The sequence below is a fragment of the Pan troglodytes genome, chromosome 20 (assembly GCF_028858775.2).
Source record: "Pan troglodytes isolate AG18354 chromosome 20, NHGRI_mPanTro3-v2.0_pri, whole genome shotgun sequence".
In the NCBI taxonomy this organism is placed as follows: Eukaryota; Metazoa; Chordata; class Mammalia; order Primates; family Hominidae; genus Pan; species Pan troglodytes.
In genome coordinates this window covers 17,606,895-17,749,863 of record NC_072418.2, presented here as the reverse complement: position 1 = coordinate 17,749,863, position 142,969 = coordinate 17,606,895, and the positions used below count along the sequence as shown (strand labels likewise).

At 45.1% G+C, this 142,969-nt stretch overlaps 6 protein-coding genes and 2 long non-coding RNA genes across 13 annotated transcripts in view; 3 read left to right on the top strand and 5 right to left on the bottom strand.

The window, feature by feature from the left end:
• Positions 1–2,554: 2,554 nt before the first annotated feature.
• CASP14 (caspase 14) lies at positions 2,555–7,468 on the bottom strand. Its single transcript, XM_001159009.5, has 6 exons — positions 7,363–7,468; positions 6,011–6,160; positions 5,684–5,909; positions 4,343–4,459; positions 4,084–4,187; positions 2,555–3,632 (listed from the first exon to the last, which is right to left on the bottom strand). Exons 1-6 carry the CDS (start codon positions 7,387–7,389, stop codon positions 3,528–3,530), a joined length of 729 nt encoding a protein of 242 aa, XP_001159009.2. The 5' UTR covers positions 7,390–7,468; the 3' UTR covers positions 2,555–3,527.
• A 1,750-nt stretch (positions 7,469–9,218) lies between these two features.
• LOC129138086 (uncharacterized) lies at positions 9,219–15,398 on the top strand. Its single transcript, XR_008541036.1, has 2 exons — positions 9,219–9,527; positions 14,807–15,398. It is a non-coding gene; the product is annotated as an uncharacterized LOC129138086 (long non-coding RNA).
• A 20,914-nt stretch (positions 15,399–36,312) lies between these two features.
• CCDC105 (coiled-coil domain containing 105) lies at positions 36,313–48,845 on the bottom strand. The gene is given in 7 exon segments (NM_001302413.1): positions 36,313–36,718; positions 37,681–37,794; positions 37,889–37,984; positions 38,081–38,247; positions 38,942–39,140; positions 45,803–45,907; positions 48,178–48,845. Coding segments are annotated over 7 exon segments (1,500 nt in total). The 5' UTR covers positions 48,748–48,845; the 3' UTR covers positions 36,313–36,469.
• A 67-nt stretch (positions 48,846–48,912) lies between these two features.
• LOC107969682 (uncharacterized) lies at positions 48,913–65,932 on the top strand. The gene is made up of 4 exons (XR_001711649.3): positions 48,913–49,089; positions 50,068–50,146; positions 59,813–59,900; positions 65,348–65,932. It is a non-coding gene; the product is annotated as an uncharacterized LOC107969682 (long non-coding RNA).
• Positions 65,933–75,889: 9,957 nt separating this feature from the next.
• On the top strand, positions 75,890–105,778 carry SLC1A6 (solute carrier family 1 member 6). Of its 6 annotated transcripts, none has more exons than XM_016935336.3 (11): positions 76,153–76,241; positions 78,729–79,000; positions 82,869–83,080; positions 83,911–84,048; positions 87,281–87,485; positions 91,426–91,468; positions 93,446–93,789; positions 99,113–99,346; positions 101,487–101,681; positions 102,754–102,888; positions 105,417–105,778. In XM_016935336.3, the coding sequence occupies exons 3-11, from the start codon at positions 82,876–82,878 to the stop codon at positions 105,610–105,612; spliced, it is 1,695 nt and encodes a 564-aa protein (XP_016790825.1). In that variant the 5' UTR covers positions 76,153–76,241; positions 78,729–79,000; positions 82,869–82,875; the 3' UTR covers positions 105,613–105,778. The 6 variants fall into 6 exon arrangements, with proteins under 6 accessions (XP_016790828.1, XP_016790827.1, XP_016790825.1 ...); XM_016935335.3 differs by lacking the exon at positions 76,153–76,241 and adding an exon at positions 76,269–76,445; XM_016935337.4 differs by lacking the exon at positions 76,153–76,241 and adding an exon at positions 76,548–77,644.
• A 7,663-nt stretch (positions 105,779–113,441) lies between these two features.
• On the bottom strand, positions 113,442–114,404 carry OR7C2 (olfactory receptor family 7 subfamily C member 2). The gene has a single exon (XM_001158785.4). The coding sequence runs from the start codon at positions 114,402–114,404 to the stop codon at positions 113,442–113,444; it is 963 nt and encodes a 320-aa protein (XP_001158785.2).
• A 13,571-nt stretch (positions 114,405–127,975) lies between these two features.
• LOC100615970 (olfactory receptor 7D4-like) lies at positions 127,976–128,825 on the bottom strand. The gene is made up of 2 exons (XM_024351424.1): positions 128,478–128,825; positions 127,976–128,191 (listed from the first exon to the last, which is right to left on the bottom strand). Exons 1-2 carry the CDS (start codon positions 128,823–128,825, stop codon positions 127,976–127,978), a joined length of 564 nt encoding a protein of 187 aa, XP_024207192.1.
• A 9,786-nt stretch (positions 128,826–138,611) lies between these two features.
• Positions 138,612–142,969, bottom strand: part of LOC468750 (olfactory receptor 7A17) — a 5,147-nt gene continuing 789 nt past the window's right edge. The window contains exons 2-3 of the mRNA XM_054673949.1: positions 142,908–142,969; positions 138,612–139,615 (exon numbers count right to left, since the gene is read on the bottom strand). The exon at positions 142,908–142,969 is cut by the window's right edge and continues 59 nt beyond it. Coding sequence (XP_054529924.1) covers positions 138,612–139,615; positions 142,908–142,969 — 1,066 coding nt within the window. The remainder of the gene's footprint in view (positions 139,616–142,907) is intronic.

Here is a 142,969-nt window from a genome sequence, read left to right as displayed (position 1 = left end):
ATTGACATCAAAATTAGTATTGATAGCAAAATTGGAATTTTTGGAAAGATATTAGGATAGGGGTTGTCAAACCTTCTCTGTAAGGGGCCAAATAGTAAATAGTTTCAGCTTTGTGGGCCATATGCTGTCTGTTCTAACTACTCAACTCTACCATTGTAGGTTGAAGGCAGCCATAGCCAGTATGTAAGTGAATAAACATGCCTGTGTGCCAGCAAAGCTTTGTTGATAAAAACAAACTGCAGACTGGATCTGGTGAGTGAGACACAGTTTTCTGACCCTTATGTTTGGAGACTCCCAGAATCATTGGGTGTTTGGACCGCAGGTTGGCATGTAAGTAAGTGTATAGAGCTCAGTGCATGCATCACCCCAGATCTGTTGGCCCTTCGAACCCACCCCTGTGTTGGCCACTTGGTTTTCCATCTCCATGGATAAAACCCCGGTTACTGCCATGGCTAGATTCCTGGGTGTACCACATAAAATGACCATAGACAATTTACTTCCTAAGGTGGAGGTTCAAATGGATCAGGAATGATGTACTTATGCCAGTAGACAGGTGTCAGCTTCCCAAGTGCTCAGAGGAGAAAGGCTTTGAGGTTACACTTGAGTTCATTAGGAAAAATAGGTGTGATTGATTAGTCATGTCTGCCATGGGCACCAGGCTAGAGAGATGGCACACTTGCTAAATGTCTTTGATGCTGTAACTAGCCCACCTCCAATGTCCCTTATAGTTCTGAAAAGTGACATTTTTCTGTCTGCATACTTCCTTGGAAACATTCTGGAGATGGAACAATTATGTAAAAGATAGCCATTCAGCATGAAAGTGTGGCCTGTAACTTTACAAATTCCCAACACGTCTGTTTTTGTGAAAGAGACAGGAGCTCGGTGTGGTGGGTCACATCTGTAATCTCAGCACTTTGGGAGGCCAAGGCAAGAGGATTGCTTGAGACCAGGACTGTGAGACCAGCCTCGGCAACATAGCAAGACCCAATCTCTACCGAAAAATAAGAAAATTAGCCAGGTGTGGTGATGCACACCTGTAGTCCCAGCTACATGAGAGGCTGAGGTGGGAGGATTGCTTGAGCCCAGGAGGTCGAGGGTGCAGTGAGCTATGATGGTGCCACTGTACTCCAGCCTGGGTGGCAGAGCAAGATCTCATCTCTTAAAGAAAAAAAAAGGAAAGAAGACACAGGCTGAAGCTCCTGATTCTCCATTCATGATAGACACACCTGGGAGGAAGCCAGCCACTGGGAAAAAAGAAATTAAGTCCATAACTCCTTTCGTATCAGCCTCACGGTTTCAGCACAGAACAAAGATTTCAACACTTTCTTTCAAAGTTTGACAACTGTTTATTGAACACTCATTATGCAGATTAAGGGCTTGTTCCCTGCCCTCCAGAAGTGGTCATTTCCAGCATCTAATCCTGGGTGAGAGGGAAGGATCAATCAGAAAAAAGAGAGGAAATGGCTTTCTGGAAAAAGTAGGGGTGGGAGGTAGTGGAAGAGGGGTAAAGGGAGAGGGAGGGCCCTCCAGCTTGGGGGAAATGGTGATAGCAAAGGCTTAGAGGCAAGGGTGAGTAAGAAGACATTAGTCTTTTTGAAAGAGTGAATTCATGGTGGAAGAGATGGGAGATGGGTTTAGCTAAGTGCTGGTAGATGGCAAAATTGGAAGGGTGTGAGAGATCCTGATGTGAGCTTTGACTTTGGTCTTTATTTGATTGATTGATTGATTTTGGAGACCGGATCTCACTGTCTCACCTAGAGCTGGGATGCACTGGCATGATCATAGCTCCTTGCAGCCTCAAACTCCTGGGCTCAAGTCATCCTCCCACCTCAGCCTCCTGAGTAGCTGGGACTACAGGCATGTGCCACCATACCCAGTTAATTAATTTTTTTTTGTAGAGACAGGGTCTTGCTGTGTTGCCCAGGCTGGTCTCTTAACTCCTGGCCTTAAGTGATCCTCCCGCTTCAGACTCTCAAAGTTGGGAATACAGGTGTGAGCCACTGTCCAGTCCCCTGGTCTTTAAATAATAGGGTATGTTGTGTCTTCTTGAGTGTTCCAGGGAGATCACTGTTATAGATGGTATGGAGGACACATGAAAAGTGGGATGGAAAAGCAGAGAGGCAAGGGAGGAAGTTGGTTGCAAAGATGCAGATATGAGAAGCTGAGGACTTGAGCCTGGACAGTAACATGTCAGGGAAGAGAAGACCGGCATGAAAGTTGTTTCAAAATCAGGCTGGACTGGGCATGGTGTCTGGCGGCATATGAAGGATGCAAGAAGAGAGGGGTCATAGATTGACTGCAGAAATCTGAACCTGGGATCTGAGGTTGAGGATACCAGGGAACGCTTGAAGGAGTAACCGGGAAGAAAAGCCCTGAGTTTTTAGTGACGCTGGATGTGCCCGTAGGTTACTTGACCAGGAAAGGTCAAAGCTGGGGATGGAGAGATACAGGCTGTAGAGTTGGAAGATAGTGAAGCCGATCTCACTTCCAGCCTGGTGCTGCAAGGTTACCTGGAGGTAACCTTGGCTGGTGGTTATTGAAAATTTCTAGAAACTTCCAGAAAGCTCCTACCTTGGAGGTAGGGAAAATTTTTATTAGTCATCTTCACTAATTAGAAAAGTTTTCAGACGGATCAAGATTTAGCAGGTTGTGGAAAAGAGGCTGGGCTGGAAGTCAAACCTTGTCCTTGCCTCTGTCTTACTGTATTGCATTTGACAAATTATTTAACCTCTCTGGTTATGAGAGGTTAAATATTATATTGTCTGCAAAAGAGCAAGGTGACAACAGGGAATTTGCCATAGCTCCAACACGCTCTCATTTAGAGTAATTGAATGCAAGAATAGTTGAATAGATGGATTTTCTTGGAGAGAGGGCAGAGTCCAGGGTTTCAGGGGAGGGGTGTTAGGAGGAAGAGATCCAGAAAGGAGGAGACAACTTTATTATCTAGAGAGGCCATGAGCTAGGAAGAGAACGGAGTTAGGACACCAACTTGCCAGCCAAGGAGGAGTGGTTTTGGAGAGAAAGAATGGTTCTTACCTTACTAACTCGCCAGGGTAAAGGAAAGAACTGGAAGTTGGGAATGCATTGGCCTCAGGAGGAGGTTTTACCTCCAAGTGAGATGCAGGAGCCAGCAGAGGTTGGATTGGGGTAGGAGGGGATGAGTGGGCTTTGGTTTGTCTATGGAAAATCTTGAGCTTTATCCAGTTTCTGCTTCATGGGAGAAAGAAGACCACAGGAACAGAAAGTGGGATAAGTGAATGCACTCTTAGGTCTCTTAGGTTGCGTTAATAAAGATAGAAATTCCAGCCTGAGGGAGGTGATGTTAATGTTGCCACCATGCCTTATGCTAAGTTTTGGCTGGCTTGCTCTGAGAAGGACAGGAGGACCTGCATGAAGGGTGTGAAGAAAAAGAAACTGGGTGCCATTTAGCCTTGGGAAGAGATCTTGGGGAGAGGTAAGAGCTGCCTCTAAATTTCTGTGAGACAGAAAGAATGCTGGAAGGAAAGCTCCTCCCGGTCTTTCTACTTCTACTGCAGATACAGCCGTTTCCGGAGGGTGCTTTGGATTTCAGGGTTCGTTTTCCTTGCTTTTCCTTCCTGAACCAGCTCTGCTTCTGCCATCCGCCGGGTCACCTGCAGCAACAGGTGTGGTGAGCTTGGAGGAGTCAGTGTCATGGACTTATGGGGGGAGGGTTAGGGAACGGGGCAGGTGGGTATTCTTGTCCTAAGATGAGAGACCTTTATGGCCTCCTCCTATACCATAGTTTGTATGGAATCCTTGGCTGGGCATTTTTTTAATAATTTGCAATAAAAACATATAAACATTAAAAGAAAACAGTTTGCCCAAACATTGTTTATATCCAAGGGGGGTTTGTTTATAGAAATTTATCTCCCATACTGTGGCTTTTAAGAGTCCCTACATTTGGGAAAGTTGTTGGAAAGTGGGCTTCTTAGTTTCTGTATTGAGATCTGGGTTGGATTTGGAGCTGAGGGAAATGGAGAGGGGTTAGGAGGAGGCTCAGCCCCCTCCGCCTGCACCCTTCTTGGCCTGGGCGGTGGTCCCAGCTACCTTTTGTCAACTCACCTCTGTCAGAAGTTCCAAGATATGTCCTTTCCTCTTCGTGAACACATCCACCAGGGTCTGGATAAAGCATGAGCCTTTCTGATCATGTCGGTAGGCGATGTATCCTGGGAATTCCAGAGAGGTGGGTTCGGGGGAGCTTCAGAGGGTAGGTAGAGGGGATCCTGGAAGGGCGTGGGTCCTGGAGGAGAGGTTCAGGAGTTGGGAGTGGCAGGAGAGGGGGAAGAGCAGAGGGATCCCTGGGCCAGCTGGGAGCTCATACCCTCTACCGTGGAATAAACATGCAGGGCATCTGTGTATGTTGGGATGGTTTGCGGGCTGTCTTTGATGACCATCATAATCTCATCTCCACCTACTGTTTCACCGGGGTCCCTTTGTTCTGAAACAACAGAAGAGGAGGAGGCAAAGTCAGAGAGAAAGGTAAGGAAAGGGGCTGGGCAGGGTGGCTCACACCTGTACTCCCAGCGTTTGGGGGGCTGAAGCAGGAGGATCACTTGAACCTGGGAGTTTGAGGCTGCAGTGAGCCATGATTGCACCACTATACTCTAGCCTGGGAGACAGAGCGAGAAGTCGCCTCTTAAAAAGAAAGGTAAGGGCTGGGCACGGTGGCTCACACCTGTAATCCCAGCACTTTGGGAGGCTGAGGAGGGCAGATCCCCTGAGGTCAGGAGTTTGAGACCAGCCTGACCAACATGGTCAAATCCCATCTCTACTAAAAATACAAAAATTAGCCGGGCATGGTGGCGTGCACCTGTAATCCCAGCTACTTGGGAGGCTGAGGCAGAAGAATTGCTTGAACCTGGGAGGTGGAGGTTGCAGTGAGCCAAGATTGTGCCATCACACTCCAGCCTGGGTGACAGAGCAAGACTCCGTCTAAAAACAAACAAACAAACAAACAAACAAACAAACAAAAAACAAAAAAAGGATGGTTTTGTGGTATGCCATGTGCAGTGGGGCTTTTTAATTTAATTTAACTTTTTAGAGACAGGGGCTTGCTTTGTTGCCCAGGCTGGAGTGCAATGGTGTAATCATAGCTCACTGCAGCCTCTTAACTCCTGGGCTCAAGTGATCCTCCTACTTCAGCCTCCTGAGTAGCTAGGACCACAGGCCCATGCCACCATGCCCTTGGCTAATCTTTAATATTTTTCATAGAGCTGGGTTCTTGTTACATTGCTCAGAAGCTAGTCTTGAACTCCTGGCCTCAAAAAATCTTCCCGCCTGGGCCTCCCAAAGTACTGGAATTACAGGCATGAGCCATGGTGCCTGGCTTCAGCTGGGGCTTTGGATCTGGGACTGGCTTGGATAAAAACACAGACTTGGTTGGGCATGATGGGAGGCTGAGGCAGGAGGATTGCTTGAGCTCAGGAGTTTGAGACCAGCCTGGGCAACATAATCAGACCCTGTCTACAAAAATTAGCCTGACATAGTGGCGGGAGCCTGTAGTCTCAGCTACTCAGGAGGCTGAGGCAGGAGGACGGCTGGAGCCTGGGAGATGGAGATTGCAGTGAGTTGAGATTCTGCCACTGCATTCCAGCCTGGGTGCTGTCTCAAAAAACAAAACAGAAACAAACCACAGACTCTGTGCTCTTGGATCTGTCCCCACCTCCTCGACAGGCCTGTATGATGTACACCTTGGGCTTAGCTCGCAGGGCCTGGCAGTTCTTGTTGTTCAGGGCCTCGAAGAGATTCTCCAGCTTGACCATCTCCCCATCTTCTCCCTTGAGGAAGCCTTCCCTCCCGTGAGCCATGAGTACCACGAAGGCACAACTGACGGGATCTTCCCGGGAATCGATGGCCTGCTGGAATTTTTCCAGCTCTTCCTGGAATTGCTGGAGTGAGAGGAAGAAGCAGACTCAGCTGGGTCCCCATCGCCTACACCTCCAACCTAGTACCTTTCCCCCAAACAGGCCTGGAGTAGGCACCCCAATACCTGGGCAGTGGGGTCTCTTTGCATGGTGCTTTCGAATCTCAGCTGCCGAAACATGTGTTCCAGAGCATCCAGGTCTTCTTCAGAACCTTCCCGGGCTTTGGTGACACACAGTGTTAGGGCCAGGCGGGCACCTGACATATCATATTTCTCCTGGGCCAAGAGAGGACAGAAATCAGCATGGAGAGGTTCAAGGAGAAGCAGATGTAGTCAAAAGAGGCATGCAGGCTGGGTGTGGTGGCTCATGCCTGTGATCCCAGCACTTTGGGAGGCCGAGGTGGGAGGATTGCTTGAGCCCAAGAGTTCGAGACCAGCCTGGGCAACATAGTGAGACTCTGTCTCTACAAAAAATGAAAAATATAGCTGGGTGTGCTGCTGTGCACCTGTGGTCCCAGCTACTTTGGAGGCTGAAGTGGGAGGATTGCTTGAGCCTGGGAAGTTGAGGCTGCAGTGAACTATGATCTTGTCACTGCACTCCAGCCTGGGCAATAAGTGAGACCCTGTCTCAAAAACGAACAAACAAAACAAGAGAGGCTTGGGCTTAGGGTTGCCAGGTATAATAGAAGATGCTCAGGTACACTTAAATTTCAAATAAAAACCAAGTACCTTTTTAGTATAAGTATATCCCAAATATTGCATGGGATATACTTATACTACATAATTATTTGTTGTTGATGTGAAATTCAAATCGAATTGGGTGTCCTTTATTTTTAGTTCCCAAATACAGCAACCCAACCTGGGGTCCAGCTCTGTTCTAGCTTGGTATGAACTTGGGGAAGTCACTGCTCCCATCTGAGCCTCAGTTTCCAAATGTAAACAATGAGTGTGTGCGTGATTTTGAAGATCCCTTCCAGTTGTCGTATTTTGTGGATTTGCAGGTCTCCTCATCCTCCCCAAGAGTGTTCTGAGCATTCCTCTATTACCTCCTCACTTGCAGAGGTCTCAGAGTTTCTGAAGCTAATACTGAGATCCTGTCTGAGGAAGAAGAATATTGGGGGTCAACAGTTCTTTCCAGAACAGAAGCAGCATACTGAGCACCCCAGTGGTAAGAACTTCATCTTTTAAAAAATGAATATGAAATTGTTTATTGCAGGACTTCTCAGAACCTTTAATGTGTTGAGAAGAACTTGATCTTTGGAGACAGATGTAGCTGTGTTTGACTGCCCCCACCACCCAACCCAACTTCGGTTCCATCTCTGAGTCTTTTTTTTGCTGTTTGATTGACTACGAAGTACCTCCTGGCTCTGAGTTCAGGTCATGATTTTTTCAGTCCCTCCACTCTTTCCAAAACATTAAGATCCTCACCTTCCTTCTCCCCATATGATCACCCTCCCCTCAACCTGCACCCAGCCTACCTCTTCCAAAGACCGCGGATTGCTCATTTCTCCTTTGGTTGTGAGCCCCGGCTCTCAGCACCCTTGTCTGATCCTTGGAGTCAAGAGAAGATAGGTTAAAGGTCTCTAAAGGGAGGCCGAGGGGCTCAGGGGACAAACTGGCTTATGTATCTGGATTTTTGAGACCAAATAGCACTCAAGTGGTGGGGATTTGGTCCGTGGACAGATCTGGGCAATAGATGATAATCCATGAAGTAGTAATATATCACCCCTAGAATGACAATTTCATGATGTCTTCCATTTCTGGATGTCTTCTTCAGAACTGCTGAGCCTACCCCACAATGTCCCCCACCCCGCCCCCAAAAACTTCCTATGTCTCCCATGGGTCATTCACCAGCTTGTGGTGGACTGAACTTCCCCTGAAAGCCCTGGAATGAGGAGCAGGGCAAGTGACCCATGTGTTTCCCTCTTCTACCTAGGAGATGATGGGCTGGGGAAGCCATCTCAAAGAGATGCCTTGGAGGAGCGTTTAAAGGAGAATGTCATCGAAGTGGGGAATGCAACTTTGATATTATCTCACTGGGTCTCCAATACGAAGGGGTCAATCCACCTCCCTTGCTCTTCCTTGAGTCTGAATGTCTGTCCACATTCTCCATTCTCATCTCTGAGTCCTGTTCTCTTCTCTGGCTGCACAGACAGACTTTTGTCATACTCTTGGCATTTCCCCATCTCTTTGCCTTTTCTTACGCTTTCTCCTCAGTAGGGAATGCTTTTTGCTTTTTTTTTTTTGAGACAGAATCTCACTCTGTCACCCAGGCTGCCTGGGGTGCAGTGGCATGATCTCGGCTCACTGCAACCTCTGCCTCCTGGGTACAAGTGATGATCCTGCCTCAGCCTCCCGAGTAGCTGGGACTACAGGTACGCGCCACCACGCCTGGCTAATTTTATTGTATTTTTAGTAGAGACGGGGTTTCACTGTGTTAGCCAGGATGGTCTTGATCTCCTGACCTTGTGATCTGCCCACCTCGGCCTCCCAAAGTACTGGGATTATAGGTGTGAGCCACTGCACCCCGCCGGGAATGCTTCTTTTTTTTTCTATCTAGATCCTTCTCTGACAATTTTGGTGGCATAATATCTGCTATGCCTTCCCCCATCAACCATCCATTCATCTATGTTTTTATCCATCTATCTATCCAGTCACCCATCAATTCATTCATCTATCCATCTACCATCTATCCATTAATTCATCATCTATCCATCCATTCACCCACTCACCCATCCATCTATTCATCTGTCCATCTACTTATCTATTAATCAGTCATCCCATCCACCCATCCTTCCACCCGCGCATCTATCTAGTCATCCATCAATCCAATTTAACATCCATCCTTTTATTCATCAACCCATCCACCAATTTATCTTTCCACTTACCTATCTATCCACTCATCCATCCATCCATCCACCCACTCACACATCTATTCATCCATCTGTCTACCCATCTATTAATCAGTCATCCCATATACCCGTTCATTCTTCCATCAACCCATATATCTACCCATCCATCTATCCATCTATCTATCCATCCACTTATCCATCCAACCACTCATTCATTCATCCATCCATCCATCTATTCATCCATTATCTCTCTCTGTCTTCCATCCCTCCATCTATTTTATCTTCCAACTGTCCCTCCATCTAGCCCTCCTTCTATCCATTCCTTCATCCATCATCTCTATCTTCCATCTATCCATCCACCTATTTACTTATCCATTTACCCACCCACCCACCCATCCATCCATCCACCCACCCACCCACCTACCCAGCAAATATTTTCTGGGTATCTATTATGTGTTATGCACTTAGAATCCATTAAGTAAGACAGACATGCTCCATGACCTTCTGTCCTTCTGTAACTCTAGTCTGTGACAAAAATGAATATTAAATCACACACACACACACACACACACACACACACACACACAGCAAGTGCTGTGACGAAAGAGGAACCAAAGATTGTGAGGGAGGAAGTGGAAGGAGCATAGCCCTGGAGCCAGAACCAAATCCTGCCTCAGTCCCTTCCCAGCTGTGTGACCTTCGGCATCTCACTATCCTCTCTGAGACTCAATTTTCCCATCCGCAAAGGACCTGGGGAGAGCTCTAGGTGCTTAACAGCAATGGCGACCCAGGTAGGTTTTATGATCCCTCTTGACCTCCTGGAACTTTCCTCTTCCTTCTCTGGACTCTCACAGCTCTGCTTGCTCCTACTTGAATTACAGCAGTGTTTTTGATTCTTACTCTCATGGCTGAACTGGCAGCTCAGTTTTCAGGACTGAAAGCCTGACTTCATTATCTCTGTCTCCATCACGGCCAACAGTGTGGCAGGGAGCACAGAGGTGGTGTTGGAGAGAATTTGCTGAGTATACAAATAAGAAAAAAATGAACAGATGAAAAGAAAGAGGGGATGGATGGAAATTTCTTCCATTCTGCCAAAACTGGCCAGAGCGTTAATTCATGAAGGGAGAGGGAGCGTGTGTGTGTATGTGCATGTGTGTGTGTGTGTGTGTGTGTGAGAGAGAGAGAGAGAGAGAGATAGAGAGAGAGAGAGAGGCTAATATCCACCAAATCACTTACCGACTCTAGAGGCAGCTGTTCCTCAAGGCCAAGTTCAATCTCACTACTCTCCTAGTTGCTAATACTGAGCTGGGCACCGAGGAGGAGTCAGGCCCACGTACTGATCTTGGAGAAGGGGCTGACAGTGTGGAATCTCCCGGGGTTTCTCCTGAGAGGCCTGGTCTATGAATCGGGTGGCACAATCACCTGGCCCTTTATTGTCAGTGAGTTTTCTGTCACTCAAGAAACCTCATGACACACCCTTGGCACACAGCTGTGGTGTGGAAATGGAGCCAACGCCAATGGGATGAGTGATCGCAAGGCTGAGGGGACTCCCTCTGGCAAAGGTGGCCTAGGCAGAGAGTCTAAATGAGTCAGATGTCTGTGCCAGCCCAGCCACAACCTCTCCCAACCCCCATCCCATAGCCAGCCCATCTGGTTATTACCATCATCATTATGCCTAGTTTTTTCATCTCACCTTCCACTGTGTAGATAACACCGACTTCACTTACTTATTATCTCATCGAGTCTTCAAGAGTCTAGACAGATCAGTATTTTTGCTCCCATTTTGCAGATGGAGAAACTGAGGCTCATAGAGGTGAAATGACTGCCCAAGGTCAGCAATTGGCACAGTTGGCATTCAACCCTATAAGGGGTGAGGTGTGGTGGGTCACGTCTGTAGTCCCAGCGCCTTGGGAGGCCAAGGCAGGAGGATCGCTTGAGGTGAGGAGTTTGAGACCAGCCAGGGCATAGTGAGACCCTGTCACTAAAAAAAAAATAATAATAAAAATGATGGCATATACCTATAGTCCTAGCTACTCAGGATGCTGAGGTAGGAGGCTGGCTTGAGCCTAGGAGTTTGAGGCTACAGCGAGCTAAGACTGTGCCTCTGCACTCCAGCCTGGGTGACAGAGCAAGACTCTGTCTTAAATATAAAAACAAACAAACAACCCCTAAAAGGTTCCAGCCCAGTTGCCTTAACTGATGCATCACGATGATTCCTCTCTTCCTCCTCCTCTTATTATTTTTCAGCCATTTTGTTTCATTTTATTTCTTATGTTAATAGTGAAACCAAAGGTGAACCTGATTAAGCCCTCCAGACTTAATCTGCCTTGCTTTTAATTGCTTACTTACTTTTAATTGCTTACTTATAGTTGATCTTAAAAGCGCCACTAGCAAGTCATGTAGCCAAATAATGCATAACTAAACTCCCACTGGCTTCCTTACAGATGACATTTTTGTCTGTGGGACACTATGGTAATGGGTGCTTAAAGTTGTTTTTCAGGAACTAGGTAGGAGGCAGCTCTTGTTTAGTTTAAGCCAGTGGAGATCACTGACCCTTCATCTGCACCTATGTGGGTAGCTGATATCAGAGGGCCGTAAACTCCACCTTCAGATCATGCTAAATGCTATTTTTTGCACAAACGTCCTATCTAAAGCCATGTAGCTCAACCACGTTGCTCAGAAATCCTGATTACCTCCCCTTCCCTACCTGCCAGTCACCTTTCTCCGTACTTTAGGCCACCCCGTTTTCTATCCCATAAGTACCCTCAAACCCTATTTTTGGGGAGGAGAATTTGAGACCTGTTTTACCACCTCGTCGCTTAATTGCCTCATGAATGAACTCTTTCTCTTCTGCAAAATCTGTCATTACATTGATTGGCTTGCTGCACAGAGGAAGAATAAACTTGGTTCGGTAGCAACAGCTTAAATGAGATATAATTTACGTATTATACAATTCACCCACCTGAAGTGTGCAATCCAGTGGGTTTCAATATATTCACAGTGATGCAACCATTGCGTCAGTTCATTCTGGAACATTTTGTTTTTTCTTTTTTTGGAGACAAGATCTTGATCTGTCACCCAGGCTGGAGTGCAGTGGAGCGATCACAGCTCACTGCAGCTTAAAACTCCTGGGCTCATTCGATCCTTCCACCTCAGCCTCCTGGGCAGCTGGGACTACAGGTGTGCACGTACATGCCTTGTTACTTTTTTCCTTAAGATTTTTTGTAGAGACAAAGTCTTGCTATGTTGCCCAGGCTGGTCTCGAACTTCTGGCCTCAAGGGATCCTCCCCACTCGGCCTCCCAAAGTGTGAGATTACAGGCGTGGGCCACCACACCTGGCTCATTTTAGAACATTTTTATCACCCCCCCCAAAAGAATCCAAGTACCCTTTAGCTATCACTCCCAATCTCTCCATACATCCCAGCCTTAGGCAACCACTAGCCGAGTTTCTGTCTCTGCAGGTTTCCCTGTTCTGGATATTTCACAGAAATAGAATCATACACTGTGTGATTTTTGTGTCTGGCTTCTTTCATTCAGCATGATGTTTTCAAGAACAGTATTGCGGGGATGTTGGTTTGTTGTCTCCTGTTTCATTTTGTTTTGGTTTTTAGAGAGCCAAGTGTTAGATGTCTTTCAGCAAACCACTGCAGACACTTCCATTCCAATTCCTTCCCCTAAGATCCAGCCTTCTTAGCTGACCAGATCCTATAAATCAATGAGATTTCAAGGAGGAGGAAGATAGCATCCACATGGTAGCATATATTAGAACTTCATCCCTTTTTCTGACTGAATAATAGTCCATTGTACAGATATATCTCATTTTGTTTATTTATTCATCTGTGGAGGAACATTTCAGTTGTGTTAGGCTTTTGGCTATTTGAAGGATGCTGTTATACATATTTATGTACAAGTTTTATGTGGATTTTTTTTTGAGACAGGGTCTCACTAAGTTGCCCAGGCTGGAGTGCAATGGTATGATCTCAACTCACTACAACCTCTGCTTCCCGGACTCAAGCAATTCTCCAGCCGCAGCCTCCCCAGTAGCTGGGACTACAGGCGTGCACCACCATGCCACGCTAATTTTTTGTGTGTTTTTTATAGAAACTGGGTTTTGCCATGTTGCCCAGCTGGTGTTAAACTCCTGAGCTGAAAACGATCCACCTGCTTGGGCCTCCCAAAGTGCTGGGATTACAGGCGTGAGCCACCACGCTTAGCCTGATGCATGTTTTAATTCCATTCCTAGTAGTGCAACTTTCTAGCAATACAGAAATGTTTTTTTTTAGCAAAACTGGCCCGTTCTCATCCTTCCAATTCTTCCCTTTGCTTCCAGGTAGCCCAGGCACAAGACTGAGCAATTTCCCTTCAGTTCCTATTGCCGCATTGACTTACACACATTCGCAGTGTTAGTTACATAGGTGGGCCCATTCTACAAAATTGTCCTGTTACTTGCCTTGTTCACCGAATTATATGTCTGGGTCATCTTTCCATGTTAGCACATATGGAACAAACTCAATTTTTTTGTGTTCTTTAAACAACTATTGAGAATAACCTATGTGAAGAAAAGTGCGCGACTCTTTTTTTTTCTTTCTTTTTTTTTTTTTGAGACGAAGTCTTGCTCTGTCACCCAGGCTGGAGTGCAGTGGCGTGATCTTGGCTCACTGCAACCTCTGCCTTCCGGGTTCATGCCATTCTCCTGCCTCAGCCTCGCGAGTAGCTGGGATTACAGGCACTCACTACCACACCTGGCTAATTTTTGTATTTTTAGTGGAGATGGGGTTTCACCATGTTGGTCAGGCTGGTCTCGAACTCCTGACCTTGTGATCTGTCCCTCTTGGCCTCCCAAAGTGCTGGGATGACAGGCATGAGCCACCGCGCCCGGCCTAGTGCGCAACTCTTAAATGTGCAGCTTGATAATTTTTTTCAAACTGAACATATCCACGTGACCGACAATTCAGTGGTGCTATTGAATCAATTCTGCAATGGCATAAAAAGTACACACTTTTCACTAAAAGAGAAACAAAACCCAGGAAAACACCAAATTAAACTGGACATAACATCCTACACTTACCCCATGCCAAAATTTTAGCTAAAGCATGCTTTTGCTGTCTTCTTCCTCCTTGAAATCTCATTGTTTGACAGGGTCTGGTCCGTTAAGAAAGTTGGATCTTAGGGGAATCAGTCAGGACTCGGAGTGTTTGCAATGATGTGTTGGAAGATGTCTAACACTTGGCTCTCTAAAAACAAGACAAAATGAAGCCAAAAAACCACAACAAATCAACATCCCCCAATACTATTCAGCCATAAAAAGAATGAGATCCTGTCATTTGTGGTAACATGGATGGAACTGGAGGACAGTATGTTAGGTGAAATAAGCTAGAAACAGAAAGTTAAACAGCACATGTTCTCATTCATGTGTGGAAGCTAAATAAGTTGATTTTGTAAAAGCAAAAAGTGGAACAGAGGATGTTAGAGGCTGGGAATGGTAGGGGGAAGAGAGGATAGGGAGAGATTTGTTAAAGGATACAAAATTACAGCTAGTGCTGTTCACAACAGCAAAAACATGGAATCAACCTAGGCGCCCATCAACAGTGGACTGGATAAAGAAACGTGTTATATATATATGTGTGTGTGTGTGTGTGTGTATGTGTGTATATGGTGTATATATATATGGTGTGTGTATATATACCATGGAATACTATGCAGCCATAGAAAATAACAAAATCATGGTTGGGTGCATGGCTCATGCCTGTAATCCCAGCACTTTGGGAGGCCAAGGTGGGTGGATCACCTGAGGTCAGGAGTTTGACAACAGCCTGGCCAACATGGTGAAACCTCATCTCTACTAAAAATACAAAAATTAGCCAGGCGTGGTGGCGCATGCCTGTAATCCCAGCTACTGGGGAGGCTGAGGCAGGAGAATTGCTTGAACCCAGGAGGCAGAGGCTACAGTGAGCCAAGACCGTGCCACTGCACTCCAGCCTGGGCGATAGAGCAACACTCTGCCTCAAAAAAAAAAAAAAAAAAAGAAAAAGAAAAGAAAAGAAAACAACAAAATCATGTCGTTTGCAGCAAAATGGATGCAGCTGGAGGCCATTATCCTAAGCGAATTAATGCAGGAACAGAAAACCAACCACCACATGTTCTCACTTATAAGTGGGAGCAAAACATTGACTACTCGTGGACATGAAGATGGAAACAATAGACACTGGTGACTACTAGAGGGAGGAGGGCAGGAGAGGGGGTGAGGGTTGAAAAACTACCTACTGTGTCCTGTGCTCACTACTTGAGTGATGGGATCATTCATACAGCAAACCTTAGCATCATGTAGTGTAGCCACTGATATGGTCTGGCTCTGTGTCCCTACTCAAATCTCATCTTGAATTGTAATCTGAATTGTAATCCCCAGGTATTGGGGGAGGGACATCGTGGGAGGTGATTGGATCATGGGGCCAGTTGTCCCATGCTGTTCTCGTGATAGTGAGTGAGTTGTCCTGAAATCTCATGATTTTATAAGGGGCTTTTCCCACTTTGCTCTTCACTTCTCTCTCCTGCTACCACGTAAGACGTGCTTCTTCCCCTTCTGCCATGATTGTAAGTTTCCTGAGGCCTCCCCGGCCATGGGGAACTGTAAGTCAATTAAACCTCTTTCCTTTATAAGTTACCCAGTCTTGGGTATTTCTTTATAGAGTATAAAAATGGATTAATAAACTCATGTAACAAATATGCACATGTACCACCGAATTTAAAATAAAAATTGAAAAAGAAAGATAAAGGTAACTTCAAAATGGTAGAAACATTTTATGGCATTTTTACTTGCCCTTGTCCCCAGCTCTATCTCCCCACCAAAAAATACAGCTAGGTAGGAAGAATAAGTTCTAGTGTTCTACAGCACTGTAGGGTAACTACAGTAAACAATAATATATTACATAGTTTCAAATAGCTAGAAGGAGAATATTGCATGCTCCCAACACAAAGAAATGATAAGTGTTTGAGATGATCGACATGTCAATTACCCTGATCTGATTACTGTATGTCATATGCCTCAAAACATCACTATGTACTCCATGAATATGTACAATTATTATGTGTCAATTAAAAAATAAAGAGGATGGCCAGGCGTGGTGGCTCACATCTGTAATCCCAGCACTTTGGGAGGCCGAAGCCAGCGGATCACTGGAGGTCAGAGTCTGACACCAGCCTGACCAACATGATAAAACCCCATCTCTACTAAAAATACAAAAATGTGCCAGGTGTGGTGGTATGCATCTGTAATCCCAGCTACTTGGGAGGCTGAGGCAGGAGAATTGCTTGAACCTGGTAGACAGAGGCTGCAGTGAGCCAAGATTGCACCATTGCACTCCAGCCTGGGCGAGAAAAGCAAAACTCCGTTAAAAAAAAAAAAGAAAGAAAGGAAAACGAAAAAACCTCCCAAACAATAAAAAGCAAAAAATGTCCTCATTTGTAATGTTGCTAATTTCCATGATGTATTCACTCTTGCTGTAGCTGATTTCAAGTTACAAACATGGCATCACTGAATGCAGAGTTGGGAAGAACTAGCCTTGGATTAGCCCAGGATTGAAAGGGCATTTCTGAGGCAGCCCCTGCCCCTGCGTGGAGGCAGGTGGGTTTAGACTGCCCAGTTCTTGGGTTGAAGGCTGTGCTTGAGTGTTTCATTTGGAACCAGGCACACAGTGAGAGCCCAAGAAGGAAGAACTGGGTGGATGAGTGTACTGGGATGCCCAGTTTAGTTTTGTCTCCTAAAATGGAGGTTGGCAGAGATGGTTCCTCATGAATTTCTCCTCAGTCCAATGATGATGAAATGTCGGGAGATCCTGGCTCCTCTGATGAGACACATATTTACACAGTATCAGTATGTGGGAGAATGTGTCACCATGGGCTGGAGTACTTGTGAGTTAACTAATTAAGTAATTAAATTGATTAATTATATTAATCAGAGTTATCTGGCAACTGGCTGGTCCAAGAAAGGCAACCTGGTGTAAGGACTCCATGGAGGAATGCATGCATTGACTCCCAAAGTGGTTACAGGGTTACAAGTTGGCTTCATAGAGGAGGTATATGTCACCTGAGACTTGAGGAATGAGTAGGTGCTTTTCAGGTGGGCATGTGGGAGAGGTAGCCAGTGCAGAGGGGTCCCAACATGGGGAAATAGCAGAGGTGAATGAGTGAGCTTGGTGAATGCAAGGCACCATGTCTGTTTCCACATGGCCAGAGAATTAAGTGTAAGAGACGGTGGTGAGAGTTAGTCCAGGTGGTGAGAGGTGAGTTCAGGTGATGGGAGATGAGTCTAGATGATGGGAGATGGGTCTAGGTGGTGAGAGATGAGTCTAGGTGGTGAGAAGTGATTCCAGGTGGTGAGAAGTGATTCCAGGTTGTGAGAGATGAGTCCGAGTGGTGCGAGGTGAATCTAGGTGGTGAGAGATGAGTCTAGGTGTTGAGAGGTTAGTCCAGGTGAAAGGTGAGTCCAGATGGTGAGATATGAGTCCAGGGTGTGAGAGGTGAGTCTAGGGGGTGAGAGGTGAGTCCAAGTGGTGGGAGGTAAGTCCAGGTGAGAGGTGAGTCCCGGTGTTAAGAGGTGACTCCAGGTGAGAGATGAGTCCAGAAGGTGAGAGGTGAGGTGAGTCCAGGTGGGCTAGTCCAGGTGTTGAGAAGTGAGTACAGCTGGTGAGAGATGAGTTCAGGTGAGAGATGAGTTCAGTTGAGATGTGAGTCCAGGTGGTAAGAGATGAGTCCAGTGAGAGGTGAGTCCAGTTGGTGAGAGGTGAGTCCAGGTGGTGAGAGGTGAATCCAGGTGGTGAGAGGTGAGTCCAGGTGGGCGAGTCCAGGTGGTAAGAGATCAGTTCAGTTGAGTTGTGAGTCCAGGTGGTGAGAGATGAGTTCAGTTGAGATGTGAGTCCAGGTGGTGAGAGGTGAGTCCAGGTAGTGAGAGATGAGTCCAGGTGGTGAGATATGAGCCCAGGTGGGTGAGTCCAGCTGGTGAGAGATGAGTACAGGTAATAAGGGATGAGTCTCGTTGGTGAGAGGTGAGTCCAGGGGGTGAGAGATAAGTCTAGGTGATGAGAGGTGAGTCCAGATGGGTGAATCCAGGAGGTGACAGTGAGTCCAGGTGGTGAGATGTGAGTTCTGGTGGTGAGAGGTGAGCCCAGTGATGAGAGGAGAGTCCCTTTGTTGAGAGATGAGTCCTGGTGATGGGAAGTGAGTCCAAATGGTGAGAGGTGATTCCAGGAAAGGGTGAGATCATGAAGGGTCTTGAAGTCACTCTAAGGGAGTCTGAATTTGGTTGGGTTGTAGGGTGACCAACCGTCCTGGTTTGCCCAGATCTGCAGAGTTTTCTGGCATGTGGGGATTTCACTGCTAAGAAGCCAGGGAAGTTCTAGGCAAAGTGAATAAGGTGGTCCCTGATCCAAATAGGCAATGGGGAGCCATTGAGGAATTCAGAGCTGGAGAGTGACACAAGGACTCTTGGTTGTTAAAAGACTCGTAGGTGGGAATTGAACAATGAGAACACATGGACACAGGAAGGGGAACATCACACACTGGGGCCAGTTGTGGGGTGGGGGAGCGGGGAGGGATAGCATTAGGAGATATACCTAATGTTAAATGATGAGTTAATGGGTGCAGCACACCAACATGGCACATATATATATATGTAACAAACCTGCATGTTGTGCACATGTACCCTAAAACTTAAAGTGTAATAAACAAAAAAACAAAAAAGATTAATCAGATCTCAAGTAAAACGAAGCTTCTGCAGGAAGCTTCTGCTGAACGCTTCATGGACCAGGTGGTTCCAAATTACTGTGGCTGCCTGCACTTCTCCTGGGAAGTCATTTTACTCTTATAAATCTCCTTTGATATCTTCTTTCTCCCAAAGACAGTCAGCTAGTGAGAGTGTGAGCCATGCATGTTGTGTTTACGCAGCACCCAGCATGACACATGAAAAATGTTCAATGTGCATTGGGAGCAAAGGCCTGAAGTTGTCAGAATTGATGCTTCTGCCCCTTTACTCTACAGATGCTCTACAGATATAAACTGGAAATAATGCCACGTCCTTCCTTAAGAATACAGTATGAGCCAGGAGTGGTGTAGTGCCAGCTACTTAGGAGACTGAGGTGGGAGGATTGCTTGAGCCCAGGAATTTGAGGCTGCAATGAGCTATGATTGCACCACTGCTGCACTCCAGCCTGGGCAACAGAACAAGACCCTGTCTCTCAAAAAAAAAAACAAAAGAACATGATATGAAATTTTGTATGCTTTGATCAGTATCTCCCTATTACCTGCCCCAGCCCCTGGCAACCACCATTCTACCTCTCGACTTTCATGAGTCGGACTTCTTTAGATCTCATGTATAAGTGAGATCATGCAGTATTTGTTTTTCTGTGTCTGGATTATTTCACTTACCGTAATGTTCTCTCTAAATTCATCCATGTGGCAAATGACAGAATTTCCTCCTTTTAAAGGCTGAATAGTATTTGACCTGTGATCCCAGCTACTCCAGCCTGGGCGACAGGCTGGATTTTTTGTGTGTGTTTTTGTGTTTTTAGTAGAAATGGGGTTATTTTTGAGGCTAATTTTTGTATTTTTAGTAGAGATGGGGTTTCACCATGTTTGCCAGGCTGCTCATGAACTCCTGACCTCAGGCGATCTGCCCGCCTCAGCTTTATTTTTTAATTTTTTACTAGAGGCAGGTGTCTTTCTATGTTGTTATTATTTTTAAATGGCACATAATAATTGTATGTATTTATGGAGTACAGCGATATTTTGATGCATATAAACAATGTACAATGATCGAATCAGGGTGATTAGAGTATCCATCATCTCAAACATATATAATTTCTTTGTGTTGAGAACATTCAACATCTTCTCCTTTAGCCATTTGAAAATATACAATAAATTATTGTTAGCTATGGTCACCCCACAGTGCTTTAGAGCACTAGAACTTATATGTTTTTGAGATCTAAGATTTGTACAGCATGGTGACTATAGTTAATAATATTGTACATTTCAAAATTGCTGAAAGAGAAAATTTTCTTTTTTCTTTTTCTTTGAGATGGAGTTTCGCTCTTGTCACCCAGGCTGGAGTGCAATGGCACAGTCTTGGCTCACTGCAACCTCCGTCTCCTAGGTTCAAGTGATTCTCCTGCTTCAGCCTCCCAAGTAGCTGGGATTACAGGTGCCCGCCACCATGCCTGGCTATATTTTTTCAATTTTTAAACATTAAATTTTTTTTGGTGATATCTAGACTTCAAAAAAGAGTAGATTTTAAATATTCTTATTAGAGGAAAAAAAAGGAGAGATGATATGTTTACTAGCTTGGTTTATTCATTCCACAATATAGACATATGTGAAAACACCACATTGTACCTCATAAATATATACAATTATTATTTGTCAATTTAAAAATTGACAAATTCAAAAAAAGAAATAAAATACTATTATTCATTAAAATAAAAATACTATTACTCATTTAAAAAAGCAGCAATGGGCCGAGTGCAATGGCTCACTCCTGTAATCCCAGCACTTTGGGAGGCTGAGGCGGATGGATCACGAGGTCAGGAGTTTGAAACCAGCCTGACCAATATGGTGAAACCACATCTCTACTAAAAATACAAAAATTACCCAGGCGTGGTGGCACATGCCTGTAGTCCCAGCTACTCGGGAGGCTGAGGCAGAAGAATCCCTTGAACCTGGGAGGTGGAGGTTGCAGTGAGCCGAGATTGTGCCATTGTACTTCAGCCTGGGCTACAGAACGAGACTCCGTCTCAAAAACAAAAAACAAAACAAAACAAAAACAAAAACAAAACAAAAACACAAAACCAGCAATGGCATCTTAGGCCTGAAAGTCAATGTGGGTGAGGGCTCCCCGTCTCCAAGCAGCCCAAATCTCTTGGGTTGTTTTGCAGAAGAGCAAGTGCATATGTTTCACTGAACATGCTCATGCTTCCTGGGCATGATTTTCCTGAGAGTTCACAGTCATGGTGAATATCTTCTGCCTTCACACACCATCAGAGAATGGCCATGTATCTAAATTGTTCATGCTTGCCCCCTGGGCACATCCATGAATTCATCTTCGTAGCCACAGTGCTGTTTCTCTGCCTGGAGTCCATATTCACATCTATGTCACCAGCCCATGCTTCTCTCTGAATCTCAGGTCCTGACCTCTGGGGCCCCCTTTACTTTTGTTGGGAGTTAAAGAAGTGAAAGCTCATCACAGTGTTGAAAGGAGGTGGTGTTGCTCAAAGATCTTTGGCAACTTTTCATCATTCTGGGCTTCCTTGGGGGGTAAACAATCCATGGGCCAGCGACAAGATGAGACAGCATCTTGTCAGGCAGGATTTTGTTCTCCACAATCTGGGAAGACATCCAAGCACCCCAGGTGTTCCTTCCCTTCCTGAAAGTATGAAAGTTTTGCAAGCCATTGAGCTTGCAATGCAATGGGGAGCCCAGCTGTGCAGCTGTAATTTCTCAAGCAATCCCCAAGATAATTCTTTATTTTTTTTACTTCATCTGATTTTTTATGTTCCTTCTGGGTGTCTGTTGCCATGTGCACGCACAATTAAAAAATTCGAATACGTTTAGTAGTAGCAGTCATACCAGCAGTAGTAGTTGTTGTTGTATTGGGATGAAAATCTTGATTGCATTTGCAACTATTCTTGCAACTCAGCTCTGTGAAGAAGGGGGGTTGATTTATCATCAAGGCAAGGAATGCATATCACACATGTCACTTTTCAAAACAAAATTTATATAAAGTATACACAGAAGCCGTCAGTCAATACAGAATACCCATATTTCAGGTGTGATATGTATTCTTTTACTGACCTTCGCTTACCTAAGTCACAGGATTGAGAGATGCTCTTCATTCACTTAGAGCATTTTTTTTTTCTTTTTCGTAGACAAGGGGTCTTGCTGTGTTGCCCAGGCTGCTCTCGTACTCCTCCTGGGCTCAAGCAATCCTCCCACCTCGGCTTCTCAAAGAGAGCTGGGATTACAAGAGTGAGGACTTAGAGCATTTTAAGCATAGAAATGCTAATTCCGACAACAGCTGTGCAACTGCATGGAGAAAAGTGAGGTTTAAGAATAGTTAAATAACTTGGCTCCCAAGCGTTGCAGCTGGGCTCTGACAGCAGCTCTCTGGAACTCCCAAGTCTTCTTATTTCCCTTCCTTTATGGCCCAAGGATGGGATCCATGAAAAAGAAATGAAGGAAATGTTTGGCTACTCTCTAGGTCCATCCTGAGAAGCTCACATGAGTTTGGCAGAATGAATGAGTTTGTCAAAGCTGCTCTAGGGGAACTGAAGCAGGTTTGGTAACAAAGGCAGTTCTCCCTCTCTCACCTTAACATGCAAGGCTGCACATCTGCATTCTCTGATGTGGTGCATCTTTTGACCATTTATATATTGCTTCTATCCCTACCAAGTCGCTATAGATATGTGTATGTGTGTGCACGTGCGTGTGTGTGGTGTGAGGGGTGCAGGTGGAAGAGATGCAAATTCAAGTGAGGAATTTTCATTCTGTAGCAAACAGATAATTGAATGGAAGGCACAACAGCACAACGGTAAAAATGTATCCTTTGAAATCAGACTTTCTGGGTTGGATTCCTGACCCTAGTGACTCGAATTCTGAATTATGTAACCTTTTGGTGGCTGAGTTTCCTTATCTGTAAAGAAGCGATAGTAATACCCACTTTACTGGAGTGTGATGAGGGGTTAATGTATCTAAAACACTTGGAAGAGTTTCTGTCATCTAGGAAGCATTCTATTTAACTCCCTAAATACTTCTTGACTTCATCCTTTTCTCTCCAACATCCCTTTCTGTGCCCTAGTTGAGATGTCCAATATCTGTGACCTGGGGAGCAGATGTAGACTCCTAATAAATCCCTACTAGCTGGTTGTGTGACCTGGAAAGGCCCACGTCACACCCCAGGACAACCGCCTCTTTAGTGTCCACAAGGAGGTTGTCTCTGGTCAGCCGGCTGGTGTTTTGGAAGCTGCGTGGTGTGTGTGTTGCAGATCTTTTTCATGATGAAGGTGGAGGAAAGGAGGTGGCCATAAACCGATACTATCCATAAGCTGGGCCAAGTCTTCAGGGAGGACCTGGTTCACACCACCGTGGGATGAGATGACCTAATAGCAATTAATGATGCCTGTAATCACTGAGGTGTTAATGAGGCAGGAGATGAAGACAGAGGAATAATTATTGTGTGTTAGTTCCACGAACAAGCAGAAATGGCAACGGTGGTTACTCTTGCAATGAACAGTCACAAACATGTTTCTGTGTTCAAGAAAGGGGTGAGGAAAGAGATAGGAAAGAACGAGTGAGAGAATCCCAGAGAGTATGTGAAAGGGTGCTTGGGTAGAAAATGATCGCTGGAAGAGAGGTTTCAGCAGAATTGCCTGCCCCGGGCCCTTTCTCCACAGAACGATGACATGAAAGTCCACTGTGGTCAACAACGTATCAACTGATGGGGCATTGTGAATCTAAGGGAATCTATTGATGAGATGTAGAGGCCTTCTAGAACCTGAAAGGCCAGAAGTGGAAAATGTCTATGTGAAATCAGACCCCCCAAAGACTGACCTCGAGAAGGTCTCCTCCTGTCCTTCCCTCCGTCTCTCCCTCCCTCCCTCCTTTCCTTCCGTTTTTCCTTCTCTCTTCCTTTCTCCTCTTCTTTCCTTCCTTCATTCTCTCCCTCCCTTTCTCCTTTCTCCCGTTTTTCCTTCCTCCCTCTTTCTTCCTTCCTTCCCTCCTTCCCTCCTTCCTCTCCTTTCCTTCCCTGCCTCCTTCCTTTCTTCCCTCCTGCCTCCTCCCTCCCTTCCTTCCTTCCTTTTTTCCTTTCTCCTCTCCTTCCTTCATTTCTTCTTTCCTTCCTTCTCTCCTCTTTCCCTCCATCCTTCTCTCCCTCCCTCCTTCCTTGCTTTCTTTCTTCCCTCCTCTCTTCCTCTCTTCCTTTTCTTTTCTTTCCTTTTCCCTCCCTCCCTCCTTCCTTTCTTCCTTCATTCTCTCCTCCTCTCCTTCCTTCCTTCCCTCCCTCCCTCCTTCTCCTCTCTTCCTCCTTCCTCTTTTTTTTCTTCCTTCTGTCTCCCTTTCTTCCCTCCTTCCTGCTAACATTTATTGTCTTCCTACTATGCCCCAGGGTGTGGCAGATATAGTGGAAAAAATGCTGTCATGGACCTTAAGTTTACTGGGGGGAGATAATCATTAGCAAAACAGTCACGTGAATGAATATGTATTTGGAAGCTGAGATAAGCACACAGAAGGAGAGAAGCCAGTTCTTTGAGAACATAAAGGAACCTGCCACGGCTCCACTACAAAGACTTCCCGGAGGAGGAGACATGCTTGAGTGAGAATTTTCTGGGCAAAGGTGTAGGACCAAGGGGGAGTGAGAAAGGGTGGCCCAGGTATAGAACAAACATGAACAAAATCCCTGTAGCTGGAGAGGAGGCCAATGGGAAGGGTGATGGGGGAATGGCCACCCCAATTTTTTTCTCTCTCGCTCTGTTGCCCAGGCTGGAGTGCGGTGGTGCAATCTCGGCTCACTGCAACCTCTGCCTCCTGGGTTTAAGCGATTCTCGTGCCTCAGCCTCCCTAGTAGCTGGGATTACAGGTACCCGCCATGACTCTGGGCTAATTTTTTTTGTAATTTTAGTAGAGACAGAGTTTTGCCATGTTGGCCAGGCTGGTTTCGAGCTCCTGGCCTCAAGTGATCCATCCACCTTGGTCTCCCAAAGTGCTGGGAGATTACAGGTATGAGCCACCAAGCCCAGGGGATGGCCCAAGATTTGAATGGAGAAAGGCAGGAGCCAGCCCTGCAGGCCTCTGTCCTCAAGCAAGTCTTTTCTCCAAACAGAATGGAATCAAACTTCTCCACATTGGCCTCCAATCACTACAGGTGGTAGTGTCAGAACCGAAGGAGATAAGTACATTCAAGACTGCTCAAATCAGACCCAGAGAAGACTTTCCTCAATTTATAAGGCTTCGATTAGGCCAGGCACTTTGCAAGTGCCCCAGAGTGGGGAAACCTCTTTAAGAATCTGTGGATAAAGACTGGGTACCCAGGATTGCTGTCTGACAGTACAAGAGTCCTTGAGTCTTCAAGTATACTGATGCATTGCAGAATTTTTCATCAATGAGAATGAGATTTCTGTTGGAAGAATGTGACTTTCCAGCAAGGAGGACGTACAGAAAAAGAGGGGTCCCAAGTGAAATAAATATGAAGGAAAAAGGCATCCAGATGACATTCAAAGAGGAATCTGATTTGCAACATTGAGCCCCTAGCCACCTCTCCAGCCTCATCCACCACCATCTTAAAAATATCTTCAACTTCCCAAACACATCACATGCTTTCCCGCCTGCCCCAGGGCCGTTGCACAGGCTGTTATGCTTTCCTGAGTCTTCCCCACTTTCTCTTTTTTACCTGACTGATGTCCATTCATACTTCAGATGTCAGCTTTAATGTCAGCTTTCTTAGGGACGTCCCTGACCTGCTTTCTCTTCCACTGGGTAAGATCTCCTTCATTTTTATGCATCAATCACACCTGGCCCTCCTCCTTTTGATCCTTTTTTTTTTTTTTTTTTTTTGTGAGATGGAGTCTCGGTCGGTCACCCAGGCTGGAGTGTAGTGGTGCCATCTCAGCTCACTGCAACCTCTGCCTCCCAAGTTCAAGTGATTTTCCCACTTCTGCCTCCTGAGTAGCTGGGACTACAGGCATACAGGCGTGCACCACCATGCCTGGCTAATTTTTATAATTTTAGTAGAGACAGGGTGTCACCATTTTGGCCAGGCTGGTGTTGAACTACTGACCTCGTTATTCACCCGCCTCAGCCTCCCAAAGTGCCGGGATTACAGGCATGAGCCACTGTGCCTGGCCCTCCTTTGATCCTTTTAATGACTCAGGTCAATATTTGTCCTCTCTGTTGATGGAGCACTCACTCACTGTCTGCTAGGCGCTGTAGTGAGCACTTTAAGGAACACTATCTCATTTAATTCTCACAGCCCTGCAAGATAAGAATCTTTATTATAACAAATATATATGGGGGAAACTGAGGCACAGAGAGTTTAAATAGTTTGGCCAAGGTCTCTCAATTAATAATCACCCGCATCACAATTTGAACCGATAGCTGCCTCCAGAATCCACATTCTCTAATATTTCCTGCAGCACAGAGGGAGGAGGGGTAAGGCTGGACAAGTATGCAGGGTATGCAGGGACTTTTCAGAGCAAGATGGCTCTGCTCTTCCTAGCCCCCTCTGGCACTCAGAACTTACCCTGTAAAACAAGGATCACTGGCCAGGCGCGGTGGCTCACGCCTGTAATCCGAGCACTTTGGGAGGCTGAGGCAGGAGAATCGCTTGAACTTGGGAGGCTGAGGCAGGCAGATCACCCCCTTTTGGGTCTTACCAAACAGAGATACAATGCTTTGCAGGGACATATGGTTAGGTCAGTAGATGACTCCAGTGATGAACTGGGGAAGGTGGGAGGAGAGAGCTGCTTAGTGGTCCATGGTTATGCCTCTGGAGGTGGAGAGGCAAAGGGGACCCTGGACTTCTACTAACACAATGTCGGAACTGAAAGAAATAATCCGCCCCCTCCTGACCCCATATATTACTTATAAGCTTGGAAGTCTTACAGAATATAAGTAACTGGGCTGGGTGCGGTGGCTCATGCCTGTAATCCCAGCACTTTGGGAGGCCAAGGCAGGTGGATTACATGGGGTCAGGAGTTTGAGACCAGCCTGGCCAACATGGCCAAACCCCCTCTCTACTAAAACTACAAAAAATAGCTGGGTGTGGTGGCAGGCACATGTAATCCTAGCTATTTGGGAGGCTGAGGCAGGAGAATCGCTTGAACTTGGGAAGCAGAGGTTGCATGAGCTGAAATCGTGCCACTGCACTCCAGCCTGGGTGACAGAGTGAGACTCTGTCTCAAAGAAATATATGCATATATATACACACACACATATATATATATACACACACACACACACACACACATATATGTAACTGACTTAAGAAATAGAATTATATTTTTTTTCTTTCATGCAGAAATACAGATAGCTAGCTCAGAGCTGGAATGGAGGCTCAGTAATCACCAGGGAGCCAAACTTTCTCTATTTTGTTGCTCTGCTTGCCTGAACATACATCTTTACCATGTAACCCAAAGTGGTTGCTTCAGCTCCTATCATCACATCCTATGTTCTAGTTGGGAAGAAAGAGGAAAGGGGAAGGGGAAAGAAGCATGCTCCTTTCCCTTAAAGGAATTGCTGGAATATTTCACATATCCCTTCTACTCTCATTTAGTTGGCCAGAATATAGTTCCATAGCCACAACGGGTCTCAATGGCTTCTCCATGCCCTCTCAGCCTATCCTTAGCCAAGATATGCCTCCTCAAGGATCTAGCAGTGTCCTGCTTCCTTCGTGTCAAAGCCACAAGCCTCGTGGTTTGCTTTCTCAGTCTACAGCTCTAGAGGATGAATGGAGTTGTGAAGAGAGCACTGAGAATGGAATCGGGGACCTCAATTTTAGCCCTGAGCTGCTACAAACTCAGTGAAAGACCTAAATGAAATTGCTTCTCCTATCTGGGTTTCAGCAGCTTCATTTGTAAAATGAGGTGATTGGGCCCTTTCCCATTTCTAGGTTCTAGAAAGTGAGTCACCATCCTCTGCAGAATTCCATGAACTAAATACTTTGTTGGGACTGAAAGTCTTGTCCCTACTTCATTCATGGTCAACCTGATCCCTAGATCACTCAACTCTTCATTCCATCTTTCAAGCATTTCCTCAAGTCTGCAGCCTCAAGTATTCTTTGTTAATGGATGAAGAGTGTCACGAAAACCTCAAGTTTCTCCCAAATCCATACTGCATCTAGTGGCAGAGTTATATAAATATGAGTTTGGCATATGGCCACCAAGCTAAAGATTATTACAGGTAGCCATGTGACTAAGTACTGGACAATAGGAAGTGAGCAGAAGTTGTATGTACAACTTCCAGGTCATGCCCTTAAAGGGGAGGAACATGTCTTTTCCTTCTTCCTTCCTCCTTCCTTCTCCCTGCTGACCACAGGCATGAGGAGGGGTGCTGGGACAGTTATTTTGGAATACAATGTGGAAGCTATAGCAAATTAATCATCTTACCTGCCACCGTGTAAGATGTCCCTCCCATGACACATGGGAAGTGTGGGAGCTACAAATCAAGATGAGATTTGGGTGGGGACACAGCCAAACCATATCACAACACATTTGGACTTGATGGAGAGAGCTGCTCATTCCCCCAGATATCCTAGAGTTTTAGGTGGAAGAAATGCTTGGTGATGAGACCTCGGAGTGTCCCTATAGATGGAAAGAAGAATGCACTGAAATAACCAATCCCAATATGCTGCTGTCTCTACTTCCAGGCTTTGTTCAAGAGTTTTTGACTTTGAAGATGATTCTGAGTTATCTTATTTTGGTGTGGGGTTTCTCAACCATGATACAACGGACATTTTCAACTGAGGACTTCTTTGTCATGGCAGGAAGCTGCCCTGTCCACTGTGGGATATTTCAGAGGATCCCTGGCCTCTACCCAATAGATGCCAGCAAGACACTCCATCCCCAGTTGTGACAACCAAAAATGTCTCCAGACATTGCCACATGTCCCTAAGAGTAGTGGGAGAATCGCCTGGTCAAGAAACACTACTTTAGGCCGGGTGCAGTGGCTCACACCTGTAATCCCAGCACCTTGGGAGGCCAAGGCAGGAGGATCACTTGAGGTCAGGAGTTCGAGACCACCCTGGCCAACATGGTGAAACCCTGTCTCTACTAAAAATATAAAAATTAGCTGGGCATGGTGGCGCATGCCTGTAATCCCAGCTACTCGGGAGGCTGAGGCAGGAGAATCGCTTGAACCTGGGAGGCGGAGGTTGCAGTGAGCTGAGATCACACCACTGCACCCCAGCTTGGGTGACAGAGTGAGACTCTGTCTCAAAAAAACAAAACAAAACAAAACAAAACACCCACTGTTTTAGTCCTGTATGAGGCTCCCTGAAAAATTATAGCCCGTGCTTGATTGCTTCTTGGCCAGGGAACTCACTACTTTGCAAAGCATGGCCTCCATGGTTAGAAGCAGTAAGGTCTTTCTTAGAGTGAAATAAGGAGTGACTGGTGATGGGCACAGGGTCTCCTTTTTGGGGGGATGTAAATACCTTGGAACTAGATAGAGGCGTTGGTTGCACAACAATTGTGAATTCACCAAATGCCACTAACTTTAAGATGGCTCATTTTATGTGAATGTCATTTTGATAAACAAAAGGAGCATAAACCATGTGTGGAGACCTCCCCCCATGCCAGGCCCTGAACTAAATGAAAAACCCCATTGTCTTTTTTTTATTATTATACTTTAAGTTTTAGGGTACATGTGCACAACGTGCAGGTTAGTTACATATGTATACATGGGCCATGTTGGTGTGCTGCACCCAGTAACTCGTCATTTAACATTAGGTAAATCTCCAAATGCTATCCCTCCCCCCTTCCCCCACCCCACAACAGGCCCCGGTGTGTGATGTTCCCCTTCCTGTGTCCATGTGTTCTCATTGTTCAATTCCCACCTATGAGTGAGAATATGCGGTGTTTGGTTCTTTGTCCTTGCGATAGTTGGCTGAGAATAATGGTTTCCAGCTTCATCCATGTAAAGGATTATAAATCATGCTGCTATAAAGACACACGCACATGTATGTTTATTGCAGCACTATTCACAATAGCAAAGACTTGGAACCAACCCAACCAACGCATGTCCAACAATGATAGACTGGATTAAGAAAATGTGGCACATATACACCATGGAATACTATGCAAAAACCCCATTGTCTTAACGGATCCTCCCAGCAACTTGATGAGAGAGGTACCTTTATCATCCAGTCTTATTTATTTTTTTATTTTATCTTATTTATTTATTTTTTTTGAGACGGAGTCTAGCTCTGTCGCCCAGGCTCGAGTGCAGTGGTGCAATCTCCACTCACTGCAACCTTCACCTCCCAGGTTCAAACGATCCTCCTGCCTCAGCCTCCTGAGTAGCTGAGATTACAGGTGCCCGCCACCACATCTGACTACTTTTGTATTTTTAGTAGAGATGGGGTTTCACTACATTAGTCATGCTGGTCTCAAACTCCTGACCTCAGGTGATCCACCTGCCTTGGCCTCCCAAAGTGTTGGGATTACAGGCTCACTGAGCCACCGTGCCCCGCCCATCCACAGTTTTATAGGTCACAAAAACAGAGGGTCAGAGAGGTTGAGCAAGTTGCCCGAGGTAACACAGCTCTAAAGGGTCAAGCCCAGGTCTGCATCTCTCCCACAGCGGATGCTGTGCTGCTTGCTTCCCATGTCAGTTTCTCACTTTCCAGGAAAATTGGAAAGGGAATAAGGAAGACAGCAAAGCATGGTGAACTGGATGATTACGAAGGGAACTTTCCAGGTCTAAAGTGGAAAATTAAATAAGGCAATGCACACAGTAACACTCTGCAAACTTTATCTGTTTATTTGTTCATGTATTCACTTAAATATTTACCCAATGTTGGCCTGGAACAGTGGCTCACACCTGTAATTCCAGCACTTTGGGAGGCCTAGGCAGGCGGATCACCTGATGTCAGGAGTTCAAGACCAGCCTGGCCAACATGGCGAAACCCCGTCTCTAACAAAAACACAAAAATTAGCTGGGTGTGGTGGCGCACGCCTGTAGTCCCAGCTATTCTGGAGGCTGAGGCAGGAGAATCACTTGAACCCAGGAGGCAGAGGTTGCAGTGAGCAGAGATCGTGCCATTGCACTCCAGCCTGGGCAACAAGAGTGAAAATCTGTCTCAAAAAATAAAAAATAAATAAATTAAATAAGTAAAATAAATACATGAATGAGAGGAATGTGCCCAATATTTTAAGGGGAAGTTGTAGGGCCAAATTTTGGGTTTTATGGGCCTGAGGCACATTTACCTTTGTGAGTTCCTTCTTCCATCAAAAAATAAATACATAAAACTTTATTGATGTAGCTTATATGAGGTACCTAGAACAGTCAAAGTCATATACAGAAAGTGGTATCTATGGTATCAGTGGTTGCCAGGGGTTGGGGGATGCGGAGGAGGAAAGGAGCGGTTATTATTTAAAGGGTATAGACTTTCTGTTTTGCAAGATTTAAAGAGTTCTGGAGATGGATGGTGGTGAAGGTTGCACAATACTGTGAAGGTACTTAATGCTGCTGAACTGAACACTTAAAAATGGTTAAGAGGGTAAATTTTGTTATGTGTAGTTTACCACAATGAAAAAAATGCTGAAAAGGCAAGGTACAGTGGCTCACGCTTCTAATCTCAGCACTCTGGGAGGCCAAGGTGGGAGGATCACTTGAAGCCAGGAGTTCGAGACCAGCCTGGGCAACAGAGAAAGACCCCATCGCTCCAAAAGAATACAAAAATTAGCCAGATATGGGGGCATGCACCTGTCGTCCCAGCTACTCAGGAGGCCGAGACAGGAGGCTCACTTGAGCTCAGGAGTTTGAAGCTGCAGTGAGCTATGGTTATGCCACTGCACTCCAGTCTGGGTGTCAGAGTGAGACCCTGTCTCAAAAACCCCCCAAAACTCCCAAAATGTGAAAAACACCCCTACATTAGTATAGAGATGAATATAAATTGTGTATCACATAAATAACATACAATGCAATATGTCATATATTTATTCTTATATTCATATTTTTCTTCTGATTTAAAAAGAAACTACAGGTCGTGCACAGTGGCTCACACCTGTAATCCCAGCACTTTGAGAGGCCAAGGTGGGCAGATCACCTGAAGTCAGGAGTTTGAGACCAGCCTGGCCAACATGGTGAAACCCCGTCTCTACTAAATACAAAAATTAGCTGGGTGTGGTGGCGGCTGCCTGTAATCCCAGTTACTTGGGAGGCTGAGGCAGGAGAATTGCTTGAACCTGGGAGGCGGAGGTTGCAATGAGCTGAGATTGCACTGCTGCACTCCAGCCTGGGCGACAGAGCGAGACTCTGTCTCAAAAAAAAAGAAAGAAATTACAATAAAAATATTTTCTGTGGGCTCTCTCATTAGTGTTTACTATGCCCAATGCAGAAGTCAGCCCTGGGAAACCAGCAACAGCAGGCAATGCATTTCAAGCATTGGTGTGCATTGGACCCTCCTAGAAAGCTCGTGAGCAATGCGGATTTTTGTGCTTTGCCTTCTGAGATTCTGATTCCGTAGGTCTGGAGTGTGACCCTGGAACCTGGTGCACGTAGGTGTTCTCATGCAGGTGATACCTGATCATTGTTTGAGGGACATGGGAAGACTTTTTTTTTTTTTTTTTTAGATAGAATCTTGCTTTGTCACCCAGGCTGGAGTGCAGTGGTGTGATCACAGCTCACTGCAGCCTCAGACTCCTGGGCTCAAGCAATCCTCTTGCCTCAGCCTCCCAAGTAGCTGGGACTATAGGCATGGGCCACTATGCCCAACTAATTTTGTAAACTTTTTTTGTAGAGATGAGGGTCTCACCGTGTTTCCCAGGCTTGTCTCAACCTTCTGGGCTCAAGCAATCCTTCTAAGTCAGCCTCCCAAAGTGCTGAGATTACAGGTGTGAGCCACTGTGTCCAGCCAGGAGGACTTTTGGGGGGTAAGGGGACTCCCTACAGTTTTTTTTTTTTTTGAGATGGAGTCTTGCTCTGTTGGCCATGCTGGAGTGCAGTGGTGTGATCTCAGCTCACTGCAACCTCTGCCTCCTGGGTTCAAGCCCGCCTCAGCCTGCTGAGTAGTTGGGACTACAGGCATGTGCCAACATGTGCAGCTAATTTTTGCATTTTTTAAAGTAAAGACAGGGTTTCACCATGCTGGCCAGGCTGGTCTTGAACTCCTGACCTCAAATGATCTGCCAGCCTTGGCCTCCCAAAGTGCTGGGATTATAGGCATGAGCCACCGCGCCTGCCCTGCCTACAATTTTTACAGCCCACACTTAGCCCCTTACTAGCTGGGTGGTGGCATCTATACATTTTGTACTGCTTTGGGCCTATTTCTTCATCTCTAAGGTTGGGATAATGACACCCACCTCATGGTGTCGTGGAGAAGCTTGCTGGGTGCACAGGACTCACATCTAGGGCAGCAGCTGAAATCTCAGCTCTGAGGCAATGGGGGGAATTGTGCAAATGCTGTTTGGGGACATTGTGTGAGCTGAGGTCACAAACTGGGGCGGTGACAGCAAGGTGAGGGTGGCAGGCTGCAAACCCCAGGGCGAGACATTGCTTGCAAGGGGAACATTTGCCTCCTATGCAAGATTTCTGGGCATCAAGATGGGCAAAGGTGAGGGTAAAGGGATAATTCCCAGCTCCGGGAAGGACCTGCATGAAGGTCAAAAGTCAGCAGGGTGGTTCGGCCCATCGGGGACACTGGCCAACGGACAGAGAGGTGGGTAGGGGCATTTCCCGGCGTCTACACTGCAGCATCACAGAGTTACATGCTCCCATCTGCTAACAGCCCTTTCCCTTCAGACGCACAGGTGGAAAAGGCTCCCCGCAATCACTGGCATGTGGATATTATGCTAGCTATCCTTTGAGGTTTCCCTACTAGCTGCCCACACCTTTGCAAACACAGTTAATTCCTGTTATTTGCGGTAATGGTCCATAAAGCCACCATGCACACTGAATCAGTGAACGCTGAACCATGGCTCATGGGGAAATACAGGATTAGGTTTCTGTGAGCCTGTGGTCACAGCCCTTTTGTCAACGAATCAAGACATAACCTTGTTTTAGGTGTTTCTATTTAAAGAGACCTTATTTGGCCGGGTGCGGTGGCTCATGCCTGTAATCCCAGCACTTTGGGAGGCCGAGGCGGGTGGTTGGAAGTTCACTTGAGGTCGGAAGTTCGAGAGCAGCCTGGCCAACATAGTGAAACCTTGTCTCTACTAAAAATACAAAAATCAGCTGGGTGTGGCGGTGTGTGTATGTAATTCCAGCTACTTGGGAAGCTGAGGCAGGAGAATCGTTTGAACACAGGAGGCGGAGGTTGCAATGAGCCAAAATTGCACCACTGCACTCCAGCCTGGGCAAAAAGAGTGAGACTCTGTCTCAAAAAAAAAAAAAAGACACCTTATTTATATATGTGATGCATTCATGCACATGGAGGTCACGGCCACAGCACTATAATGCATGCCTGAATGAAGCTTGTCTAACACATGTATTTTTCCCCTAAGACACATTTCAACCTTCTTGTGCTCAGGGACAGTAGACAGCACTTCAGCACTAACCCCTGGAAGTCATTTTAAACAGCAAAAACCACCAACAAAATGCACAAAAATGCAAAAAAAAAAAAAAAAGAGAGAGAGAGAGACAGAGATGCTAAATAGGATGCCACAAGGACACTTGTTTACGGTAAGAGAGCTGGCACAAAAAGGCAGCATCACCTTATTTGCCCTCAGAGGGGCAGTGTGAATATCAGGTGGCTAAAAATGTTTTCACGGCTCTGTGCATGCCTGCAAATGATTGTGAAAGCACTACAAGTACTGATTTTGAAGTGACAAATAAATTTCGGTAAGTGAATTAGCAAGTAAATTTGGGGATAATGAGGATCAACTGTGGTCTCTTAAACTTCTTTCTCTCTCTCTCTTTTTTTTTTTTTTTGAGACAGAGTCTCACTCTGTCACCCAGGCTGGAGTGCAGTGGGGCGATCTCAGCTCACTACAACCTCCACCTCTGGGATTCAAGCGATTCTCCTGCCTCAGCCTTCCTAAGTAGCTGGGACTACAGGCTCCCGCCACCATGCCTGGCTAATTTTTGTATTTTTAGTAGAGGTAGAGTTTCACCATGTTGGCCAGGCTGGTCTTGAACGTCTGACCTCAAATGATCCGCCCGCCTCGGCCTCCCTAAGTACTGGGATTACAGGTGTGAGCCACCGCACCTGGCCCTTAAACTTCTTTCAAATGGAGTGTGCTGTTTCTTGTTGATATCCTGATTGGTACTGGGAAGAAGTGCTTGAAGAAGAATAGTTTATGTGGGAGTCTGAGCCCCAGGGAGACTGGGGGCCTTTAACCCCCAAGCTGTAGAGTCTGTCTTGACATAAGGGAGCTGGCTGTGACACACAATGCTTCTGAGTCAGACCAATGGAGCCGATCCCCAGCTGAACTCCTACCTAGCTCTGCCTTCCTGGGCAGATGGCTCTCTTTTTTGCCCATGCGTTTTTCTGTCCAGTGGCCGTAATTGACCCAATCTCCATTCTCTTGTTTTGGGGACACATTCAGATCCTGGTCCCTGCTTGAGATGTGGAGCATGACAGGTTCAAATCTTGCTTTACCCATCTCTGGCTGTGTAACCCTGGGAAAATGAGAAGAAAAATGAGCTTCATTTTCTTCTCTGCTAAACGTTGGTGCTTAGGTCCATACAATTGGCTGGCTTTGCCAAAAGGATACCAACATTTGTGAAGGCCATTCTCGGCATATACACTGTGAGCTCCACGACGGAGGGACACATCCTTGCTGTATCCCTGGCACCTCACACAGCCTCTGACACAGAGCAGTTGCTTAGGAGATACCTGTGACTGTAATGCACATTCTTTCTGTATGTGTGCAACACCCTGGATCTTCCTGGGAAGAGCAGATAAGAATCACAACTCAGTGTGAGGGGTCCTGTGATGGCGGGGTGTCCAAGAGGCTACTGGAAAAGCAGAAGGACCTGAACCAGAGCCACACCTAAATGGATGACATTAGCTGCACTGGATCAACCTGTGACCTCCCTGAGGGTGGGGACCACATCAGCTCTGCTCACTGCTTTATTCTCAGTGCTGGGCTCAGGACCAGACACCACATGGGGTAGGACAGAGCAGAGCTCCTAGAAGTTCCACTTAGAGTGCAGGCTCTTGAGTCTGGAATGAAAATTCCAGCTTTGCTACTTCCTGTGTGACCCTGGGCAAGCTGCACAGCCTCTCTGTGCCTGTTTCCTCAACTGTAAAATGGAGATGCCAATAATAACAGCTCAGGTGCCTTGAGGATATACTATGCAGCCACCATACTATAGGGCTTTCATGCATGAACTCATCTGTCCTCACAGCCACCAATTTTTTTTTTTTTGAGGCGGAGTCTCGCTCTTGTCACCCAGGCTGGAGTGCAGTGGCTTGATCTCAGCTCACTGCAACCTCCGCCTCCTGGGTTCAAGCGATTCTCCTGTCTCAGCCTCCCTAGTAGCTGGGATTACAGGTGCGCACCACCAGGCCCAGCTAATTTTTGTATTTTTAGTAGAGACAGGGTTTCATCATGTTGGCCAGGCTGGTCTCGAACTCCTGACCTCAGGTGATCCGCCTGCTTCCGCCTCCCAAAGTGCTGGGATTACAGGCGTGAGCCACCGCACCCCGCCTACAACCACCATTTGAAGTGGGTGCTGTCATGCTCCTCATTTTACAGGTTGGAGAGACCAAGGCCAGAGAGGGACAGTGACTTGTCCAAGGCCACACAGCTTGAAACTGGGAAGCTGGAATTTAAATCCCAGCCATCTGGCACCCAAATCCATCCTATTAACTACCAGGATATGCGCTTATAACGTGTCCTAGGGTAAGTGGTTGACATACAGTAGGTGCCTAATACATGATAATTATTGTTATTTTTAATTATAATTATCCTAGAGGGTGCTTGGAGGGAGGGTGCATCAGGGGAGAGGGAGGGCCGTGGGGCTGTGTCTGCTCTCCGAGGTCCCAGCCAGCATCCAATCAGCTGGCTGGGGCGGGGGACGCTGGGGTCACTAGGGGTCCGCGCTGCTCTTGCTGCGCGGCGGCGGCGTGCGCGGGTCCCAGTCCTTAACCAGGCGCTGCGCCTGCTCATAGCACACGTGCGGTTGCCGCTGGCGCAGGCGCAGGCGCACCACGTTGCCGTCCACCTCATGCCCGATGTTCTTGCAGTTGAGGCCCCAGGTGAGGTTCTTGTGCGTGGCGAGCAGCTCGTCCAGGTTCTTTTCCAGGTACGTGATGTGGCACTGCAGCTTGTCGGTGCCCTGGATAGGGAGCAGGGCAGACCCGTGAGCCAGAGCAGATGGCTACCTGGCGTGGGCAGGCACACCTGCCCCAGGTGTGTGTGTAAGGAACACAGCTGAGGAGGGGAACACATCTGAATGGGCCAGGTGTGCCTGGAAAAAAAAAAAAAAAAACCGCGACAGGGCAGGCTGAGGGAGGGGAATGCATCTAGTCAAGATGTGTAGGAAGGATCCTCCTTAGGAAGGGTGCTTAATAATAACAGCTCAGGGCCGGACGCGGTGGCTCACACCTGTAATCCCAGCACTTTGGGAGGCCGAGGCGGGCGGATCACCTGAGGTCAGGAGTTCAAGACTAGCCTGGCCAACATAGCAGAACTCTGTCTCTACTAAAAATACAAAAATTAGCCGGGTGTGGTGGCACGCACCTGTAATCCCAGCTACTCAGGAGGCTGAGGCAGGAGAATCGCTTGAACCCGGGAGGTGAAGGTTGCAGTGAGCCAAGATTGCACCACTGCACTCCAGCCTGGGCGACAGAGCGAGAGTCTGTCTCAAATAATAATAACAATAATAGTTAATAATAATAATAACAGCTGGGCAGCTTTAAGGGTATTCTATGCAGGTGCCAGGCTACACACCTTTCATGCATGAACTCATCTGTCCTCACCACCACCATTTGAAGTGGGTGCTGACGTGCTCCTCATTTTACAGGTTAGAGAGACTAAGGCCAGAGCTGGACAGTGAGGGTGTGTGTGAGGGGGGAGGACAGGGGTTGAGGGGACTTATTTGAACCAGTACCCACTGAAGCCCCCGCCAGTACCCACTTCAGTACCCACTGAAGCCCCCGCCTCCCCACTTCGTGGCAGGAGTTGAAGGACAGGCCGACTTGGGTGAGCGGGGGATCATACCTGGTCCAGATGTGCTTGAGGAAGGAGCCTTACCATTGGCGGGGCTGCGCCTAGAGGGGTACGGGGGAGGGGGTTTACCTGTGCGAGGCGCGCAGCCTCCGGGAGTTGGGTGCCCACGTGTCTCTGGTACATGCGAACCAGGGGTCTGTCCAGCTTTTCTGCGGTCTCCAGGTGAACTTTCGACAGAGGACCCTGGTGGGGTGCGGTGTGCAAGCGCATTGAAACCCAGCCTCCACCCACCGGCACCCCTGCCTCCACCCCCGAAGGCTCTCACCCCGAACCGTACCTTGATGAGACCGTGGGTGGTGTACAACTCTTGGTTATATTTCGTACACCGGAGGATAGTTCCCCTCATCAGTCCTAACGTCATATTTAATCTTTCCTGGGGGCAGGGAAGCGCAGGGGGATCACGCTGGCTCCCAGTCCCCGTCTCCTCCCCTGTCCCACCCTGGCCCGCAGCCGCAGGTAATGCGCTCACCTTCAGCTCCAAGGTCTCGCTCGCCTTCTGCGCCAGCGAGGCACACACACGGTCGCTTATCTGCAGCTGTTGCTCCCGGACGTCCACCTCGTTCTTTGCCATTTCCACCAGGGTGTCCTTGGACTCGACCAACAACCGCTTGGCTTCGTTTAGCGCCAAGGCGCACGCTGCAAATGCCCAGGATGCGCGTGGGGGTGCCAAGTCCTCCGTTCCCAGAGCCCCTGTCCCTCTCTCTATTCTCAGGTGGTGGTGGGCCCTGGGCGAGGGGGTTTTATTGAGGAACTGGGTGAAAGTCCAGGGGGCGCGGGGGATAGTGTAAGAAGCGTCTTGGGTTGGTTTCCTTAGAAGCAGAGCCTGTAACCTGTAATTCCAGCACTTTGGGAGGCTGAGGCGGGTGGATCACCTGAGGTCAGGAGTTCGAGACCAGCCTGGCCAACATGGTGAAACACCCGCCTCTACTAAAAATACAAAAATTAGCCGGGCGTGGTGGTGGGCACCTGTAATCCCAGCTGCTCAGGAGGCCGAGGCAGGAGAATCACTTGAACCTGGGAGGCGGAGGTTGCAGTGAGCTGAGATCAGGCCATTGCACTCCAGCCTGGGTGACAGAGCAAGACTCCATCTCAAAGGAAAAAAAAAAAAAAGCAGAGCCTGTGAATGACTGAGTCCTCAGCGAGTGTGGGCAGGAGAGTGCAGGGGGAAAAGCTGAGTGACAATGTGTGCTCAGCATGATAGGCTTTCAGTCCTCCCATTGACTCTAGGGCTATTTCCCAGGAAAGGGACAGCTAAGTGGGCGACGGGCTGCACTGACAGTCAAGGGGATCTGGGTGGGCACCAATACGACCCAGTACAGTGGACTCCTACCTGGGTTATAGGTGCCCACTGGGTCTGGAGGAGGCGTTTTCTGACCCTGTGTGCGTGGAGTGGGGGCTCGGGAGAGGTTCACCCATGAGTGGCGTCTGGCCTGCTCCAGAACCTTGTCCAGAGGCTGGTTCATGAGGTCCACGGCTTGGAGCCGCTCCTTGAAGCAGAAGTTCAGAGTGTCTCGGCAGGAGGCCAGGGTCTGGTTGGGGAGGGGAGGAGAAGGCAGAGTGAGAACTGGGAGGTTGAGGGAAGTGGATGAAAGTGATTTCTCTGCTGCAGGCTTGAGCCTTATAGGCTGTAAAGCATTTCTACCTCTAAACGGAAACTGACCCTCTCATTTTTTTTTTTTTTTTGAGACAAAATCTTGCTCTGTCATCCAGGCTGGAGTGCAGTGGTGCCACCATAGCTCTCTAGAGCCTCAACATCCTGGGCTCAAGTAATCCTCCTGCCTAAGCCTCCGGAGTAGCTGGGACTACAGGAGTAAAGCACCATGCCTTGCTATTTTTAAAACTTTTTGTGAAGAAGGGGGTCTGACTATGTTGTCTAGGCTGGTCTTGAACTCCTGGCTTCAAGCTATCCTCCTCCTTTGACCTTCCAAAGTGTTGGAATTACAGGTGTGAGGCAGTGTGCCTAATTTTTTTTTTTTTTTTGATACTGGTAAAGGTTTTTACTTATGGGTATATATATATTATTTTTTCTTTTGAGACACATGTTGCACAGGTTGTAGTGCAGTGGTGGAATCGTAACTCACTTCAGCCTCAACCTCCTGGGCTCAAGCGATCCTCTTGCCTCAGCCTCCTGAGACAGCTAATTTGTATTATTTATTTATTTTTTTGTAAAGACAGGGTCTCACTATGTTGCCTAGGCTGGTCTCAAACTCCTAGGCTCAAGCAATCTTCCTGCCTCAGCCTCCCAAAGTTTTAGGATTGCAGGCATGAGCCACTGTGCCTGGCCTGGAAATATTTTTTGATTTAACTTATTTCCCCAATATTCCAGATAAATATTTTCTTTCACGAAATCTTTTTTAGGAGAGACATGTCTACATCTTATGAAAAAATGATTCTTTTTCCTCCTTTGACTCACATCACACCACCCCTCAAGGTTTACTTTATTATTTTACTTAAATTTTTGTTTTTAATTGAAAAATAATAATTGTATATATTTATGGCATGCAATGTGATGCTTTGATTTGTGTATGCAATGTGGAAGGATGTTATCAAGCTAATTAACATATCCATTTTCTCACATACTTATCATTTTTTTGTAGTAAGTTCATTTAAAACGTATTCTTTTCCACTTAATTTTCCCAGCTTTATTGAGGTATAATTGATAAATAAAAATTGTATTTATTTAAAGTGTACAACTTGATGTTTTGACCTATGAACACACTGTGAAAAAATCACTGCATTCAGGCTGGGTGTGGTGGCTCATGCCTGTAATTCCAGCACTTTGGGAGGCCAAGATGGGAGGACCGCTTGAGCCTAGGAGTTCAAGACCAGCCTGGGCCACATGGTGAAACTCCATCTCTACAAAAAAGCAAAAAATTACCAAGGTGTGATGATTCACGTCTGTAATCCCAGCTACTCAGGAGGCTGAGGTGGGAGGGTCATCTGAGCCCAGGAGGTTGAGGCTGCAGTGAGCCATGATTGCACCACTGCACTGTAGCCTGGGCAACAGAGTGAGATCCTGTCTCAAAACAAAAACAAAAACAACCATGAACAGTACAGTTTCCTCAATAGCCATTACAGATAAACACATGGATGAGTTGGTGGTGCTGAATAGATATTCCTGCAAAAGCGGCTTTTAGAGAAGGGAAGGTGTGTTAAGGTATGGGAACGTGGAAATAAGGGTCAAGGGTCAGGCAATTCTGCTTACATTTTTCCCAGGTGATGGGTGTTCACTTGGATGTCAGGTAATCCAGGGAAGTTATATATATATATATTTTGAGATAGGGTCTCACTCAGTCTCCCAGGCTGGAGTGCAGTGGCATGATCACAGCTCACAGCAGCCTGGACGTCCTGTGCTCAAGCGATCCTCCCACCTCAGCCTCCCAAGTAGCTGGGACACCAGACACATGCCACCACACTGGCTAATTATTTTTTTAAATTTTTGTAGGGACGCGGTCTTACTATGTTGTCCAGGCTTGTCTCAAACTCCTGGGCTCAAGCGATCCACCCACCTTGGGCTCTCAAAATGCTGGAATTACAGGCGCGAGCTGCTGTGCCCAGCTAGAGAAATGTCTTAAAATCACTTTTTTATTCACAAAGTTGTCTTCTGTTTATGGCACTGAGCATAATAATCAGGTAAAAGTGAGTCTGCTCACTTCTAGACAGATCATGCAATGGTGCAATCTTGGCTCACTGAAACCTCCGTCTCCCGGGTTCAAAGGATTCTCCTGCTTCGGCCTCATGAGTAGCTAGGATTACAGGCATGTGCCATCACACCCAGCTAATTTTTGTATTTTTTAGTAGAGACAGGGTTTTGCTATGTTGGCCAGGCTGGTCTCAAACTTCTCACCTCAGGTGATCCACCTGCCTCAGCCTCCCAAAGTGCTGGGATATGGATTGGTTCTGAGAAATTGGTTTCCTTCCTCACTTCATTCTTGACCCTTTCCTGTTCTTTTATTTTGAGACAGGGCCATGCTATGTTGCTCAGGCTAGTCTTGAACTCCTGGGCTCAAGTGATCCTCCTGCCTCAGCCTCCCAAAGTATTGGAATTACAGGTGTGAGCCACCACACCCGGCCCCTTTCCAGCTCTTGTTTGTGTTCTTGGGAAGAAGCAATTTCTAAGTTGAAGCTCAGACATCTGCTACCTCCTTACCCAGTTCAGAAGCCTTCAGTGACTCTTTGGGGGTGGGGTGAGGGGAGCAGTAAGAGACAGCAACAGCTTCCCTGTGCTGGGTGTCAATTGCTTGGTTTCTGTGCCTGGCTCTGTTCTGGCACCCTGAGAAAGAAGCCTGTCTCATGCATTTCCCCACTGTAACATGGAGAGCTGGCACTCACTGTATCCACATCTTGATCTTCCTGTGTCACCCCCTTGATTCTCAACTGGCACTCATGCCATCCCCACCTCTAGCCTTGAAGTCTCCCTTCCTCTGCTCTGATCAATATTAAGAGACTGCTATTCTCTGAGTTCCCCACTCCCACCAGGCTGTATCTCATCTGGACAGCATCCCGCCATCGAAATCTTACTTCCTCCACAATAAAATGAAGCATATCATATTCCTTTAATATTTGCAATTATTTGAGAGTTATATCAAAACAAGTCATTTGCACATGTATACAGCGTTATAAACACTCTCCATCAAGATATAAAATATTTCCATCATGCCATACATTTCTCTGGCTCCCCTTTCCTCTGTCCCTCCCTGACCCCCTCTAGTAAGCTGACTTGGAGACTAGTTTTACCTGTTTTAGTCCTTCCTTCCTTCATTCATTTATAGAATCTTGCTCTGTCTCCCAGGTTGGATTGCAGTGGCATGATCCTGGCTCACTGTGGCCTCAAACTCCTGGGCTCAAGAGATCCTCTCAGCTCAGCCTCCTAAATAGCTAGCACTACAGGTGCATGCTATTTTTAAACATTTTTGTAGAGATGATATCTTGCTATGCTGTGCAAGCTGGCCTCAAATTCCTGGCCTCAAACTCCTGGCCTCAAGCAACTCTCCTGCTTGGGCCTCCCAAAGTGCTGGGATAACAGATGTGAGCCACTGCACCCAGCCGAGTTTTGCCTGTTGTTAAGGAGTTGATAAATTTCCATCCTATGGATGGCAGACCTGTTTTTGTAAGTAAAATTTTATTGAAACACAGTCATGCCCATTCATATGCATATCATTTCTCGTTGTTTCCATGGCACACTGGCCAAGTTGAGTAGTTGTGACAGAAACTGCACAGCACACAAGGCTGAAAGCATTTACTAACTGTCCCTTGAGGAAAACCCTTGCTGAATCTAAAACTTCATATAAATGGAATCCTACAGAGTGTACACTTTATGTCCAGCTTCTTTCTCTGAATATGATATCTTTGGGATTTATTCATTTGGTTAAAAAGCGGACTTAAAAAGTCTTTTGTTCATGAATTCAAATATTAATTAAACCCCTACTGATGCCAGGCGATGTGCCAGGTGGTGGGGATACAGTGACCAGCAAGACAGCAGTCCAGGCCGGGCGCAGTGGCTCACGCCTGTAATCCTAGCACTTTGGGAGGCCGAGGCAGGTGGGTCACGAGGTCAGGAGTTTGAGACCAGCCTGGCGCACATGGTGAAACCACGTCTCTACTAAAAATACAAAAATTAGCCAGGTGTGCTGGCAGGCACCTGTAATCCCAGCTACTCGGGAGGCTGAGGTCGGAGAATTGCTTGAACTCGGAAGGCAGAGGTTGCAGTAAGCTGCGATCACGCCACGCCACTGCACTCCAGCCTGGGCAATAGAGCCAACTCAAAAAAAAAAAAAAAAAAAAAAAAAAAAGGACAGCTGTCCAGTTCAGCACCACGGACAGCGTTCCACCAGTCCCTGAGTCTCCTACCTCGTCCACACCCTCGACCCTCAGCCTGTCCCTTCTTCTCCCCTCCTCCCCACCCCCGAGTCAACACATCCTTACTGAGTTTTCCTACATGAAATATAATTTAGTACTGTATCTGCCTTCAAGGTCCAATGCTTATTCAAATGCAGTTTAGCTGAGGAGCCTGCCTGGAGTCAACATGAGCAAGTTGACATATGCAGATAAGATGCAGTGGACTAGAGAAATGGGTATCTAGAGGGGCATGTAGATCAAGAGAGGTGGGCTTTTTATTGTAGTAAAATAAATATGACATAACATGTTTCTATTTTAACCTTGCTAAGTGTACAGTTTAGTGGCATTAAGTGTATTTGTACAACCATCATCTCCAGTAAGCCGACTTGGAGATTAATTTTACCTGTTCTGTTCCTTCCCTCCTTCCTTCATTCATTTATATAGAATCTTGCTCTGTCTTCCAGGCTGGATTGCAATCCACCTCCAGAATTTTTCATCATCCCAACAGATCTGTACCCATGAAAGAATAATTCTCCCTTTGTTCACTGGTGACAATGAGCCAAGAGAGAAGGAAATGTTGATGATGCAGGAGAAGGGTGGAAGGGTGGAATTATAGGATTGACAGAGGAAAAATGAGAGAGGTTCCCTTTGGTGGTTTTCATTGAAATCACCGTAGAGCAAGGAAGGCACAGGGAGCTGGAGAGGACTAAAGGAAGAGAAGTTATGAAATCACTTGCCCAGCAGGTCAGCAAGTCTTCTAGAGACTTAAGGCGAGGTATCTGGGAAAGGTTTGAGTGCCAATTTGAGGTTTGACTTCATGATTTTAAGTTGAAACAAATCTGATTGGTGGTAAGTATTTTTCTCCAGCAATATTCAGACTAGGTCCTGCCAAGCAGCCTGTCTCTGTTTCTATCTATATCTGTCCTTTCCCACCTCTCTCTCTCACTCTCACAGAGACAGTGTCTTCCTCTATTACCCAGACTGGAGTGCAGAGGTATGATCATGGCTCACTGCAGCCTTGAACTCCTGGATTCAAGCAATCCTCCTCCCTCAGCCTCCTGAATAGGGACTGCAGGCACTTGCAACTGTGCCTGGCTAGTTTCATTTTATTTTAAAATATAGATGAGGGCTTGCTATGTTGCTCAGACTGGTCTTGAACTTCTGGCCTCAAGAAGCAATCCTCCTGCCTTGGCCTCCCAAAGTACTGAGATTATGGGCATGATCCATTTCCCTCTTTATAGCCCTTTGCTCCCACGTCCATCCTCAGGGGCTTCTCCCTTCTCTGCCTCCGACTTCCTGGAAGGATATTTCAGGAATCATCAGATTTAAAGGAATATGACAGCGGCCAGAAGATATGCAGTATTCCGGTTCAGCACCACGGACAGCGTTTCAGCAGCCCCCTGAGTCTCCTGCCTCATCCACACCCTCGTCCCCCAGCCTGTCCCTTCTTCTCCCCTCCTCCCCACTCCCCAGTCAACACAACCTTACTGAGCTTTGCTACATGAAATATAATTTAGTACTATATCTGCCTTCAAGGTCCAATGCTTTTTTAAATGTAGTGTAGCTGAGGAGATCTATACATAAAAGCAAGGAAAGTTCAACAACAATAAAAGACTTGACAGTTCAATCTCACAATAGGAAATAAAACAAGTTCCCAGCCTGTATTTTCTTTGAATGCCTTTAGAATGTTAACTCTTCAAGGACAAGGCTAGTTCTTTCTCAGTCACCACTTTATCTATGATGCCAAGCCTGGTGCCTGGGAATCAGGTACCAGATTAGTATTTATCAAAAGGATGAGTCGAAAGCACACAAATTGCCAGCGAACCTTAACAGGTCCAAAAGGCCCCCTGAAGTCTGGCTGCTCTTCCCCCTTCATTTGTGCCCTCATGAAGAAGTTCTCATTGCAAGTGCGAAGGATGCAGCGAGAGATCAAGTCTGGCTGAAGCTGGAGCACGTGTTAGAGTGCAAAGAGCTAGACTCTAGTCACTTGGGCTGAAACCACAGCGCTTTCACTGATGGCTTTGCTTATTAGGTGAGGTCTCTCTCTGGGTCTCAATTTCCCCATCTCTATTGAGGAAATCATAGTTTCTGCCTCACAGGATAGCCTTAAGGAGTGGATTCAATGACTGCGCAGGGTTTGGTACAGAGTGGGTGTTCGTTGTTATTCTGAGACCCAACGTCATCTCCCATGACCTCCCTTTTTCCATTTCACAAAGCGAAATGCAGTGAATATCTGGTCAGTGTGGCTTGAAGGAACTGCTATTGTGACAGTCCCCAGGTCAGAGTGGTTTGTCCATTAGGCAGCCAGGGATCCCCCTCCAGCCCCCGTAACTTGTCCACAGGCACCCCTAACCTTGAGTAGGACCTCTGATTTTTCCATATCTCTCTCCATTTTCCTCTTCATGCTTTTCAGCTCCTCTTTCTCCCATGTAAGCATACTGTCAGCTTTGTCAGGGACCTAGAAAACAAGGAGAGAATCCCTCATATCGTTAAGAAAGGGCTGGGAAGAGATTCCTCTTTCCAGGGTGGTAGAGGGTTTGCCAGCCTCATAAACTCTGAGTTTGAAGGATGAAGTTGAGGGTACTCTCATCCTTTGGGTGGGGTGTCTCACTCTTCGAGAAGGTTTGATCTTTTCAGTGGGCTCTCTGACTTGGCGGGTCTTGCTCTCTGGAGCTTGAGGTTGGGGGCGTCTCTCTTTTACAGATAGGAGCCCAGGGGGCTGAGATGAAGGTGTCTCAACTTGGGGGAGGGTTGTTCTCACCCCCTGAGGCTGGGAGCTGGGCACCCCTTCCTCAGTGATGGTCTTATCTCCTCTCCCTGGCTACAGGTGGAGGGATCATATCATACGGATGATGAGGGTTTACCTTTTTGGAGTCTTAATATTTGGATCTGGGGGCTGAGGGTAGGAATCCCATTCTGTGGGTGGGGTCTCATCTCTCCCCCGGGAGGCAGGAATTTTTGTACCTTTTGGGGTGGGGATTTGAGATTTCACTTTAAGGGGAAGATTTCACCAGGACTGGTACTAGAAGTCTTACTCTTTCTCCCTGGATGGGAGCTTAACCTTTGGGTGTGAGGGTTGGGAGTCTGAAGTCTCTCTCTGTAGGGAGGACTTCTTCCTTTCACCACAGACGAGGCCTGGGGGTGGAGATTTTCACTTCCTGAAGCCAGGGGAATTGGGTTTTATTTAACATTCTGGGGGGAGTTTCACCTGGGTTGGGACCAGGGTATCAGCTGCTCTCCTCAGCTGGGAGTTGGGAGTGTGTTTTCACTAGGACTGGGGCACTGAGGGTCTCACACCTATGGAAGGGTCTTACCCTCTGGGCCTAGGGTCTAGGTGGATGATTTTATGCCTGGGCTGAGGGCTGTGGGTTTTACTTTTTGGGGAGATTTTCAAGGAGTCTGAATCAGGGGCTGCACCCTCTCTCCCTGGCTGGGAGATTTGGATAATTTTCTCCTCTGGGGCAGGGAAGCTGAGGATCTCATCTCCTTGGGCAGGGCTCACTCTTTGGGTCTTGGGGGCTTAGGCATCTCTTCCTGGGCCTGTATCCATCATCTTTTTTTGTTTGTTTGTTTTTGAGTCTCACTATCTCCTAGGCTGAAGTGTAGTGGCCCTATCATGTTTCACTACAGCCTTGAATTCCTGAGCTCAAACAATCCTGCTTCAGCCTCCTAAGTAGCTGGGACTAGAGGCATGCACCACCATGCCTGACTTTTTTTTTTAAACTTTGGTGCAGAGAGGGTCTTGCTGTGTTGTCCAGGCTGGCCTCAAACTCCTGGCCTCAAGCAATCCTCCTGCCTTGGTGTCCTGAAGTGCTGGGATTACAAGCACAAACTACCAAACTTGGCTAATTTACCTGCAATTTTTGGAGAGATGGGATCTCACTGTGTTGCCCATGCTGGGTTGCGGTTGGCCTGATTATAGCTTACTGCAGCCTCAAACTCTTGGGCTTAAGCAATCCTCCTGCCTCAGCCTCCAAGTAGCTGGGACCATAAGTGCATGCCACCATGCTGGGCCACTAAAAAAATTTTTTTTTTGTAGAGACGGGGTCTCACTATGTTGCTCAGGCTGGTCTCCAACTCCTGGCCTCAAGCGATCCTCCCGCATCGGCATCCCAAAATGCTGGGATTACAGGTGTGCACCAACACACCCAGCTAACTTTTTAAAATTTTTGGTAGAGACAGGTTCTCACCTGTCACCCAGGCTGGAACACAGTGGTGCCATCATAGTTCACTGCAACCTGGAAGGCCTGGACTCAAGCGGTCCTCCCACCTAGGCCTCCCAAAGTGCTGGAATTACAGGCGTGAGCTACTGCATCCGGCCCTCATCTTCTTGTGCCCTTACTCACCGGAGTTGGGTGTTCTCTCTATGGAAAGATTTTTTTTTTTTTTGAGATGGAGTTTTGCTCTTGTTGCCCAGGCTGGAGTGCAATGGCACGATCTCGGCTCACTGCAACCTCTGCCTCCCGGGTTCAAGTGATTCTCCTGCCTCAGCCTCCCAAGTAGCTGAGATTACAGGCATGCGCCACCAGGCCCGGCTAATTTTGTATTTTTAGTAGAGACGGGGGTTTCACCATGTTGGTCAGGCTGGTCTCGAATTCCTGACCTTAGGTGATCAACCAGCCTTGGCCTCCCAAAGTATGGAAAGGGTTTCCCTGGGGCTGGACACCGCATAGCGGAGGCCTCAGTCTTTGCAATTAGGCTGGGGTTGGGCGTGGGGGAGGGTCCCACCTTCTCAGACTTGGGCCTGTAGCCCCGCAGCTTGACGCTCTGCTGGTTAATAAGCAGACCCTTGCGCACTTCGCTGAGCCTGTGGTCGGTGACCTCGCGCTGGCGCAGCAGCTGTCGCATCCGCCCGTTAATCTGGTGCTGCGCGCGGCCGAGGCGGGCGGCGGTGAGGCGCGCTCCACGCGCGTGCGCGTGCACCACCTCGGTGGTCTGCAGGGCGCGCGCTTTGCGGTGCAAGGGTAGCGGCAGGCGGGCGTACCAGGCGGGCGGCTTCATCTTGCCCTTCCACAGCGTGACGCCCTCGCCTGGCGGCGGCTTCTCCAAGGTGCCGCCGCCTTTGATCATCTCCACGCGGAAGCGCCAGGGCTGGATGTAGGCGGCGCGGCCGAGGTGGTGGGCCACGTTCGGGTCCAGCACGCTGTCCTTGGGCTGCCACATGGTCACCGCCTCCTGCCCGCAGCGATCGGTCAGAATGTGCGCGGTCCTCGCCATGGCCTGAGCTGCCTCGCGCCATGCTGGGGCCCCAACGCGTGTGTCCTGGCTGCGCTCAGCCGGGGGTGCCAACACGCGCATGGTCCCTGCTTGGTCTCTCGGCCTGGCCGGGGACCCCTAGGCGGAGCGGAAGGGACCCCAAAGACACACAACTCTTTCCTGGCCTGTAGAGACAGTGTACTGAGAGCGCCCGTCACCATAGCGATGGGCGCAACAAGGAAGGTGGAATTCCAGAGGTGGGGGGAGGAGTAGGATGGAGTCTTTGCTTTGGAACTTGGCCTAAGTGCGTTGGCATCCTGACTCCTTGAGAAAGAGCCCATCTAGCATCCCTCTCGCCGTTGCTTCCAGCAACATGGCCCTTCTTCCAGCTTTAGGATGTCCTAAGCGCTTCCAACTGTCCAGGTCACACTCTGTCGCATGTCGGTAAGCATGGAAGAAGGGCCATGCTTCTCACCAGGCATTCCTCTGGCCGTTACCTTCCAGCACATGGCCCTTCTTTCAGCTTCAGGGTGTCCTAAGCGCCTTCGCACTTGGAAGCTTGGGACTTGCTGTTCCCACAGGTAGAATACTCCCATGGCTGGCCACTTTGCAGTCTTCAGATTTTTGCTGGCTGGGTTCTTGGTGCTCTTGACTACCCAAAAATAGCTCTTTTAGTCTTACGTTTTCTTTTCTTTTCTTTTCTCTCTCTCTCTTTCTTTTTTCTTTTTTTTTTTTGACAGAGTCTTGCACTGTCTCCTGGGCTGGAGTGCAGTGGTGCGATCTGGGCTCACTGCAATCTTCACCTCTCGGGTTCAAGAGATTCTCCTGCCTCAGTCTCCTGAGTAGCTGGGCTTACAGGCGCCCACTACCATGCCCAGCTAATTTTTTGTATTTTTTTTTTTTTAGTAGAGACGGGGTTTCGCCATGTTGGCCAGGCTGGTCTCGAACTCCTGACCTCGTGATTCTCCTGCCTCGGCCTCCCAAAGTGCTGGCATTACAGGTGTGAGCCACCACGACTGGCTTAGTCTTACATTTTCTTTCGTGTCTTCATAGCACTCACCGCTATCTGAAATTATCTTATTCATTTATTGGTTTACTTTTTAACTTTTGGGCATCTCTCACCCGCCCTAGAAGAATTAAGAGCCTTTAAAAATTTTTTATTTTTATGGATTTGGGATACAAGTGCAGTTTTGCTACATGGATATATTTCCTAGTGGTGAAGACTAGGCTTTTAGTGCAATCATCACCCAAATAGTGTACATTGTAGCCAATAGGTAGTACTGTATCCCTCACCCCCTTCTCACCCTCCTACCTACGGGAGCCTCCAATGTCTGTTTTCCACTCTGTTTGTCCATGTGTACCCATGGTTTAGCTTCCACTTAGAAGTGAGAACATGAGTTTTTTTGACTTTCTATTTCTCAGTCATTTCACTTAAGATAATGGCCTCTAGTTCCCTCCATGTTGCTGCAGAAGGCATGATTTCACTGTTTTTTATGGCTGAGTAAGTATTCCACGGCATATATATGTGATATATATCTGTTATATATAGAGCACATGCATGTGACATATATGCTATATATATATGCTATGTAGATAGGATATCTATGTGATATATATGTTATCTAGATAGCATATATGATATTTATAGATATATAGATATTTATGTGATATATATGCTATTTAGACAGCATATCTATGTGATAGATATGCTATATATAGGGCATATGTATTTGGTATAGATATGCTATATATATGCTGTCTAGATAGCATATCTATGTGATATATATATGCTATCTAGATATATGATAGATATGCTATTCATAGGGCATTTGTATCCAATATATATATGCTATCTAGATAGCATATCTATGTGATCTCTCTAGATGGCATATATGTATATTTTATATATATATGTTTATATATTTGAGACAAGGTCTCACTCCAATTTCCCAGGCTGAAGTGCAGTGGCATGATCTCGGCTCACTGCAACCTCTGCCTCCCAGGCTCAGCTGATTCCATCACCTTGGCCCCCTGAATAGCTGAAATTACAGGTGCCTGCCTGTAAAAAAAAAAAAAAAAACGCTAATTATTTTTGTTTTTTTAGTAGAGGTGGGGTTTTTGCCATGTTACCCAGGTTGGTTTCAAACTCCTGGACTCAAGCAATTCGACTTTCTCGACCTCCCAAAATGCTGAGATTACAGGGGGGAATCACCGCACCCAGCTTGTATACCATATTTTAACATCCAATCATCTGCTAATGGGCACATAAGTTGATTCCATAACTTTGCTATAGTGAATAGTGCTGCCATAAACATGTAAGTGTGGATGTCTTTTTAATATAATGATTTCTTTTCCTTTAGGTATATACCCAGCAGTGGGATTGCTGGATCAAAGGGCAGTTCTATTTTTAGTTCTTTGAGAAATTGCCATCTGTTTCCCTAGAGGTTGTACTAATTTGCATCCCCACCAACAGTGTATAAGCTTTCCCTTTTCTCTGCATCCTTGCCAACCTCTGTTTTTTTTTCTTTTTACTTTAAAAATAATAGATATTCTGTATATATATATATATCTCTTTTTCTAAAGAGACTGGGCCCCACTTTGTGGCCCAGGCTGGAGTGCAGTGGGGGGATCATGGTTCACTGCAGCCTCCAACTCCTGATATCAAGCCATCCTTCTGCCTCAGTCTCCCAAGAAGCGAGGACTATAGGCGCATGCCACCACACTTGGCTAATTTTTAAATTTTGTGTAAAGACAGAGTCTTGCTAACATTGCCCAGGCTGGTCTCAGACTCCTGGGCTCAAGCAATCCTCCCACCTCAGCCTCCCAAAATGGTGAGATTATAAGCCTGAGCCACTGCACCCAGACTCATTGTGTGTGTGTGGTTGGTTTTTTTTTTTTTTTTGGCAGACTTTTGATCTTGTTGCCCAAGCTGGAGTGCAGTGGCATGATCTCGACTCACTGCAACCTCTGCTTCCTGGGTTCAAGCAATTCTTCTGCCTCAGCCTCCCAGGTAGCTGGGATTACAGGTGCACGTCACCACACCCGGCTAATTTTTGTATTTTTAGTAGAAATGGGGTTTCACCGTGTTAGCCAGGCTAGTCTCAAACTCCTGACCTCAGATGATCCACCCGTCTCGGCCCCCCAAAGTGCTGGGACTACAGGTATGAGCCACTGTGCCCGGCCTCTCATTGTGATTTTAATTGGCACTTCTCTGATGATTGACTCTAAGAGCCTCTAGAACAGGAAGCATGCTAGTCTTGTATCCTCAGTGTCTGTATAGTTCATAGCACATAGTGGGTCCTTAATACACATAGGATAAAGAAACGGATGGAATCAATCGCATGCTATGATCATTTTACTTGATTTTTTTTTGTGAGATGAAATTTTCATAAATACAATGAATGATTTTAAGGTGCACAATTCAGAGGCATTAACACCTTCACAGTGCGGTGCAATCAACACTTGTATCGAATTCTAGAACACTTCACCAATCCCCAAATAAAACCTCATCCCCACGAGCGCTCACTCTCATTCCCCTGTCCCCTCAGCTCCTGGTAACCACTCATCTGCTCCCTGTCTCTGTAGATTTGCCTGTTCTGGACATTTCATGTCAATGGAATCTCACACTATGTGGCCTTTTGTATCTGGCTTCTCTCACTCAGCATCGTGTTTTCCAGATTTGTCCATGTTGTAGCACGGATCAGTGCTTCCGTCCTTTTCATGGCTGAATCATATTCCATTGCATTTATATACCATAACTTTGTTTATCCATCTGACCAATGATGGACATTTGTTTTTCACTTGTGAGCTTCATGAGGGCATTGATCTCGCCTCTCCTATTTACCATTGTATTCCACCACTGAGCACCCAGCACAGATAGTGGCTCATGGCAAGCACTCAATATGTACTTATTAGAGGAATACGTAAGTGGAAGAATCAATACATGTTTTATTTTTATTTTATTTTATTTTTTCAGACAGGATCACACTCTGTCACCTAGGCTGGAGTGCAGTAGCATGATCATGGCTCACTGCAGCCTCAACCTCCTGGACTCAAGGGATCCTCTCACTCAGCCTCCCAAGTATCTAGGACTACGGGCATGTGCCACCATGCATGGCTGATTTTTAAATTTTCTTTTCTTTTCTTTTTCTTTTTTTTTTGTAGAGACAGGGTCTTGCTATCTTTCCCTGGCTGGTCTTGGTCTCCTGGACTTAAGTAATTCTCCTGCCTTGGCCTACAAAGGTGCTGGGATTACAGGCATGAGCCACCGTGCCTGTCCAAATATTTTTGTATTGAGTGAATGAGAGGTGCGACAGTCAAGAAAGAATGAATGACCCTGGGTTTGTAATCAAGGGATCATTCAGTAATGGGGGGTGGGGGGAATAAGATGGGCAACCAGCGACTCCCACGCCAGCCATCCTGGAGACCCGCCGTTATGTTCTTTAGGGCCACTAGCAAGAAATGGGGCCAGATAACCTTTGGCGATGGAGGCTTGGGAATGTGGGGTTAGCACAGTCATTTGCTGCTGGGACCAGTGGTATCTGGTTCAACTAATTTTCATGAGCATCAGGAGAATATTATGGTCTGTATTCTGGATCCAGATGAACTAGGATTCAAATTATGATTCTGCCACTTGCTGTCTACGTGATCTCGAGCAATTCGCTTAACATCTCTGTGCCTGCATTGCCCCATCTGTCAACTCAGATAATAGGATTGTGGCATGGAGACAATGAGTTAATATGAATGAAGTGCTTAGCACCATGGCTGACACCTAGTAAGCATTATGTAAGTGTTTACTTTTGACTTTTATTAATGGAATGAATCCATGAATGAGCTATTTCAAAACCAGAAGAGGTCCAGAGAAGGTTTCACAAAGAACCGGGGAGACACCTCACGTGAGATGACCTTCTGCACACAACCATCTACCTTTGCTTTGTTCATGAAGTACGTCCACCTTCCCAACCAGGGGATCTCATTTGGGTAGGCTTGCTGCCTGGTGTATGAAGCACCTCTGCTGGGCAGAACTTGTACCAAGGTACCTGAGAGACGCTTAGGAAGCTTCCTCATGCCAGATCTGCATGTGAGGATTTTGGCTTCCACATGGCTCTCTGGTGAAATGCATTAGGGCTATGCAGGCTGTTACATTCTGGCTTTTTATTAGTTTAACACGCTGACACCAACACGCTGCTAGTATATGATACTATTATCTAAGCATTGAAATTGGTGCAGACCGTTGCTTAATCAGACCAACTTCTCATTTCCATCTCCCAACCCCAGTTTCCATTCTCTATATCAACTTCCAAAAACTCACTGCTAGCTCCTGGCTTTGATGACCCATTTTGGACACTTCTCTAGCCTGATATGTATTTGAAGAACAGGTGAGTTATCTGGTTTTTTTTTTGTTTTTTTTGTTTTTGTGAGAAGGAGTTTCACTCTTGTTGCCCAGGCTGGAGTGCAGTGGTGCGATCTCGGTTCAGTGCAACCTCTGCCTCCCAGGTTCAAGTGATTCTCCTGCCTCAGCCTTCTGAGTAGCTGGGATTACAGATGCCCACCACCACGCCCAGCTAATTTTTTGTATTTTTAGTAGAACAATTTGTTCACCGTTGTTGGCCAGGCTATTTGCGAACTCCTGACCGCCACCGTGCCCTGCTTTTTTTTTTTTTTTTTTTTTGAGACAGGGTCTTGCTTTGTCACCCAGAGTAGAGTACAGTGGTACCATCATGGCTCACTGCAACCTTGAACTCCTGGGCTTAAACAATCCTCCTGCCTCAGCCTCCTGGGTAGCTGGCCCTATGGGCATGTGCTACCATGCCTGGCTAATTTAAAAATGTTTTTGTAGAGACACGATCTTGCTATGTTGCCCAGGCTAGTCTCAAATTCCTGGGCTCAAACAATCCTCCCGCCTTGGCCTCCCAAAGCTCTGGGGTTTCAGATGTGAGCAACTGTGCCTGGCCTGTCTGGAAGGAACCATTCATTGCCGGGCTGGGATTAGCTCTCATTTTCCAAGTGATTCACCTGCGTGGGTCTGAACAGAAACAATGATGTTCAAAAAATCCTACAGAAACGTTATGTACATAAGACCGAGGACTGGGAAAATTTTTCACTACTCTCCAAGCCTAAATACCTCTCTTAAACTAACAAATAAGCTATGAAAGCAAGGTATGCACCTTGTATAAAATGTATAAAATATGGGAAACATAATGAAATGAATAAGAATCTTTTTTTTTTTTTTCTGGAGACAGAGTCTCACTCTGTCACTCAGGCTGAAATGAAGTGGCACAATCTTGGCTCACTAAAGCCTCCAACTCCTGGTCTCAAGAGATCTCTTTCTTCAGCCTCCTGAGTAGCTGGAACTACAGGTGCATGCCATCACAATTGACTTTTTTTTTTTTTTTTTTGTAGAGGTGAGGTCTTGCTATGTTGCCCAGGCTGGGTGTTGAACTCCTGGCTTCAAGCCATCCTCCTGCCTCACCCTCTCAAAGTGCTGGGATTATGGCCACAAGCCACCATGGCCAGCCTTATTTTTTATTTTACTATCCAGAGATACTTATTCTGAACTTGCTCTTGATTTTACTCTAACCATTTCCACATTCATTCCCCCACCATGCCTCTGTGTGTGTGTGTGTGTGTGTGTGTGTATGTGTGCATGCATATACACAACTATACATATTTCCCTCCTCCCAATATACTGAAGCCCAAATACTTCTAACTCAGGCCAATAGGGAGTTATATTTCTTTGTGAGATTAGCTCTCTGATTTTTATTTATTTTATTTATGCATTATTATTAATTTTTTTTAGAGACAGAGTCTTGCTCTGTTGCTCAGGCTGGAGTGCAGTGGTGTGATCTTGGCTCACTGCAACCTCCTCCTCCTGGGTTCAAGCAATTCTCCTGCCTCAGCCTCCTGACTAGCTGGGACTACAGGGGCCCACCACCACGCCCAGCTAATTTTTTGTATTTTAGTAGAGATGGGGTTTCTCCATGTTGCCCAGGTTGGTCTCGAGCTCCTGAGCTCAGGCAATCCACCCGGCTTGGCCTCCCAAAGTGCTAGGATTACAGGCATGAACAACCACACCTGGCAGCTCTCTTGATTTTTATAATAAAGAACACTTTATAGAAATTCTTTTTTGCAACCATCTTTGCTGGGGCCACCTGTTCTATATACTGATTCATGCAATGTAGGGAGCAGAATTCTGCTTTTGGGCAAAATCGAGTGAAATTGCAGAATGGATGAAGAAGGAGCACCTTCTAAAACTTCTAGCCTTTTTTCTTTTTTCTTTTTCTTTTTTTTTGGCATTACATGGAGATGCCCTTCGCTGTGAAATCTTGGCAGGTAATTATCAGAGACCCCTTTTTAGGTTCCCCAATGTCTTCCCTTCTGGGACACCAGGTTCTACTTTTAGTAGGTGCCCCTCTTTCTCTTGGAGATAATCACATCAATTGGTCTCTCATTCCAGGGGGATATGACCTAGAATCTGTTTTGTCTTTGAGAAATGAGGTCACTTTTCTGGTGGAGGTGTCAGGAGATGGTGGGAAGCCCCAGGCTGGGAGAGGAGGTGCTTCCTGGTTCTTCCCTGTCATCTCCTGCAAAGGCAGTGACCTTGCTGGTCAGTGAGTGACAAGGACCTGTGTCTATGGCTGTACCCCTGGTCAGTCCCTCAAAATGTCTCAGGCAGGCCAGGCACGGTGGCTTATGCCTGTAATCCCAGCACATTGGGAGGCCGAGGTAGGCAGATCAGTTGAGGCCAGGAGTTCGAGACCAGCCTGGCCAACATGGTGAAACCCCGTCTGTACAAAAATGCAAAAATTAGCTGGGCGTGGTGGCACATGCCTGTAATCCCAGCTACTCAAGAGGCTGAGTCATGAGAATCGCTTGAACCCGGGGGGCGGAGGTTGCAGTGAGCTGAGATTGTGCCACTGTGCTCTAGCCTGGGTGAGACAGAGACTCTATTACAAAAAACAAAATAACAACAACAACAACAACAAAATCCCACAAAAAACAAAAAGACAAAAACGAAAAACACAAACCGAAAACAAACAAAAACAAACAAACAAAAATAATGGCTCAGGCATCCATCATCAATGTCTTCCTGCAATGGACAAATTCCAGTTTCTTTTCTATCCTGCTCAACTTGACCTCCTGGTAGCTTTGAAATTGTCAGCCCTCTGTGACTTGAATCCCCTCCCCTGTACTCTTTCACATGTTTTCTTTTTCACCTCTACTCTGTGTTCTTTACTAGCTGGTTGTCCGCCATCCACCCCTCAAATATGATGGGTTTCTTTTCCAGCTGGGTTAGGCATCTTCAGATGGCCCTGAATGGTCCTCACCTCCTGATCCTCATGCCCTGTGTAATCCCTTGAGTGTGGGCTGGATCTGATGACTCACTTGTAACCAACAGCCTATGGCAAACACGATAGATGCTGCTTCTGAGATTAGGTTACAAAGCGATCATGGCTTCTGTTCTGCTCTCTCTTGCTTGCTCTTTCACTTGCTCACTCTGAAGAAATCCAAGCCAGGCATGGTGGCTCATGCCTATAATTCCAGCACTTTGGGAGGCTGAGGTAGGAGGATTGCTTGAAGCCAGGAGTTTGAGGCTAGCCTGGGCAACATAGCAAGACCCTGTTTCTTAAAAACAAAACAAAACAAAAAACCCAACCCAAACCAAACCAAACAAAAAACAGCTGGATGTGGTGGTGCATATCTGGAATCTGAGCTACTCAAGAGGCTGGGGTGGGAGGATCGCTTGAGCCCAGGAGATGGAGGCTGCAGTGAGCTATGATCGCACCACTGCACTCCAGCCTGGGTAACACAGCAAGATCCTGTCTCAAAACAAAATAAAACAATAATAAAATTAAAAAAAGAGAAATAGCGTGTGCATCAGGTTTTCATTCTCCATTCACTTCTCATTCCTCACTTTTTCCTTGGAAAATCTTTTTCACATTAGTGAATTTGGGTATTCATAGTTAGGTTAGGGCCAGGTGTGGTGGCTCACAACTGTAATCCCAGCACTTTGGGAGACTGAGGCGGGTGAATTGCTTAAGCCCAGGAGTTTGAGACCAATCTGGGCAACGTGGTAAACCCTGGCTCTACAAAAAATGGAAAAATTAGCAGGGCATTATGGTGTGTGCCTGTGGTTCCAGCTACTCTGGAGGCTGAAGAAGGAGAATCACCTGAGCCAAGGGAGGTTGAGGCTGCAATGAGCCCTGATTGTGCCACTGCACTCCAGCCTGAGTGACAGAGTGAGACCCTGTCTCAAGAAACTAAAAAGGTTAGGAAGACTGTGGCTTTACAACCAATAGGTAGGTTCAGTGAAGTGAACCTCAGGTTTAGAATGGCATCCAAGTTCCTTACCAGAATCTACAGAATCCCACTTTCTTACCATCCGGCCCCATCCCACCTTTCCTTCCATCTCCCACCTCTCTGTCCAAAGATCGTAAAGGATCAGTCATGATGTGCTCACAATCCGTGTTTATTCTCATAGTCTTTGCATTTGTTTTTCCCCTCTCTGAAATGTTCTTTCTCCTCTGAAATGTTCTTATTCTGCATTTTTATATGGCTTTCTCCCTTTCTTGCTTTGGGTCTCTGCTCAAATATTATCTCTTAAAGAACTCTTCTCTGACCACTCGGTTTGAGGTCTCACACCACCAGGCTATACGCCATCCCTCCTCCCCTCGTAGCTCTTGTCAGATTGTAATTCTTTTCCTTCCCTCTCTAGAATGTCAGCTCCTTGGTGGGCATCTCATTTGTCTTAGTTATTACTGAATCTACAGTTCCCAGCCCAGTTTGGGAACAAACTGGAACAAAGTAGACCCTTAATATTTGTTCGTTGAGTGACATAATGATGGCTGCTCTGTCATGCTAAAACATACTCCATGTGTGTGGACCAACCAAGGACTTTCTTCTTCTTCTGCTATGAACATTCCTGTTCTAGCTGTTCAACCTTCAAACATCTTTTCTGTTTGTGGGATAACCCAAATTAGGTGGGAAGAAGAACTGTTGAAAGGGCTTATCTACTGTTATGGGTTGAATTGTGCCTCTCAGAAAAAGATATGTTGGAGTCCTCCCCTGTGGTACATGTGAATGTGATATTATTTGGAATTAGGGTCATTGCAGATGTAATTAAGGTAAGGTGGTACTGGAGTAGGGTGAATCCTACCGGTGTCCTTATGACAAGTTGGCCATGTGTATAAGAGAACAGAGATGCATGGGGAGAATGCCGTGTGAAAACATGATGATCAACAAAGGAAATGGCATCAATATGTCAAGGACATATCTGCACTCCCCATGTTTATTGCAGCACTGTTCACAGTAGCCAAGATACGGAATGAACGTGAGTCCATCAGGTTGGATAAAGAAAATGTGGCACATATACACAATAGAATACTATTTAGCCATTAGAAAGAAGGAAATCCTGTCATTTGCAACAACCTGGATGAAGCTGGAGGACATTAGGCTAAATGAAATAACCCAGGCACAAAGACAAATACTGCATCTTCTCACTTACATGTGGAAGGTAAAAAAGACAAACTCATAGAAACAGAATAAAATGGTGGTTGCCAGAGGCTAGGATTGGGGGCAATTGGGGAGATGTTGGTCAGAAGACACAAAATTTTAGCTAGAAGAGAAGAATAAGTTCAACAGATCTGTTATACATCGTGGCAACTATAGTTAATAACAGTATATTGCATAGAGATTTTCCTCAACTTATGATAAGGTTACATCCTGATAAACCCATCATAAGTTGAAAATATCATAAGTCAAAATGCATTTAATACATATAACCTACTGAGCACCATAGCTTAGCCTCATCTACCTTAAACATGCGCAGAACACTTACATTAGCCTAGAGTTGAGCAAAATCATCTAACACAAAATCTATTTTTCATTGTTCAATTCCCACATGGACACAGGAAGGGGAAGATCACACACCGGGGCCTGTTGTGGGGTGGGGGGAGGGGGAAGAGACAGCATTAGGAGATATACCTAATGTTAAATGATGAGTTACTGGGTGCAGCACACCAACATAGCACATGTATATATATGTAACAAACCCGCAAGTTGTGCACATGTACCCTAAAACTTAAAGTATAATAATAAAAAACGAAAAAACCTATTTTATAATAAAATGTTGACTATCTCATGTAATTTATTGACTATTGTATTGAAGGTGAAAACAAGAATGATTGTGTGGCTACTCAAAGGATGGTTTCTACTTTGCCCCACGGTAGAGTCAAAAAATCACAAGTTGAACCATTGTAAGTTGGAGACTGTCTGTACTTGAAAATTGCTGAAAGAGATTTGCAGTGTTCTCACCACAAAAAAAAATGATAAGTATGTGAGATAACGCATGTAAACCAAGAAGTATCTCAGTTGAGTCTCAATCAGTTTAGAAGTTTATTTTGCCAAGGTTATTGACAGGCCTGTGACACAGGAGAGGTCCTGATGACAGGTGCCCAAGGTCTTTAGGCTACAGCTTGGTTTTATACATTTTAGGCAGACAAGAGACATCAATCAATACATGTTAAGTGTACATTGGTTCGACTCAGAAAGACGGGACAACTTGAGGTGGGTAGGAGTTGGGGGGCTTCCAGGTCATAGGTGGATTCAAAGATTTTCCAATTGGCAGTTGGTTGAAAGAGTTTATATAAAGACCTGGAATCCATAGAAGAGAGTGTCTGGGTTAAAATAAGAGGTTGTGGAGACCAAGGTTCTTATTTTGCAGATGAAGCTACCAGGTAGCAGGCTTCAGAGAGAGTAGATTATAAATGTTTCTTGGCCGGGCATGGTGGCTCACGCCTGTAATCCCAGCACTTTGGGAGGCCGAGGGAGGTGAATCATGAGGTCAGGAGATTGAGACCATCGTGGCTAACACGATGAAACCCCGTCTCTACTAAAAATACAAAAAAATTAGCCAGGTGTGGTGGCGGGCACCTGTAGTCCCAGCTACTCGGGAGGCTGAGGCAGGAGAATGGCGTGAACCCAGGAGGCGGAGGCTGCAGTGAGCCGAGATAGTGCCACTGCACTCCAGCCTGGGTGACAGAGCAAGACTCCATTAAAAATAAATAAATAAATAAATAAATAAATAAATAAATGTTTCTTATCAGACTTAAAAACGTTCTAGACCCAGTTAATTCTCTCCTGGATCAGGGAGAAGACCTGGAAAGGAGAAGGGATGCTCCAAAAAGTGTAGATTTTCCTCACAAGAGACAGCTTTGCAGGGCCATTTCAAAATATGTGAAAGAAATATATTTTAGAGTAAAATATCTCAATTTCTTTCAGGACCTGCTATCTGTCATGTGATGCTATACTAAAGTAATTTGGAATTTGGTGTCTTATTGCTACAAAAAGTCTTAAGATCTCTGTTTTTTCTGTTGTTGTTGTTGTTTATTTTTTTGTTTTGTTTGTTTTTTGAGACAGAGTCTCACTCTGTTGCCCAGGCTGGAGTACAGTGGCATGATCTTGGCTCACTGCAACCTCTCCCTGCTGGGTTCAAGTGATTCTCCTGCCTCAGCCACCTGAATAGCTGGGATTACAGGCATGTGCTACAATGACTGGCTAATTTTTGTATTTTTAGAAGAGACAGGGTTTCACCATGTTGGCCAGGCTGGTCTTGAACTCCCACCCTCAAGTGATCTGCCCACCTTGGCCTCCCAAAGTGCTGGGATTACAGGGGTGAGCCATCACACCTGGCCAAGATCTCTGTTTTAATGTTAATGCTGGCCAGCTATGCCTGAATTCCAAAGGGAAGAGAGCTTAATGAGGCATGTCTGATTCCGTCTTTCTATCATGGCCTGAACTAGTTTTTCAGGTTAACTTTGGAATGTCCTTGGCCAAGAGGGGGTCCATTCAGATGGTTGGTAGGGCATAGAATTTTATTTTTAGTTTACATGCATATGTTAATAGCTTGATTTATTCATTCCATAGTGCATACACACACACATACACACACACACAAACATCATATTGTACATCATAAATATATGCAATTTTTACTTGTCAATTAAAAAAAAAGACATGAAGATTGGAGTAGAGGATATACAAGCCAAGAAATGCCCAGGATTCTTGGCAACTATGAGAAACTAGAATGAGGCAAGGGAAGATTCTCCTCCAGAGCTTTGGAAGGAGCACAGCCCTACCAACACCTTGATTTCAGACTTCTGCCTTCCAAGACTGTGTGAGAATAAATTCCTGTGGCTTTCAACCAGACAATTTGCTGTGATTTGTTATGGCAGCCCTAGAAAACTAATATAATGGCTTCTGCTCCTTTAGCTGAGGGTCCCTTGCCTATTCCTGGCCTGTCTCTGTGTGGCATTGCCTATCACAGGTAGGTGCACCGGGGAAGCATCTCAAATAGCAGAGCAAGAGAGAAGCAGCCACTTGCTCTCTTGGCTGTCTGAAGCTCATCTTCTAATATCCTGGTTTCCTGCCTTAATCTGCCCCAATGCTGCCATTTTCTGGGGATTCTTTTAAGCTATGAACCCCAAATATCTGAGACAAGTATCAGTCAATTTAGGAAGTTTATTTTGCCAAAGTTAAAAATGAGTGCCTGTGATACATCCTCAGGAGGTCCTGATGACATGCCCTCAAGGTGGTCTGGGCACAGCTTGGTTTTATACATTTTAGAGAGACACGAGACATCAGTAAATATCTGTAAGAAGTACATTGGTTCCATCCAGAAAGGTGGAACAACTCAAAGTAGGGAGGAGGCTTCCAGGTCATAGGTAGGTAAGAGACAAATGGTTGCATTCTTTTGAGTTTCTGATTCGCCTTTCCAAAGGAGGCAAGCAGATATGCATTTATCTCAGTGAGCAGAGGGATGACTGAGTTCTGTCTGTCCTTTGCCTGCAAGGAAATTCCTTGTGAGGGAGATATGTAGCTCTTTTATCTTAGTACCTATCTTTTTTAGGAATAGAATCGGAGGCATGTTTGCCCTAAGTAGTTCCCAGCTTGACTTTTCCCTTTGGCTTAGTGATTTCTGGGTCCCAAGATTTATTTTCCTTTCACACCCCACCAGATCCTCCAAGGAAGGGAGCCCACTGATATCCACAAAAATCCACCTCCTGGGGTGCAGAGCAAGTTGGAGGGGTGCATCCTTTCTACCTCCTGGAGAAGGATGGAGAGTAGACTTGGGGGCCCACTAGAAAATCTTTCTTTCCTAATGGCTTGATTGATTGATTGATCGAGTGACTTGGCAAATGTTTATTGAGCATCTGCTCTGTGTCAGGCACCAGGCTAAGAGCCAGGAGAGTGGAGCAGTAAGATGAAGTTTCTCTTCTCTCCTGGAGCTTGTCAGTCAGTGGGAAAAATGAAAAACTAAAATAAACCATCAAAATCATGTCAGATAGAAGTAACGGCTTAAGGTACAATGAGAGGAAGAAGAAGAGGAAGAAGAAGAAGAACAAGAAGAAGAAGAAGAAGAAAGAGGAGGAGGAGAGGGAGGAGGAGGAGGAGAGGGAGGAGGAGGAGGAGGAAAGAAAGAAGGGGAAGGAGAAGGAGGAGGAGGAGAACAAACTGACCAATTGGCAGGATTCTAATGTATCTATTTCTAAGTGTACAGTTCAGTGGCATTAAGTACAATCACATTGTTGTGCAACCATCACCTTCATCCGTCTTCCCCAGATGAAACTCAGTGCCCATCAAACAACAACTCCCCATTCTCCTTGCAACTCTGCAGTCCCTGGTAACCAATGTTCTACTTTTTGTCTTTGCTTTGGCTATTCTATGTATCTCATATAAGTTGAATCATACAATACTTGTCCTTTTGCATTTGGCTTCTTTCACTTAGCCCACTGTCCTCAAGGTTTATTCATGTAGCAGGTAGGCATGATTCTAATTTTGAAGTAAGACAAATATCTCCACCTGGAAAGCAGTTCACCAACAATTTAGCGTTGATTATAAATAGGATTTGGTTGAATTTTTTCTACCGTGTTTCCTTCTATTCTTTCTGCATTTTTCAGATTTTCTGCAATGAACATAAATTACCTTGATAGTAAAAAAAATCTTTAAGATCTTTAAAATGGACACCCCCTTTTCGTTCCCTCTCTCTTCTTCATCAATGATATTGCTGTCTAATGTTCTTTTCCGGGGTAACCTAGCTCCTGGATCTACCAGTGATCTACCATCTCTCTTCTTCTATGAGGTCAACTGAGGACACTTCTACTACTATACTTTACTTTTTTAATGTCAAATTGTATTTTTGTTCACACTTAAGCAACTATTGATGCCAACATTGGGGATCTGGACTTTTAATATATGTTTTAATTAAAAATTTAAAAATTGACACAAATTGTATCTGTATATCGTGTATAGCATAAAGTTTTATCGTATATATATATTGTGGAATGACTAAATCTAGTCAATTAACATATGCATTCCCTCATATAGTTATCATTTTTGTGGTGAAGCATTTGCATCTGCTTGCTTAGCATTTTTTGAGAATAGGGTAACCATGCTGTACAATAGATCTCTTGAACTTTTTTCCCCTATCTAACTGAAATTTGGCATCCTTTGACCGACATCTCCTCAACCACCCAAGCCTATTGTAACCACTGTTCTACTTTCTTTTTCTTCCCTTCCCTTCCCTTTTCTTTCTTTCTTTCTTTTTTTTTTGGAAATGGAGTTTCACTCTTGTTGCCCAGGCTGGAGTGCTGTGGTATGATCTCGGCTCACTGCAACCTCCACCTCCAGGGTTCAAGCAATTCTCCTACCTCAGCCTCCCAAGTAGCTGGGATTACAGGCATGTGCCACCATGCCTAGCTAATTTTTGTATTATTAGTAGAGACAGAGTTTCGCCATATTGGCCAGGCTGGTCTCGAACTCCTGACCTCAGATGATCCACCCGTCTTGGCCTCCCAAAGTGCTGGGATTACAGGTGTGAGCCACCACACTCGGCCACTCTACTCTCTTTTTCTATAAGTTCAACATTTTAGGATTCCACATATGAGTGAGATCATGCAGTGTTTGTCTTTCTGTATCTGGCTTATTTCCTGTAATATCATGTTCTCCGAGTTCATCCATGTGGTTGCAAATGGCAGGATTTCCTTATTTTTTTTGTGGCTGAATACTATCCCATTGTGATTATACTCTACTACCTGCCTGCTTATTTTTCTTCTTCCTCTTCTAAATACATATCAAGAGGGAAGTCTGAACAGAAAGAAACTCAGGATGGCGCACCCAAACTTTTTAAGCAATAGAAAGGCAGGGGGGTTTGCCCTAAGCAGCTCCCAGCTTGACTTTTCCCTTTGGCTTAGTGATTTTGGGGTCACCAAATTTATTTTCCTTTCACAAAGCCAACCCCACCAGATTCTCCAAGGCAGGCAGCCCATTGATAGCCACAAAAATCCACCTTCTGGGGTGCAGAGCAAGTCAGAGGGTTGCATTCTCTCTAACCCCTGGAGAAAGATGGAGGGTAGACTGGGCAGTTTGAGGGGAGTTGGGTCAAGGTGTGGTAGGGGGTAAAGAAACCATACAGGATTGCAGAATCCATGCAGTTACGTGGAGCAGTCAGCATCTGGGAGTTATTACCACTCCTGGGCAGATGCAGAGAGGGGAGGGAGCTGTTACTACTGGAACCTAGAGGGGGCTGCCAGCCAGGACCTTGTGCTCTGCAGTCTAGGGCCAATCTGCAGGGGGATGCAGGGAGGCACCCCAGGAAATAAATACTCTGGCCTCACCCTCTTTCATCCCTCTTGCCTCCTGTAAGGGCTACCCATTGCTTGAAGCCAACCAGAAGACAGAGGACAAGGCTTCTTGTTGGTTTGATCCATGAACCTGGACACAGAACAAGGGGAGGACAGATGGAAAACATCCCTGGAGGCCATCTTGAAGGTCTCCAGCATCATTTCGTGTGGAGCCCTAAGGAGTTAAAAGAAAACTTAAAGAATGGGCTTATCTGGGGTTGAGAGAAGCAAATGTTCTGAGAAATGGGGTCAACTGCAAAAGGCCTGCTAGCACCTAGTGCTCCGCTCACAGCCCGCCTGCACCCAAGCATTCTGTTGCAAGTGCTCAGCTCACAGCCCACCTGCACCCAAGCATCTTGTCTACAAGCTTTCAGCTCACAGCCCATCTGCACACAAGCATCTTGTTTGCAAGCACTCAGCTCACTGCCCACCTGCACCCAACCATCCTGTCTGCAAGCACTCAGCTGAAGGAGCACCACCTTATAAAACTTTCCCTCCAGCCCCTGCCTCTTTGCAGACAGCAGACAACCTTCCTTCTGCTGTCTTACCCATTGCATCCTTGCAGTGCATGTCCTCCTTTCTTTAATACATCTGCCTTTTAAAACTCACTCTTGTCTTGGTAAATTCCTTTACCCCTTGCATGCAGGCCTCAAACAGTTGTTGACCACGACATCTCTCACTAAGACAGAGTTGCCAGGGTGGCACCAGGCCTCCCCTCCCAGTACAATGCCGGGCAGAAAGCACATGTTAATAAATGTTGATGAAATAGCCAGGAATGAGAAGGAGATTGATTTTTTAAAATTATAAAATACACATAACATAAAATTGACCATTTGAAAGTTGATGGTTCAGTGACTTTAGTACATTTGCAGTGCTGTGCTACTGTCAGCATTATCAAGTTTGACTACAGTTTTCACCCCCCCAGAAGGAAACCCTCTACCCATCAGCAGTCACTCACCATTGCCCCCCGACTCCAGCCCTGGGCAACCACTAATTGGATGTCTATCTTTATGGATTTACCTGTGCTGGGTATTTTATATAAAAATAAGTGCAGACTGAATTTGGGAGGGGGTATCCTGAATCCCTCAGTTCTGACTTTCCCCTTTTTACCTCCCCTGAAATTCTACTTTTAGACAATTCGCTTGCATATCAGGCCACTCTGGTAATGAAAGACAGGGAATCAGGACGGGGAGACCTGGTCCTCCTCCCACCTCCTCTGCTCCCTCTGGGGCCCTGGGAACGGTGGGGAAGCTGTTAGCCGATAATGAGACCCCCTCTCCCTTAATGACTCTGGGGGCTGCGGGGATGCCTCAGGCTAGCTCTGCCCTAATTAATTAATAGGGAGCGTTTCCCACAGAGGAATTAGCCTCAATTCCTCGGTCTCAGACTCTTCTTGGCTCAGCTCGTGTTCAAGCTCCACCTTGCAGCTGGGGCAGTCGTCTGGGACAGCCTGGGGTGCTCCGTCTGCACTGCCTTGCCCTCCTAATGCTAGGGCCAGAGTTGGAGCCTCTGGTCAGAGTGGACCTGGGGTGGCTGGAGGTTTGAGCCAGACAGATGTGGGCTCCAATCTAACCCTGCTCTTTTTTTTTTTCTTTTTTTTGAGACAGAGTCTTGCTCTGTAGCCCAAGATGGAGTGCAGTGGCATGATCTTGGCTCACTGCAAACTCCACCTCCTGAGTTCAAGCGATTCTCCTGCCTCAGCCTCCTGAGTAGCTGGGATTACAGGTGCGCACCACCTGTCTGCCTGCCTCAGCCTCCGCTGGGATTACAGGCGTGAGCCACTACACCCGGCCCTGACCCTGCTCTTTATTAATTCTGAGGCCTGCTGCTTAACCTCGTTGAGACCCTTCTTATCTGTAAAAGGGAGCTGGCAGCCTTTACTGTTGAGAGAGCAAGAGACCCACAAGGCCACAGTGAGGTTGAGATACCAGTCCCACATACAAAATACAAGGTAGCACCAAAAAACTCGGCGACTAAGCTAAATAATATTCCAATGTCAATAATTAAAAAAAAAAACAACTCATGAAATTAATGCAAACAATCCATGGTTAACCCAAATAGCAGAATGTTCAAGATAGAATCAGTAAGAGTGCTGAACTGAGCCACACAGGAGCCTGAAAAGCAGAAGGCAATGGGCGCGTTGGCTCACGCCTGTAATCCCAGCACTTTGGGAGGCCGAGGTGAGTGGATCACCTAAGGTCAGGAGTTCGAGACCAGTCTGGCCAACATGGTGAAACCCCGTCTCTACTAAAAATACAAAAATTAGCTGGACGTGATGGTAGTCACCTGTAATCCCAGCTACTCGGGAGGCTGAGGCAGGAGAATCACTAGAACCCGGGAGGCGGAGATTACAGTGAGCCAAGATCATGCCACTGCGCGACAGAGCAAGACTCCCTCTAGAAAAAAAAAGAAAAAAGAAAAAAGCAGAAGGAAAAGTAGGAACTTTGGTCCTGTCTTTATTTAACATGTTGATCTATTTGTTCATTGTGGATTTTTTTGCATTCATTTTGATTTCTAAAAAGATTTCATTGAAATATTGTTTCTCTTTAATACCGAGGTTTTTTTTGGTACTCCTTTACTTTTGTTTTATTGAAGTGAAATTTGTGTAATGTAAAATTGTCTTTTTTTTTTTTTTTTTTTTTTTTTTGACACAGAGTCTCCCTCTGTCACCCAGGCTGGAGTGCAGTGGCGATATCTCGGCTCACTGCAACATCCCCCTCCCGGGTTCAAGCAATTCTCTTCCTCAGCCTCCTGAGTACCTGGGATTACAGGTGCGCATCACCACACCCAGCTAATTTTTGTATTTTTGGTAGAGATGGGGTTTCACCATGCTGGCCAGGGGGCTCGAACTCCTGACCTCTAGTGATCTATCCACCTTGGCCTCCCAAAGTGCTGGGATTACAGGTGTGAGCCACTGCACCTAGTCAAATTAACTCTTTTAAAGAGTACAATTCCCAGTGTCCTGTAACCATCACCTCTATCTAGGTCTAGAACATTTCAATCGCCCCAAAAGGAAGTCTATACCCTTTAGCAGTCACTCATCATTTCTCCCGCCTGCAGCCCCTGGCAACCACGAATCTGCTTTCCAAATCTAGGATAGGATTTGCCTATTCTGGACATTTCATATAAATAGAATTATATACACTTATGTGGCCTTTTGTATCTGGCTTCTCTCACTCAGCATTATGTTTTTTAAGGTGTGTTTTAAAAATATTTTTATTTTAAAATTTTATTTAAATGACAGATAAAATTGTGTGTATTTGTTGTGTACAGCATGATGTTTTGAAATATACACACACACATTGTGGAATGGCTAAATCTAGCTCATCAATATGTGCATTGCCTTCCAAAGTTCATTTTTATGGTAAGAACATTTACAATCTACTCTCTTAGCATTTGTCTAGAATACAATGTATTGTTATTAACTAGAGTCACCATGTTGTACAACAGATCTCTTGAAATTATTCGTTTTTTTGTTTTGTTTTGTTTTGTTTTTTGAGACGGTGTCTCACTCTTGTTGCCCAGGCTGGAAAAATTAGCCAGACCTGGTGGCGCACACCTGTAGTCCCAGCTACTCAAGAGGCTGAGGTGGAAGCATCACTTGAGCCCAGGATGTCAAGGCTACAGTGAGCTATGATTGCACCACTGCACTCCAGCCTGGGTGACAGAGGGAGACCCTGTCTTAAAAAAAAAAAAAAGGCCAGTTTCATTTAGGCTTGTACTATATAAAGCATTACAATTATTCATTTTATTAAATCCTTTTTTTTTTTTTTTGAGACAGAGTTCACTCTTGCCGCCCAGGCTGGAGTGCAATGGTGCAATCTCGGCTCACTGCAAACCTCTACCTCCCAGGTTCAAGCAATTCTCCTCCCTCAGCCTCCATAGTAGCTGAGATTACAGGCACCCACCACCATGCTGGGCTAATTTTTTTTGTATTTTTAGTAGAGATGGGGTTTCACCATGTTGGCCAGGCTGGTCTTGAACTTCTGACCTCAGGTGATCCACTCACCTCGGCCTCCCAAAGTGCTGGGATTACAGGCGTGAGCCACTGTGCCTGGCCCATTTTATTAAATCTTGACTCTTGAGTATATGTCTTTTTAATATTCTGTGTGATGCAATGGGAAGTATGGATAAAAAATTTTTCTACACACAGAAGTACCACGGTAGCTGTCTCCAAGACAAAAAAAAAAAAAAAATTACTGCTTGTGTGAGTGTTTGAATTGCAAGCTGAACCAGCTACTTTTTTTCATGGAATTCCATTTTGAGACAGACAAACCTCAGCTATTCTGACATGGTGTATTAGTCTGTGTGTGTGTCTGTTTTTTTTTTTTTTTTCTTTTTTGAGACAGAGTCTGGCTCTGCTGCCCAGGCTGGAGTGCAGTGGTGTGATCTCGGCTCACTGCAACCTCCACCTCCTGGGTTCAAACAGTTCTCCTGCCTCAGCCTCCTGAGTAGCTGAGTGGTATGCACCACCATGCCCAGCTAATTTTTGTATTGTTAGTAGAGATGGATTTTTGCCATATTGGACAGGCTGGCCTCAAACTCCTGGCCTCAAACGATCCTCCCTCCTTGGCCTCCCAAAGGCTGGGATTATAGGCGTGAGCCACAGGGCCCGGCCAGACTGTTTGCATTGCTATAAAGGAATACCTGAGACTGGGTAATTTATAAAGAAAAGTGCTTTATTTTGGCTCACAGTTCTGCAGGCTGTACAGGAAGCATGGCACTGGCATCTGTTTCTGGTGAGGGCCTCAGGCAGCTTCCAGTCATGGTGGAAGGTGAAGGGGAGCAGAAATGTCAAATGGTGAGAGACAGCAAGAAAGAGAGAGGGAGGAGGTGTCAGGCTCTTTTAAACAGCAAGCTTTCCCATGAACTTATAGAGTGAGAACTCACTCATTACCAGGAGAATGGCAGCAAGCCATTCACAAAAAATCCACCCCCGTGACCAAAACACCTCCTGCTAGGCCTGCCTCCAACACTGGAGGTCACATTTCAACATGAGATTTGGAGGGGACAGAACATCCAAACCACATCAAAGGAGGTTTGACAGACATTTTTGCAAAAATGAAAGAAATATATCTGTCACTTCAAGGAAAATGATTCATAGTCATTATTGTCAATGATAAAATTTGCACTTTTTACGCCTGTAATCCCAGCACTTCGGGAGGCCGATGTGGGCGGATCACCTAAGGTCAGGAGTTCAAGACCAGCCTGGCCAACACGGTGAAACCCCGTCTCTACTAAAAATACAAAAATTAGCCAGGCATGGTGGCACGCACCTGTAATCCCAGCTACTCAGGAGGCTGAGGCAGGAGAATTGCTTGAACAAGGGAATTGGAGGTTGCAGTGAGCCAAGATTGCGCCATTGCATCCAGCCTGGTGACAGAGCAAGACTCTATCTTAAAAAAAAAAAAAAAAAAAATTGCACTTTTGAGTGAAAATTATAATTTTTAAAAATTTGTATTCACGACTGTGAGAACTTCCCAACACTTTAAAACTTTCCATGAGATCAGTGATGATATTAACAAACATGACTTTTTGCTATTGCATAATGAAATGTGTTAATATGTAGCAGATCTGTAACTAGTGAGCTAACATTTTTCAAATGACGAATGCATGAGGTTTCAAAATCATGCATGGTTAAAAGACGAGCTTAATGGATTTTAATATTAACAGAACGCAAGAATTCACGGACAGGGTTTCCAATTCTGCATTGCAACTGTTCTTGAAGAAACTAAAATATGTAGCATTTTGGTGTCGTCTCAAAGAATAGACACAGTTACCTGAAAAGCTGATTAAAATAATCTTCCCTTTTCAACTGCCTGTCTGTGTAAGACTGAATTTTTTTCATGTATTTCAACCAAAACAATATACCATTACAGATTCAATGCAGAAGCAGACACAGTTGATTTTCATGATTCATGGTAGTTATATTCTATGAAGTTGCTTTTTTTTTGTTTTTTATTTTAGAGATGGAGCTTTGCTCTTGTTGCCCAGGCTGGAGGGCAATGGCACGATCTCGGCTCACCACAATGGTGCGATCTCAGCTCACTGCAACCTCCACCTCCTGGGTTCAAGCGATTCTCCTGCCTCAGCCTCCCAAGTAGCTGTGACTACAGGCAAGCACCACCATACCTGGCTAATTTTGAATTTTTAGTAGAGGTAGGGTTTCTCCATATTGGTCAGGCTGGTCTCGAACTCCCGACCTCAGGTGATCTGCCCGCCTCAGCCTCCCAAAGTGCTGAGATTACAGGCATGAGCCACCGCACCCAGCCCTATAAAGTTGCTTTGAACACTGAAGTAGCAAATACTAAATCACTGCTTCCAGGGGGAAGTACAAGATTTAGTTTCTGTAAGCACCTGGTCACAACATTTTTGTCAACTGATATATACTTTGTTTTATTTGTGTTTTTGTTCAAAGACTCCATATTTAATATATGTTGCTGATTCATTAACATTGAGCTCATGGCCAACAGTACTAAAAATTATGTCTGAGCATAGCTTACCTAACATACATATTGTCTCTGTAAGGCACGTCACAGCCTCACAGCCTTACAGCCTTACAGCCTTTTTTTTTTTGGTGTTGTTGTTCTTGTTGTTGTTGTTTTTTAGAGCTAAAATCTTGCTCTGTCGCCCAGGCAGGAGTGCAGTGGTACGATCATAGCTCACTGCAGCATCAACCTTCCAGGCTCAAGCGATCTTCCCACCTCAGCCTCCTGAGTAGCTGGGACCACAGGCACGCCCCCCATACCTGGCTCATTTTAAAATTTTTTATGGAGATGGGGGAGTCTCGATATGTTGCTCAGGCTGGTCTCAAATTCCCGGGCTCAAGTAATCCTCCTGTCTTGGCTTCCCAAAGCGCGGCTGGGATTGCAAGTGTGAGCCACCACACCCAGCTACCCCACAGCCTTCTAGAGCTTAGAAACACACTAAGCACTTCAGCTTAGAAACGCTAGACAGCACTTCAGCAAAGTGCCCGGGACCATTTTAAACAGCGAAATCAACAAAAAACATGAAAATTAGAAAAGTATGGCACTAAACAGGCCACAAATAGGATGCTTGTTCACTGTATGAGCTGAAACAAGGTAACAGAGCATGGTTCTTTTGCACCTCAGCTACAAATGTTCACGCCATGCAGCTCAAAATGTTAATCTCTCTGCGAATGACCCAGAACAACGTCAGAATCTCTGCAAGTATTAATTTTGGGGTCACAAATACATGTTAGTGAGTGAGTGACTTTGCAAATACAGAATCCGTGAATAATGAAAATCAACTGTATAAAAATTCCGTTTCCTTTTGATGAAGGTAGCCATTAAAGCAATTTGAAAAAGTGTAAAACAATGTCACTCTTCTTTTTTTGTTCTTGTTTTGGAAAATACAGTTATTTTTCGTAAAAATATGCTATTTTATGTTAACATGTAGTAGGTTTATTTTTGTTATGTTAAAATGAATAAATGTTGAAACACTTTTTCAGTTTTAATTTCTGATACTGTAAAGATCAATAGCTATAACCTATATAAACAAAAGCTCTTTGGGATCTCCCAGGATCTTTTTAAATTAAGACACAGTTTCTGAGAACAGTTTTAGATTTACATAAAAAATGAAAAGATAGTACAGACAGCTCCCATATGCTCACTTGACTTAGTTTCACTTGTTATTAATATATTTCATTAGTATGGCACATTTGTATAATTACCATATTGTAATATTGATATATTATTATATTGATACATTATTAACAAAATGTTATTGTTACAGATAACTTTTTTTGAAACAGACTCTTACCCTGTTTCCCAGGCTGGAGTGCAGTGGCACGACCTTGGCTCACTGCAAACTCTGCCTCCTGGGTTCAAGTAATTCTCTTGCCTCAGCCTCCCGAGTAGCTGGGATTACAGGCACCCGCCACCATGCCTGGCTAATTTTATATTTTTAGTAGATATGGGGTTTCACCAGGTTGGCCAGGCTGGTCTCGAACTCCTGACCTCTAGTGATCTGCCCACCTCGGCCTTCCAAAGGGCTGGGATTACAGGTGTGTGCCACCATGCCCGGCCAATATGGATACATTATTATTAGCGAAAGCCCATACTCTATTCAGATTTCCTAATTTTTTCCTTATATCCTTTTTCTTTTCTAGGATCTCACATTACGTTTTGTTGTCATATCTTCTTAGACTCCTCTCGGCTGTGACAGTTTCTCAGACATTCCTTGTTTTCTCATTTTTAAATTTTATTTTTTTTTTAGAGACAGGGTCTCGCTCTGTTGCCCAGGCTGGAGTGCTGTGGCACAATCATAGTTCACTGCAAACTCAACCTCCTGGACTCAAGCGGTCCCAGATTCAATCTCTTGGACTCAAGCGGTCCTCCTGCATCAGCCTCCTGAGTATCTGGGACTACAGGCACCTGCCACCAAACCCTGCTCCACACGTTCCTTAATTTTTAATGACTGTTTTGAAGAGGACTGCACAGGTAGATTATCGGATGCCTCGCTATTGAAATTAGTCTGATGTTTTCCTCATGCTTAGGCTTGAGTTATGGTTTCTTTGGGATCCTCCGTGATTGTTACGGGTGTAAAGGGCTTGCAAGGCCAATTGCCAGGGAACAACTGCTATTTTATTTACTTATTATTTTGTGTGACAGACCGAGGGCTCTGTTGTCCTCGCTGCTGAGTCTCCAGCTTCTAGCACATCCAAGTGCACAGTAAGTATTTGTGGAGTGAATGACCGTAAGAGGCAGGAGTTCAGGGGCAGCTCTAGGTTCAAGAAGGATGCAGAATCGTCTAAGCATAGTGAGTGACTGAAGCAGCGGAGTGAGAAGGTTGCAGAGAGGGGTTGCCAGTGTGGTCCAGGGGAATCTGACATCTAGGACACAGATTCAGCCTTAGCCGTACATTGGGGAGCATTCAAATATACTGATGCCTGGGTCCCACTTCCAGGTATGCTGATGTGCTTGGTATAGAGTGTGGCTTGGGCATCAGATTTCTTTTCTTTTTTTTTTTTTTTTTTTTTTAGACAAGGTCTTGCTCTGTTGTCCAGGCTGAAGTGCGGTGGCGCAATCATAGCTCACTGTAACCTCAAATTCCTAGGCTCAAGTGACCCTCCTGCCTCAGCCTCCTGAGTAACTGGGAGTACAGGTGTGTGCCCAGCTAATTTTTTGATTTTTTTTTTTTTAAATAGAGACAGAGTCTTGCTATGTTGCCCAGGCTGATCGTGAACTTCTGGGCCCAAGTGATCCTCTCTCCTTGGCATCCCAATGTGCTGGGATCACATGCATGAGCCACTATGTCAGGCTGGCTTCAGAATTTTTAAAACCTCTCCAGGTAGTTTTAAAATACAGCTAAGTTTGAGAATCACCTATCTAGGAGTTGTTGCAAAGAAGCAGAGCCAGGGCGATGCATGCAAAGAATTAGAATTTGGGCATCTGTTTCCTGGCTGTGTGACCTTGGACAAGTTATTGAACCTTTCTGAGCACCTGTCCCCGCCCTGAAAATAGAGGAAGTGATATATACTTTATAGGAGTGTATAGATTAAATATAAGTATTAATAAAAGAGCCTACCTAGTTCAGGAGGTCGCCATCAACACTTCATCAACAACAACAACAATAATAAAAAACATTGAACGTGCACTGACTTTTTTTTTTTTTTTTTTGACGGAGTCTCGCTCTGTCACCCAGGCTGGAGAGCAGTGGTGCGATCTCGGCTCACTGCAACCTCCGCCTCCTGTGTTCAAGCGATTCTCCTGCCTCAGCCTCCCGAGTAGCTGGGACTACAGGTACCCGCCATCACGCCTAGCTAATTTTTGTATTTTTGTAGAGAGGGGGTTTCACCATGTTTGCCAGGCTGGTCTCGAACTCCTGACCTCAAGTGATCCTCCCGCCTCGGCCTCCCAAAGTGCTGGGATTACAGGCGTGAGCCACCGTGCCCAGCCTGCACTGAGTTTTTATTCATACGACAGACCTGATGCTCAGATCTTTAAATGGCATTAGCTCTCAGGAGAGGCAGAAGATGTGGGAAGCAACCAAGTCATTGCCTTTCGAGAAGAAAAGTCGAGTGCACCTTGCCTGGTGTGCTCTAAAGACAGCAAAGAATAATATTAATTACAATAGGAACGACATTATCCGTCTCCCATTTGCCCAATGCTTCGCGCTGGCACGGAGCATTTCCAGCCTCACGCGCTTTAATTTTCTCAGCTTTAATTTTCTGTGGGGTCGGCCAAGCCATCTTCCTTGTTTAGCGGAGGAGACCAGGCTCAGAGAGGGAGAGGTGTTGGCCCAAGGGCACACAGCGGCCAAGTGGCCAAGGCCGGAAGGTGCACCCGCAGGGAGAAGGGGGCAGCGGAGCCCTCTCCCTGGCTATTGTTACTGGGACACTAGAGCCGCGCCTTCCCCAGGCCTCCGCCGAGGCTGCTGGAGCGGGTCCCGCGGTGCCAGGGCCTGTTCCCCGCGCTCCGCCAGGGATGCTGGGGCCTCCGAGGGTTCCGGAGGCAGTTTAGGGGGCGGGGGCGCGGAGGCGCGGCTTCGAGCAGGGGGCGGGGGCTGGATGCCGGAGAGGCCACTCACCCCCGCCCACCCCCAATCCCCCTCCCTTCCCAAGCACGCGGTCCCCCTTCTCCCACGCGGCTGCGGAGCCTGGGCTGGGCGCGGGGGAGGCGGGGGGCATCGCGGAGGGGATCCCGCCCCCTCCCCCGGCCGCTCGGTGCCCCCACACCCACGTGAGCGCAGGGCCGGCCCGGATCCCTCCCGCAGCATAGCGCGTCCCGGCTCCGCGCCGGTGCCTCCACGGTCCGGTCCCCGCGCCGGTGCTGCACAGTCCCTGGCGGGTCCCCGCGGCCCCGGCCGGGCGCTTCGCCGGGCTCCGGCTCCTGCATCCGGGCGCAGCGCGCAGGCCGAGGCGCGGGCAGGCCGCCCCCGCCGCTCCGGACGCCGGTGAGTGGGGGCTCCGCGGCTCGGCGCGGGGACTCGGTGTGGCTGCGGCGCGGAGGTTGCGGGCAGGTGGGGGATCCAAGGCGCTGGGGTCAGGCGTGTGAGGCGCTCCCTGCGCCCACGTCCCCACCTCTGCGCCGCCCTTTGTCTCTGAGCTCCTGCTTGCCCCTTAGAGCCGTTGCCACCGCTTTTCTCCTGGTCGTTCTGGTGAGTTTCCTATCCCCTTAGTTATCCCCGGGTCTCCCTGCCCGTCTCCCCACCTCCCCAACCCGTGGCCTCCGCACACAGGCACGTTTCCAGCACCGAGCCTGATGCCTTGTGCATTTATAGGGCTCGGTTGCCTTCTCTGTCAGAGGGCTTATTTCACCAATTTCAGATGTATCTGATGTGGCTGAGGCTGCAGAGGGTCTGGGCATTAGTGTGTGTGTGTGTGTGTGTGTGTGTGTGTCAGAGAGAGAGAGAGAGACTGAATTTGTGAGTGGGATCGCCGTCCTGAACAGGTGTGTGGAGCTGAATGTTTAAATGTGAGGATGATTTCGAAAGTCTGAAGTTTGTGTTTTGTGCCCTAAAGAGAGAGAGTGTGTGTGTGTGTGTGTGTGTGTGTGTGTGTGTGTTTCTGTGTGTAGGTAGGAATTGTATGGCTGTCACTGCCTCTGTAGGATTTAATTCATGAAGGGTAATTGTGCAGAGCCACGAAGGTGTGTGTGGTTGTGTGCCTGAGGGTGTACATGAATGTGTATGTGTGTGTGCAGAATTGTATGACTGCATGCCTGGAATTGCATTTCTGAAGGTGTGGGTGGTTGCATGCCTGAGGGTGTACATGAATGTGGCAAGTGTGTGTGTGAGTGTGTCTGTGTGCAGAATTGTACAACTGTGTGCCTGGAATTGCATTTCTGAAGGTGTGTGGTTGTGTGCCTGAGGGTGTACATGAATGTGGGAAGTGTGTGTGTGTAGGGATTGTATGACTGCATGCATGGAGCTGCATTTCTGAAGGTTTGTGTGGGTGTGTGTGTGGTTGCATGTCTGAAGAGTTTGCATGTGACTGTGTCTGTCTGGGGTTGTGGATATGTCAATTGCATACAACAGGTTTTCGAGGTTATGTGTGCGTGTGTGTGTCTGAGTGTGTGTGATGTACTTGGTTTCCATGCCGTCTCTCTCTTCCCTCACTCACTCCTCTGGCTAGCATAGCATTGACATAAAATGTACAGAAAGCATTTTCAGTTTGCTCACTGTAGCTTGCTTTAGTTTTAGGGATGTAAGAGGCTCCAAGAAGCAGCCCACACATCTCATCAGATCTAAGTGTCTAGAGGTTGGGAGAACCAAGTGGGAAAGACCCACCCTCACCCCTCACCCTGTAGAAACTGGGGACACTAGAAGGGACATTTTCTGAGCAGGAAACCCAAGAGGTAGGTCCAAAAGAAAGCCTAGACCCAGGAAAGCCTAGAAAAGAGAGAGCCCAGGGTGGGGGAGAAGAGAGAGACCCAGAGAGGCCCAAGTGGAGTCTAAGATCACATTTCAAGTCAAACTTTTTTTAAACTAGTATTATTATTAATTGACAATCATGATGGTACATACTTATAAGTGATGCAGACAGGACTGAGAAAAATTGATAGTATGACAATCTCACACTGTAGCATTTTACTCTATTCTTAATTTTGTATGAGTTAGGTTTCTGCTTTTTATCAACCACAGTTGGCAACTATTTTATGGTCATCAGGTGCTAAGATGCTGTTTTCTTTTCTTTTAGACAGGGTTTTACGCTGTCACCCAAGTTGGAGTGCAGTGGTACGATCATAGCTCATTGCAGCCTCAAACTCCTGGGTTCAAGCGATCCTCCTGCTTTAGCCTCTTGAGTAGCTAGGACTACAGGCACAGGCCACCGTGCCTGGCTAATTTTTAATTTTTAAAAATGAGACAGGGTCTGGCTATGTTGCCCAGGCTGGCCATGAACTCCTGGGCTCAAGCGGTTCTCCAGCCTTCACCTCCCAAAGTGTTGGGATTGCAGGCATGAGCCACTGCGTCTGGCCCACAGATGCTAAGTGTTGTCTGCTCTTCTCCAGGGGTCAGCAAATTTTTTCAGCAAATGGCCCGAGAGTAAATATTTTGAGCTTTGTGGCCCGTACAATCTCTGTCCCAACAACTCAACTCAGGCATTGTAGCTTGAAAGCAGCTGTAGACAATAGGTAATGCATGAGTGTGGCTGTGTGCCAATAAAACTTTATTTACAAAAACAAGCAGTAGGCTGAATTTGACTAGCAGACCATGGTTTGTCAATACCGTATTATGTCTTGTAAGGAAGAGAAAGGAACCAGACAAAACTCTAGCCTCGGGAGTTTTCCTGACTGTTCAGATCTTAGCTGAATGATCTCCCTTGGTATCTACAGGCAACTTCCTGCTGTGGCTTAGGGACTGGAAACATAATATCCCAGAGGGATTCCCTGTGTAGTCTGTGGTTCACTCTTTGGGATTTTTTTTTTTTTTTTTTCACAGCAAGAAGAAGCAGCATTGTGGTTTCAGGAGATGGGTCCATTTGGAGCAGGATCCTAAGTGGGGCTTGGCATTGGGAATTTGGATTAGCTCTAGAGGACGCAGGATCTGGAAAACCAGGGCAGATGTCCCATCCCTTGGATATGGTGGGGAGTTGAGGAGGGCAAGGAAGATCCCAGAAAAGCCAGTGGCAGCAAAACACAAAGGCCAGGGACCTACATACTGGTAAAACTGAGACCTCCAAGAAACCTGCAGCTCGACCTGGTTGAATTCAGGTACTGGGGTGTGGCTGGGGTGGGGGTGAGAAAAAATATCAGGGAGCCTTGATCCCTTAGGAAGTAGATGGGGGAGCGGCCGGGCGCTGTGGCTCATACCTGTAATCCCAGCACTTTGGGAGGCTGAGGTGGGTGGATCACCTGAGGTCAGGAGTTCGAGACCAGCCTGGCCAACAGTGAAACCCCGTCTCTACTAAAAATACAAAAATACTAAAAATAAGTAAACATGCGGTATTACACTTTGCTTCTGAATTATTGCACTTAAGAGAATGGCCTCCAGTTGTATGTGTGTTGCTGTAAAAGACACTTTATTATGGCTGATTAGTATTCTGTGATATACATAATGAAACATAGATAAAATACTGTAATCAACAATGTAGCAAGAAAATGTGATATTGATATAAATGTGATACAGATCTATTTATCTATAATATGATAAACTTATCTATATCACATTTTCTTTAATCGTCCATTGGTGGACACTTAGGTTGATTCCATATCTAGGCGATTGCAAATATTGCTGTGATGAAACATGCCAGTGCAGATATCCTTTTGATACAATGATTTGTTTTCCTTGGGGTGGATATTCAGTAGGGAGGTTTCTGGATGGGATGGAGTTCTTTGAGAAATCTCCATACTGTTGTCCTTTCCACTGGGTAGATCGAAAGGGAGCCCGTGGGAGAGGGAGCCTAAGAGTGGGTCTAGAAGGAAGAACAGAATTCTCAGTATGCCTGGAAGAAGGGCACCACCCTTTCTTGGTTATGAGAACAGTGTAGGTTAGGAGGTATAGTACCTATAGCACACAGTGCTTTTAGGGACCCACAGAAAAGTCCCCTTCCCTTTCCTTCCCTTCCCCTTTCCCTTCCCCCTTCCCTTCCCTTCCCTTTGTCCCCTTCCCTTTCATTCCCTTCCCTTCCCTTTGTCCCCTTCCCTTCCCTTTGTCCCCTTCCCTTCCCTTCTGTTCCCTTCCCTCCTTTCTTTCTCTCTTTTTTTCCTTTTTTTTTTTTTTTTTTGACAAAGTCTGGCTTTGTCACCCAGGCTGGAGTACAGTGGTGCAATCTTGGCTCACTGCAACCTCTGCCTCCTGGGTTCAAGTGATTCTCCTGCCTCAGCCTCTGGAGTAGCTGGGATTACAGGCGTGTGACACATCCAGCTAATTTTTGTATTTTTCATAGAGATGGGGTTTCGCCATGTTGGCCAGGCTGGTCTCGAACTCCTGACCTCAAGTGATCTGCCCGCCTCGGCCTTCCAAATGCTGGGATTACAGATGTGAGCCACTGTGCCCTGGCCATTTTCATTTTTTTTGGTTCCCTTTTATTTTGAGTTGATACAAAATACTTGTACATATTGATGGGATACAGTGACATTTCGATACATGTATACAATGCGTAATGATCAAATCAGGGTAATTAGCACATCCGTCATCTCAAACATTGATCATTTCTTAATGTGTGAATGCTCAGAACCTTCTCTACTGGCTTTTTGGAAAATATAGAATAAATGATCATTAACCATAGTCCCTCTACGGTGCTGCAGAACACCAGAACTCATTCTTTCTATCTAGCTGTAGTTTTGTATCTGTTAACCAACCTCTCCCCATCCTCTCCTCCCGCCTACCCTTCCCAGCCTCTAATACAATTCTACTATTTCCCTGATGTTTTCATCTCTTTCAAAATCAGAAGACAGAAACAAGCATTTAGGTGAAAGAAAATGTTATAATGTAGAATATTAACATATTCATTTTAATTTTTAATTTTTTTAGGGTGGGTGCGGTGTCTCATGCCTACAATCCCAGCACTTTTGGAGGCTGAGGTGGGAGGATCACTTGAGCCCAGGAGTTGGAGGCTGCAGTGAGCTGCACTCCTGCCTGGGTGACAGAGTGACATTCTGTCTCAGGTCTTGAACTCCTGGGCTCAGGTGATCCTCCCCACTCAGCCACCCAAGTAGCTGGGATTACAGGCATGAGCCACAGCAGCTGGCTCCATTTTTAAAATTGAGGGGAATTCACATAACACAAAAGCAACCATTTGAAAACGTACAATTCAATAGCATCTAGTATTTTCATTATGTTGTGCAATAATTGTCACCTCTATCTCGTTCTGAAATAACATATTTTTCTTTATATGAATGCAGTTGTGAAATAGAATTTTAATGTAGGCTTTTTTTTTAATGAAGGAAGGGGTGCACAAAGAGAAAAGTTCCTCAGGCCCATGAAAATCACAATTTCTGAGCTGCCCTGTATATGTGAGGTGTTTAGTTGGTAGATGGATGGGCGAGTTTTAATGATTATATGCATTTTATTTAATGTTGATGAAAAATATAATTCACATTTCAAGTAGGGGTCTAAAGTTTCCATTTTAGACACATTTTTAATTTTAATTTTTAAAGTATTTATTTATTTTTATTTTGAGACAGAGTTTCACTCTGTCATCCAGGCTGGAGTGCTGTGGTGCGATCTCGGTTCACTGCAAGCTCCACCTCCTGGATTCAAGTGATTCTCTTGCCTCAGCCTCCCAAGTAGTTGGGACTACAGGCACCTGCCACCACGCCTGGGTAATTTTTGTATTTTTAGTAGAGGCGGTGTTTCACTGTGTTGGCCAGGCTGGTCTCGAACTCCTGAGCTCAAGTGATCTGCCCGCTTCGGCCTCCGAAAGTGCTGGGATTATAGGCGTGAGCCACCGCGCCTGGTTCGGTACGGTTTTTTAGGTAAGTGAATAAGGACACATGGATATGGCCAAATATAAAGAGGAGACGCAAAAGCCTGCAGTTTGGGAAACATCAGTACAGTGCCTGCCACCCCAGAGGGGCTCATGAACATCACGCTGTGGCCAAGAATCATTATCATTTCATTCCCAAGGGACTCCCCGCTCTCCTGACTCCCTGCTCTCCCTGTTGCTCACCTGGGCATTCAGGCAGAATAGCTGCATTTACTGGGCACCTGCTGTTTGCCAGGCACCTGCTGATTTTGTCCTTGTGAAAAGCCTCCAGGCTGGACACAAAACCGTCCTAATTTGGGGGACTAGCCTCCGGGTGCTTTGTCTAGGGCTCCGTATGCAGCTGGCACTTCACAAAGGCTTGTTAATTTCCCTTGAGCCACTGGGGCAGCCCCCAGAGGCTTGTGATGATCTCAGTGAAATAAGAGTGGGCTGGAGTCAGGGTGTGTCAAAAAGGTCCATTATTTTTGTGGTTTCCTCATCTTCCCAGCCATTCTCAGGAATGATTCTGGAGACTTGACGTTTTCCTGCCAAGCGGGCACATCGCAACAGACTTACCTTCCCCCTCCCCTGCCATTTTTTTTTTAGTTATATTTTTATTTACTTGTTGTTCTTAGAGACAGGGCTGTGCTCTGTCACTCAGGCTGGAGTGCAGTGGTGCAGTCACAGCTCACTGCAGCCTCAAACTTCTGGGCTCAAGCGATCCTCTTGCCTTGGCCTTAGAAAGTGTTGGGATTACAGGTGTGGGCCACTGCGCCTGGCCTTTGTGCTTTTTTGGAGGGGTGGAGGTCTCACTATCTTGCTCAGGCTGGGAAGATCATAGATCACTGTAACCTTGAACTCTTGGGCTCAAGTGATCCTCCTGCCTCAGCCTCCCAAATAGTTAGGACTACCACCCCTAGCTGTTTTTAAATTTTTAGAAACAGGTTCTCACTATGTTGCCCAGGCCAGTCTTGAACTCCTGGGCGCAAGTGATTCTCCTGCCTCCGCCTCCCAAAGTGCTGGGATTACAGGCGTGAGCCAAAACACCCAGCCACCCCCGCCTTCTGAGAGTCCTCAGGAAGCGCTCATTACCCTTCGCAGCCTTCGCCATCTGCCCACGCTGGCCTTCTGTCCTGGCCCTCACCAGCCCCAGGCTTCTCTGTTTCCCGCAGATAGACCATGAGCAGCCATGGCAACAGCCTGTTCCTGCGGGAGAGCGGCCAGCGGCTGGGCCGGGTGGGCTGGCTGCAGCGACTGCAGGAAAGCCTGCAGCAGAGAGCACTGCGCACGCGCCTGCGCCTGCAGACCATGACCCGCGAGCACGTGCTGCGCTTCCTGCGCCGAAACGCCTTCATTCTGCTGACGGTCAGCGCCGTGGTCATTGGTGAGCTCTGCCTCTTGGAGGGCGGGGACTTCAGGGAAAGGCGGGGACTTCAGGGAAATTCCTGGCCCCTACACATCTCTTTGCTGCACCCCCTCATTCTCACCTGCACACACGTCCCAGTCCCACCAGTCACCCTCAACCCCCCACATAAAGACACACCACACAGATGAATACACATGTGTGCAAACACAACTGTGTGTGCACACAATGTTACATGCATATCCATGTGTACACACACACATATATACATATACAATGTACAAACACACTTTACTATGCACACACACATATGCGTGCATTGAACTTAAGGTGCAAACACAGAAACATGCACACTTGTGCATGTATGTTGGAACTTATAAACACATTCACATCTCTACATGCATTCTCTTGAGTACACGTGCACACACTTATGAGCTTAAGAACACGTACACTCCCATGTTTGAAAATAGTAAGATACACACAAATCACACCTATAGATGTCCAGGAAAACACCTGTGCAGATTCATGTGTATATGCCCCTGTATACAGACACCTATACCTGTTCACAAGTGAACGTCTACCGTCACATATCCTGGATATATACACACACATTTACACATTTACATTTGCACAGACACGGACACACATTTACACAATATCAATATGGTAACCCATACATGCATACATTTCTACAATGTCTGCACACATCAGTACACACACAAATACACACACTCATAGGATATTTCTCTCCCTCACTCCCACCCTTGCCCTACCCTTCTTGGGATGGATGGACCCTGCCTGGGGCTGAGCGACCCAGACTTCAGTCCATGGACCCCTTCTTTTGGCCCTAGGGGTCAGCCTGGCCTTTGCCCTGCGCCCATATCAGCTCACCTACCGCCAGATCAAGTACTTCTCTTTTCCTGGAGAGCTTCTGATGAGGATGCTGCAGATGCTGGTGTTACCTCTCATTGTCTCCAGCCTGGTCACAGGTGAGAGAGCCCAGGCCAGTGTTGGCCTCCAAGACCCATCCAGAGCCTCAGCTTGAACCCAGAGCCAAGGCCATCCCAAGCATGGGACCACTTCCTTGACGCGGCACCTCAAACATGGAGCCTGTGTCTGGTCCAGGGTCCTTGGCCAAACAAAGCCCAGGTCCCAATCAGTCCCAGGTTCCAGACCCCATATGACCCCACACCACTTATCTCAGTAGGCTTCCTGTCCTTTTCCTTGGAGGTAAAATGCCAGCCTGCAAGGGGCTTAGTATCACAAAGTAGTGAGAGAAAGTCTTGGAAGGGCAACGAGGGAGGGTGGCTGGGATATGGTATGGATGTGCAGGGAGTGGGGTGTCGATTAAGGTGTGGAAGGTGAGTGAGATGGAGGTGACAGCTTAGTGGGTAGAGGGTGGGATGGGAGTATGGTTGGCTTATGCAGGGGTCCACAAACTTTTGCTTTAGAGGGCTGGATAGTAAACATTTTCAGCTTCAAGGGCCATATGGTCTCTTTTGCAACTAGGGTTGACCCTTGAACAATTTGGGTGTTAGGGGCACCAACCCCCACACAGTAAAAAATCCACATATAACTGTTTTGTTTTCTTTTGTTTTTAACAAAATCTTGCTCTGTTACCAGGCTGGGGTGCAGTGGTAACATCTTGGCTCACTGCAATCTCCACCTCCCAGGTTCAAGCAATTCCTCCACTTCAGCCTCCCGAGTAGCTGGGACTACAGGCACGCACCAACATGCCCAGCTAATTTTTTGTATTTTAGTAGAGTTGGGGTTTCACCATATTGGCCAGGATGATATCGATTTCCTGACCTCATGATCTGTGCACCTCGGCCTCCCAAAGTGCTGGGATAGCAGGCGTGAGCCACCACGCCCGGCTCACATGTAACTTTTGACTCCCGAAAAGCTTAACTACTAATAGCCTACTATTGACTGGAAGCCTTACAGAGAGCATAAACAGTTGACTAACTCATATTTTGTATGCTGTAAGTATTATATACTATATTCTTTTTTTTTTTTTGAGACAGAGTGTCGCTCTGTTGCCCAGGCTGGAGTGCAGTGGCACAATCTCCGCTCACTGCAAGCACCGCCTCCTGGGTTCATGCCATTCTCCTGCCTCAGCCTCCTGAGTAGCTGGAACTACAGGCGCCCGCCACCATGCCCGGCTAATTTTTTGTATTTTTAGTAGAGACAGGGTTTCACTGTGCTAGCCAGGATGGTCTCGATCTCCTGACCTCGTGATCCGCCCGCCTTGGCCTCCCAAAGTGCTGGGATTACAGGTGTGAGCCACCCCGCCTGGCCGTTATACTATATTCTTAAAGTACAGTAAGCTAGAGAATAGAATGTTATTAAGAAAATCAGGCCAGGTGAGGTGACTTATGCCTGTAATCACAGTGCTTTGGGAGGTTGAGGCAGGAGGATTGCTTGAGCCCAGGAGTTCGAGATCAGCCTGGGCAACACAGTGAGACTCCATCTCTATATAAAATAAAAAAAATCAGCAGGATATGGTGATACATGCCCATAGTCCTAGCTACTCGAGAGGCTGAAGCAGGAGGATCACTTGAACCCAGGAGGCTGCAGCGAGCTGTGATGGCACCACTGCACTCTAGCCTGAGCAACAGGGTGAGACCCTGTCTATTAAAAAAATGATAAGGAAGAGAAATTTTATCTACTATTAATTGAGTGGAAGTGGATCATCATAAAGATCTTCATCCCCTTTGTCTTCATGTTGAGTAGGCTGAGGAGGAAGAAGAGGAGGGCTTGTCTTGCTGTCTCAGGGGTGGCACAGGCAGAAGAAAATCCATGCATAAGTGTACTCGAGCAGTTGAAACCCATGCTGTTCAAGGGTCAATTGTACTCGATTCTGCCATTGCAGCACAGAAGCAGCCATAGACAATATGAGAACAAATGGGCATGGTTGTGTTCCAATAAAACTTTATTTACAAAAGCAGGCAGAGGGCCGGATTTGGCATGAGTAGCAGTTTGCCAATCCCTGGATTTGGGGATGGGGAAGAAGAAAAAGGCATGAAGAAATGGCTTCTTAGGTTGGGTTTCCTAGAAGCAGAGCCTGACTGAGATGGGGATATCTGCACAGGTGATTTATTGCGGGATAGCTCTCAAGAGAAACTCGCAAGGAAGTGAAGGAAGTGGGACAGGGCTGGGAAACCAGTGAAGCAAAGATGTGGGTTTCAAAAGAAGGCTGGCCTCTCAGCCTGATCCCATGGGGAGCTCTGGAGTGTGAGCAGAACCACAGAATTGAATCCCTCCCCAGCTCTACTGCCACCTGAATCAAAGGAGTTGGCCATTGTGAATCCCTGCACAGTCATTCTTTGGCTCTAGGTCTCCCCTGGGGTTTCTATGGGCAAGGCAGCTCCCATTTTGCTGAGGGCAATTCTCAGGAGAAGTGGGCAGCCTGAGCTATTGTAGTCAGTGCTCTTGGGGCTGAAGGATCAGCAGATTGGCTTGGGAAAGGGTGTAGGAGTGGAGCACCAAGAATATGTGCCACAAAGGGTGTGCCGTGAGGTGGGTTGGAGGAAGGTGTGATTTTGGGATTAATAGTGGGATGACAAGTGGAATGAAAGTTAGGTTATGGGCCAGGCGTGGTGGCTCATGCCTGTAATCCCAGCACTTTGGAAGGCTGAGGCGAGTGGATCGCCTGAGTTCAGGAGTTCGAGACCAGCCTGGCCAACATGGTGAAACCCCGTCTCTACTAAAAATACAAAAATTAGCTGGGCATGGTGGCAGGTGCCTGTAATCCCAGCCACTCGGAAGGCTGAGGCAGCAGAATTGTTTGAACTGGGGAGATGGAGGTTGTAGTGAGCTGAGATCGCACCATTTCACTCCAGTCTGGGCGAAGAAGAGTCTGTCTCAAAAAAAAAAATAGGTTATGGTGCAAAACAAGAGAAAACAAGACTCAATAGAGGATGGGGTGAAAGTGTGGAAAAGGTGGCTTGGAGTAGAGGGAAGGCAGTAGGATAGTGGAGTGCTGCTTGGGATAAGGGTTGGGATGGAGTGTGAGGGTGTGTATTTGGAAAATAGAATAGAAGTAGAAAGATGGTGGTGCGGGTGAATGGGTAATGGGTGGGTTTTGGGGTGGGCTATAGGAAAAGGGATGCTTGGTGGGTCGGCTATTGAGTTGGTGATATGGGGAGGGTGGAACGGATGCTAGGAGAGCTGGCGTTGGGTATGCATGGAGCTGCGGGGGCCACATCATCTGTCCTTCAGGTATGGCATCCCTGGACAACAAGGCCACGGGGCGGATGGGGATGCGGGCAGCTGTGTACTACATGGTGACCACCATCATCGCGGTCTTCATCGGCATCCTCATGGTCACCATCATCCATCCCGGGAAGGGCTCCAAGGAGGGGCTGCACCGGGAGGGCCGGATCGAGACCATCCCCACAGCTGATGCCTTCATGGACCTGATCAGGTGTGCCAACCTAAAAAACACAATATACGCATTTGGAAAAGGAGACTTTATTTATTGTAAAAGGTTATAGCCTGCAAAAAGGTCATCCCACAGGCTGGGAAGCATGCGTCCGGTCAAGAGCAGAGACAGGCACTTCTAAGGAGGAGGGGTTGGAGTAGGAGCTTTATGCTGAATGGGTTGGCTAAACATGCATATTCAACAGGTTACAGGAGGAGCTATGAATATTCATGTAGGTAGCCCTGATGCATGCATATTGAACAAAGTTGCATGTAACATGTGACCCCATGTCCACTTTGGGGTGGATACTTAACATTTACTTAACATTTAAATATATCACATTTAGGCTTTATACATCAAAAGGTCTTTTCAGGACACGAAGGTACCCAAATGCACAGCCTCTGTCAATGAGCCAGAACCAGCCCATGGTCAGTGGTGTTATCAGGAGAAAGTTACTGAAATCAGTCCCTTGTCCAATCAAAGCTGTAGTTATGGCTGGTGGAACAGGGGCCCCATTAGTCCTTGTCTGTGAGCTGATGAGTTGTAATTATTTTAATATTGCTTATCGTAAGACTAGTGTTTGTTTAACTCCTAGAGAAAAAGAAGAACCTTTTGACAGCTAGAACACAATTTATTCTTTGAGCGTAGGGTCCATGACTTAACCCCTGCCTGGCATGGTCTTAGATCCTCCTTATAATTTGGTATCTTATTGCCGCGAAGAGCCTGTTCTATCAGTCTTATGATTTCTGTTTTAATTTAATGCATTAATAACATTAATGTGGGTTAGTTGTTGTGTCTAGATTATAAAAGGGAGAGAGTGTAAGGAGGCGTGTCTGACCTCCTGTCCCATCATGGCCAGGAACTCAGTTTTAAAGTTGTTCTGGGGTCCACTTGGCCACAAGAGAGTCTGTTCAGCTGTTGGTGGTGGTGGTGGCTTAGGTGTTACTTTTAGTTTACAGGTGACTGTACTCATTTTGATATGATTTCTGACTCTACTTGCAACAACTCATACTGAAGGAGAGACAAAGGGGACAGGCTCCCGCAGCCTGGACATAGCAGCGCCCATAGTATCCACCTGTGGTACCCAATTTCTGCCCTGGAACCTTGTATATATTCTCCAACAGCAGCTGCTGCTAGAATATGATCTTAGGATATGACCCTTAAGGTAGGGTCAGAACAGCTGGTATTTGCCTAAGCATCATTGGAGGGTGAATGATTCTCTTAGAGCAGCATGATTTTTTAATTTATATTTTATTTTATTTTTTACTTTAAGTTCTGGGATACATGTGCAGAACGTGCAGGTTTCTTACATAAGTATACATGCGCCATGGTGGTTTGCTGCACCTATCAACCCGTCATCTAGGTTTTAAGCCCCGCATGCATTAGGTATTTGTCCTAATGCTCTCCCTCCCTTTGCCCCCACACCCCCCAAAAGGCCCCAGGGTGTGATGTTCCCTTCCCTGTGTCCATGTATTCTCATTGTTCAACTCCCACTTATGAGTGAGAACATGCAGTGTTTAGTTTTCTGTTTCTATGTTAGTTTGCTGAGAATAATGGCTTCCAGCTTCATCCACGTCCCTGCAAAGGACATGAACTCATTATTTTTTATGGCTGCATAGTATTTGCATGGCATATATGTGCCATATTTTCTTTATCCAGTCTATCACTGATGGGCATTTGGGTCAGTTCCAAGTCTTTGCTATTGTAAATAGAAGCAGCACGATTTTTAAAAAAATTAACTAAATTTTTGATTTTTTATTTTTATTATTAAAAAATATTTTTGCTATTAATAGTTGCCTTTACTCTTTTAATTGTTTTTATTTTTATTTTTGCACTCCATTGCCCAGGCTGGAGTGCAGTGGCATGAGCTTGGCTCACTGCAACCTCCGCCTCCAGGGTTCTGTTGTGCCTCAGCCTCCAGAGTAGCTGGAATTACAGGTGCATGCCACCACACCGGACTAATTTTTGTATTTTTAGTGGAGACAGGGTTTCACCATGTTGGCCAGGCCGGTCTTGAACTGCTGACCTCAAGTAATCTACCTGCCTCAGCCTCTTAAACTGCTGAGATTACAGACGTGAGCCACTGTGCCCGGCCTATGAAAAATTTTTTAATTTTTAATTTCAATAGCTTTTGGGGAGCAAGTGTTTCTTTGTTACATGGATGAATTATATAGTGGAGAATTCTGAGATTTTAGTGCATCTGTCCCGCTAGTAGTGTACATTTTACCTAATGTGCAGCTTTTAATTTCTAACTACTCTCCCCGCCTCCCACTTCTGAGTTTCTAAAGTCCATTATGTCACTCTGTATGTTTCTGCATACTCATAGCTTAGTTCCCACTTATAAGTGAGAAATACTGTATGTGGTTTTCCATTCCTGAATTACTTCACTTAGAATAATGGCCCCCAGCTCCAACCATGCCAAAGACATTATTTCTTTCTTTCTTTTTTTTTTTTGAAACAGAGTCTCACTCTGTCGCCCAGGCTGGAGTGCAGTGGCATGATCTCAGCTCACTGCAACCTCTGCCTTTCGGGTTCAAGCGATTCTCCTGTCTCAGCCTCCTGAGTAGCTGGGATTAGAGGTGCCTGCCACCATGCCCAGCTAATTTTTGTATTTTTAGTAGAGACAGCGTTTCATCATGTTGGCCGGGCTGGTCTCAAACTCCTGGCCTCGAGTGATCCACTCATCTCAGCCTTCCAAAGTGCTGGGATTACAGGTGTAAGCCACTGCACCCAGCCTATTTCATTCTTTTTAATGGCTGAGTAGTATTCCATGGTGTACATATATCATGTGTTCTTTATGCACTCATCAGTTGATGGGCACTTAGGTTGGTTCCATTTCTTTGCAACTGTGAATTGTACTGTGATAAACATATGTGTGCAGGTGTCTTTTTGATATAGTGACTTCTTTTCCTTTGAGTAGATACCCAGCAGTGGGATTGCTAGGTGGAATGGTAGATCTACTTTTAGTTCTTTAAGAAATCTCTCAGCCAGGCACAGTGGCTCACGCCTGTAGTCCCAGTACTTTGGGAGGCTGAGGCAGGCAGATCATGAGGTCAGGAGATTGAGACCATCCTGCCTAACATGGTGAAACCCCATCTCTACTAAAAATACAAAAAATTAGCCAGGCGTGGTGGCGGGCACCTTTAATCCCAGCTACTGGGGAGGCTGAGGCAGGAGAATTGCTTGAACCCGGGAGGTGGAGGTTGCAGTGAGCCGAGATCGCACCACTGCACTCCAGCCTGGGCGACAGAGCAAGACTCCATCTCAAAAAAAAAAAAAAAGAAATCTCCATACTGTTTTCCATAGAGGTTGTACTAATTTACATCCCCACCAGCAGTGTGTAAGTGTCCCCTTTCCCCCACATCAATGCCAACATCTATAGTTTTTTGACTCTTTAATGATGGCTGTTCTAGCTGGGGTTAAGGTGGTTATCTCATTGTGGTTTTAATTTTAATTAAAGCAGCAAGATTTTTGCCACACAGAATCAAGGCTAGCCATGGTTCTACCTTAATCATGGGCCTAGACGAAACCTAAAGTTAAAAGGGTTTAAGAGTTTTCTGTGGTTTTTTGAGGCATCACTGACACATGTGTGTTTGAATTAAAGTCCTTGAGGTGATGTAGGGCTGTGGCCACGTGCTCAGACAGACCTGGATTTGAGGGCCATCTGCACCTCTTAGCAGCTCTGTGGCTCTGGGTAGCTTACATCAATTCTCTGGGCTGTGGTTTCTTTCTATGTGAAAGGCAGCATTCAATAGGACTCATGTCTAGGGTTATTGTAGTGTTTTAATCAGATGATAGTAAGATGCTTGCTCAGTGCCCAGCCTAGAGGAAGCATTCATATGTTGGCTGCACTATTGTTGTTCTTGGTGTTAGTATTACTGTTATCACCCTAGATGCCCTTCCATGGTCTAACCACTTTCCTTCTTCTCATGTTTTTCTGCAGAAATATGTTTCCACCAAACCTTGTGGAGGCCTGCTTCAAACAGGTCAGGGGGAAGTACACAGTTTGATCAAGGAGATTCGGAGGGTGGTGGGAGCTTGGGGCTGAAGGGATGGTCCAAGGGCAAGAGGCGGGAGGAAGGGCCTGACAGAGCAACGGGCAGGGGTTCTTGAGGAGTCTAGGAGAAAGGATGTATTTTCCATGGTGATCTGGGAGGGTTAGGGAGAAGCACCTAGGTCCGAGAATGGTGGCTCAGGCTTGTAATCCCAGCACTTAGGGAGGCCAAGGCGGGAGGATCACTTGAGGCCAAAAGTTCAAGACCAGCCTGGGCAACAAAATGAGACTCTCTGTCTTTCAAAAAAAAAAAAAAAAAAAGATTAAAAAAAATTAGCTGGACACGCCTGTCTCATCTACTTGGGAGGCTGAGGTGGGAGGATTGCTTGAACCCAGGAGATCAAGGCTCCAGTGGTCACACCACTGCACTCCAACGTGGGTGACAGAGCAAGACCCCATCTCAAAAAAAGAAAAAAAAAAAAGAGGACTTAGGCCAAGGACTTCCTGAGCGCAGGGCTAGAGGAGGCAACAAGGCTGGTGTAGAGATTCCAGGAATTTTGACCATAGATGGTTGAGGGGAGAGGCCCTCAACTCTGGTTAAGCATTGCCCAGGGAGCTTGTGAAAAATTCAGAATCTATACTACTTCCACACATTGGTTGTTCACTTCCTCATTCATTTATTCAGGCACTTATTCTTCAAAAAATATTTTTAATTTATTTATGTTCAAATTCACACAAAGATTATATGTATTTATGAGGTATGATGATGTTTTGAAATATGTCTGCATTGTGGAGTGGCTCAATCAAGCTTACTAACATATCAATTACCTTATATACTTAACATTTTTTGAGATAAAAACATTTAAAATCTACCCTTTTGGTGATTTTCAAATACACAATACGTTGTTATTAGCTATAGTCACCATGTTGTATAATAGAGCTCTTGAACTTATTCCTCTTGTCTAGCTGAAATTTTGTGTCCTTTTACCAACATCTCCCCAATTTCCCTGCTCCCCAGTCCCTGGTAAGCACTATTCTATTTTCTGCTTCTATGAGTCCAACTCTTTTAAATTTCACATATAAGTGAGAGCATGCAATATTTGTCTTCCTGTGCCTGGCTTATTTCACGTAGCACAGTGTTTTTCAGGTTCAACCCTCTTGTCACAAATGACAGGATCCCCTCCTTTTTCAAGGCTGAATAGTATTTCATTGTATATGTATACCACATGTTCTGTATCCATTCATTCACTGATGGATACTTAGGTTGATTTCATATCTTGGCTATTGTGAATAGTACTGCAATAAACATGGGAGAGCAGATATCTCTTTGAGATACTGATTTCATTTCCTTTGGATATATACAGTAGTGGGATTGCTGGTCCTATGGTAGTTCAATTTTTTTTTTGTTTTTTTGAGATGGAGTCTCACTCTGTCGCCAGGTTGGAGTGCAGTGGCACCATCTCAGCTCACTGCAACCTCCGCCTCCCAGGTTCAAGCGATTCTCCTGCCTCGGCCTCCCAAGTGGCTGGGACTACAGGCACGCACCGCCACACCCAGCTAATTTTTGTATTTTTAGTAGAGACAGGGTTTCACCATGTTGGCCAGGATGGTCTCAAACTCCTGACCTCATGATCCGCCTGCCTCGACCTTCCAAAGTGCTGGGATTACAGGCGTGAGCCATGCCCGGCCGGTAGTTCTATTTTTAATTTTTTGAGGAAGCTCCATATGATTTTTCATAATGGGTTTACTGATTCATTCGCTCATTCTTCCATGCACTATTCAAGTCATTCATTCACTCATTCAGATCTGCTGAATGAGTGATAATCGATAATGAGTGATAATCGATAGTGAAGATCTTATCAATCTTCCAGGGTGTGGGAACTGGGAATCAGTGGTCTCAAGGAATTTCTCCAGGCGATTCTGATGCATCCGCTGAATTGAATCTGGGCGCAATCTCTCTCTATTTCAGTTCAAGACGCAGTACAGCACGAGGGTGGTAACCAGGACCATGGTGAGGACAGAGAACGGGTCTGAGCCGGGTGCCTCCATGCCTCCTCCATTCTCAGTGGAGAACGGAACCAGCTTCCTGGAAAATGTCACTCGGGCCTTGGGTACCCTGCAGGAGATGCTGAGCTTTGAGGAGACTGTACCCGTGCCTGGCTCCGCCAATGGCATCAACGCCCTGGGCCTGGTGGTCTTCTCTGTGGCCTTTGGGCTGGTCATTGGTGGCATGAAACACAAGGGCAGAGTCCTCAGGGACTTCTTCGACAGCCTCAATGAGGCTATTATGAGGCTGGTGGGCATCATTATCTGGTGAGTCCTGGTCTGTGCCCACCGGAAGGTGGAGCCAGAGCTGGGAAGTCAGGCTGTGGGGAAGCTGCCGAAGGGCTTGCTGGGGACTTTTGGTCATTCATTTACGTATTGGGTGATTCACTTACCCACTCACCAACTCATTCATTCATGTCTTTCTGGGATGATTTCATCACTAGTTCACTTCCTTGTTCATCTGTTCATTCATTCATTCTTCTATGCATTGGTTAGTTCATGGAATATCTCACTCTTTCATTCATTCATGTCCTTCTGCAATGATTCATTCACTGCTTTGTTCATCTGTTCATTCACTCATTCTTCTATGCATTGATGAAATCACTCATTCAGTGATTTATTCATCTATACTCATGCTTCAATGCATTGATTTACTCATTTCCTCATGCATTTATTCATTCATCTATGCATTGGTTAAATCACTGGCCAACTCACTAACTCATTCATTCATTCACACTTTTCTGCAATGATTTGTTCACTTGTTCACTCCCTTGCTTATCTGTTCATTCACTCATTCTTCAATACATTGACCAAGCCATTCACTGACATTTATTCAGCTACATTTATTCTTTCATGCATTGGTTTCTGGATTTATTTGGTCATTCATTTATTTATTTTGCAAAATTAATGTATTTTTAATTGACAAATAAAAACTGTATATATTTTCATGTGCAACATAATGTTTTGAAATATCTCTACATTGTGGAATGGTTCAGTTGAGCTAACTAACATAGACGTTACCTCACATGCTTATTTTTTTGTGGTGAGAACACTTAAGATCTAGGCAGGGTGTGGTGGCTCATGCCTATAATCTCAGCACTTTGGGAGGCCAAGGTGGGAGAATCACTTGAGCCCAGGAATTTGAGACCAGCCTGGGCAACATGGCAAGACCACAAAAAATACCAAAAAATTAGCTGGGTGTGGTGGCATGCAGCTGTAGTCCCAGCTACTTGGGAGGCTGAGGCGGGAGGACAGATTGAGCCTGGGATGTAGAGGCTGCAGTGAGTTGTGATTGCCTGGGTGACAGAATGAGACCCAGTCTTAAAAAAAAAAAAAAAAAAAAGGGAGAGACCACTTAAAATCTACTCTCTTTGTGATTTGCAAGTACACAATACATTGTTTTTAACTATACCTACCATGTTGTCCAATAGATCTCTTGAACTTATTTCTCCTATTTAACTGAAATTTTGTACCCTTGATCAACATCTCCCCAATCTCCCTTTCCTGCGAGTCCCTGGTAACCACCATTTTACTCCCTGCTTCTGTGAGTTTGATTGTTTAGATTCCACAGATAAGTGAGATCATGTGGTATTTGTCTTTCTGTGTCTTGGTTATTTCAATTAGCATAATGTCCTCCAGGTTCATCTGTGTTGTCACAAGTGACAGGGATTTATTCATCTCCTATGCGTTGGTTAGTTACTATTCATTCATTCATACCTTTCTGCAATGATTTATTCGCCCATTTACTTCCTGATGTATCTCTTCATTCACCAATTTATTCACTTATTCATTCTCATTTTTCTATCGGTTCATTCATTTTCTTATTCATCTATTCATTCTTCCATGCATCAGTTAACTCACTCATTTATGTATTCATTCACTCGTAAATTTATTTACAAACTCATCCATGCATTAGTTAAATCATTGATGGACTCATCTGTTTGTTTACTCAGTTAAGTCATTTATTCATTCTAATTCATTCTTGGACCCACTCATTCATCTATGCATTTGTTATTCTTTCATTCATTTATTCAAGTATTCTCTTCATTCACTCATTTGTTCACGTATTTGTTCACTCAGCTACTAACTTGTTTCATTTGCTTATTTCCTTACTTATTCATCCAGTTGTTAATCCCTTCCTTCCTTCCTTCTTTCCTTCCTTCCTTCCTTCCTTCCGTCCGTCCTTCCTTCTCTAGATTCCTTTATTACTTCAGAAATATCTTTATTCACTCAGCAGGCATTTTCCCAGGCAGACTTTGTCTTGACCTCTGGAGTACAGAGATACAGTGCACTCATACCTTATCCTCAAGGAGCTCACAAAATCTTAGGGGAGACAGACACATTGTAGATCAATATAACACAAGGTGGTAGGTTCTGTAGTAAAGGAACATTTAAAAAATGTTGGGAACTTGGAGAAGGAAGCAGTGAGTAGAGGGGTACGCAGTGAATCCTTCCTGAAGAGGGAGTCATGAAGAAGGTCACCTGTTAACTGCGTCTTGACAGGTGAGTAGGACTTCAACTGGACAGTGAGAGGGGAGACGTATTTCAGGCAGAGAGAAGAGAACATGCAAAGCTTGAAGGTACCTAAGTTGTTTGGAGAATGGTGGGGCATTCAGGAAGGTGAGAGCATGGGGTAAGTTGGGAGTGGTGGTGGAAGATATTAACAAGGCTGTCAGATCCCAAATGGGAGAAGACTTTGTACATCATCCCAAACAATTGGAAAGTTGTATAGTGTCATATGTAAAATGTTTATTTAGAAACAGAATGCTTGTTCCCCAGTGCCATAAAGAAATAGCACTCAAACATAAATTTAATTATCTCAGCAAGGCAATTTTTACTTCTGCAGAAAGGGTGTTCATCACAGATGGAACAATGGCAAGAGCACACCTGAACAAAGGAGGGAAGAAGCAATTTTTATCCCTTATGCAGTTTGTCCCTGCTACTGTGTCTGTCTCCATTGGCTGGAGCCAGACCTTACAATCTAAACTAAAACCCGACTGGCTAATAATTTAAAACTTTTCTAAATAGGTAAAAGCAATGGAAAACAGAGGAAAAGAGGAAGTTGCTTACAAAAGGACTTAGAAAAGTAATAACATTCCCAAATAAGGAAGGGGTATAGGCTGCAAGCTGGGACATGCCTATGAGCATGTCCAGCACAGATATCTTGGTTAAAGTACAAGGACGTAGAATGTACTATGTGCCTGTGAGCGTGTCTAACACCTACATAGGATAGGGCTTAACAAAGAGTTATTAGCATAAAGTAAGGAGGCTTGAAGGAAGTTAGTCTTTAAAAGAAACTATTTTTAACACTTAAGATTTATTCTTTAACAAGAAGGGAAACTTTGAAGACGAACTTTTACTTTCTTCATATAAGGAACTTGAGGCCAAGTTGAGGGCCTGGAAAAGCATCTGAAAGGAATGGGAGTGGGGAGCTTATTAAGGATAAGCAGAGAGTTAACAAGGAATAATGAAGGCTCAGCTGAATTGGGAACAATGAATTTATAGCAGTGTCATTGGCATGATTGGGTGAAATGTCCAGATGTGCCAGGTGGCTGAGTGTAGGGGGTAAGAAATCATGCACAATTAATCTTGGGCTGAGGAATTTTGCAGGGGATGAGGTGGAAGGATGGAGGTGAGGAAGTTGAGAGAGGGATTACTCAGAGTAAGCATAGAGGTGGATCTAGTCATGTTGACTTGGAGAAGACTCAGCAACTACTCCCCAGGGCTAACTCTGAGCCCAGTTTGGAGAACACAGATGTGACTGGAGAAGCCCCGTGCATCCTCATTTTTGACTCAAGCTATTGTACCACCTTCCCAAGAGGTCCCCACCTCCTCCAACACATCCATGATGAATGTGAGCCAAAGTAGATTTCAATTTTTTTTTTTTTTTGAGATGGAGTCTGGCTCTGTCGCCCAAGCTGGAGTGCAGTGATGTGATCTCAGCTCACTGCAACCTCTGCCTCCTGGGTTCAAGTGATTCTTCTGCCTCAGCCTCCCGAGTAGCTGGGACTACAGGTGTGCACTACCACACCTGACTAATTTTTTTATTTTTAATAGAGTTGGGATTTCACCATGTTGGCCAGGCTGGTCTCGAACTCCTGACCTCAAGTGATCTGCCCTCCTCGGCCTCCCAAAGTGCTGGGATTACAGGCATGAGCCACCATGCCCAGCCATAAACTTCAATTTCTAAAGAAAGAGGAGTAGCCATTGAAGCCTCGAAATGAGATGATGGTGCCAATGGCAGAAACTCACGTGATTGACCAGTGGGCTGGATTATGGGGGGAAACAGGTGAGCCCCTGATGAACTTGCTTCTTTCATCTTCTCTATTCTCCTTTTTACTCAATACTCCAGCCACATTGGTCTTCTCTCTGGTCCTCCAGCACTCCTAGTGCATGCCCATCTCAGAGTCTGCATTGTGCCTGCAATGATTTCTTCCAGATACACAGGGTACCTTCTCATCATGCAAGTCTCAGCTTAAATGTCACCTCTTCAGAAAAGCCCTCTTTGACCATCTGCTCAGAAGCAGTCCCATCCAGTGACTCTCCTTTGCTGTTTTCACCACTTGAAGTTTGCAATTAGTGCATTTCTATGTGTACCTCCTGCTTTCCCCATTAGAACGTGTCTTAGTTCATGTCAGCTGCTGTAACAAAAATACCATAGACATTGTGGCTTAAAGAACAAAAATGTATTTCGCACAGCTCTGGAGGGTGGGAAGTCTAAGTTCAAGGCACCCACAGATTCCATGTCTGGTGAGGGCTGTCTTCTGGTTCATGGAAGGCGTCTTCTTGCTGTGTCTTCGAATGACAGAAGGGTGGAGGGAGCTCTCTGGTGTGTCTTTTATATGGGCACTAATTCCATTCATGATGGCTCCACCCTCATGACCTAATCACCTCCCAATACTATCCCATTGGGGGTTAGGATCTCAAGATATGAATTTGGTTGGAGTGGGGAGGGGACATAAACATTTAGTCCATATCAGAATGTAAGTGCTATGAGGACGAGAGCCATGTGCCTGGTATTCAGTAGGTACTCAGTCAATATCTGTGGAATGAATGAATACATCGGTGATTTTGATAGGACAAGTGGTTTGAGAGGGAAATGCTTAGGCTGGTGAATGAGTGATAACAGGCACTGATAGGGAAGAGAATAGGGGCATACACGTTTCAAATGTGGAACAAACAGTTGGGGGCAGAAGATAAGGGAAGCTTAGAAGGCCAGAGACAGGGAATGTCTTGGCAATGTCTAAGGAAGGAAACTGAAGGTAGTGATTATTTGGGGCAGGATTGAGAGGGCTTGAATGGGGAGTAGATACAGGAGAGACCTGAAAGGTTGTATATCCTGGAGTTGTAGGAACTTTTCTACCATGGTGGGGAGATGTGGAAGAGCAGGAGGAGGAGGAGGTGGGCTTCATTCATGGGGCCCGGTGGCATTCATTAGTGTACGGGGAAGACTGGGATGGAGTAGGGTGCCGTATCATGGGTATTGTGTGGCTCCAGGGCCCTATATGGGCAAAGCCTTGGGGATGCCACCTTCAGACCTGCAAGGGAGGTCAGGAGGGAGCCCTGACAGGTATGTGGCTCCCTCACACAGGTATGCACCTGTGGGCATCCTGTTCCTGATTGCTGGGAAGATTCTGGAGATGGAAGACATGGCTGTCCTGGGGGGTCAGCTGGGCATGTACACCCTGACCGTCATCGTGGGCCTGTTCCTCCATGCCGGCATTGTCCTTCCCCTCATCTACTTCCTCGTCACTCACCGGAACCCCTTCCCCTTCATTGGGGGCATGCTACAAGCCCTCATCACCGCTATGGGCACGTCTTCCAGGTATGGCCTTGCTCCCCACCCCAGCACCATTCCTGGTTGCACTTCTGTCCTTCATGTCCTCTCCTAAGGCACCTGCCCTCTCCATTCCTTAAACACCTCTTCTGAGTCGTCCAACAATGTCCAGGGCTCATAATGTCAACACCTGGGGTCCAGTCATTGTCCTGGGCTGGCTCTCCTGGTCTCCTTTTCTCCTTTCCTGTTTTTTAACTTTCTGTGGAGGAGAACCAGGTACCAGTTTTGAGGTTAAGAGGGAAGGTTCCAGGATGCCCCATGAGCTCAGTCATTTCCTAGCTCAGAGGGTGTCATCTCCACTTGTGAGATGGTGTCTGGGAGATCTCTTGGCTGCTGCTTCTTCCTTCTCCTCCTCCTCCTTCTTCCCCTTCATCCTCTTCCTCCTTTTTCTTCTTCCTCCTCTTCCTCCTCCTCTTCTTCTTTTGTAGTTTTAGGGGATTAATTAAGAGCATCATCCCAATTCAAAAACAAATTTGAAAAGTAGCACAACAGCCACAAAGATGGAAGAATTTTTTTTTTCTTTTTTTTGAGACAGAGTCTCACTCTGTCACCCAGACTGGAGTGCAGTGGTGTGATCCTGGCTCACTGCAAGCTCCGCCTCTTGGGTTCAAGTGATTCTCCTGCCTCAGCCTCCCAAGTAGCTGGGACTACAGGCATGCACCACCACACCTGGCTAATTTTTGTATTTTTAGTAGAGATGGGGTTTTGCCATGTTAGCCAGGCTGGTCTCGAACACCTGGCCTCATGTCATCTGCCCACCTTGGCCTCTCAAAGTGCTGGGATTACATGTGCAAGGCACCACGCCCGGCCAAAAATATCTTTTTTTTCTTTTTCTTTTTCGTTTGACATGAGGCCTCACTCTATCACCCAGGCTAGAGTGCAGTGGTGTGATCTCCACTCACTGCAACCTCCACCTCCCAGGCTCAAGTGATCCTCCCACCTCAGCCTCCCAAGTAGCTGGAATCACAGGTGCCTGATTCCAGTCCTCCCGGCTAATTTTTTAGCCCTCCCGGCTAAGTTTTTTTTTTTTTTTTGGTAGGTAGAGACGGGGTTTTGCCATGTTGGCTATGGCTTGTCTTGAACTCCTGAGCTCAAGTGATCTGCCCGTCTCGCTCTCCCAAAGTGCTGTGATTACAGGCACGAACCACTGCACCTGGTCAAAAATATAATTTTTAAAGTTGCCCATAACGCTGGTCAGGGAATGTGCCTCTTGGTCTATGGCTACGTAAGACTGATGTCACTGTATCCTAGAATTAAACTCACATAGTCACCGCTGAGTTGGACACCCAGAGACTCTCTTATGAGTCCAGGATTCCAACCGTATGATGTAAAGCTGACCACAGAACACACGCCTTGTGGACAGACTTACCCCAAATGAGATGCCCACTTCTTTGACTAAACTCGCCAATCAATTAGGTCACTTTTCTCCGATAAGACATGGCGGGTAGATGGATAGAGAAAGTTAGCACAGCTGAGGTCAATGCTGGTGCAAACAGGGGAGTCTGGAGTAGGGGCCCTCCCTGAAGTCAGCAGACCTTTGGTCCTGTCCTTTCTGGAAATGGATAGGTAGAACGAACTAGTGCCATAAACTAGTGTGTAGTCATTGGCCTTAGCTATTGGCTTTAAGTGGGTGAAGAGATCTTCAGCTTGGGAGACCCTCATTGCTGTTTTCTTCCTGTATCATGAGGAGTTGCTCCTTTCCTTTGTACAGTTATCAGCCTCTGAAATGTTATACCCTTGTCTTCTGCCTCTTGCGGAGCCCCCCCACCTGGCCTGCTCAATGTTCTCAAGGGGAAACCTCCTTGGGCTCATTTCTGCCCAGGCCACGCCCAGCCCATGCCCTGCTCTGAGCCCCGCCCTGCTTTGCCACGCCCTATTCTCAGCTCTTCCTCACCTGGCCACGTCCTGCTCTGAGCCCCGCCTCACCTACTCCTCCCCTGTTCTCAGCCCCGCCCATGTGACCCAGCCCTACCCATTCTCAGCCGTGCCCCACTAGGTCACGCCCTGTTCCCCAGCCTTTCTTCGGCCACGCCCCATTCTCTGCCCTGCCCCACTAGGCCACACCCTGTTCCCAGCCCCGCCCCCACCAGGCCACGCCCCGTCCTCAGCCCTGGGCTCTTTCCCCCAGCTCCGCAACGCTGCCCATCACCTTCCGCTGCCTGGAGGAGGGCCTGGGTGTGGACCGCCGCATCACCAGGTTCGTCCTGCCCGTGGGCGCCACGGTCAACATGGATGGCACTGCCCTCTACGAGGCCCTGGCTGCCATCTTCATTGCTCAAGTTAACAACTACGAGCTCAACCTGGGTCAGATCACAACCATCAGGTGAGGGGGCTTGGGTAGGACCTGCCAGCAGGTGAGACTTAAGCGGTCATCAGCTTGGCTGGGAGGGTTGGGGAGGGAGGAGGGGGCCGCAGCTGGAGCTCAGAGGAGCCCACGGATGTTGGAAGGGGGATGTGGGAAGAGCCCATTGCCGGATGAGGTAGGTGAAAGGTAAAGTTGCCACCTGAGGCTGTCAGGAGCTGCCAAGACGTTCCTGTCAGTTTCCCTCTCACGTGGGAGATCCATTTGTCCAGTGTTTTCCAAAGCATGGCTGGTGCATCCTGATAACCCGAGGTTCTTGTATATAGATTCTTATATTTGTAGGCTCTATACATTTATTTATTCCTGTATTTATAGGTCCCATCATCCAGTGGTTCCAACTTAGTCATTATAAAAATAACAGTGAACATTGTCTTCTCCTTCAGGTCTTCAGCGTTACTTTTTCAGGGAAGCCCTGTTTAAAATGGCATATCGGGTCTTGCTAAGGAGGCACTGTTTCCCTATGTAGTATTATCTCCATATAGTATGAATTTTAGTTATTCATTTTGTTTATTGCCTGCTTCCCATACTAGAATGTAAGCTCTGTTGGGCGCGGTGGCTCACACCTGTAATTCTGGCACTTTGGGAGGCTGAGGTGGGTGGATCAGGAGTTCGAGGTGGTCAGGAGTTCGAGACCAGCCTGGCCAACATGGTGAAACCCCATCTCTACTAAAAATTAACCAGGCGTTGTGGCATGTGCCTGTGGTCCCAGCTACTCAGGAGGTTAAGGTGGGATTGAGTAGTGAGTTGCAGTGAGCTGAGATAACACCACTGCACTTCAGCCTGGGAGAGAGAGAGAGGAGGCGAGGCAGGGGCAAGGTGAGGCGAGGAGGGGAGGGGCGGGGCGGGTGGGGATCGAGGTGAGGCGAGGCGAGGCGAGGCATCAAGCAGTATTTTTCTCTCTGTGTCTGGCTTGGGTATTTAATTTAAAATGCCCTGGGGAGCTGATCTCTTCCCTTCTCTCTGTCCTTTTCCTCTCTCTTCCTCATCGCCTTCTTCCCTCCATCTGCTCCCCATGTTCTCCCTCCCCCTGCAGCATCACGGCCACAGCAGCCAGTGTTGGGGCTGCTGGCATCCCCCAGGCGGGTCTGGTCACCATGGTCATTGTGCTTACGTCGGTCGGCTTGCCCACGGAAGACATCACGCTCATCATCGCCGTGGACTGGTTCCTGTGAGTGTTCTCTAGGCTGGACCCTGGTGCTCCTGCTTCTGCACACACTGCTTTCCCCTGCAACGTCCTCGACCTGTGGACTTTTATTCCAGCAAAGATGCAGTGGTACAGAATTTTCAAGTGAAAAGGAGGCCTTGGAGAGGCCTCCAATCCATGGCCTCTGGACCCCAAATCCCACAGTTATCTTTGGGAAGTAGGGTTGGAGACAAGCAATGGGGGCTTTACCTATCAGGCAGAAAAACTCCTCTTTTACCTGTTTTATGTAGAAGTCACCAAAAGGTGATCCAGGCCGGGTGCAGTGTCTCTACTAAAAATACAAACAAACAAAAAACAAAATTAGCTGGGCGTGGTGGCACGTGCCTGTAATCCCAGCTGCTCAGGAGGCTGAGGCAGGAGAATCGCTTGAACCTGGGAGGTGGAGGTAGCAGTGAGATGAGATTGCCCCTGGGTTCACGCCATTCTCCTGCCTCAGCCTCCCAAGTAGCTGGGATTACAGGCGCCCGCCACCATGCCTGGCTAATTTTTTGGTTTTTTGTATTTTCAGTAGAGATGGGGTTTCACCATGTTAGCCAGGATGGTCTCGATCTCCTGACCTCGTGATCCACCTGCCTCGGCCTCCCAAAGTGCTGGGATTTGTTATTTTTTTTTTTTGAGATTACGTTTTGCTGTGTTGCCCAGGCTGGCCTTGAACTCCTTAGCTTAAGCAATCCTCTTGCTTCAGCCTCCCAAGTAGTTGGGACTACAGGTGTGAGCTGCTACTCCCAGCTGCAAATATATATTTACATCTCAATTTTTAAAAACAGGAGGTTTACGGGTAGGACACAGTGACATGTGCCTGTAATCCCAGCACTTTGGGAGGCCAAAGCAGGTGGATTGCTTGAGTTCAGGAGTTCAAGACCAGCCTGGGCAACATGGCAAGTCCCATCTCTACAAAAAATACAAAAATTAGCTGGGTGTGGTGGCGCACCTGTAGTCCCAGCTGCTTGGGAGGCTGAGGTGGGAGCAAATCTTGAACCTGGGAGGTTGAAGCTGCAGTGAGCCAAGATCACATGACTGCACTCCAGCCTGTGTGACAGAGCAACACTCTGTTTCAAAAACACAAAAACAGGCCGGGTGTGGTGGCTCACGCCTGTAATCCCAGCACTTTGGGAGGCCAAGGTGGGCAGATCACCTGAGGTCAGGAGTTCAAGACCAGCCTGGCCAACATGGTGAAACCCCATCTCTACTAAAAATATCAAAAATTAGCCGGGCCTAGTGGTGGGCGCCTATAATCTCAGCTACTCAGGAGGCTGAGACAGGAGAATCGCTTGAACCTGGGAGGTGGAGGTTGCAGTGAGCCGAGATCGCACCACTGCACTCCAGCCTGGGCAACAGGAGTGAAACACCATCTCAAAAAACAAAAACAAAAACAAAAACCAGCAACAACAACAAAACCAGGAGGTTTACATTAAAGGAAGCCTGGACTTTCATTCCCACATGGGAGCTGTCAGCTGAGCCTGAGTTCCAATTTTATAATCTTCAGCCTGCCCTATTCTACACCTGTATTGACTCAGGCCTGCCCTGGTTTACCATTCCGGATTCTATGTGCTTTTCAGTTCATAACCCTTAATCGTCTGCATGAGATGTTCATTTTTCTCTTTTCTTTCTTTTTTTTTTTTTTTTTTTTGTGAGACAGAGTCTTGCTCTGTCACCCAAGCTGGAGTGCAGTGGCTCGATCTCAGCTCACTGCAACCTCTGCCTCCCAGGTTCAAGTGATTCTCCTGCCTCAGCCTCCCGAGTAGCTGGGATTACTACTGGGCATGCCACCATGCCCAGCTAATTTTTTTTTTTTTTTTTTTTTTTGTATTTTTAGTAGAGACGGAGTTTCACTATGTTGGTCAGGCCGGTCTCCAACTCCTGACCTTGTGATCCGCCCGCCTTGTGCTGGGATTATAAGCATGAGCCACCACGCCCTGCCTCATTTTCTTTTTTTTGAGAGACAGGGTCTTGTTCTGTCATCTAGGCTGGAGTGGAGTGGCATGATCATAGCTCACTGCAGCCTTGACGTCCTGGGCTCAAGTGACCCTCCCATCTCAGCCTCCCAAGTAGCTGGGACTACAGGCACATGCTACCATCCCAGGCTGTGTTTTAAAGTTATTCTATGTAGAGACGCGGTCTTGCTATGTTGCCCAGGCTGGTCTTGAACTCCTGGTCTCAAGCAATTCTTCTGCCTGTCAGCCTCCCAAAGTGCTGGGATCATATCTTTTTAATGATATGATCTTTTTTCTTTAAACCACACCCAGCCTCATTTAAAAAAAAATATCACATCTAAGATCAAACATGAACATCTCAGAGCTGGTCCATCCTGTTTGTTAGTAGGAGAAACAGGGCAGAGAGGGGGAAGAACCTGCTTGGGGACATGTGGTCATGGATTGTACTGCAATGGGAGCCCTCTGACTCCCTGGCACAGGGACCCCCTCTGCTGCACCCTCTTTCTGTGAAGCTTTTCAAGCCCCCATTAATGGCAGCTTCTTTTTTCCCTGTACCAGTGACCGGCTTCGCACAATGACCAACGTACTGGGGGACTCAATTGGAGCGGCTGTCATCGAGCACTTGTCTCAACGGGAGCTGGAGCTTCAGGAAGCTGAGCTCACCCTCCCCAGCCTGGGGAAACCCTACAAGTCCCTCATGGCACAGGAGAAGGGGGCATCCCGGGGACGGGGAGGCAACGAGAGTGCTATGTGAGGGGCCTCCAGCTCTGCCCCCCAGAGAGGAGGGAAGGGGGCTGGGGAGGGGAGTCCTGGTGACACATCTGTTGCCCAACTGACCGTGGGCTGAACACACGTTCTGCTTGACTCATTTAGGGGGGAGGGAAAAGTGAAATAAAGGAGCAGGAATGAAAGGTATATAAGGTCTCTGTTTCTCTCTGAGCACATGCTGAGGGCTTGAAGGACGGCGTGAGCAAGGGAGGGGAAGAAACGTTTCTCCTAGGTTTGGGGAGAAGGGAAGCTTCAGCTTCAACAAGAAGAGTGGTCAACTCATGTTTCTTACATTCTCAAAGAGTGGCGGAAGAAGAAGGTAAAGAAAAACCATTATTTCTCCTGATAAAACAATATCCATGGTCTCTGTGTCAGGGGTCCCCCAAGACCACCTTTAGGTTCAGCAATTAACTAGAAAGGCCCATAGAATTCAGGGTCGGGCGTGGTGGCTCCCGCCTGTAATCCCAGCACTTTGGAAGGCTGAGGCGGGAAGATCATGAGGTCAGGAGATCGAGACCAGCCTGGCCAACATGGTGAAACCCAGTCTCTACTAAAATACAAAAAATTAGCCAGGCGTGGTGGCAGGCGCCTGTAGTCCCAGCTACTCAGGAGGCTGAGGCAGGAGAATCACTTGAACCCAGGAGGCGGAGGTTGCAGTGAGCTGAGATTGGTGCCACTGCACTCCAGCCTGGCAACAGAACGAGACTCCGTTTCAAAAAAAAAAAAAAAAAGAAAGAAAGACTCATAGAATTCAAGACAGGCGTGGTGATTCACACCTACAATCCCAGCACTTTCAGCGGCCAAGGCAGGAGGATTGCTTGAGTCCAGGAGTTTGAAACCAGCCAGGGCAAAATGGCAAAACCCCATCTCTACTAAAAATACAAAAACTAGCCAAGCGCGGTAGAGGGCACCTGTAGTCCCAGCTATTCGGGAGGCTGAAGTGAGTTGAGCCCCGCAGGCAAAGGTTACAGTGAGCCGAGATAGCACCACCACACTCCAGCCTGGGCAACAGAGGGAGACCCTGTCTCAAAAAACAAAAAAATAAAATAAAATAAAAAGACTCGTAGAACTCAGAAAAGCTATCATACTCCCAGTTATGGTTTATTACAGTGAAGGGTACAGATTAAAATCAGCAAAGTATCAGTATATATATATACACATATATATACACGTGTATATATATATACATATATACGTATATATACACGTCTGTGTATATATATATACGTGTGTGTATATATATACGTGTGTGTATATACGTGTGTGCATATATATACATGTGTGTGTGTGTATATATATATATACGTGTGTGTGTGTGTATATATATATACATATTTTTTTTTTTTTTTTTTTCCAGACAAAGTCTTTTTCTGTCACCCAGGCTGGAGTACAGTGGCAAGATCTCGGCTCACTGCAACCTTCACCTCCCAGGTTCAAGCGATTCTCCTGCCTCAGTCTCCCGAGTAGCTGAGATTACAGGTGCTCACCACCATGCCTGGCTAATTTTTGTATTTTTAGTAGAGACGGGAGTTTCGCCATGTTGGTCAGGCTGGTCTCAAACTCCTGACCTCAAGTGATCCGCAGGCCCTGGCCTCCCAAAGTGCTGGGATTACGGGCAGATTACCTGAGGTCAGGAGTTCAAGACCAGCCTGGCCAACATGGCGAAACCCTGTCGCTACTAAAAATACAAAAATTAGCCGGGTGTGGTGGTGGCCGCCTGTAATCCCAGCTACTCAGGAGGCTGAGACAGGAAGAATCACTTGAACCCGGGAGGTGGAGGTTGCAGTGGGCCGAGATTGCACCACTGCACTCCTGCCTGAGCTGCAGAGCCAGATCCCATCTCAAAAAAAAAAAAAAGATAAATAAATAAAACCAAACAGAACAACAACAACAACAATAAAAAACCACTTTTGGACTGTTTTGTAATAACGGGTAGCTTAAAATAAATACATTTGTACAGCTGTACAAAAATGTTTTTTCTTTATATTCTTATTCTATATGTTTTTTTTTTTCTGTTTAAAAAATTTGTAACATACGCATTAACCTAGGCCTACACAGGGTCAGGATCATCAGTATTACTGTCTTCTACCTCCACATCTTGTCCCACCGGAAGGTCTTCAGGGGCAATACCACGCACGGAGTTGCCATCTCCTGTATTAACAATGCCTTCTTTTAGAATATCTTCTGAAGGACATGCTTGAGGCTGTTTTTTGGTTAACTTTTTCTTTTAATAAGTAGAAGGAGTAACCTTTAAAATAGTGATAAAAAAGTATAATATAGTAAGTACACACATCAGTAACATAGTCGTTTATTTTCATTGTCAAGTATTCTGCACTATACATACTTGTATGTGCTTGCCTTTTATACAGCAGGTGGAACAGTAGATTTGTTGACACAAATGTGTGAGTAATGTGTTGCATTCTGAAGTACAGTGACTATGAAGTCATTAGGCTTTAGAAAATTCAGCTCCAGGCCGGGCGCAGTGGCTCACGCCTGTAATCCCAGCACTTTGGGAGGCCAAGGCAGGTGGATCACGAGGTCAAGAGTTGGAGAGCAGCCTGGCCAACACGGTGAAACCTCGTCTCTACTCAGAATACAAAAATTAGCCAAGCATGGTGGTGGGCGTCTGTAATCCCAGCTACTCGGGAGGCTGAGGAAAGACAATTGCTTGAACCCAGGAGGCGGAGGTTGCAGTGAGCTGAGATTGTGCCACTGCACTCCAGCCTGGGCGACAGAGCAAGACTCCGTCTCGAAAAAAGAAAAAAAAAAAAAAAAAGAAAATTAAATTTTCAGCTCCATTATAATCTTATGGGTTTACCATAATATATGTGGTCTGTCTTAGGCCAAAACATCATCATGTGGGGCATGACTGTATACCAATGCTGCTGGATAATGAAAAACAAATTCAGTAAAATAAGCTACTATATTATAGAAGTGACATTAAAATCAATGAGGGGGCCGGCCGTGGTGGCTCTCGCCTATAATCCCAGCACTTTTTGGGAGGCTGAGGCGGGTGGACCACCTGAAGTCAGGAGTTAGAGACCAGCCTGGCCAACATGGTGAAACCCCGTCTTTACTAAAAATACAACAATTAGCTGAGTGTGGTGGCGGGTGCCTGTAATCCCAGCTACTTGGGAGGCTGAGGCAGGAGAATCACTTGAACCCGGGAGGCAGAAGTTGCAGTGAGCTGAGATTGCGCCATTGCACTCCAGCCTGGGTGGCAAGAGTGAAACTCCACCTCAAAAAAAAAAAAAAAAAAAAAAGAAAAAGAAAAAGAAAAGGAAAAAGAAAAAAAATCAATTTTTTGATTGAGGGAAGGAAGGACGTTAAAAATGGTACTTGGATAATTGGTTATTAATTGGGGAGCAAAATCAACTTAAATTCCTATCTTAACATCAACCACCATAATAGAATGAAGTTGGAGGAAAAATGTCAAATAGCAGCAGAATTCTAGAAAAAAAGATAGATTAACCCTCTGAGCAGAAATCCAGATGGAAGAAAGAGAAAAGAAGAGAACTGAGAAGATAACTGATGGACTCAAACATATTAAACAGCTGCAAGTAAAACAATAAAGTTAATAAAAGATGAATGGAAAGCTGTGGAAATATTTAATAAATACATACATAAAAGAGATGTCTTTTATACACTCTCATGTTTGTTTCAGCACTATTCACAATAGCTAAGATTTGGAATCCAACTAAGTGTTCATCAACAGATGAATGGATAAAGAAAATGTGTTACATATACACAATGGAGCACTATTCAGTCATAAAAATTAATGAGAGATCCTATCATTTACAACAACATGGGTGGAGCTGGAGGACATGATGTTAAATGAAATAAGCTAGGCGGCCGGGCTTGGTGGCTCACACCTATAATCCCAGCACTTTGGGAGGCTGAGGCGGGCAGATCACCTGAGGTCAGGAGTTCAAGACCAGCCTGGTCAACATGATGAAACCTGGTCTCTACGAAAAATAAAAAAATTAGCCGGACGTGGTGGTGGCTGCCTGTAATCCCAGCTACTCGGGAGGCTGAGGCAGATAGAATGGCTTGAACCCGTGAGGTGGGGGTTGCAGTGAGCCGAGATCGCACCATTGCACTCTAACCTGGGTGTCAAGAGCAAAAGTCCGTCTCAAAAAAAAAAAGCAAAAACCAAACAACAACAACAAAAGAAATAAGCCAGGCACGGAAAAACACATTACATGTTCTCACTTGTATGTGGGAGCTGAAGAAACTGAACTCATGGAAACAGAGTAGAATGATGGTTACCAGAAGCTAGGAGGGGCAGTAAGGAGGGAGGGAGGATAAAGAAGGGAGTTAATGAGTACAAAACTACAGTTAGAAGGAACAAAATCTAGTATTTGGAAGCACAACAGGGTGACTATAGTTATCAATAATTTATTGTATATTTCAAAATAACTAAAAAAGTGGAATTGGAATGTTTATAACAATAAGAAATGATAAATACTTGAAGCGATAGATACCCCAATTACATTGATTTGATCCATATATATTGTATGTGTAAAAATTTCATATGTGGCCAGGTGCGGTGGCTCACGCCTGTAAACCTAGCACTTTGGGAGGCCGAGGCGGGTGGATCACGAGGTCAGGAGATCGAGACCATCCTGGCTAACACAGTGAAACCCCGTCTCTACTAAAAATACAAAAAGTTAGACAGGTGTGGTGGCAGGTGCCTGTAGTCCCAGCTACTCAGGAGGCTGAGGCAGGAGAATGGCATGAACCCGGGAGGCAGAGCTTGCAGTGAGCCGAGATTGCGCCACTGCACTCCAGCCTGGGTGACAGAGCAAGACTCTGTCTCAAAAAAAAAAAAAATTATGTGTACCCCATAAATATGTACAGCTATTGTGTATCCATGATTAAGAATAAAAATTTAAAAACTGCTTTAAGTGAACTAGAATTTTAAAAAGTCTAAGATTATAAATGATCAATGGAGGTAAACTCAAAATTTAGTAAAAATAAATGCAAGTAAATCACTACACAATGTATACATATATCAAATCATTATACACCTTGAATAAGTACAATGTTTATTCATCAATTATACCTCAGTAAAGCTGGAAAAAAGAGTTACTATAAAAACATCGAACACAAAAAGATCGAGCACAAAAATGTGCTCATTTTCATGAACAATCAAAGGAAGTCAAATTAAAATATCAAAGGAAACAATAAATCTTACTCTTGGGTTTCATTTATTTCTGAGGCTGCAGCCCCCAGACACAGAATATTTCTTGGTTGGGGAGCATAATTCCAGAAGTAAGAATTTATGTCAGAGAATTCCTGGTTCCTTTGAGGTTTAACTATTATTATTAGAAGGTTTGACTAGAGGTAACTGTCGTGGGTGAGTGGCGACTGTCTGGGGCTGGTGGTGTGGAGGATAAGAAGAATTTACCAACACAGTTGTAGGTAAAGAAAGGCAGATTTATTGGAGAAAGTATGAAAATACATTGCAAGGAAGCAATGGGCAGGCCAGCAATAGAGGAGCTGACTGCGAAGGACAAAAGCTTGCTGGGGATTTTATAAGACAGTGCTTGTGCTGTGTGCTGAAGAGGGCTTTGTACAGTATTGATAACGCCAAGGTTGCAGTGAGCTAACTTGCAATGTTTATATCAGCCAAGGGTCTGGTGATAGCTGAGTGCAGGAAGATTGTGAGTGTTTTGCACAGGAGGGCTTTGTGTCCGGGACCATGAAGAAAGGCAGACTTCTATCTGCTTCTTTTTGCTTTCCCTTGGTCTTGCCAGCCTGACTCCTTTTCCCTAACTAGGACTCCACAATAACACAACATAATCCCTGGGAGAGCTGTCTGATTCATACAGCCCTGCATTTGAACCTTGTCGCTTCATTCATTACCTTGAGCTAATTACCTACTTACCATAAGCTCTTACTTTTTTAGTTGTAAATTTGAGAAATAATACTAATCACATAAAAGAGTTATTGGAAAAATTAAATGAGGTAATGTATATAAAGCTCTTAAACTGTTCTGGTATATAAAGTGTTATTAATATCAACATCAATAACCTTGAATTTTGTTTCTAGCTCAACAACTTAATTAATTATTATTATTATTTAGAAACAGAGTCTCACTCTGTCACCCAGGCTGGAGTACAGTGGCATAATCACAGCTCACTGCAGCCTCAACCTCCTGGGTTCAAGCCATCCTCCCATCTCAGCTTCCTGAGTAGCTGAAACTACAGGCATGCAGCACCATGCTTGGCCAAAACCTCTAATCAGATTAATCAATTTGTATTTTTCTGGTCCAGATCTTATTTTATATTTAACCATCCACTCATCTATTTTTCTACTCCATTTGACAAATATCATGTAAACATGAACTCCTTATCAATAACTGTGCTAGGCATTGTGATTGCAAAAATGGGTGAGACATTGCTCTGAAATTCAAAGAACCCATGTTGTGAAAGAGTAGAAAAGTTAAGTAAAGTTGGTGTGACTGAAAGGAAAGTGAATCAGATAAAAAAAGGAGGAAACTCTTTGAGTTATTTTTATTCACGTAACCTCAAAAAACATCTCTGTAAATGAGTTTCCAGGGCAACAAGTCCAAAATAGGGACATATCTCATTGCTTCTGAGGGTATATATTTAACATGTAAGATTTGATACATATATTTTTAACTCAAATCAGGCCAGGCATAGTGGCTCATGCCTGTAATCCCAGCACTTTGGGAGGCTGAGGCAGGCAGATCACTTGAGGTCAGAAGTTCGAGAACAGCCTAGACAACATGGTGAAACTCTGTCTCTGTTAAAAATACAAAAATTAGCCGGACGTGGTGGTGCATGCCTGTAGTTCCAGCTACTCAGAAGGCTGAGGCAGGGGAATTGCTTCAACCCGGGAGGTGGAGGTTGCAGTGAGCCGAGATGGCGCCACTGCACTCCAGCCAGGGCGACAGAGGGAGACTATCTCAAAAACAAAAACAAAAAACAAAAACAAAAAACAAAATCCAAATCATTACTAAAGATAACAGAGAAAACACCAGGTTGTATTCATACAAAGTTAAGATTACTGGTTAGAAAGTCAAAAAGGGTGATCCTATATAACTTTATTAGCAGTAGCAAGGGCAGGAAACGTTCCAAAGGAAGATGCAAGGGAAGAGATGCTTTAATATGTATAAAAGAAGGCAGGGTGCGGTGGCTCATTGCCTGTAATCCCAGCACTTTGGGAGGCCAAGGTGGGCAGATTACCTGAGGTCAGGAGTTCCAGACCAGCCTGACTAACATGGCGAAACCCCATCTCTACTAAAAATACAAAAACTAGCCAGGCATGGTGGTGGGTGCCTGTAATCCCAGCTACTCAGGAGGCTGAGGCAGGAGAACCACTTGAACCCGGGAGGCGGCAGTTGCAGTGAGCCGAGATCGCACCATTGCACTGCAGCCTGGGTGACAGAGTGAGACTCCTTCTTGAAAAAAAAAAAAAAAAAAAAAATGGCTGGGCACGGTGGCTCATGCCTGTAATCCCAGCACTTTGGGAGGCAGAGGCAGGTGGATCATGAGGTCAGGAGTTCGAGACCAGCCTGACTAACATGGTGACACCCCATCTCTACTAAAAATACAAAAAATTGGCCGGGCATTGTGGCGCATGCCTGTAATCCCAGCTGCTAAGGAGGCTGAGGCAGGAGAATTGCTTGAACCTGGGAGGCGGAGGTTGCAGTGAGCCGAGATCACGCCATTGCACTCCAGCCTGGGCGACAGAGCAAGACTCCGTCTCAAAAAAATGCATAAAAACAGAAGTTGAAATATTGGCTGAAAGAGGCCAGTCTGGCCTCAGTATTGTGTTCACTGCAATTCATGAGAGCATAGCAATGGTCCCCTCTTTGAGAGACGTTGCCCTGAGGAGGAGTTTCCCCAGTGACCCCTTCATGTCCCTGTTCCTCAGGCTGTAGATGAAGGGGTTCAGCATGGGGGTGACCATGGTGTACATCACCGAGGCTGCCAGACTTGTCCTAGAAGGTGGTGTAACTGCAGAACTGAGATAGACCCCAAGGCCAGTGCCATAGAACAAGCTGACCACTGAGAGGTGGGAACCACAGGTGGAAAAGGCTTTGTGCTGGCCTCTGGCAGATGATACTCTTAGGACAGAGGAGAAAATCTGAGAATAAGAGAATAGGATTCCACAGAGAGGAAAAACACCCAGGACAATGGTCACAAAATACATCACGATGTTATTGATGAAGGTGTCAGAACAGGCCAGCTTCAGGACTTCGGAAGGATCACAAAAAAAGTGCGGAATTTCCATATTTGTGCAGAAGGACAGCCTCAAAATGGTCAAGGTCTCAAGCAAGGAACCCATGACACTGATGCACCAGGACCCCAGAACCAGCAGTCCACAGAGCTGGGGGTTCATGATGACCGTGTAGTGCAGGGGGTAACAGATGGCCACGAAGCGGTCATAGGCCATCATGGTCAGGAGCAAATTGTCCAGGCATCCAAATGCAATGAAAAAAAATATCTGAGTGAGGCAGCCTGCAAAAGTGATCATTTTGCTTTGTGTTTGGATATTCACCAGCATCTTTGGGACAGTCGTGGATGTGAAACAGATGTCAGCAAAGGACAGGTTGGAGAGGAAGAAGTACATGGGGGTGTGGAGGTGGGAGTCTGAGCTGATGGTCAGGATGATGAGCAGGTTTCCGATGATGGTAACCAGGTACATGGAGAGGAACAGCCCACGGAGGAGAAGCTGCATGTCAGAGTCCTCTGCGAATCCCAGGAGGAGAAAGTTTCCAACTTCTGTTTGGTTTCCTCTTTCCATGGGGCCGCTGGGTTTCCTGAGAAGGAGGAAAAAAAACCAGCCACACAAAATTTACTCCAAATAAGCATTCCCCAGAATGACTGCAATATCCTTTATTCAAACCCAGGGAACTCAAGAAATCATGCATTTTGGCTAATTATTGGATTTCTTTGCCGACAAGTTACAGTTACCATTGCTACCTGGAGAAGTCATCTCTACATCATTGGTCCTCAAACTGTGGTTCCTTGAACAGCCGCATCAGCATCACCTGGGAACTCATTAGACATGTGCCTTATCATGCCCACCTGACCAACTGAATCTGATACTCTGGGTATGGAGCCAGCATTCTGGTGTTAGTTTTTGTTTGAGATGGAGTCTCGCTCTTTCGCCTAGGCTAGAGTGCAGTGGCACAATCTTGGCTCACTGCAACCTCCGCCTCCCGGGTTCAAGTGATTCTCCTGCCTCAGCCTCCAGAGTAGCTGGGATTACAGGCATGTACCACCACACCCAGCTAATTTTTGTACTTTTAGTAGAGACAGGGTTTCACCATGTTGGTCAGGCTGGTCTCGAACTCCTGACCTCGTGATCCTCCTGCGTCGGCCTCCCAAAGTGCTGGGATTACAGGCATGAGCCACCACGCCTGGCCTTTTAATTTTTATTAATTAATTTATTTTTTTTGAGACAGAGTCTCACCCTGTTGCCCAGGTTGGAGTGCAATGGTGCAATCTCAGCTCACTGCAACCTCTGGCTCCCAGATTCAAGCAATTCTCATGCCTCAGCCTCCTGAGTAGCTGGCACTACAGGCGCACACCACCACGCTGAGGTAATTTTTTTTTTTTTGTATTTTTAGGAGAGACAGGGTTTCTCCATGTTGGCCAGACTGGTCTCAAACTCCTGACCTCAGATGATCCGCCCGCCTCAGCCTCCCAAAGTGCTGGCATTACAGGCATGAGCCACCGTGCCCGGCCTGCATTCTGGGTTTTAATAAGCCCTCTAGGGAATTCTGATGCACACTCAAGTTTGAGGACTATTGCTTCAGCGCTTGCCTGTATCCCTAAGCAATCCTTCCCACCGCAGCATCCCTGGTGGCTGCTCTTGCCCTTTCTGCCTAAGGCATGGGGATTAGGAAATCAGGCAATGAGAATTCCCTAATTCTAGGCAGATTGTCAATCCTCAGAAGGCTTTTTCTTCTATTGTGCTGCATTCCTGTAATTTATTTTTCATTTTGTTTTAGAGACAAGGTCTTGCTCTGTTGCCCAGGCTGGAGTGCAGTGGCGCCATCCTAGCTCACTGCAGTCTCGAACTTCTGGGCTCAAGTGATCCTCCTGCCTCAGCCTCCCAAGTAGCTGGGACTACGGGTGCAAGCCACTGTGCCCAGTTGTAATGTCTACATGTTAAATCCTCTGGATCTTGGATGCCCCTTCTGCTAAAAAATAATAACCACTGTTTTTAATCATCATTGTTTACATTTCATTTATATTATCAATCTCCCTACCTAAACTCAACAAAAATGGAACTTTGAAATAGAAAAGCCCTAGAGTTTCTAGATATAGAATTAAATTTTATCCCCATTTTCCATCATCTGATTCCATCAGATCAAAATATTCTGCCATACGGAAATGGCTCTTTAAAACTTGCCCATGTTGGACATTTACTTACTTTCTAAGTTTTCTTAAAGACAAAGAAAGTTTTTGATTAACTATAGTTTTATATTTTCTTCTCTTAGGATAATCTGTAAATGGCCTTTCTCAGTTTTTTTTTTTTTTTTTTTAATTAAGACATTTCCGGCCGGGCGCGGTGGCTCACGCCTGTAATCCCAGCACTTTCGGAGGCCAAGGTGGGCGGATCACGAGGTCAGGAGTTCGAGATAAGCCTGGCCAACATGTTGAAACTCCGTCTCTAATAAAAATACAAAAATTAGCTGGGCGTGGTGGCACACACCTGTAGTCCCAGCTACTAGGGAGGCTGAGGCAGAAGAATTGCTTGAACCCAGGAGGCGGAGGTTGCAGTGAGCCGAGATCATGCCACTGCACTCCAGCCTGGGCAACAGAGCGAGACTCTGTCTCAAACAACAACAACAACAACAACAACAACAAAAAACATTAAGACATTTTCTTGTTCACAGTCTTATAAATAGATAATTTTAAATGGTCATTTGTGCCATGACAGCAAGCAGGGTATCAAATCTTTTGTTCCATATTTTTAATTGTCTATCTTCAAAATATACTTAAACATTGAGTTGAGAAATTTGCTTAGTATTGTTTCTTTCATAATTTTATTTCTGATGTGCCAGTTTATCCTCCCAGATGAGCTTTAGAATCCTCTAGCCATGTTGCAAGAAAAATACCATTGGAATTTTATTGGAGATTACATTAAAGTTATCAATTAATTTGGAGAGAAATTGACATCTTTATTATGTTCAAATTCTCATTCCAGTAGCAGAAATGTTCCTCTGCATATTTTAATCCTTTTTTGGATAGACATTTTTGTTCACGTGTTAAAAATACACATATAGATTATGTTAATTTCTTAATATTTTAATGTAATACCCCCCCACATAACATCTCTGCTATTGGTATTATATTAGGAAGTCATTTGATATTTTGTATTGAAGAGGTGCCATATTCTTTTTCTGGGTTTTCTTCTTAGTTTCATGTTTTTCTCTAAAATTCATCTATTTTCTCCAAATAATACTAATTAATAACACCTATTTCTCTTTTAGGTCTTATTGCATTGGTTTGAAATTTTAGAATCCTTTTAAAATTTATGGTAGGAGTTGGCAATCTTCTTTTTCTTCTTCTTTTTTAAATAGAATAACCCTAGAGTTTTGTAATTTAATATGATGTTCACTGTGATTTAGAATGTGTAATTTTTATCACGTTAACTTGCATTTTTTATTTCTGGATACTTTAGTGTGTTTAAAATTTTTTTTTTTTATTTTTAAGTTGTGTGGGTAAGTGTACATCTCTATGAGTTACATGACATATTTTGATTCAGGCATGCAATGCGTATGGTAATCACATCATGGAAAATGCAGTATCCATTCCCTCAAGCATTTATCCTCTGTGTTGCAAACAATCAAATTATATTCTTTTTGTTATTTTAAAATGTGCAATTAAATTGATTTTGACTGTACTCACCCTGTTGTGCTAGCAAATACTAGGTCTTATTTATTATTTCTCTTTTTAAAACTTATTATTAATTTTTGTGGGTATGTAATAGGTGTATGTATTTATGGGGTACATGAGATGTTTTGATACAGGCATGCAATGCATGAGAATCACATCACGGAGAATGGGGCATCCATCCTCTCAAACATTTATCCTTTGTGTTACAAGCAATCCAATTATAATCCTTTAGTTTTTTGTTTGTTTGTTTTGTGGTTTTTTGGTTTTTTTTTTTTTTAAGATGAAGTTTCGCTCTTGTTGCCTAGGCTGAAGTGCAATGGCACCATCTTGGCTCACTGCAACCTCCGCCTCCCGGGTTCAAGCGATTCTCCTGCCTCAGCCTCCCAAGTAGCTGGGATTATAGGCATGTGCCACCATTCCTGGCTAATTTTGTATTTTTGGTAGAGAAGGGGTTTCACCATGTTGGTCAGGCTGGTCTTGAACTCCTGATCTCAGGTGATCCACCCACCTCAGCCTCCCAAAGTGCTGGGATTACAGCTGTGAGCCATCTTCCCTGGCCTCCTTTAGTTATTTTAAATAGTGTTTTTTAAAGGTATAAATAAGTGTTTAATGATTAATTATTTAGAAAAAATGATGTCAAATCCCATCTCTGTAGTCCCAAATACATTTCAAACAGACAAGAGACTACATAAGCTATCTGAAGAAAACATAGATAAACATATAGATTTTATAAATTTATATATGGATAGATATAATCTTTGAAAGTACGAATTCTTTCTGAATAATTCACCTTTGATACAAAAAGAGATCAGCAACTGGAACCATAAATTGAAAAATTCTGAATGAGAAAATGTGCCTTGCAGAAAGTTAGGATGCAAAAAAAAATCTATTTAACTGACAAAAGTTAATATCTTTATAAAGACAATTATAAATCATTGAAATATTAATGCATTGATGGGGAAAATAAATAGAATATTAAAGGTTCATACAATGAACTGTAAAAGGATAATAAATGTTTGAGAAAATGTTTTATTTTTACTGTTAATCTAAAAAAGTAAAATTAACAATAACATACCCCTTTCACTAAGGGAATTAAAACGTCTGTATGAAAGAAGAGTAAAAATGCAAAATTTCGGTTGGGGGCGGTGGCTCATGCCTGTAATCCTAGCACTTTGGGAGGCCAAGGCGGGCGATCACGAGGTCAAGAGATCGAGACCATCCTGGCCAACATGGTGAAACTCTGTCTCTACTGAAAATACAAAAATTAGCTGGGCATGGTTGCACGTGCCTGTAATCCCAGCTACTCCCAGCTACTCGGAAGGCTGAGAGAGAATCGCTTGAACACAGGAGGCGGAGGTTGCAGTGAGCCGAGATCGCGCCACTGTACTCCAGTCTAGCCTGGCGACAGAGTGAGACTCCATCTAGGGGAAAAAAAAAAAAAATTCCATCATGTGGAAAGAAAACATTTCAGATACTGCTATGAAAAGACATTTGGTCTCCTTTTCTGAGCTAGAGAAATGAACTCAGCCTATGGATCTCTTAAACTATACACATATTGGCACCAAAAGAAAAAAAAGATCCATAACAACATATCCCAAAGTATGAAGAGGGATCATCTTTGACTGTTAACATTAATTTTGATTTTTAGATTCCTTTTTTAGCATATTGTTTGAAAATTGCAAATGACTACATGTGTAGCCTATCCTCAAGAAATAAAAACTTAAAAATTTGAAGATATTGTCAATACAAGTGTTACAAAATCAATATTGTAAAATTTGATTTTGTTAAAAATTATCAGAAAATATTTAACATTCTGTTAAAACAGAAAGGAGTAGCTAATAAAGATCAAAGCAGAATTAATGAACTAAAAACAAGAAATATTCTGGAACTGAAAAATAAATTCCAGAGCTAATTCTTTGGCAACCACAAACAAATAGAAAAAATTAGAAGTGTAACAAAAGGGGTACAAAGAGGGAGAAAGAGCAGAAAGGCCTAAAACCAAGAATGAGAAAAAAATGAACACAGAGATAAGGAAACACTCAACTTTGCAAGATAATGTCATTTATAACGCCATGTTAAAAATGCGAAAATCCCCAAGAAATGAATTTATTTCTGGAAAAACATAAGTGCCCAAAGTTGATTCGGGATGGAGGAAAACCGATCAATAACTAAGGAAGGAATTAAATAAACAGAACTTACTTCCAAAAATGCCCTGGCGAGGCTGTGTGGCAGGAACAACAGGAGAATTCTCCTTTAAGAATTAAAAAGGAAAAGTATGTTTATTATTAGTAATTATTTGTCAGTGCCCTGGAAGTTTCAACCAATGCAATACAAGGAGAAAAAGAAATGAGACCTATATTAAAAAGGCAACATAACTTTGTTTTCAGATGATGGATTGGCTGTGGATGATGGATTGGCTGTGGATGACGGATTGGCTGTGGATGATGGATTGGCTGTGGATGATGGATTGGCTGTGGATGATGGATTGGCTGTGGATGATGGATTGGCTGTGGATGATGGATTGGCTGTGGATGATGGATTGGCTGTGGATGATGGATTGGCTTTGGATGATGGATTGGCTGTGGCTGATGGATTGGTAGCTGAAAACTTATTCTTTTTTTTTTCTTTTTTTCTCTTTTTGAGACAGAGCCTTGCTCTTCTCCCAGGCTGGAGTGCAGTGGCATGATCTCGGCTCACTGCAACCTCCACCTCCTGGGTTCAAGTGATTCTCCTGCCTCAGCCTCCTGAGTAGCTGAGATTACAGGTGCACGCCAACACGCCCAGCTAATTTTTGTATTTTTAGTAGGGATGGGGTTTCACTATGTTGATCAGGCTGGTCTTGAACTCCTGACCTTGTGATCCGCCCACCTCAGCCTCCCAAAGTGCTGGTATTACAGGCGTGAGCCACCACACCCAGCCTGAAAACTTATTTTAACTGAGCATGATTTTAGTAAGGCAGCTGAGACAAAACAAATCTGTAAAAAGCAGTAGCCATTCTAAGGTGGCATTCAGAGGGACATTCAGAATGTTTTTCAACCATTGCTTTTACCTAGTTCCCATAGGAATAGGTAAGGGAATTATGGGAACTCTGTACTCTCTTTGTAACTACTCTGTAAATCCAAATTATTCAAAAATAAAAATTAACAAAAAAGTGAGTCCAAGGAAAAATAAAAGTAACATTCATATGTACAGTTGAATCTCTTAAAAATACATCTCCATCATTTCAAACATTAACAAGCACAGATGCTGGTGAGGTTGTGGAGAAAAGGGAACAGCTTATACGCTGTTGAAGGGAGTGTAAATCAGTTCAACCACTGTGGAAGTCGGTGTGGTTATTCCTCAAAGATTTAAAGATAGAAATACCATTTGGTCCAGCAATCCCATTACTGGGTATATACCCAAAGGAATATAAATCCTTGTTTTATAAAGACACATGCACGAGTGTGTTCATTGCAACACTATTCACAATAGCAAAGACATGGAATCAACCTAAATACCCATCAATGATAGACTGGATAAAGAAAATGTGGCACATATACACCATGGAATACTAGGCAGCCATAGCAAAAAACAAGATCATGTCCTTTGCAGGGACATGGATGGAGCTGGGGGCCATTATCCTCAGCAAACTAACACAGGAACAGAAAACCAAATATCACATGTTCTCACTTATAAGTGGGAGCTAAATGATGAGAACACATGGACACATAGAGGGAAACAACACGCACTGGGGCCTATTGGAGGGTGGAGTGGGGGAGGAGAGAGTGGATCAGGAAGAATAACTAATGGGTGCTAGGCTTAACACCTGGGTGATGAAATAATCTGTACAACAAACCCTCATGGCACACATTTACCTATGTAACAAAACTGCATATGTACCCTTGAACTTAAAAGTTAAAAAGAAATTTAAAAAAAATCCAAGAATATAAAATTCCTGGAACAGGGACTTGAAACTTGTAAATACTCAACAAATAAAAGTAATAATAGCTAAAATCTATTAAGGACCTTTGCATGTCAAGCACTTGTCATATATTTTATATGTCTTAGTTCATTTGACCATCATCACAATTTTTTTGATTTAATGAATGAAAATGTGCTTATAGTAATGCACTAATAATAATTAACATGAGTAGGTGTTCACTAGATCTTGGAGACTATTAAAAAATTATGCATGATCTTTAATTTAATCCTTTTTTTTTTTTTTTTTTTTTTTTTGAGATGGAGTCTCGCTTTGTTGCCCAGGCTGGAGTGCAGTGGCCCAATCTCGGCTCACCGTAAGCTCCTCCTCCCGGGTTCATGCCATTCTCCTGCCTCAGCCTCCTGTGTAGCTGGGACTACAGGTGCCCACCACCACGCCCGGCTAATTTTCTGTGTATTTTTAGTAGAGACGGGGTTTCACCATGTTAGCCAGGATGGTCGCGATCTCCGGAACTCGTGATCCGCCTGCCTCGGCCTCCCAAAGTGATGGGATTACAGGCGTGAGCCACCGCGCCCGGCCAATTTAATCCTCATTTTAATTAAAAATATTTATTATAGTTATTTTAAAAAATGATACATAATAATTGTATATACTTATGGGTACATGGGCTATTTTGATATATGCATACAATATATAATGATCACAGCAGAGTAATTAGCATATCATCACCTCAAACATTTATCATTTATTTGTCTTGGGAACATTTCAAATCTCTTCTTGCTATTTTGAAATATACAATAAATTATTGTTAACTATAGTCCCCTACTGTGCTGTCAAACACTAGAAAGTATTCCTTCTAACTGTATTTTTATGCCCATGAGTCAACCTCACCTCATCACCCCACACCCTTCCCACTCTCTGATAACTATCATTCTACATTCTACCTCCATGAGATCAACATGTTTTAGCTCTCACATATGAGTGAGAATATGCAATATTTGTCTTTCTGTGCCTGGCTTATTTCACTTAGCATAATGACCCCCAGTCTCATCCCTGTTGCAGCAACTGGCAGGATTTCATTCTGAATAGTATTCCTTCCTTTAGGTACCACATTTCCTTTATCCATTCATCTAGTGATGAACACTTAGGTTAATTCCATATCTCGGATATTGTGAATAGCGCTGCAATAAACATGGAAGTACAGATATTTCTTCAATATACAGATTTCCAGGCTGGGCATGGTGGCTCACGCCTGTAATCTCAGCACTTTGGGAGGACGAGGTGGGTGGATCACCTGAGGTCAGTAGTTCAAGACCAGCCTGGCCAACATGGAGAAAGCCCATCTCTACTAAAAATACAAATATCAGCTGGGTGTGGTGGCGGGTGCCTGCAATCCCAGCTACTCAGGAGGCTGAGACAAGAGAATCACTTGAACCTGGGAGGTGGGGGCTGCAGTGAGCTGAGATCACGCCACTTCACTCCAGCTGGGGTGACAGAGCAAAACTCCGTCTCAAAAAACCAAAAACTCAAAACCAAAAAACCAACAACCAAAAACAAAAATGATATATGGATTTCCTTTCTTTTGAATATATACCCAGCAGTGAGATTAGTGGATCATAGGGTAGCTCTAATTTAATTCTCATCTTAACCCCATGAAATAGATATGACTATTATACTCATTTTACAGATATGGAGACCGAGACACAGAAATATTAAGTAAACTAATGTCAGAAGATGTATGCAATGGGCTTGCAAGTGCTAACTATGAAATCTCAGGGAATGTTTCTTGAGTGAATGAATGAATGAATGAATGAGTTACTGAGTAAGATATTATGGGTAAACAACATAGGAGCATCTTTGATACAGGAGAATGGAAGCATTTTTATTATTTTTTCTTTTTCTTTTTTGTTTTTCTTATTTTATTTCTTGGAAGCACTTTAAATGGCTCCAGAAAAATAGCTAAGATGGCTGGGTAAGAAACTTTTGAGAGATACTAGAAGCTAACAGCTCAAATTTTATTAGGAAGGTGAAAGAGCCTCAGAATTTGGTCCTGGAAGACAGAGGAAGACACCTGAGAGGGAGCTAAGAGGAAGAGCTAAGAGAGACACAGGAATTCATTGTGCAGGATGCTTTAAGTGAATGGACTGTCCTCACCACACTGTCCCCATTTGCACCGCCAAAGTTCTTCCTTTGAGAGCTCTGCCTGCCTCCATACCTGTTCCCCACCTCAGATGCTCCAGGGCATTGCTGAGCCTCTAGTTCCCTAGGTCCTTTCTTCCCTGGGTGATGGAGGTTCAACTCAGCTTCAGGGATGGACGGAGATGTGGCCTTGGGCATAAGTCCTCTGAAAGTCGAACTCCCTGCTTCCTGGAACATTCGAGCAGCAAGTAACAGGTGTAAGGGGCATATTTACTATCAGACTTAGAGGTTGAATTCTCATGAATGCCCATTAAATTAATCACTCCGTTCTAACTCTATTCTCTAAGCAATTTCATTCCCATGAGTGAGGGAGCCAAAATAGAAACATGTTTTTCTGCTAGTTTTGTATTCTTGGGAGCATCTTGGATACCAGGTATGGGAATCCCTTCCTCTGGGGCTCTTTGCTTATGATACTCTTTTCTGCCTGGTGTGGCTTCCATTGTTTATTGTCCTCCCCAATGATGGTTTCCTCAACATTTTTTTTTATTTTTATTTATTTATTTTTGAGACAGAGTCTTGCTCTGTCGCTCAGGCTGGAGTGCAGTGGCACAATCCTGGCTCACTGCAACCTCCGCCTCCTGGGTTCAAGCAATTCTCCTGCCTCAGCCTCCTGAGTAGCTAGGACTACAGGCACCCACCACCATGCCAGGCTAATTTTTGTATTTTTAGTAGAGACGGGGTTTTGCCACGTTGGCCAGGCTGGTCTCAAACTCCTGACGTCAAGCGATCCACTGGCCTCAGCCCCCCAGAGTGCTGGGATTACAGGTGAGAGCCACCGCGCCTGGCCTCAACATTTTAGATGGAGTTTCTTTGCGCACGAGCAGGCAGGGTTTTTTTTGTTTGTTTGTTTTTTAAAAAGACCTTTGAGTCCTGAGCAACTTAACTTGGAGTTGTGGACAGGGACCACACACAACTCTGAACAAAACCACTCCAATGACTTTGCCACAAGTTCTATTCTTACTATTGAAGGTGCAATATAGAGAAAGTTCCAGGTATGCGAAGAGAAGATGAGAGGTGGTTTGCCTGGCTGTCCAGGCAGGACCCTGCAGGTATCTACACTTTTACAGGTTCAGAACAAGTCCATTGGATGCTCCTTGTTATTCCATTCCAGAGAATATAGACCATCTTTAACAATTCACAAAGGACCAATTTTTTTTTTCATTTTTTTTTTCGGTAGAGATGGGGTCTTGCTATGTTGGCCAGGCTGGTCTCAAACACCTTGTAGCAGGCTAGGTCCTACTAAAGCAGACCTCTCTAACAACTGTTTCAGCACTGACTGAGTGGTTAAGTTAAATATTAAAAACTGATAGGGCCAGTGCCTTTATACAAAGGCTGGAATGTAAAAAAAAAAAGGCTACCCAGAGCTTTGCCTAAGCCTTTCCTGGGCCCTGAAACGTGAGAAGATAATGAAGGAATTCTTAACAGGACCCATTTAGGATTAAACAAGTTTTATTGGGGGTCTGAAGAAACTCCCCAGGCCTCCACAAACAAGTTTACTGGGGGTCTGAAGGAACTCCCTAAACCTCCATGATCTATCGGGAGACAAGATAAGGGTAATCACCCCAGCACCTGGACCCATTTAGATTAAGTGAATTTACTGAGGCTCCAGAGGAAGGTCTTCAGGACTCAGATCTTAGTTACAGATTAAAAGAAGTTAATCACTTATGTCTTTAGATGAATGCACACTTACACATAGACATATAGCTTAGAAGGTATATAAACTCTGGAAAACTTTGTAATTTTTGAGTTGATCCGGTGATAATTTCCAGGCCTTCTCCCTGTAACCAGTTACAGAAATAAAAACTCTTTTCCTCCCTAGTTCATCTGCATCTCATTAATGGGCCATGAGAATAAGCAGCCTGACTCTTGCTTTGGTCTGGGAACAACCTGGGCTCAAGTGATCCTCCTGCCTCAACCTCCCAAAATGCTGACATTATAGGCATGAGCCACTATGCATGGCTAGGACTGATTTTTAAAGCCCAAATAAAATACCATTAAAACAGTTCCAGAAAATAAGAATAGTGAGACACAGCATCCCCTCTGAGTGACAATTTTCTGCCTGAAGGAATAATCAACAAGATGAGATCTTTCTCACCAGATGGGAAGACCTACTATAGGGTTTACAATGCTCATGTGTTCAAGTTATGTAACATTCATCTGGTCAGTGCTTTATTCCTGGGCGAACCTCTCACTTTTCTTCTTTATAGTAAGTCATTCCTTATTATCTGCAGGGGATTGGTTTCAGGACACCCTGCATATAACAAAATCCACTGATGCTGAAGTCCCTTATATAAAATGGCATAGTATTTGCATATCAGCTATGCACATTCTCCTGTATACTTTAAATCATTTCTAGAGTACTTATAATACTGAACACAGTGTAAATGCTCTGTAAATAGTTGTTATACTTTATTTAAAAATTTGTATTATTTTTATTGTTGTATTGTGATTTTTAATTTTTTAAAAAACAATTATATATTTATTTATATATTTTAAATAAAAAGAAAGAAATGGAGATATATGAACTTTCTGACAAAGAATTCAAAAATAATTGTTTTAAGGAAGTGCAGCAAACTTTAAGAAAATACAGAGAAACAATTCAACAAAATCAGAAAGACAATAAATGAACAAAATTTGAAATTTAACGGAGAGATTGAAATTATCAAAAAACTCTAGAAATTCTCAAGATGAAAAATACAATGAATGAAATGAAAAATGCAATCTACAGTGTCAACAGCAGGATTGATAAAGCAGAAGAAATAATCTATGAACTTGAAGACAGATTATTAGAAAACATACACTCAGAGGAGAAAATCAGAATAAAAAGGAGTGAAGAAAACTTATGGGATTCTATAGGGCAGCATAAGGAGGGTAAATATTTGAATTAACAGGAATCAAGAAAGAGAAGGAATAAACAAAGAGACAGAAAGCTTACCAAAAAAATAACTGAAAACTTTCCAACTTTCAGGAAAGATATAAATATCCAGATATAAACAGAATAATCTTTGATCATGAGGACTGAAAAGAATTTAGATTATAAAAGATGTAAAGGAATTGATGATCAAGTAAATACACATATTGTTCAATCATCTGTATTTTGTGTTATGATTACATTTGTTAAAGGGGGAAATATTTTTTGGACAATGTAAGTAGTCATATTTGTAGGTAACACTAGAATTTTCAAGTAGAAACAGCAAGATGATACAATAAAATAATATAGACCATGACACCAAATCTTTCACTCAGATCAACAAACCTCATTACACATGAACAACAAGCTTCCACACTTCAATGAGTAGATGTACATCATTGAAAACAAACCTTCCATAGAAATTTAGTACATAACTGAAAATGTTACTCTATCATATTTAACGTCATCTCTAACTCTAAGTCCATGTAAAGCCAATTGATTTATGCCAGTTTGTCTTTCTGTGTAGACTACGCTTGGAGCATTTATTTGATGAGCAACTTTTGACTAAGTACTCAGTGCCAGTAAATATAGTAGAATCATGAATACTGAGTTCAAGAAGAGAACAGGATCCTAATGGGAGTGAAAAATCCCATAACCAGCTATAAAATACCCTAGTATGTTAAAGTCTACATTATCAGGAAGATCAATTAAAGTAGTGATACAGAAATGAATGACAAACACAAAAAGTGAGAAACCATAGCCTCAGAAATTCTTCTCCAATAAAATTACATAAATGGCCTCAGTGCCAAGCGTAGTTTATTCCATAGGAATAGTACAGCTCATCACCCTATGAGGCAAATGGGAATCTCCAAATTGTTTCTGACCCAAGGTTGGGAATAACTTTGAGAAAGGAGGCAAACAAGGGGAAAATCTGTTGAATATTAGAGAGAGAGGAAAGCTTAATAATAGGAGTTGCTTAAATTTGATGAAGCAGTTGAGATAAAAGAAATGGAAACTTCAGGAAATAAATAGAGCAATTTCCAGCCCGGCGCAGTGGCTCACGCCTGTAATCCCAGCACTTTGGGAGGCAGAGGCGGTTGGATCACGAGGTCAGGAGATCAAGACCATCCTGGCTAACATAGTGAAACCCCGTCTCTACTGAAAATACAAAAAATTAGCCGGGTGCGGTGGGGGGTGCCTATAGTCCCAGCTACTCGGGAGGCTGAGGCAGCAGAATGGCATGAACCCAGGAGGTGGAGCTTGCAGTGAGCGGAGATGGCGCCACTGCACTCTGGCCTGGGCAGCAGAGCAAAACTCTGTCTCAAAAAAAAAAAAAAAAAAAAAAGAGCAGTTTCCACTTCCATGATCTGATTAAACAACAGCAATATCTGGCTCTGAGGCTTTGAGCCTTGCAATCATGGATATAGCTTCAGCCCTAGGACAACTGGCCCTTTTCTAGTTTCCCTCCCAAAGAATTCTTCGGAGCCCTCTTTATGTCCTTATTCCTCAGGCTGTAGATGAAGGGGTTCAGCATGGGGGTGACCACAGTGTACATCACTGAGGCTATTGCACCTGAGTGTGAGTTGTGGGATGCAGCCGAGCTAAGGTACACTCCTAGGCTTGTACAGTAAAACAAGGAGACAAGTGAGAGGTGAGATGCACAGGTGGAAAATGCCTTATACTTCCCTTGAGCTGATGAGATTGCACATATGGAGGAAACTATCTTAGAGTAAGAGTAAAGGATCCCAGCGAGACATCCCCCGACCCAGCAGCACAGCTGCCAAATACATCACCATTTCATTAAGAAAGGTGTCAGAACAGGCAAGGTGGATGATCTGATTAAGTTCACAGAAAAAGTGGGGGATTTCCAACTCTCTGCATAAGGACAACTGCAGCACCATTAAGCTATGTAATAAAGAATGCAAGACACTTGTGATCCAGGATACCAGAACCAGCAATCCACAGAGTTGAGGGTTCATGATGACCGTGTAGTACAGGGGGTGACAGATGGCCACAAACCGGTCATAGGCCATCACAGTCAGGAGGAAGCTGTCCAATCCTACAAAATGTATGAAAAAGTACATCTGGGTGATGCAGCCTGCATAGGTGATGACTTTGCTCTGTGCCTGGATATTCACCAGCATCTTTGGGACCCTGGTGGAGGCAAAACAGATGTCTACAAAGGACAGGTTGGAGAGAAAGAAGTACATGGGGGTGTGGAGATGGGAGCATAAAATGATAACCAGGATGATAAGCAAGTTTCCAAATACAGTGATGAGGTACATGGATAAGAACACTCCAAAGAGAAATCGTTATGCTCTGGTTTCTCTTCAAATCGTATAAATCTTTCACCTTTTACCAAAGAGAAATCGTTGCAGTCTGGGTTCTTCTGAAAATCCCAGAAGTCGAAATTCTGAAATTCGTGTATCATTCTCTGGTTCCATGCGGTAGAGGTGACTATAAAAAAAAAAAAAAGAGAGAGAGAGAGAGAGAAAATACATGACATAAGCATGCTTTATTCACCCATCAGAAAAACTATTATTTATATCCTACAGTCAACAAGTTAATTTCTATATTTTGTGTGTGAATCTGGTCTACTTTATGAGATCTCCCATCCCATCTCTGCTTAGGAATTCCTTTCCCATGATGCTCAACTTTTCCCCAAATGGTCATGTATTTAAAAACTTTGCCGGGTGCGGTGGCTCACGCCTGTAATCCCAGCACTTTGGGAGGCAGAGGCGGGCGGGTCACCTGAGGTCAGGAGTTCAAGACCAGCCTGACCAACATGGAGAAAACCCATCGCTACTAAAAGTACAAAGTTAGCCGGATGTGGTGGTGCATGCCCGTAATCCCAGCTACTCGGGAGGTTGAGGCAGGAGAATCATTTGAACCTGGGAGGCAGAGGTTGCGGGGAGCCAAGATGGCACCATTGCACTCCATCCAGCCTGGGCTATAAGAGCAAAACTCCATCTCAAACAAAACAAAACAAAACAAAAACCAATACTTTAATGATAACTTCTTTCATGGATTTGAGGAATTTAAATTGAGTGTTGTCTATGTTCCAGGCTCTGTCTAGACAATGAGGGAACAGTACTGAAAAACAAAAGTTCCTACAGTGAAGTATGGAGAAGAATACAAGTAAATCATATACTGTGTCAGATGGTGACAAGGGCTAATAAGAAAAAGAAAGAAGGTAAAAAGGAGAGGGTGGATAGAGGATGTTAATTTTCCTAGGTGTCCAGAGAATACTAGCAGTCAAGGTGATAGGTGCCCATCAATAGTGGATTGGACAAAGAAACTGTGGTACTTATACACCATGGAATACTAGGCAGCCATAAAAAAGCATGAAATCATGTCCTTTCCAGCTACATGGATGAAGCTAGAGGCCGTTATTCTGAGCGACCTAATGCAAGAACAGAAAACCAAATATCGCATGTTCTCACTTATAAATGGTAGCTAAACATCGAATATACATGAACACAAAGATGGGAACAATTGACACTGGAGACCGCTGGACAGAGGATGGAGGGAGGGGGATGTGAGCTGAAGAACCACCTGTTGGGTCCTATGCTTACCTCCTGAGTGATGGGATTGTTAGGACCCAAAGCCTCAGCATCACACAATTTACCCGTGTAACAAACCTGCACATGTACCCTTTAATCTGTAAGAAAAGCTGAAATTTTTAAAAAGAGAAATGAGACCTCAAGGAAGACAGGGCGGGAGCCATGAGGATATCTGGGAATGTGTGTGCCCAGCAGAAAGAATGGCCGGTGCAAAGGTGTAGAGGAAGGTTTCAGATGTTCAAGGCCAACGAGGAAGCCAGTGTGGCAGGGAAATCTGTGAGAGGTAAGTGATGGGAGATGGTGTCAGAAGATGTTGCACTGTAAGGTGACTTCATTGCTGCTGAAGCTTCAAAATACAAGAAGTCCCTCTGCCCAGATTTTGTTTTGTTTGGTTTGGTTTTGAGACAGAGTCTCACTCTGTCAGCCAGGCTGGAGTGCAGTGACATGATGTGGGTTCGCTGCAACCTCCGCCTCCTGGGTTCAAGAGATTCTCCTGCCTCAGCCTCCCAAGTAGCTGAGACTACAGGTGCCTGCTACCATGCCCTGCTAAGATTTATATTTTTTGGTAGAGATGGGGCTTCACCATGTTGGCCAGGCTGGTCTCAAACTCCTGACCTCAAGTGATCCTTTTGTCTCGGCCTCCCAAAGTGCTGGGATTACAGGCGTGAGCCACCACGCCCAGGCTTGTCCTGATGTTTTCTATTTGCACTTTAATAATTGGCTCCATGTCCCATGAATTGAAATGCATCCTTTGTTTATTTATTTCCATATGCTGCCTTGTGTGCTGACCTCTGTATTCTGAGTCACCTTTTGGAATATATTGAGTCCAGGTCCCTTTACTTTTTTTTTTTTTTTTTTTTTTGAGAAGGAGTCTCGCTCTGTTGCCCAGGCTGGAGTTCAGTGGCGCGATCTCGGCTCATTGCAACTTCTGCCTCCCAGGTTCACACCATTCTCCTGACTCAGCCTCCCAAGTAGCTGGGACTACAGGCGCCCGCCACCACACCCACCTAATTTTTTTTGCATTTTTAGTAGAGTCGGGGTTTCACCATGTTAGGCAGGATGGTCTCGATCTCCTGACCTCGTGATCTGCCTGCCTCGGCCTCCCAAAGTACTGGGACTACAGGCGTGAGCCACTGCGTCCCTCTACTCTTAAAAGGGATATCTCTACCTCATTTGTATGTCATATTCTTTTATGCCTAGGTCTTTGCAACTTTAATTATTTATCCATGTTGAAAACATTAAATTATTGCTACTTCATATCTTGTTTCAGTTAATTAGCAAGGCTCCTTTCAATTCTGTTTAATGATGTTATTTTGAAATCACTCTCCCCACTAAAGACAGACACACATATGCACAATTAGTACAGACACACACACAGGCACACACTTGAAGCTGAATGAGGACTCCTGGGACTGTGTTTATAGCAAGCTATTCTCACCTCCAGTCACACCATTAATATTAGAGAGGAATGGAAATGAAGCAAGCTTTCAATATCAGATTATCTTTCCATTTTTTTGTATGGTCATGTTCTGTCTTCTGTTTAAAAAAATTATAAAAACACAACAATTTTGCTTGATAAACATACAGAGGATAATTAAATAAAACCCAAGGGGGGAAAAATCTAATAACCTCAGATAATTCCTGAGAGACTAGGAAGAAGAAATAGCTTGCTTGAATGAATTAATGGCATTTGCAGTGACCTGGATGAGATTGGAGACAATTATTCTTTTTTTTTTTTTTTTGAGACAAAGTCTCCCTCTTTTCCCCCAGGCTGGAGTGCAATGGCATGATCTCAGCTCACTGCAACCTCCACCTCCCACGTTCAAGTGATTCTCATGTCTTAGCCTCCCGAGTAGCTGGGATTACAGGCACCTGCCACCACGCCCGGCTAATTTTTATAGTTTTAGTAGAGATGGGGTTTCACCCTGTTGACCAGGCTGGTCTCGAACTCCTGACCGAAGGTGATCTGCCCGCCTCAGCCTCCCAAAGTGCTGGGATTATAGGCATGAGCCACTGCGCCCAGCTGGAGACAATTATTCTAAGTGAAGTAACTCAGGAATGGAAAACCAAACATTGTATGTTCTCACTCATAAGTAGGAGCTAAGTTATGAGGATGCAAAGGCATAAGAATGACTCAATGGACTTTGGGGACTCAGGAGGAAAGGGTGGGAAGGGGGTGAGGGATAAAAGACTACAAATTATGTGCAGTGTATACTGCTTGGGTGATGGGTGTACCAAAATCTCACAAATCACCACTAAAGAACTTACTCATAAAAAAAAAGAACTTACTCATGTAACCAAACACCACCTGTTCCCCAATAACCCATGGAAATAAAAAAAAATAAAATAAGAAAAAGAAAAAAGAAAAAAGTTTCCTTGGTTACAGCCATACTCCAGCTCCCAATATGTCTCCTTGATACTCAGCCAAAATGATAGAATATAAAAAACAAATCTGTCCAAAAGATAAAAGTCATGAAATCTTTTTGGGGTCAAGACACTTAGAGATTGAACATACCCATGGAAAGAATGGGCAAAGGAAATAAACCAACAGTTCAACCAAGAACAACCAAATTTGGGCATTTTTAATATATGAAACAGTAAAAAACTTGTTTTTCCTGTAGCCTATTTCATATTGATTTGGAAAATTGGTTTTTATATGGTCCGACAGAAGATGAAGAGGTGGGCACCTTTTCTCAGAGTTTCACTCTTGTTGCCCAGGCTGGAGTGCAATGGCGCCATCTCGGCTCACTGCAACCTCCATCTCCCGGGTTCAAGTGATTCTCCCGCCTCAGCCTCCTGAGTAGCTGGGATTACAGGCGCCTGCCAGCACGCTCAGCTAATTTTGTATTTTTAGCAGAGACGGAGTTTTGCCATGTTGGTCAGGCTGGTTTCAAACTCTTGACCTCAAGTGATCCACCCGCCTCGGCCTCCCAAAATGCTGGGATTATAGGCATGAGCCACTGCGCCGGCCGGCAATCTATTCTTTGCTATTTTTTTGGGGTTTTGGATTTTGATCTCTTTATTTACAATCCCATGGGCACGCTCTAGTTCTGGTTCTGGTCTTTTTGCAACATGCAAAGGCTTCGCTGATATTACTACGTAAAATTCTGCGCACACTGTGACAAGTCCTTTTACACTGAAATGCCTTCTTCATGCAATTAATCCCTGAGGACATCGTGTCATACACACATTTATTTCATTGTATTCTGTCTTCACCATTCTCATGCCAAATATAAATGAGTGGGGACTTAACTTGCTTTGTTCACTTTTGTGTTTTCACAAATGTATGTGAATACATGTGCATCGTATAGAAACACGTTTTAAGAAAATGAGAAGTAATGAGATGAAAAGAATGACAAGAGAATAAAATCAGTTTAAATATAGTGGTTTCAAAATAACAATATATTAAATAAAATCAAAAGAAGCATCAGTAATGAACTGAAACGAGACACGAAATAGCAGTAATTTAATGATTTCAATGTGGATAAATATAGTTGCAAAGACCTAGGCATAAGAGAATATAACATACAACTGAGGTAGAAATATTCCTTTTAAGAATAAAGGGATCTAGACTCAATATATTCCAAAAGATGACTCAGAATACAGAGGTCAGAACACAAGGCAGCATGTGAAAATAAACAGGAGATGCATTTCAATTCACGGGACATCTTTGGAGCCAATTTATGAAAGTACAAACATAAAACACCAGGACAAGGCTGGGTGTGGTGGCTCATGCCTCTAATTCCAGCACTTTGGGAGACCAAGGCAGAAGCATCACTTGAGATCAGGAGTTCAAGACTAGCCTGGCCAACATGGAGAAACCCCGTCTCCACCAAAAAATACAAAAATTAGACGGGCGTGGTGGCGCATGCCTGTAATCCCAGCTGCTTGGTAGGCTGAGACAGGAGAATCGCTTGAACCTGGGAGGCGGAGGTCGCAGTGAGCCAAGATCATGCCACTGCACTCCAGCTTGGGTAACAGAACGAGACTCTGTCTCAAAAAAGAAAACAAACAAAACAAAACAAAACACAGACCTAGTCACAAGAGAATATACTGTATAATTGAGCGACAGGTATCTAAATTTATAGTTTTCTCTTACGTAAAGAAACATGGATCAAATATGTTTATAAAAGATAAAGGTGATCTTTAGTCAAATGAATCAGAAGAATGCCTTCCAAATGATGGTCAAAGACAGTGTGACTTGTAGAAATAGATTGAACGACAAAAGGACAAAGGTGCAATTACAAATAACACAGACGAAAATAAATTGGAAACGTATTAAAGGCCATTTATTTACTCAAATGATGCAGAAGAACTTTGTATGTTTATAAAAGCAATCAGGGGAACACAGTATTACAGACAGATTTGATCACACAAAACTTACAAACTTTCATATATCTACACATGTATAGATGCGTCTATACGTACATAAAATATGCAGTAATCTATATGTACATAAAGTAACTAAATATGTTAAACAGCAAAGATGGTGGTATATACTCAAATATACCCCACCTTAACTCCAATTCCTTTTATTGTTTTGTGAGATAAGGTCTGGCTCTGTCGCCCAGGCTGGAGTGCAGTGGCATGATCTCAGCTCACTGCAACCTCTGCCTCCTGGGCTCAAGCCATCCTCCCACCTTAGCCTCCCAGTAGCTGGGATTGCACGTGCATGCCACCATGCCTGGCTAATTTTTGTGTTTATTTTTGTAGAAATGGGATTTCACTACGTTGCCCAGGCTGGTCTCGAACTCCTGAGTTCGAGCGATCTGCCCACCTCAGCCTCCCAAAGTGCTGGGATTATGGGCATTAGCCACCCTGCCTGGCCTAAAACTCCAGTTCTTATGTTTGAAAGAATGCAATCAAAAACAGAAATAAAGACACTGCAAACAAACCCACTCCATGGAAGCAAAGCACTCACACAGACAATTTGCAATTGAGAAAGTAAATGTCTAACAAACCCACAAATATATTCAGACTCAGCAGTGAAGAAATAATTGCAAATAAAGCTCATTAGTGCACCCATTTCCACCTATCCAATGTATACTTTTTCCATCTGACTACCTAGCATGAAGGGAGACTACTGCAAAACGTATGCCTCATGAACTACTGTTGTAAGGTAGCATTAGCAAACAATCCACTGGTCTGGATCTTTCTCACCAGTGTGGAAGCGTGCTCAAATATACTCCATCTTAAAAACAAAAGAGTCCAGGCACGGTGGCTCATGCCTGTAATCCCAGCACTTTGGGAGGTCGAGGCAGGCAGATCACAAGGTCAGGAGTTCAAGACCATCCTGGCTAACACGGTGAAACCCATCTCTACTAAAATACAAAAAATTAGCTGGGCGTGGTGGCAGGCGCCTGTAGTCTCAGCTACTCAGGAGGCTGAGGTAGGAGAATCGCTTGAACCTGGGAAGTGGAGGTTGCAGTGAGCCGAGATCTCCCCACTGCACTCCAGCCTGGGCGACAGAGCCAGATTCCTTCTCAAAAAAAAAAAAAAAGAATGCGCTCACATCAGTGTGTATCCCTCCCCAGCCAATACCCTATTTGTCTGCTTCCGAAAATTGTAGAGATTCGTGGACATTTGTTCTGCTTCTACTGGAACCACTCTATGCCTACAGTTTCCTCTTCTCATTATGCTTCCATCACTTAAATATCAACAGCGAGCAGTACATTGCTGAGGTCAATGTTCATGTCTCTTTTTAGCATCATAAACAAAAACCTGAATTAATTAAGCAGACAAGCAAAAAAAAAATCCCACTGCAGTCTCTGGGCTCTGGACTAGGCTGAACTGACTCTCAAGTGACCTCGGGTAAATGTTCTCTGTTTCTATTCTCTCTGAAGCTTTTCTGAAGTAGCTACTGGGCTCTCCGACTCACCTGGATGGGATCTCTCAGAGGAAAGTCTCTGTGTGGGAATTCAAATTCTTCTCTGAATGGTTGATGGTGGAGACTGAAACTCTGTCGCCAGACAAGACAGCAGAAAGGAGTCAAGCACTGGTCCCTGAGGTAGACCTAGCACTCCAGAATAAATAATCACATGTGTCCCTTCCAGCCCAAGGTTGTACACGCTGAGGGACAACAGTGATATTTATACCTCCCTGTATCTGCTCGTTAGGCACATAGCTTATTATTCAGACCCTGAGCACATCATTTTCCTGTGGGACATTGCTTTGCACAGAAAGGAAATTTTTCTTGCAGATTCTTTGCCTTCAAGCGTCCAAGTTAAAAGTTAGGTGCATCATGAGAACACATAGACACAGGGAGGGGAACATCACACACTGGGGCCTGTCAGGGGGTGGGGGACAAGGGAAGAGAGAGCATTAGGACAAATACCTAATGCATCCGGGGCTTAAAACCTAGATGATGGGTTGATAGGGGCAGCAAACGACATGGCACATGTATACCTATGTAACCAACCTGCATGCTCTGCACATGTATCCCAGAACTTAAAGTAAAATAAAATAAAATAAAATGAGTCAGGTGCATCTAGTCTTTATTATTCCTTCTCCATGAACTCTCCTGCTTTCCAGAGGTCTAACCTCCCATCACCTTGTCCCAACCCTGAGAGAAAGTTTCCCCAAAACTCAAAAACTGAAGAACCTCCCCTGACTAGGTTTCTTGGATTTCCAGAGCACTGACATGGTGGGCACAGCCCTCACCCCTGATACCTCCAGAAAATTGTTATTGTTTTCTTCAACAAGGGAGAGAACTATATTCCTTTGATATAAAATCATAGATACCGTACTCCTTGGCTTCATAACACTTTTGATGAAAAAATGAGGAGATCTGCTTGTGACACAAGTCAAGAGCTGTCCTCGTCCTTCATTTATAAAACATGTATTAGGCCCACGGTGGCTCACGCCTGTAAACCCAGGACTTTGGGAGGCCGAGGCGGGTGGATCACTTGAGGTCAGAAGTTCAAGACAAGCCTGACCAACATGGTGAAACCCTGTCTCGACTAAAAATACAATCCATCATTTCCCAGAGTATCCTGTGTCTTTTTCTTGTTTTGTTTTGGTGTTAAGAACACTTAACACGATGTATTAGTCTATTCTCACACAGCTAATAAAGACATACCTGAGACTGGGTAATTTACAAAGGAAAGAAGTTTAATGGACTTACAGTCCCACATGGCTGGGGAGGCCTCACAATCATGGCGGAAGGCGAATAAAAAGCAAAGTCACATCTTACATGGCAGCAAGCAAGAGAGCTTGTGCAGGGGAACTCTCATTTATAAAACCATCAGATCTCGTGAGATTTATTCACTACCATGAGAACAGTATGGGGGAAACCGCCCCCATGATTCAATTATCCCCACCTGGCCCCACTCTTGATGACACACGGGGATTATTACAATTCAAGGTGAGATTTGGGTGGGGACACAGCCAAACCATATCAAGGACCAAGGCTGTGGTCCCATGTAAGAGTCAGGTATAAGTACCTCAGCCTCCCAAGTAGCGGGGACTACAGGCACCCGCCACCACACCTGGCTAAGTTTTGTATTTTTAGTAGAGACTGGGTTTCACCATGTTGGCCAGGCAGGTCTCGAACTCCTGACCTTGTGATCCACCCACCTTGGCCTCCCAAAGTGCTAGGATTACAGGCGTGAGCCACTGCACCCAGCCTGCAATTTTTGTTCTCTTCCTGCCCAGGGAATGTGGTAGGCACCATGGACACTGGGCTGAATAGAGCACAGGATCCTAATGAGAAGAATGAAATGCCACGATGAGCTGTAAACACACTAATGTGTTAAGGTTTACATTGTCAAGTAGAGCAGTCAAGTAGTGATAGAGAAAAGAATGGTGGACTCAGAAAAGAAAAACTGTGGTCTCAGATATTTATCTACAATAAAATTACATGAATGAGGACGGGTGCGGTGGCTCATGCCTGTAATCCCAGCACTTTGGGAGGCCAAGGCGGGCGGATCTCTGAGGTCAGGAGTTTGAGACCAGCCTGGTCAACATGGTGAAACCCCGTCTCTACTCAAAGTACAAAAAATTAGCCGGGCGTGATGGCAGGCACCTGTAATCCAGCTACTCCGGAGACTGAGGCAGAAGAATTGCTTGAACCTGGGAGGTGGGGGTTGCAGTGAGCCAAGGTCGCACCATTGCACTCCAACCTGGGTGACAAGAGCGAAACTGTCTCAAAAAAAAAAAAAAAAAGATTACATTAATAACTTTATAGTTGCCAAGTGTAATTTATTCTTTGGGCTAACACAGCTCACAACTCTATGAGACTAATAGGAATCTCCACTTTGTTTCTGACCTTAGTTTGGGAATAACTTTGGAAAAGTAAGAAAATGACAAAAGCAAAACAAAACAAACAAAACAAAACACTGTTGGATATCAAGGAGCAGTTTTCCACAGAAATGTGTAAATTCTATAGAATAGTGGCAATCAAAGAAATTGAAACTCCAGCTAATAAATAGAAGGGACAAGTCCTACTTCCAGAATCTGGTTCACAAATCACAATTTCTCAGTCTAAAGCTTAGAGCTCTGGGATCACAGTCACTTCCTGAAGAATGGCACTACCCTGATGAGTCGATTCAGAGCTCTCTTTATGTCTTTATTCCTCAGACTGCAGATGAAGGGGTTCAGCCTGGGGGTGACCACAGTGTACATCACTGAGGCTGCAGCACTTGAGTGAGAGTTTTGGGTAGGAGCAGAACTAAAGTACACTCCTAGGCTCCTACCATAAAATAAGGAGACAACTGAGAGATGAGATGCACAGGTGGAAAATGCCTTGTACTTCCCCTGAGCTGATGAGATTGCATGTATGGAGAAAACTATCTTACAGTACAAGTACAGGATCCCAGCGAGGGGAACTCCACCCAGCAGCCCTACTGCAAAATACATCACCAAGTCATTAAGAAAGTTATCAGAAACGGCAAGGCGGATGACCTGATTAAGTTCATAGACAAAATGTGGAATTTGGAAGTCTGTGCAGAAGGGCAGTGATAGCACCATCAAGCTATGTAATGAGGAATCCAGATCACTGATAATCCAGGATGCCAGAACCAGCAGTCCACAGAGCCAGGGGCTCATGATGATCCAGGATGCCAGAACCAGCAGTCCACAGAGCCAGGGGCTCATGATGACCATGTAGTGCAGGGGGTGACAGATGGCCACAAACTGGTCATAGGCCATCACGGTCAGGAGTAAGCTGTCCAGTGCTTCAAAGAGTATAAAAAAGCACATCTGGGTGATGCAGCCTGCATAGGTGATGACTCTGCTCTGTGTCTGGATGTTTACGAGCATCTTTGGGATTGTAGTAGAGATGAAACAGATGTCTGCAAAGGACAGGTTGGAGAGGAAGAAGTACATGGGGGTGTGGAAGTGGGAGTCTGAGATTGTGGCCAGGATGATGAGCAGATTCCCAAGCACAGTGACCAGGTACATGGAGAAGAACAGCCCGAAGAGGAAGGGCTGCAATTCTGGTTTATCTGAAAGTCCCAGAAGAAGAAATTCTGAAATCTGTGTATCATTCCCTGGTTCTATGTGATTGATAACGACTTTCAAAATGAGAGAAAAAGAACTTGATGAAAGCGTGCATTACAAACCTATCAGAAATGCTGTCATTTATATTCTACGGTCAATAACTTAATTTTTAAAATAAATTTTATTTCTTTTTAAGTTGACAGAATTGTTTGTATTTGCTGTGTATGATGTTTTGAAGTATATTTACATTGTGGATTGGCTAAATCTTGTCAATTAATATCACTTCACATAGTCATCATTTTTGTGGTGAAAACACTCTACATCCACTCTCTTAGGATTTTTCACGAATACAATGTATTACCATTGACTAGAGTCAACATACTATACAATAGATCTCTTGAACTTTTTTTTAGTTGAACTGTAATTTTGTATTCATTGACCATCATCTTGCCAACAACCCCTCTCCCCCAATTCTCCCAGGCTCTGGTAACCTCCATTTTACAAGAAGTTAATTTCTACATTTTGTGTGTGAATCTAGCCTCTGTTAGGGCATCCCTTTGACAACTCTGGTTAGGAATTCTTGTCCCACTCACAGTCTTTCCCTGAGTGCATGAACTCTGCAGTATTCATGAGAAAATTTTTAGGCATTTGAGGACTATAAAGTGAATTCTGAAGTGTTACAAATACTGTCTGGACATTGAATAATTAGTTCTATAAAACAAAAGTCACTACAGGCTGGGCGGGGTGGCTCACACGTGTAATCCCAGCATTTTGGGAGGCCGAGGTAGGTGGATCACCTGACGTCAGGAGCTCGAGACCAGCCTGACCAATATGGTGAATTCCCATCTCTACAAAAAATACAAAATATATATATATATATAGCTGGATGTGGTGGCACGCGCCTGTAGTCCCAGCTACTCTGGAGGTTGAGGCGGGAGAATCGCTTGAACCTGGGAGGTGGAGGTTGCAGTGAGCCAAGATCACGCCACTGCACTTCAGCCTGGGTGACAGAGCGAGACTCCGGGGAAAAAAAAAGTTGCTGCAAATCAGTGACAGAGGAAGAGTACAAACAAATAAGAGAAATACCATATGGTGTCACCATATGGTATCTGATGGTGACAAACCCTTTGAAGAGGAAAAAAGAAATAAGAAGGAAAGTGTGGACGGGGTGTTGTTATTATTTTTTTTTTTACTATTTTTTTACTGGTCATTGATGCAATACCAGCAGACCAGGTGACAAATGAACAGAGACCATAGTGAAGGCAGGGCAGAAGTCACCATGTGGCCCGCAGAAGGGTGTGCAAGGCAGAAGGAAGGATTAATGAGAGACTCAGAGGAATGTGCTTCTTGCACATGTTCAAGGCCAGCAAGGAAGCCAGTGTAGCAGGGGAATGAGCAAAAGGAGAGGGATGAGAGATGGTTTCAGGGGATGTTGGGGAACGAGCTGACTTTGAAGTGGCTGAAATTGAAGACACAAGGAGTCCCTCTGACCAGATGTTGTTGCATTGGCACTTTGGCAATTTGGCTGCAAACAGTGTCACATGAATTGCAATGCATGTCTTCTTTGTTTGCTACTGTTACTGTTGCCTTGAGTTCTGGCCTCTGTGTGATGAGTTACCTTTTGGAACATAGAGCCAAAGCTCCCTTTCTCTGAAACCTCCTCTCACTCTAAAGGCACGCGTGCATGCACACACACACACACACAATGTATACACACATGGAGCATACCATGACCCCCTGGGTCTATGTTACACCCATATTCTTCTGTGCTCAATCATACTACTAGAAAGGAGTGGGTACCAGGAAAGTTGTCAATATCAATTAATTTTTCTCTTGAGAGAAAACAGAAATGATACCTAGAAATTCCACTTTGGAAATCTCGATGCACAAGTAGCCTTGAGCTCCATTTTAGTATGGCTATTTTCTGCCTTGTGTTTAAAGAAATAGAAAAGAATCTGCTCAATAAACACACAGAGAGAAAAGTTATGTGGATATTATGGGAGGGAAATGGTCTAAAAGTCTCAGGTGATCTACAAGGGACCATAAGAAAGAAAAATCATTATTAGTTTTGGAGCTATTTTGAGTCCCACTATATCCCCTTGATACTCAGCAAAAATTATAAATGACAAAGGAAATTTACCAAATGACATATGTAATTATGTTTTTTCTGTGTCAAGACACCTACAGCTTGAGAATGCCAATAAAAAATGAGCAAATGAAATAAACCAACAATTCATTTTTTTATGTTTGTTTGTTTTTTTACAAAAACAGTAGAAGACTTGTTGTTTCTTGTGCTGATTTAATATGTTTTTAATCAAGGGGTTTTTATATGGTCTGATAGTAGGTGAGGCAGCCCCCTTCTCACTTTTCTTGTGTGGCATCTTTCCTTTGTGGTTTGTGGTCTTCTGTTTTGACAGATTCCGCTGGCCCCATTTAGTCCTGCTTCTGGTCTTCATCTAACATGCAATGGCCTCTCCAGACCACACTCTATAAAATCCCACATAGATGATGATAATTTTAATCATTTGCAATGAATGAAATCCTACATTGTCTTATATGCACATTTATAGCATTGTACTCTGCCCAAATCATTATAATGCAAGATCCACACAGGTACAACTTCACCTGTTGTGTTTACCTTTGTATTTTCACAAAGACATACAAATATGTGTGTTTTATATACCAACAATTTAAAGCAAGGAGAAGATAGGAAATAAAAAGAATGTTAGGGGAATAAAGCCAGGGTAAAGACAATAATTTCAAAAGCTGTATTAAATAAAATTGTATGGATCGTCAAAAATTAACTGAAGCAAGATATAAAATAATAATTTAATGATATCAAATGAATTCGTTATTTAATTGGCAACATCCTAGATATAAAATTACATAATATATAGCGTTCCTAGAATGTTCTGACACATAGCAGATGCTATTTGTTGAATGATCAGGAAATAAGTCTCAATATATATGAATATTTAACATATGCAAGATTGTATTTCAATTTATTTGGATCATTGAGTGACAGCTGCTATAAATGGCCATCCACCTGGAGACAATTAGTTCACCCACTCTCTCATGGCCTATAAAGAATTAGCAGGTTTAAAGACCTCAGTATAAAAGTAAAAAATGCATGTGTTGGATACAGTGAATTCTAGATTTGTCTTCAAAGAATCAGTATGTCAACATGTTCAGTTCTCTGTCCTCCATTTTAAAGTTTAACTTCCTTGTAGTTTCAGTAAACACCTTTTCCACCAGTTTTAATCAGTAGTTCACATCTGTTCCCCTGGTCACCTGCTCTGTCCTGACTCAACCTGGTCACCTGCTTTGACCTGAGTCACCCCGGTCACCCACTCTGACCTAAGTCACCTTTAGTTACCTGTTCTGTAACCGTCTTTCCCGCCAAACTGCTCACCACGCCATTCTGGCTC

Coding starts and splice junctions, on each gene's coding strand:
- CASP14 (XM_001159009.5), bottom strand. CDS start 7,389: ATGAGCAATCCGCGGTCTTTGGAAGAG. Junction 6,161..7,362: donor ATCCGCGGTCTTTGGAAGAG/GTAGGCTGGGTG, acceptor CTCTTGGCCCAG/GAGAAATATGATATGTCAGG. Junction 4,188..4,342: donor TGTTTATTCCACGGTAGAGG/GTATGAGCTCCC, acceptor TGGAATTCCCAG/GATACATCGCCTACCGACAT.
- SLC1A6 (XM_016935339.3), top strand. CDS start 82,876: ATGAGCAGCCATGGCAACAGCCTGTTCCTGCGGGAGAGCGGCCAGCGG. Junction 83,081..83,910: donor GGTCAGCGCCGTGGTCATTG/GTGAGCTCTGCC, acceptor TTTTGGCCCTAG/GGGTCAGCCTGGCCTTTGCC. Junction 84,049..87,280: donor TGTCTCCAGCCTGGTCACAG/GTGAGAGAGCCC, acceptor TCTGTCCTTCAG/GTATGGCATCCCTGGACAAC.
- OR7C2 (XM_001158785.4), bottom strand. CDS start 114,404: ATGGAAAGAGGAAACCAAACAGAAGTTGGAAACTTTCTCCTCCTGGGA.
- LOC100615970 (XM_024351424.1), bottom strand. CDS start 128,825: ATGTACCTCATCACTGTATTTGGAAACTTGCTTATCATCCTGGTTATC. Junction 128,192..128,477: donor TGCTGGTTCTGGTATCCTGG/ATCACAAGTGTC, acceptor TGTGCATCTCAC/CTCTCACTTGTCTCCTTGTT.